The sequence below is a fragment of the Chroicocephalus ridibundus genome, chromosome 1 (assembly GCF_963924245.1).
Source record: "Chroicocephalus ridibundus chromosome 1, bChrRid1.1, whole genome shotgun sequence".
Lineage (NCBI taxonomy): Eukaryota > Metazoa > Chordata > Aves > Charadriiformes > Laridae > Chroicocephalus > Chroicocephalus ridibundus.
Genome location: NC_086284.1, coordinates 159490676 through 159634450, shown reverse-complemented (window position 1 = coordinate 159634450; position 143775 = coordinate 159490676). Strand labels below are relative to the sequence as shown.

Genomic DNA, 143775 nt, shown 5'->3' with positions numbered 1-143775 from the left:
CAGTAGTTAAGCTTGTAGACAGAGCCTAATGTTGGTCTTTTGAGGACTGTCCCTTTAAACCATCTGAGGTGTTTATTTTGTACGTGAAGAAAGACTTTACTGCTCTGAGTAACATAATCCTGGCTGTGGGTAGAAATAATGTGTGTATGTGTGGAAGGAAGAAGGACGATTGTTCTTTTTGTTCTTAAAAACCAGCGTTCCTTTTTATAAAGAGATTTTAGGGTAGCCCTCTGTATTCTTCCTCGCCATAGAGAAATCCAGTGAAATAGTATCTATTTCCTCAGATTGCTGTCCTAGACACGGTAACACCACATGGGTAGTAGATGTGCTAAATTAGAGGGGATTTTTTTATCACCTTTGTGGAAGTGTTTGTTCTTGTATCTTTTCTTTTTCCTCATAAAAAGGAAAAAAAAAAAAGAAAGAAAAAGAAAAACTTCACAGAATAGTAAACCTGAGACACGGATTTGAGTGCCAGACAGTTGAATGAACAGGATAATCGGGGTATTTTTTTTGACAGGTGCGACAGCCTGCCTATGACTGGCATTATAATCATTACCATTTTAATAAGGCTCTAATAGGGGGGCCGATAATTCAATGGGGTGTGAGGATCCTAATTCAACTCCCAATCCCACATGAATGTGCTAGAATTTGTGGGCTTTGTTTTCCTCTTTTGTACCCCTGAATGCAAATAATTACTGGCTATAGATTCAAAAATTCTTAGAACTGGAAGCTAAATTAGCTCTCCTAATACTGCACAAGAATGTCAATACTCAGGGGGGGAAAAAAGGAAGTAAGTGGTTTTTGGTTGTTTTTTCTATTACACTTGTGGTACTGCAAAGGTTCTGTAGCTTAAGTGGTTTGGTTGGCAGCGTGAATAATACCAGCACTGTTTCTAAAGGACATGCAGCTCGCTTCCCCCTGCCTCCCCGCCCCCCCCCCCCCCCCCCCCCCCCCCCCCGAAAAAAGGAAAAGTAAATGTATCTGTCTGAAAATAATTTCTGAAAAATCATCTGCTACTTTATACCTGCTATCTTTGTTGATGTTGCCTTGGCCGTTCTGGATGTGTCTGTCTACTCCGTATTCTTTCAGTGGTGGCTTGTGCTATGTTCAGCGTCTGTGACCGTACTTTCACAGGAGCCTTTTGGGCTCTAGTGTAGCCAGTTTATCCCATTCAGACGATCTTACAAGGCAATTTCAAATATTGTGGGAAAACTGCCTCCCACTGCAGTTTGGGGTTGGGTGCTGAAGACGCTCTGTCCTTGCAGGAGGTGCTCAGCCCCTGGAAAGAATTGGTCTCTAAACTTAGGAGCAGACACCAATCTCTGCCCCGGAAGAGTACTCATATTTGTGCTCAATAAGTATTTGAATAGCTGTTTTAAAAGCCAGGAGGCTAAGGGGTAAGTAGCCCTTCTTTCTTGCTCCTGCTGACTCCTACCATGTGCCTGACTCTCAGGACACAGGACCGGGTGAGCAGGAATGGATCCCTCCTCGCCCCTCTTCCCGTTGACAAGCAGAACAAAAACCAAAGGGTCTTATGCTTTTTTCTTTTTTTTTTTTTTTTTTCCCCTCAGCAGGCATATGCAATGAATTTCTCCATTCTTTTGTAATCAATAATACATATTATAATTTCTAATTAATGAACAAAAGTGCTACATGGGACAGGACTTTGAAAAATGGAGAGGGATATTTCCATATAACCCCTTGCAGCTGGAATCGGCTTCGCCCGCCCACTATTTCTGATCCCAAATTAGCTGTGGAGTCTTGCCATGATTTCAGTCCTCTTGCTCTTTTTGCACACACATTGCCTGATGTATGAGGAGCCTGAGCAGCGCCTGATGTATAAGGGAGTGAAAGATAAGCGAATGCACTTTATACCACGTAAGAGCGGGAAATAACTAAGGTGAACGAACTGATCTGGGAAAACCAGCCTGAACCTTTGCCCCAAACTGAAATGCAGAGTTTTGGATGTTGGCCAAAATCTAGTTAATCTTTCTCCCTCTCTGTCTTTTAATGGTATTTATGGTTTCGCTGCACTTCCTGGTTTCAGCTGGGTCCAAAAGCAGGAGACTGAAATATTGAAGAGGCTATTCACAGTGTTTCCAGCTGGCTAGGACCATGGAATGAAAGATCTCTCACAATAAGGTCTGTTCTAGAAGGATTTTTGCCCAATTTCTATCCTGACGAGATTCTGATGAGCAGCCAGACTGTTAGAAAATTATCCTAATTAAGTTGAAACTTTGAAAATATGCCTATCCACTAAATAACTGACGTCCTTCACCTGAGGAACCTGTGTACAGAGAATTCATTAAGTTTCTCTTTTGCCTCTTTGTGCAGAAGATATTATTCTTGCTTGACCTTAGAGGATTCTCACTGAATTATTATGAACGCAGTCTATTTGTGTTCCCTTCAGGATAATTTTTCTGATGAATTTCAAGATTTCATGGACACTAAGCTGCAAACCTAGATAGTTTCTGTCTTGATTCAGACATTGAAACTCATTCTCAGTCCCACGGTCAATATGAAAGGTGGACAAATGAATGTTTTATCTATTATGATGAGGGCCTGTCACTCCAGACTATGACCTTAACAGGTCATAATATCTTACAGGCTGTCTGTCTTGGTCAACTGATGACATTTGAGTTATCTCAGACAGCTTTAGGGGGGCACCCTGGAGATTAGTTAGGACTACTGTATGAAGATTTTTGGGTTTCAGCTCTCACTGAAAGGCCCCCAGGCATCCTCTTCCCCGTCTGAGTGTAGCGAATCAGAGAAGGCTTCTTACCATCTCCACAAAGTTTTTGCTCTTCTACCTTTTGAGCCCTCTTCTCATGTTGTGCACACAGGACTGGTAACTGCTTGATTTGGAGGAGAGGGTATCAACATCCAGAGATGGAAGTGTTACATCAGCATTGACTGAAAGGCTCAGAAGCATGCTTTAAATTTTGTGCTGTAACTGCATGGAAAGAAAAATTATTTTTTTTTTTTTGTCCACACCTGTCACCCACAAACTCTTGATCAGCAGATTTGATCCAAACGTTGGACATCTTGGTTAAACCAGATTAGCTGGTGCCAAGCAGCTGTCATTCTGAGGAAATACCACCTTTCTTCATGCAGAAAATGACAGGAATTGGAAATGACCACTGCCTTTCTGCAAGTATTATAAAGAATAATTGCATATAGTTGAATTTAGGCTAGATGTTGTCACAGAGCAATCCGAGATACTGGGACAGGCTGTGAAGAGCAAAACCTGGAGAGGTTAATCTTTCCTCTATTTTGTTTTACCTTTTGCTGACAATGTGGCTAATTATTGTTCCTGTTTAACAATTTTCCTATTTTGGCTAAAAAGATTGTTGAGAGGTTTGTGAAGAACAGGCTGAAGATGTCCTTCTTTTCCTCGGGCCTTATTCAGTCTCTCTGTGGGTTTAACAAGAGTAGCTGCCAGGCTGGAGTTCATGAGGAGAGACTTAAGCCACCAGTGTGAAGACGCTGACTTTCCCTTTCCCTAATCTGGCAACTAGGCGATATTTAATTGTCTTGTTGATCTTTCCACACATTTAGTGGGTAGCAAACTTTCTTGCAGATGGAAAATTAGTTAGTTAAAGTTCTCCCCATAATATTGAAAACAGAAAACGCCACCTGACTGGTAAATTTTAGTGATGTTATCCAGGCCCAAAGGATCATGATGCAGCAGATAAGGATGTCCATTCTGCCTTTGCCACTGGCTTGCTACCTGGCCCCAGCATTTCGCTTCCCTGGGCCGTAGTTTCCCCCTGTCAAAGCAAGATCTAATACTAAGCTGTGTCTGAGCAGGTCCGTTCATAAAGTGTTTTGGAGAAGGTGCTGCTGCTAAGAGAGCTGCTATAAAATTTTGACCATTAGCGCTCACTTTGATGTGTCAAAAGTAACCATTTTCCCTAAGGTGCTGGAAGTTTCATTGTGTGAAGAATTTAGATTAACATTAAACACAGAAGGTTTTAGAAATCATTCACCTTGAAGACTGGCAAAACTGGCATATTCGCAGCAGAAGTGAAAGACATGTTTTATCTGTGTTGTCCTTTGCAATTATGCTGCTGAATAACAGAAGTATTATCACACCAGGGTTAGTGCCAGAGGATTACCCAAAGTTTTTCAAATGGGATGGTAAAGTGGTTCAAACAGGTGCACAGACAAAGAGCAAAAAGAGGGGGGAAAAGTGAGAGAAAGAAAGCTGAGGCCTTCTAGTTTCAGCCACATAGCAAAATTAATGGTTTCTCTAAATGAATAGCATAGCTAGATTACTATTGAGCCTGTAAAATTAGAGGAATGAGTCAGATTCTTCATTTCACTCCTGTTTTAATTTAAGCAAAGGAGGTCTACCGTAATTGTGTTTCACTTAAAAAAAAAAAAAATAAAAATCTTTTCATTGGAATAATTTTGCAGTGGACAAAGTGACTCACAAGAAGGATACAGTCTCTGAAATCTGCTTGCCAATAGCTCCTTTCGCAAACTGGATCCTGCTAACCAGGACTTCTCTTTAACGCCTTGCACGTGTATTAAGAGGGAGAGGGAGGCATTTCTAAATGAAGTTAAAAATGTCTTTACAAGCAAAACAACCAACATAGGCACATGGTCCTTGTTGGTGTTGCCTTTTTAATCTGTCTTTGAGTGTTGATTTATTTGTGTACATTAGAGCCACGTGAACATTTCCTAATCTCTTCACCTCAGAAAATAACGATGTACTTTTGCACAGTTTCTTTGCGAGATTAAACTAGGAGAAGGTTGTTGATGCAATTTTTGAATATGAAACACTGTGTATCAAGATGTGTGTATTTACTGTAAATTACCACAAACATAGCTGTTAAGGGTTAAGGATTTGGATGCGGGAGAGAAGGGGGCATTTGGCTCTTCCTTATGGGAAGCTCTCTCTCGTATGGTAGCTTTGGGAATATTTTCTGGTGTGAGGAAGCAAAACTTCAGGGATTCGGGTCACTGGTGAAAGTGTCTCATCTTGCAGATTTCTGCATTACCTCTGTCTGTTGGCTGTCACTGAGAATGGGGGCATATTTTTGCTTATTGATTGACCTGCCTTTGAGGGAAGCCTGCAGGTAACTATAGACTTGTTACTACCACTTTGCTCCCCACAATGCCAGGAAAAGTTGCAGAAGCTCTGTGTGAATGAGAATTGGAGGGGCGGGCCAGGTCTGGGATGACATTGATTTTTCCCCTGACTAATGCCCTATAGTGGGATTTCTATGATTCTAAGCAAGACCTTGAAGGCAACTATGGCTTTGCTTTGTACTTAGGGCGTGGTGGTCCCTGAAAAGAGACTTCTTGAGAATACTTGCTATAAAGAATTTTCAGTATAAAATCTGAAATTGCCGGTCCCTGAATCGCGTGGTGTGAGCAAATCATGGGCTTCACAGCTATGCAAATAAACAGCAGCCTTGCGATGCCCCATCCCCTCTGCTCTCCTGTCGGCTCCGTTCTTGTGCATCGCTTAAAGGGCATTGAAATTGCACAAGTCAGTCCTCTCAGCGGGCTCGGTGCCCTGCTGGCTCACAAGAAAGGGGACAGCAGGGAGTTTAGGGGCAACAGAGTACACATGTATGTGCTCACTCCACATGCACGCCCCGCCTGTCATCCCAGCAAGACCCGTCACCCTCCTGATTGTCGTTTTGATCCCACTTCTTCAGCTGACATGCTTTAAGTCCTGCAGCCAGGGTTGTGAAGGATTGACACTTTCCTGTCCCAGAAAGAGCCCTGAGATAACACACGGTAGACTTTATGGTGAATCAGATCTGGTTTCTATCTGAATTTGAAGTGGTGGTTTTGACTTGATGACAGTAACTGACCATTCTTGTGTTATTTTGTCTGTGTCATAACGTGGCCAAGAGGGGACATCTGAGATCAGATCTTGGTTTAGAGAAAGTCAGAAACCAGAAATTCAGTTCCTGTGAATAACTCTATAGTTTCTATGGATAAATGTGAATAAATAGCACTTTGTTATGGTTTGGAACTTTACTAAACCAGAATGGTTTGGTATTATCAAAACAAACTTTTTTTTTTTTTACTATTATTTGAAAAAAAATTTGGTAAACTCAGATTTGTTTGACAGGGTCTATATTGCCTAATGTGTAATTATTTCATTTGAAAACCCAAGGTGAGTCCAGTTACATGGTTCTCAGGACAGTTTCCAGTAGGTGAATGTTTCATGTTCCTGGTGTTCAAGACCTTCGTGAGATTTTTATTACATATGTGATAGTGCAGTACCTGGGATCAGATGAGGTATCCAAGATAAGTCAGTCCTTCACTAAATACGGCTGACAGCAGAGCTCACCACCCGAGGCATTCCTGCCTCGCTAGTTTGCCTGAGGTACAATACAGGGGTATAGTGAGGTTTTTCTGTATTCCTCCTTTTTAGCTCCATTCCCTAGGAAGCGATGCATGGGTAAGTTGGCTCTAGGTCTCTATATATCATCTTTCTCTAATTTTTGAACTTGGCTGCTGGGTGGAAGAGAAGGATCCAGATGAATGCTTCTTATGGGAAGAAAGTCTGAAACCTGATCTCAGCTGTACTGTTAGCAACAGAGGATCTACACGGGGCGAGGGAGATGTAGATGCAGGTCTCCAGCTGGTCTGCTGGGACGGCACCTCCTTCCTTCAACCTCTTGTGGGGCATCATGTCTTATGGGGGTGTTTCACTGAGAAGGGTGAGAGCAAAATGGAGTTTGTTGTCAGGCTGAGAAGGTAATTCTCAGTCTTTTCTGCAATATTTTTCTTAAAAAGACCCAACGCTTTATCTCATTTTGTGTAAGCAAGATTGCCAGGGGACACAAATCAGTGGTTCTGCATGGATCACCCCACTTTTCCACCAGCAACGGGTCTGACCCACAAAACTTGCCTAGATTTTGGATTAACGTGTTCATAGGAGTGGTCAAATAAGCTAGGAGAGTAAAGACCCTGTAGAGAAGTTTTTTCAGAGGTGACCCCCCCCCACTCCAGCTGTTAAACACTTAATTTGTAATTGAAGCTCAGACACATTTGCCACATAATGACCTATTTAGAGCATGGAGATTTTCTCCTAAATAATAAGAATCAGTTGGTCAAGCGAGCTGACACCTGCCCCTTAAACAGCATGGAAAAAATTCAGGTAAATTGTGCTTTATAAAAATGCTGTACGACAGGAGTGAGTACGGTACGTGGAGCACAGCGCCTGTCACGTTAATAAGGGGAACCGTGTTCAGCAGAAACGTGAGAGCCCAGGAAAACACGGCTAATGGAGAAATGGATCCTTGGAAAGGGGAAACAGTTATTTATTTTCAAGGAAGTAAACAGAATGAGAAAAGTGCTGGCTGTCAAGCTGGCTTGCGTGGCACAAAAAGTTCCCAGCTGCTGGGAAATGCCATGGAGGTATCCTTATGCGATGGGGAGCCGCGCAGCTCTGACCTACTGCTGCAGGCACGAGCCTCGCTGACAGACCGACAGCTCTGATTGTCATTTCTGTGTCCTGCTTGGAACCGCAGCCTGCTCATTGTTCACTGTGTGCGGGGAATACCCTGCAAACCCGGGGGGGTTTGGTTTTCAAACCTCTGCGCGAAGCAAAGTTTTCACTCTTCCTTACCAAGGGAGGAGGGTTACAAAGGAGACAGGCTGGTTTTAGCTTTGTTTTTTTGATTGGTTGGTTGGTTTTTAATAATTATGCCTCACTTGAAAGTTTTTTATGGAGACATTTGAAAGAATTCTAAGATTTCTTGCCAGTGTGTTTATGTTATCAGGGACAAAATCTAGAAAAAGCAGTATTGTCATTGTGGTCCTCTTTACCTCTCGCAGCTGGCTGGAGCTGAGGTCTCTGCTCAAGCCTTAGGGGAATGAACCAGATGAGAGCTTATCCCACCTGCACATGATCAGCTGTGACAGTGTCAGACCACGGGCCTCAGGCAGTAGCATTTTGGCTGTTGTGTCTGTGTGGGACTGTGATGGCTGGTGCTGATTACACAGGTAATGTGTGTGCCTGGCTCTCCTGAGCTGTGCCAGGCTGTGCCACAGGGTGCTTGACAGCTGTAGCTGGTGTCTTCTGACCATGGGCATCATGTCCTGGAGTTTGCAACTGGTAGACACTCCCCTGAAAATAATAATGTCATAACAAATGTACTCCTCTGTGCTGTGAAGGGGGCAATGAAAGCGCAGCGGGGTGGCTGAGGGCCCTGAAAGCAGCGGGACAGAGGAGGCTTAGGGTCGATGGGGTTAGGGTAGCGGCTCAATGAGGCAGTCTTTCTCTTAAAGTTGCCTGAAACACTGTATTCCCCCATATCGGGCTCCAAAGGCATAAATCAAAGGGGGATGTGGGTGTTGAGGGAATGTGCCCTGGGAGTTTAGCATCACCCCCTCACCTAGCAAGGTATTCATACTCTCACTGGCAGGTTACGTTTGCCTTCACGAAAAAGTTTACTGATAAAGCACTCCAGACTACCCCTATTCATTACATCACCCACGCTCACCCTCCCCCGCCGCCCCCCATTTATGCATTCTTACAAATTCGCAGCAGGAGAGACGGTACATCAGAATTGACAAGTGAAATGCAATTTTCTCACTTTTTTTCTTCTTTTTCTTTTATCCATCCCAAAGAGCACACTGCACCTGCAATGTCAGCCTCCTCAACCAGCCTCATCAGTGACCCTCAGCCTTAATTTGGAGGGACTGAACCCTGCATGGGGGAGAGGTCAGCTCAAGTATTGCCTAAGCTTGTCCCCACTTAGCTATGAGATCCCATGCTCTTTTTGAGCTTAATGGTCTCATCGGTTTCAGTCTCCCGCTGGCACACAAGGCTGGAGCTGGTAGGGAAGCAGAGGGATGTTGCAGTGTGTGCCCATGCGTTTGCTCCCCTTGCTTAGCAATCTCTCAAAGCAAGCACAGCTTCCTCCTTTGGTTTTGTACGGGTCAGTCAGCTTGGCAGCAAGGACAGACAGTGAGTAAAGAAGTTTGATACAGGGTGTTTTTCCTCTGTTTTGAAGGTGATGTTAGGAAGTGTGTAAATGCTGTTGTCAACATGTTCCTTGATTATTTTTTTCGTTTTTTTTTTTTTTTTCAGGCTGAGCACAGGATCAGGAGGCAACCACTGGACCTTAAGTTCAGACGTGACATCCTCTGAAACTGTCAGCCAGAAATCTGTGCTCATAAATTAAGTAGCTGGAATACAAGGCAAGTGGATTTGCTTAAACAAATGGCTTGTTTGTTTGCAAAGGTGAAGACTGGTGCGCGCGCACACACCCACCCCCAGCATGTTTGCAGGAGTTAATTTAGTGGTTGGACTGAAGTCCCTTAAAAAATCTGGCACCTTAGCAATTCTTTTACCTTCTGTTTCTAACTTATTGTCCAGATCCTGTCACAATTTCCAGTGCTTCCTAATCTGTGTGCTGCAGTATAGAGCAGATATTCTCAAATTAGCTCCAGCCGTGGAATTACGTGGGAAAGAAAAGGCCTTCCTCCTTAGCTACCTTATTCTACTGCCTTCAGGCTACCACACCTCGAATACACCTGTATTCTCAGCAGGTATCTTTAAAGCTCTCTCTACCTGGTGGACAATAGCAAAGGACTTTATCTACAGAGCTTTTAATTACTCAGAGTATGTGACTCTGTCATAAGCTGTCACATTTTGCTGCACTGCACTCTAGAAACAGGAGAAGATGCAGGACCTTCAGCATCACACAGAGACAGGAGGATAGGGAACCCTCCACTGCTTTCTAGAAGGAGTGTGGTTTGTAGGTGAAGGGCTTGCTTATCCTTCCTAAAACCTTGCTAGTATGCCCTTGCCATCCTCCTGTGTGAACTGGTATAGAATTGGTCATCAAAATATCTTGATGGAAGTCTTGTAGCCCCTGTCCCTTCGCCTTTCCCTGCTGTAGATGCAAGGACAGTCCACGGTTCCTGCTCACATCATTCTTTTCTCTCCTGTTATCAGGCCTCAGAAGCATCTTCCTATAACTTTTCTTTATGTTCTGCACAATTTGATACTAGCAGTTTTGCAAAGTCTGGAAAAAAACGCTCTCTTCCTCCCCCACTACACACATTCCTCTATATGCCCAGAGAGACATAAAATTATTTTTTGATATTACTTGAAATTTGAATGGCGAAAGTTGTGTGTCCCTTCAGTGGGAGCAGGGTGTTGAGTTTTTGCTGCAGGTGGATACAGAGCGTTTATCCCACCACATTCCGGTGTGGGCAGTTTGCGTCACCAAAGAATAAATTACAGCAGTCCCGTGGCTGCTCCATCTGGTGCAGAGGGATCGTCTCACCCTTGGCTGCCCTCTGCGTTAAAAGGGATGAAAATGGCCCTGCCATCCTCTGCCACACCGGGTGTGAGCTGTGACTTGCAGCAAGACGGCCTCGCAAAAAACAGATGTGATTAATGGAAATCACGAGTTTAGGACCAGGCAAAGCTGAGCAGAAACTGCTAAATAAGGGTAACCACCTCCTTGCTTTCCAGCAATCATTTCTGTGCAACATTGACTCCCATTCATGCAGCGCTGGAGCAGTTTTGAGGGGAGCTGAGTGCGGGAGGGAGAAGTGAAGGACATGAGGGAGCTGTGAGAAGGGCACTACAACACATCTGGCAGCTGGGTATCCCAAATTTCCTAACCTGCCCCTGCCCCTCGTCCTTCGGATCCACTGCCAACCTGCTGGGGGATTTTAGAACAATGTGACAATCTAACTCAGTGTGAGTAGGGGGGAAACCAGAACCACTTCAGGCCTTCTGAGGTAGCATTTTATTGCAAGAGCCACTATGGTAGTAGCACAGAGGTTGTGAGGAGCCAAAGCTAATCAGCAGCTCTCGTTGTGGTGGCCTGAGAGCGCTCATCTGAGAGAGGGCAAGAGCTGGGATAACACTGGCTTCATGTGAGTGTACGTTTTGAGAGAGAAAAGGTGCCCCTAGATAAAGGGTTCTGTGCACTTACACTTATGAAAATACACCCAGGAATTAAACATGTCTGTGAAGGAAGGCACCAAAAAAAAGGCGGGGGCTTCATGCAAGACTACAGAGATTTCCAAAAAAGCTGGACAACCGCACAAGAGCAATTGTTCTTGGTCTCTATATTTTATTTACATGACTTCATGGAAATATCCTAGGCTCTGGAAAAAAACCAGTAATGTATTATCTGCCACTATCATATATATTCAAACAAACAAACAGAAAGCTATTATAGAGGAGGATGATAATGCTAGGAGCCGACATCTTCCTCCTCCTGCATTTATCTCAGTAATGCACTCTTAGTCTGGTGACTGTGATATTGAGTATTGTCAGGTTGGGTTTCCACTAATTAATGAAAAACAGGCTGAAAGCACAAAGGATTAATTTGGCCTATTCAATCTGATCACAAACATTTTGAGAATCTGTTTAGCTTTTTTGAATGGCATGAGGTAAACTGAGAGAAACAACATCTTGTTTCGGCTAGTCAGCCACAAAAGAAACGTGGATTTACCTAATGGGGTCAAAGCTAAGAAAAGCGGAGCGTTGTTCCCAGGAGCCAGACCAGGCTGTTATCTTAGGGACAAGGCTGATACTGGGGCTCTAACAACTTCAGAGCCACTGAATATCCCTGTGGATTTAAGAAGGAAGCTTTGCTCTGCCTTTGGTGGGAGTTTTGCACCGCCAGCGTCAGGTGCATCCAACCACATCTCCTGTGCTTTTTGGCAGCCACAGGTCCTTTTACAAGGGTTTTGCTGTCTGCGTAATACAAAGCGTCTGAGTCAGGTCCTCAGCTGGTGAAATCAATGTACTTGGCCAGTGAAAAGACTGGCAATCTACATTCAGGTCCTGCTTGCATAGTATTGAGTGTCTTTGATTAAACTATAATCAGAAAGCAGCGAAGAGATAATTGGCATATGTATTACTGCAAAACACGCGTAAAACAATTCTCCTAGGCTTAGGCTATAAATATGTAGCTAGGCTGGTGCGCTAGCAATGAGAGACTTGCTTGCTCCAAGGAAAGGTGTACACTGACTTAATTACATGTTATGCCGATCAATGAAAGGTCAAAACAGTTGAATCAATATTTTATTGCGCTGCTGTAAACTGTAGTTATAGCACATTAGACTATGAATGGCTGACAAGTTTAAAAGCATGTAACTGAATCAAAGTCTGAGTAACTGTTATGTGTGCAATTTAGAAACAGTTAATACCTTCCAGTAGAGAGGATTTGTTTCTAATTAATATAAAAGCTGTTTATTTAAATCCTAGGCAGGCAGTATTTAAATACAACAACAAGTCACCTGGGAATTCCATCTAAACCACTTTGTGGAAAGCTGTTATGTTGCGCTGAAATAAATCCAGCATGAAGTAACTGTACCCACTTCATTTGGAACATAGAGTTGTTCTCTGCACGCTGTTTTCCTTTTTCCTTCTTCTTCCTGAATATGCTGAAATATTCTTGGCCTCATTCCTGATTAAGGAACGATGGAAATTACAGCGTGGCTACAGTTCCCTGTACTTTTTATTGCCTGCATATTCTCAGTCATCCGTTGTTGAAGCTCTTGTTTTGAAGAGCTATCACGTATGTCCAAAATGAAAGACAAGCCCTGGCAAAAGGAACGCGTAATGTCCGTAAGACGGAGAGGCGCACGGACACACATGGTATGCTCACCAACAACACTTATAGACTTAGCAAATACAAGTTTCTAGAGCTTCTAGAAAACACGAGACCCTGGCTTCGTTTTCTTGATGGAGCATTTCAAGTGGACTTGTTATGATATTTTTAATATTTTTGTGAAGTTTGGAGCGTTTACAGGTTATGAGGATAGTAGCAGCAAAAGGTCTCATAGTCCTGTCACCAGAACAGTAACTGATTTTTTTTTTTTTTTCATTTTTTTTCCCCTTGCTTGAAAGGATGATGTGGAATAAATAATGCCTTGATAACTTTTTTAAAATTCAAAAATACACTCAAAAGATACGAATCTTTTTTGCATAATCTGGAGTGAAACAGTATGAAAAAACTTCATAATTTCACGAGTCCGTCTTTCACCAGCGGTATGTTCCTCTCATCGATTTCTACCAGACAGCTTCATTTTCTCCCCTCCATTTTTTCCCCCATTTCATCTAACTTCTCCATTCCTTATCTATGTACACAGTGGTGACAGAGACCTGCAGCTCTTCCCAGATCATATTAGGGTCCATCTGGGCCCCAAAAAAAGGCCAACACCACTGGTGAAAGGTGGTATTGGTAACTCTCTGCTCTGCCTGTAATTCCTAAAATAGGTTGTGAATCTTAGCAAAGTTTCCGGGGGTCGGGCGGGAGAGGGATGTGTGGAAGGCAGCTTGTTTTTGCCATCTGATGCTTTGGGCTAGACTTTTTACTGTGACTTTGTCAGGTTTTTGTTGAGTGGATCTGAGTAATGAGTCAGCAATGACCAGTTCATTTTAATATGTCCATCATATGGTGGACGTATGTGGACATATTTGCTCCTTGAAAGCTTAGGGAAGCCGATGTTTTTACTTCATTTTCACCTGGCATGGTTGCAAAACTAACCTCAAATAACTGTCCTTGCTTCTTAATTGTGTGCTAATGGGGTGTTTACTGAGTATTTCTTCCTTCACACACCTTCCTCCAACCCTCTCAGCTGAGCTCAAGCCCCAGCACTGCTCACAGCAGCCGGTGTTTGCCCGTTCCCACCTGCCCTTGGCTTCCCAGCGATGTCCTTAGGGATGGCTGCCCTGCAGGTCAGCGAGGGTGATGTAAAGCGGGGTTTAGCTGGCAGGTCTTTCAATGGCTCCTAGCATATTCCTCTGAAAGATAACAAACCGGTAGGTTAAGCGCAGAGCTCTGTTTCTGCAGGGCTTTTGTGCCACAGGTGGTTTCCTGGGTGTGTTTTGCGGCACCTCCACAGCATACAGCTTTAAAGAGTCTCAGGAGAGTAAAGACTGGTATTTCAATCAGTGGGGAGGAATGGTATTGAATCAGAACTGGGGAGCATGGAATGTTGTGGTCCTGGCTCATGGTAAAGTTTGCCATGTAGGCAGTTGTAATTTACAGGGAATAAATTAATTAATTTAGATAACAAAAGAGTTGAGGCCAAGCCTCACCTGTCTCTCTTTTTTTTTTTTTTTTTTTTCTCCCCTGCATAAAAGTAGTTGCCTTACCTCCTAACAAACTTGCTTTTGCACATCTCTGCATTTTCCTCTCTGTTGTGCCTCTCAGCAGTCACCTCACACTGTGTATTTCAGCATGGATGTGTCCCTAAACAGTGTGAAGTAATTTCCCACAAAAATGATAAATACCCCTGTAAACTGAGGCCCACTCTCTGGGTGAAACACTTTTGGATTTTGACTACTGAGAAATACAAGCATAACATTCATCAGCTTTCGGGATGCTTGGGCTCTAACAATAAGCTGGGTAGCTGGTGGCAGGAAGGTTATCAGGAAGGTACGTGCTGTCTTCAGCAGTGCTTGAAATAGGTCCTCCATAAACCACAGGTGCATTAAATCAGGTTAGGCCATTTCAGGTTGGACGGCGTGCCTTGGGGTGAATCCAGAAGGAATCACTGTCAGTGATCAAATATTGATATATTGACATGCCCACTGATGTTACTGTAATTTGAGTCATTTATGAGTCTTTACTTAGCCGAGACTTAGAACTACATTAACTTAGAGCCTGAATTATCTCTGTGCCTGAAGAGCAGGTGGCCAGTCAATGCTCAGGTGGGGATTATTGCTGCAGACGGTGTTAGAAAGCTTGCTTTGCACCTGCCTCCTCCTCATAACAAGCACGCAGATAAAAAGAATCCGGTTCCCTGGCACTGCCAACCCACTCCTCCAATCTTTCAAAAGCAAATACTCAACCTTGACTGTAAAATAAAATAGAAAATAAGAGTTACCACTGCCTTCTATTGACTGTTGATTGACCTGAGCACTCTCCAATAGCGAACATAAAAGATTAGATATCACTTTCCATGCAGGTGTTTAAGCAAACCATTTTTCGTTTTACCAGAAGACTGAATTGTTCAAAGTTCTGGAAAATGTCTCTGTGCGGCTTTACAAGTGTATTTAGTAAAAGGAAGGCATTGCCTTATGCCTTCAAAGGTGGTGATTTACGATGTCCTGTCTAGTGTTTCCGAAATCAAGAGTTTTGTTTAAGCTTAGCAGAATGTACCGAAGGGAGATTTCTGACACGGTGTGTGTATTTGCAGTGCAAATGCAGGGACAGGCTTTTTAGAAATTAATTACTCAAAGTGATCTCACAGAGGAAATAGCCAGCATGGCAAGGGATGGGCAGCCAGGGTCTTCTCCTTCTTAGAGACTGATGTAAGCCAAGATATACTCTAACAAATAGCAGGTTCCATGTGGTAAAGTCAGCCTGGGGAGATGGGGTCAGAGTGAAGGCACACTTTCTGCTTAGAGGAGATGGACAGCATCCTTGGCTGCCTTGCATAGTTTTAAATCCCAAATTCACTAATCGTCTTTAGTAAAAACGTTTTGAAAATTTAAAAAAATACATATAGAAAATGCGACAGCATTTCTAGCAAGGAAGAATTCTCAAAATTTGACAACAGTGTTGAAAACAGCTAGGAAAATTTTAAGATTTAAAAAAAAATAAATTTCAACAGGCACTGGTCATTTCTTTCAGTAAAGACTGTGCTATATCCCTCATATCTAAGCCTAACAATGATTTCTGACATGTTTCTTGAACAGTTTGCTATTCCTCAAAATACGGGGTTCCGCAATTTCTCCTTCAGTGCTACTGAAAGTGATTTTTTGCAAGAATTAGAGATGGAATTTTTGTCCCAAAGCGATGGGTCACTATTGAACAGGTATCACTGCAGGTGAATTGCAGTGCCAGAGAAACTTTGCTGGGACAAATAAGGCTTTCTAAACTGGCAGTGAAGAATTAAGGAAAAAAAAATAAAAAAATAAAGAACTCTGTTTCAGTCCCCAGCATCAAAGGGAAATGATATAATTTCTTAATAAGTGGTGAGCCTACAATAAAAAGCCCACCTTTGCAGCACTTACCTCAGCAAAGGGAAAGATTGAATCTGTCTACTTCTCTCTGCAAGAATGAGTTATTTCAGAGGCTGTAATCTGAAAGCATTTATTCATCTAACAGTTGAAAGAAAAAGGCTACATTGACATTTCTACCTGGGCAAAGATAGCTTTTTTCCTAATTGAGACAGACTATTAGTTGGCTGCTGCTTTTGTGATCTATGTCTTTGTGGCTACATAAAATCAAGGACAATATTGTCCGTTACTTCACTAGTGTGTTCACATAGTGTCCCACGAGGAGATGTGGCGTTTTGGTTGCTGGCGAGTTTCCTATGATACAGGGTGTCCCATGAGGAGATGCGGTGTTTTAGTTGCTGGCGTGTTTCAGGGCATGGCCTTGCGATGGTCAGGGTGTGGAGGGAAGCTATTGAATGAGTTGTGGTGAACACAAGGTTAGGTCCGTGCTGCCTTTTGAGGGTCTCCACGTGGGTGTTCTCAAGGCCTGACAGACCACGTGCATGGACAGATGTGGGATAGGTCTGGGCCAGATGTGAGCTCTGAAGAGCTGGCACCGGCCCTCCCACCTGTGCCTGGCTTCTTGCTGCTGCCATGCATGCATGTGGGGACAAAGTGAGTGGACAGCAAACACCGCCATCACAGCTAGCGTGGCAAATACTTTTCTATACAATATAAACACAGCAATTTAATCTGATCCTTTTTCAGATTAATTTCAGATGGCTCTATCTAAAATTACATATCCTCTCTTTCATGTAGTCACTTTCTATCGTAACTTGGGGGACAATATTCCTTCTTCTTTACTGGACCTTAATCCTAAAAGAATTCATCTTCTTTCATGATTGTCTTGAAAATTATTTTCTATGATTATTCCTTTTGTGGCTAGTTTCTTGGCTAATGATTTCGTCTGGGAGATGATCATTTGTCTTTGAAAGCCTACATACCTCTTGGTCTCAATATTTTCCTTTCAGTGAGCTCTACAAATTACAACTGCCCATCCACCCTGAAGAGGAAAGTGTTATGGCCTCTTCTGGAGTTCACTGCAGGATCTGTACTCAGAAACTACACAACTGTTCTTCAAAACATAAATACATTTACTAAGTGATGACCAACTGTGGGCTTTAGCCCATCCCAATGTGCTATTTAGTGTTACTTTGTATATGGTACCTATACTGTAGGCCACTGTTAGCACCAGTCAGGAATATGACTTTATTTTTTTGTGATTATGATGTTTTAGTTGCCAGTGATTTATCTAAGTAGGAATAGATCGGCTTGAATCACTTAAGGCTTTTTCCACTCTTCAGGCTGTAATATTAAAGATGTTCAGTCCCAGACAGGAGGTTCAAACTGTAACTGAGTGCTCTGCTGACCAGGCTACGTAGGATCTATACTCATTTGTTGGACATGTCAGACTCCGTATCGCTAACCAGCTATTCACCAGAGCAGAGAGATGCTGACCTCCAAGCTTGTTTGTGCATCTGCTCCTTTGCCTGTGGGAGATGTGTGTTCAATTCTCCTTTCCAATAACGCAGAACAGAGATCTGCCTCTCCAGTTTCTTATATTTCTGTGGAACACCCTAACCCTGTACTAGTCCAGGGTGGCTCTGCATCAGCGGGCAGGGGCTGGAGCCCTGACTACACCATACCCCCGTGTGCTGCAGCAGAGAGGAGATAAGCTGCTTAAGGGATTGGGCTACTGCAAACTTGCTTCCTCTCTGGGCAAAGGCCAGCTAGGGCTTTCCAAGCACACACTCCATCCCATGCTGCCCAGCTCTGTACTGCCTGCACTCAGCCCCTGTGGGGATGCCATGGATTAGACACAAATGCTAGGTGATAGCCACAAGTCTGAAAATAAAAATGCAGTGATAAAGTCAGTGCCTATCCGGTACTGCGTTTGTCATGTAGGTCTATTGCAAAGAAATCTAAAAAGTTAGGATTGGTGATAAATGACAGGAGGAAATAAAGTGTCTTTCCCTGTTTCAAACTGTACCTCAAAAAACAACCAGAAAGCAAGAAGGGGGAGGGACCATGGAGGGTCTTATACTCTGCATGCTTGGCTGAGCCTCAGACAGGGTGAGAGAGATCATGGCTGTATTGTGAGGGAGTTCAGTGAAAAGACACCCTGTTGGCTCTGAACTTGCTAGTCCGAGGCTGTATGTGTGCTGACAGAGTGCTGAGCCCAAGCAAATACTCCTGGCTGAGGAGAAAAGCCTGTGTGTGTGTGTGTCAGGCTGATAAAGCTGCTGGTCCTGCTGTAAGTGTGCCTGCATGGCACTCTGCTCTTCCACACAGGCGTTCAGCCCCTGTGGCCGCTGTGCTCCCCTGGGCTCTGCCCCTGTTTCAAACCGCCTCAGGGAACAGGCAGTTTGCTTGTTATAAAAGGGTGGCTGCAAAGTTTCCTTTCTCCCACCTCGTGCCTGTTTCAACTGTCAGACCTGTTACAGCTGTGAAGGGGTTGTATCTGGCGTATATACACTCTTATTTCCCATCAGCATTGCTAATTCAGGAGTTTATGGAGGTTTTTATGGATGGCAAAACACCACAGAGCACTATGAAGGGTGTCATGGCCGTTGGCCAAAATCCATGCTCTGCACAGTACACTTACAGAGACCTGGAACACATACTTTTAAAATCCCAGGGGACTGACCAGACATAATATCTGAGAATCACAGTTTAACTGTGTATTTAGTCCCACAGCCATTGTCCTACAAGGCTCAAGGGTTGGCCACATGAATACTGCTGTATAGCATCCAAAATATGTTGCTTTTGGTACCAGAAAAGGTGTTTTTGACATAGAAAAGAGTGTCTGTATAGTTGATCAATAAACATATTGACTAAGTGAGTCCTTGATGTTGAAGATGTTGGATTAAACTTTGCACTTGAAATCTGTGAACCTGGTACTGCATCTAGATCAATGTAGAATTAAGACAGCATACAGCCAGTCACTCTCAGGCACTTCAGTCTCTTTCAGACCTGCCTGCCAGTCATGAAGCTAATTGCTAAAGATGTGTTATTCTTCTAACACATATGAATCTGCTTTTTTAACCATCACCTGAAGGCTCAGCTCACTTAATCTTGCTGCTGAAACAGCTTCTTTCTTGGCCAAGTGGTGAGCATTGAGACTTGGTGAACTTCAGCTGTTGTGTCCAGGTAACACTAAGTGTTCTTCCACCATTACATGTTCAGCAAGAACCACAACCACACTCACCTGGAAGCTAGGAGTGTTGTCTCAACCAGGCCATAACTTTTGAAGTCTTCACTGGCTGCTGGGGCATGAGGGGATGCACTGTTTTTATGGCCTTTATTGCCGTGCTGGATATGAGCTATTAAAAATGTACATGAGAAAGCATTACTATTATAGGCAAAACAAACATGCCTTTGCTGTCCTTTCGTGCAGTGTGGAAACAAAACTGTTCTTGATGTGCTTAGTTGTAAGAACAATTTCCAGGTAGGTGTATTTCCCAAGTGCTTAAGCCAGGTGAGTTTGAAAATAGTCGCTTTGAAACCAAAGGGGCTCGGCAGGGATTTTGGCTGGTGCGTTTTGCTGGGAAATTGGAGTATTTCCAGCGTGACTTTGCCTCTCACTCCCAGAAGTATTGCCACAGGTTTCGAGCACGGCTCCAAGCAGATGGATGAGAGGGCGCTTCCTCGTTAGCAGCGGCAGCGGGTCGGGTCCGGGTCCGGGTCCGGGTCCGGGTCCGGGTCCTGGTCTGGGTCCGGACCCGAACCGGGATCCGCTCGGAGCGGAGCGCGTCGCGGCGGTGAGCGGATGGCGCGGCGGGCGCTGTCCGTGGTGCTGCCCCGGCGGCTGGGGGGGCGGAGGGGCGGGAGGGCGTGTGTGTAGTGTGCCGGCCTGTGCGTGTGTGTGTGGACATGTGTGAGTGTGAGGACGTGTGCATATATGGCTGTGTATGGTTGTGTGCAAGGGTGCATCGGTGTGGGGGTGCATGCGTATTTGCATACGTGCCTATATGTAAGTGTTTGTGTGTAGAGTTGTGTGTGCATGTGTGTGGGTTTGCACACATGTATGCAAGTGTGCATTTGCTTGTGCATGTCTATGTGCATAGATGTGTGCGTGTGATCGTGGGTGAGTATAAGTGGACGATTACGTGGGTGTACACATAGGGGTACAGCCATATGCATGTGCATTCAAGTGTTTATGTGTGCATGCAAGTGCATGAGCACCCATAAACGTGCATATGGGTGAATGCATGTTCTGAAGTGTACTTGTTTAATAGCTTCAAACTGGAAGAGAGTAGATTTAGATTAGATATTAGGAAGAAATTTTTCACTATGAGGGTGGTGAGGCACTGGAAAAGGTTGCCCAGAGAAGCTGTGGATGCTCCATACCTGGAAGTGTTCAAGGCCAGGCTGGATGGGGCTTTGAGCAACCTGGTCCAGTGGGAGGTGTCCCTTCACATGGCAGGAGGTTGGAACTAGATGATCTTTAAGGTCACTTCCAACCTAAACCATTCTATGATTCTATGATATGTGTGCACTTATGGCCATCGGTGTGTGCAGGGATGCATGCGTATGCATTCAAAGGTGTGGGTGTGTCTAGGTGCACATGTGCATGCATGTATGAGCATATGTGCAGGCTTGTGCACAGGTGTGCCTGTGGGCTTGTGGGTGAGTGGTTGTCTGCGTGTGTGATGTGTATATGTGTCTATGTGCATGAACATATGTGCGTCCACGTGTATTAAGATGGACTTGTCTCTGTGTGTGTGGGGGCAGCGATATGTGCAGGTGTGCATGCTTGTGAGTATATGGGCTCCTATCTACTCACAAATACGTGCTTGCTCTCACAGAAGGCTGGTTAAGTAATAGAAGATTTTTCCAGTGAGTAGGCATTTTAATAGCACTTAAAATGTATCATTTGTTAGCAGTGGATTAACATCTTTGTCATACTCAAAAGTATATACGGAAATGACAAAATAGTTAGTTGCTAAAATTGGAAACAGCACCAAAAAGTCTTCATCTTTGTTCATCAAAATGGCAGCTCTCTTTGTAGAAGCCTAAACATAAAGATCTACTATTAATATTTAAAAGTTTTATCATTTTTATATCTTATCACAAACACAGAGTCAGACTCTCAGTGCAGTTCTGAGAAGTTCTTTACAAGCCTGCAGTTTTCAAACCCTGCGCAAGACAGAGAAGTCAGTGTGAGCCAGAGGAAACAGTAAGAATTACCGTTGCCTTCATATCCCTCTACTTTCCCTGTTAGAAATACCACACAGAGACTGTTTTAAAATAGATTGAAATATTTCAGAGACCTTTGAGTGATGCTGGTGATCATTTTTTCTCAGCTTGATGTTGGTAGACAGCAGAACTTATCCCATTGGTCATCGTAGTATTTCAGTCACACAGTAGAAGTGCTGCTGGTCATTTAACAACTTGCTGAAAAAGACACCAGCCCTTTTTGCTCTGTCCTGCTGAGCTTAATTCATTCCTGTGAATCCAGGCACAGACACCTGTGTCATTTGCAGCCCGGGTGTGGGAGCTGAATATTTAAACTGTTTCTGGGGTACCAGAGAAACCAGCCAGCAAAGGGAGCCTGGCAAAGCTGTTCAGCGAAAGCCGTTTCACAGCTGATGAGATGTGTCCCATTGCTTCATCTCTGGGCAGCATTTTTTTCTGCTGCCCATCAGCTTGAAATCCATTCCTGGATTATTTGACAGCGATGTGGCCTGCTTACTCTGTTGTGTGCTGCTGGTGGCAGGCACCTCTTGATGCCCATACTCCCTTGTAATTAGGTAACCTGTGAAGAATAACCCTTAGCCTAGAAGGAGTTTCACTGACAGCAGAATATGCCCCTCATTGTAAGAATATACTAATTTGGATCTGAAATTCCATCCCTCCTTGGCATGGTGGGAGAGTTCTTCGTGGAGAGCTCATCATTCATTATATTAATTTACAACTCGTCCCAGGAAGCAGAGTTACCCAAACGCAATCACAGCTAAGCCACAGCGGAGAATCCATAAGCCTTTTTATGTGTGTCTTTCCATGTGTTTTGATGGTGTCTTGTGGGGCACTAAATCACTTGCCAGGATTTTAGCACAGGGAACGTGACAGAGCCACTGGGGAGCTATTTCAGTCTGCAGGATGCCCACAGCAGCTGCTCCAGCTCTGGCCAGATCTGGAGCACCACAGAGGCAGCTGCTGGTGGGCTTTGCACTCACCAAGGATCTGGGGATGTTGTTCTCATTGCCTCGTGCTCTTGGTTTGAACCCTCCAGTGTCTGTATGCTGACCTTTGCGTACTTACCATCCTCTTACTGGAGTGAAAGGGACGAGTAGTTCTTGCCCCTTTGTTTCAGAGAGCAGTTCATTGTCCACTCTGTTTTCTAACACAAAATAAATAAGGAAATCATTTCATCATTATTTGTTAGTTTGGCTGGTTTTTAATAGGGATGTAGGGCAGCTGCATGGAGCTCTCAGAGTTTCCTTAGAAAACCTCGGGCCTTAAATACTGAAGTAAAGTCTTAGAGAGGGCAGAGAATGACAATGTACTTTGCTGTCTGTGACTGGCAAGACTGGCAAGTGGATGTATAGTGTGTTGCCTAATTACAAGGAAATCTACCATATGATCAATTATCCTTTAGTTTCATCAATTTACTAATATGTCATTTTGGATTTGTGACACCGTCAGACAGCACACGACCAAAGCTGGGGATTTGGCCTCAGTGAATAGCATCTGCTCGGCCCCATGGCTCCATGGAGTATCTCAGAGGTGGAGGTGCCTGAGGGGAGGTAGGGGTTTAACTTTGCTCCCTTCCTTAGCAAATTCATGTTGCGAGGCTGAAAATAAGTATAGGATGTAAGGGGAATTATACACAACTGAAAAATCCATTCTGATTTACAATTTAATTCAGAATATTTTTTTTTTGTTAGAAACCAGAAAAAACAAAACAACAACAGAAAAGCCCAGCCATTCTAGGACCCCTGAATGCAGGAAAGGTATTAATTTTAGCTACTTATCTGGCCCATTGCCTGGAAGCCTCACATTCTAATATTTTCTTCCCCACCACCCCCAGAATGCAAAATGGGTGATTATCCTTACTTTACAGATGGAAACTGAAATACAAGGAGGCAAACTGTAGGGCCAAATTGTAGGCCAAGGCCCCATCTACTTGGCTTTTCCAGCTTGCCTTTCACTGCAACACACCTCGGTTCATGCAGGCAGGACTCTCCGCTTCCCCTTTCCCCCTTCCAGCTGCAACTTTTGTCGAAGGTTAGTAATCAGGATATAAAAAGGTAAATAACGCTTTTGACCAAAGTATCTCTGTCAAGATAAATACCTCCCCGTGAATCAGATTGACATCAGGAAAACAGCTGAAGACACGGTCTGAAGCCTCAGCCCCACAGGATCGTTAGGAATATTACAGTCCCGACCTAATGAGCTACCACTGATCCTAAACAATGTCTAGGACAAAAGACTGGAGGGGGATTGGCTGCCCTCACCCTGCTGCCAGCAGACTTCTGACAACCCATTAAGGTTATAGCTATTCAGCCCTGTTCAGACAGCCCTTTTTTCCTTCCTTTTTTTCCCCCTAACAACTCCCAGCTAATGAGCAGACAGCGTTATTTTTATTTTGCACAGGGAATGTATGGCTAAATAGGCGTCTGTGCACGGCTCTGGAAAGAGGGGAAGAGAGACCGGAGGTCTTTCAGAAATGTCCCCCTCGCCTTCATCCGTCAGGCGGAGACGCTTGGCTGAGGAGTCCTCCTCGCAGGGACGGGTGAGGATTTGGGGCTGAGCCTGCAGCGCGTTGGGCTCGCTGGGAGACAGCAGCTTGGCCCTGGCCCTTCCCCGGTTTTGTAGAAACGAGCAGAGGAGGCAAAGGCAAGACCCATCTCGGCATGTGCCTGCTGCTCCAGGCGCTCCTCGGACGCTGCCCTCGCCGTGTGCCTCCATCCACTTTTACTATAAAAATCTCTCTTGTGCCTGCCCGCCCCCGCCACCCCCCGCCCCGCTTTTCCTCGTACTTTACTAAGTGATTGGAGTTGCCCTCTTCCTTTTGCGCCTTCCCACCTCCTTCAAGCTCTCTCTTCGGCGACAAGCAGCATCACTAATTGCTTTTTAGGGTCTCTTTTCTGCTCTCTGTTCAAAATTCACGGGGCATTCCCTGGCCCTATTATGCTCCTTTCTGAACCTTTTCAGCTTCTTTTACAAACTTAGCACTTTCTGTGCTTTCCTTAGCCTTTGCAAAAAAAAAAAAAAAAGTTTGGGTTTTCTTTTTTTTTTTTTTTTTTTTGGCAAGAATGCCCCCTCCCTCTGCAGCCCCCCTCCCTGCCAGAAAAGCACACGCACGGACCCGCCTCCCATTGAATGGGGGGCTTTGTGCGGGGAATTTCCGGAACACAGCCCAGGGCTGGAGGCGCAGTGTGAGTGGAGGGGCTTTGGGCAAGGAGCCTCCCTTAAGCCCACCCCATTACCACGGTCACTGTTTGCCCTGGGCTCTCTAAAAGGACTATTGTTGCCTGTTGCCAGGTATTCCCTAGCAACACTTAAGCCAAGCTGCCTCCTCTATTTATGGCAGAAACTTTTCAATGGTCTCCAAAACACGTGCTTGTCAACTTGGGAGAATACCTTCAAACAGACACAGAGGGGGAAAAAAATAATCCCAAGCGCTTGCTTTAGTTGAAATATGTGTGTTGGGGGTGCCTTTCGATTTCTTGTCATTTACCTTGGATCAGCAACCCAAACAATTGCAATTTGAAAAAAAATAAAAAAACCCTCCCCATCACCCTCTCCCGGCCCTGCTCCCCTGCACTACTGATGGGTGTGTTGGGGGAGTGTTTATTAGACGGATGAGCCTTCGCTACACTTGGAAACTTTTTGCACAAAGTTTGCTTCATGATTTTAAGACAAATTTTGATTTCTTTGTATGTGCCAGAGCCTTTACAAGAACCTCCCTGCCTCTTGTGTTGTCTGCCAGCAAAGGGCCTATTACCAAGAGGGGCGTAGGGCTGGGGAGGGGGACAGTTCTATGCCTGTACAGCATCGATGTAGCACCACTAAGTTGCATCACCAAACAGTTGAGGTAATCCTTGTGGTGGATGCTGGGTTTGAATACGTGTGTGTATTTGTTCCAGGAAGGACATATTTCTACACTCACATTTGTGCAGTTTGTCAACTACAGCCAGCCAGTGGTCTAGTCAAGTTCAAAGAGGGAATTAAGCTGCTGCATCTCCAAAAAGATGCATATACATTTTGATGACTGAGTGTAACGATGTGACAAAAAAGCTCTTCACAGCAAGTCTCCCTTGATAGAAATAGTCTTTGCTCTTTGTGCAGCATGTCATACAAAGGGTTCTAGCGTAAACTGCTGTCTTTGCCTACTAGCATCACATTACTTGCAGATCGTGACTGCTACAAAGCAGTAAAGTCATTGTCACTGTTGGGAAAATCTTATCAGGTAACGGGAAAATGTAAGGTAAAGTTAGGATTTGCCAAGGCAGCTGAAGCAGTGTGGTACCCAATTTACAGTGAATTTCAACGAGACGTGAACATCCCTGAGCTGCCCACCCATATATTCATGCTAGTAGTTTGTTCATTTCCGCTACCATGGAGGACAACACACTGAGGCAGCGTCAGCACCATGTCTGGAGTGATAATCTGAAGTTTTCCCATCTGCAAATTCATACTGGTTTTCCTCACATGTCCTTTAAGGCTTCAGTGCACCAACATGACATTCTGGCCTGGGAACCTATTTCTTAGCTCTAACCTCCAAGCTGCCGTGGTGGCCCTGAGGGCTGAGCTGCTCAGATCTGTGCAGAAGGCTAACCTGAGGCAGCTGCCCACAGTGTGAGCACCACAAAGGCCTTTGGAGCTGAAGCAAAGCCCCAGGAGTGCAATGGGACTGGTGCTTTCAGATAGCCTCAAGGTCTGACTGACGGGGAAATGCCATGCTGCCTTTTGCTGCTCTCTTTTCAGAGTAGGTGACAGAGGTCACAGTTGCCTCTCTTGTTCTGACTGAGAAACTGTAAATATTTGATACATGCTATTCCTTCTGCATGTGATCTTGGGCTGTGACCTTCTGTGGTGAGCTGTGTCAGGCTTGTAGGAAGATCAGAGCGTATAACAACATAGTAATTCTCTTTTAAGACCTACAACTATGGACGCTACTCAATCAATGAGAGTGTGTTCTTACCTCCACACAACATGCATATTTTGTGATAATACATCTTTTCCCAGGGATGGGTGCCGGTGTCTCCACAGAGAAGTAAAATACAGTATACCTATCTCTTCAACTGGCCCTGGTGCTTCTGCATTCCCATCTGCCATGGAACAGTCCCTGCTCTCAGCTTGGCCTTCAAAACTCAGTTTTGTTTCTGTTTTATAGAAGTACTGTAATTAGAAGATGCTACATTTCCTGTGTTAACATATTCCCCTGCAGAGCTTGACATTAGAGTGAATGTAAATGGTTTCATGAAGTGCAAGATTAAGGCTGTTTAAATAATTGTTGTAATTGAAAATATGTGTATTATTATCTCTCAAGATGTTTTAGATTAAATTAATGAAGTTCACATCTGGAGGAGCAGATCTTAACCCTTTATGTGATTTTGATCCCTTAACTAGGTAATCTGGAGCTTGGATTTACAGTCCAGCCTTGATAACACAACTGTTCTTAGGTTTGAAAAACACTTTGTCTTATCCTTTGCTATATATTCTATTAATTTCTGGATTACAGTGCTCGTCTTAAAGCAAAAACTAGCAATTTGATGTGTGGAAAGTCAGAGCCATAGCCCCTGTTAAAACCGACAGACTATAGAAGACCTGGTAGAGATGCCTGCCCTGCCCTGCATTTAGTTAGCAAGCAGAATAAAATATATTAGAAGGACAAGATTGTAATTTCTGGAACATACACCATTGTTCTTCTGCATGACCACATTCCTATTCTTTGCAAAGTCCCTTCCAGATTCTTAGCCATTTTAGCCCCATGACTCCAATTTACCAATCTTTGGCTGTAAAGGTGCTCAAACGACTTAAAAAGAAGCATGGAAAAATGGATTTCCTCTAGAGGGACTGATCACTTGATACTTTCTATTTATTTGCAAGGGTTAACTTCTACCACCTTTCTTTGCAACTGGCTGACATGCATCCATTTGTAAGATGGACAAAAATGTTGGTTCCCAAGTGAAGACAGAGATACAACACTGAGCAAGCTGTTCTTCTGTGAACAGGCTTTCTTAGAAATAGCTGTGATCACCCCTGTTTGCCTGTCTCAAATTATACACTCGTGACTTCCAAAAGATCCCATGAAAATGGTGTTTGCAACTGTCAGCCACTGTTTGCCAACAGCCAGCGTAATTGTTTGTTACACTCATTTCAAAGAAATGATCTACTAGCTCAGACTTTCACTGTGTGTTAGTTTGGCAAATAGTCACTGATATATGTGCCAGTGCTTAAAGTAATTCTGGGTGATTCTGGGGCTGATTTTTCAGCTTCTGACGCAATCAATAGTTTTCTCGGTGCCTGGTGAAAAATTACACACTTGTCCACATTCTTTAAGCTACAATACTTTTACCTAAACTCACTTTTTCTGTCATCAAAGGAGAGGTCTGGCTTAAGTCACTCTCAGATTCCAAAACGTGTTAGTATGTGCCTTGCAGACACGTGTAAAAATCTCTAACTTCCTCAAAACTTGCATCCCAGCACTTGAACTCTGGCCCTCCAGGAGTGCTGAGCCATCACTCAAGACCAGAATCTTTCCTCCTGGAACACATGGACTACAAAAAGCTGCCAAGAGTGCAGCTGGAGTGATTGTTATTCCTCCTGTGTTCATATGAAAGTCATTCTTGGAAAGGAACTGTGTCTACCATATATATTTAATATGAATGCAAATTGATGGTGACCTCAGTATGACATGTCCATATAAACTTAGCTTCCATCTCTTTCATGCTACCAGGTCACTCAGTTTCAAAGAGAATGACTAATTTTCTCTATATTTTCTTTATTGTCCATCCTAACGGTTGTTGCACACTGAGCAGTATGCACAAATATATGAACACAAGCACCACCTGGGAACTTACAGTTTATGAAATGCCTTGGGATGAGAATTCAGAGGAAAGGAAGCCTGCCCTCTCCCTGTGCCAAAATATTTCAAAAGGCTTGGTTCTAGCAGGCTTCCAGGCTGGCTGGATCCAAGGTGGTGTGCTAAGAAACCTGAAGGATAATTCATTTCCTCATCCATAGTCCAGTTCAACTTGAAGACGAACATAGTTCATATCAAGCGTGAAGCTGACTCACTCAGATAACTGGCTATATGACCAAATTTGCAAAAGAGCTCCTAAAAAACTGACTAGTAGTTCTGAGTGCTCCAGATGAGATACCTTGAAAAAGCTTGGCTTGCCGAAAGCATTGAAAGCATCCTTCAAGAAAATGAAATTCCTGAAAAGTTCCCTCTTGCATATTCAGCCACTGTGGTCTTCAGGCTCACTCATGACCTCTGAAAATCTCAGTCCAGTTCACCTTTAAGCAACAGTTCACAGTGAGGTCAGTAAACACAAGGAACTGAGAGGTGATGACCAGTGTGAAATAAGGTTGACCTCATCACACTGCCTGGCAGGCGGTTGTCTGTCTCACACAACACACATCCCACATTTGAAAGAGCTGGTTCCAGTAGAAAAGCCAAGGACATAACTGTTGTGGTGAGTATGCATCCATCTCAGTGCTAAGCTTTCCACAGAGGGTGGTGGAGGTCTGACGCCAGTGGGGACCCGTGTCTTTCTCCCATTCCAAGTTACTATTCACGTGGATGTGGGGTTGCAGAGCAAGCTTCGCTCACACAGAAAGCAGCGAAAGATTCTTTTGAAATAGCATTCATTTTCAGAATCACGTGTGGGCTCCCAGGCAAACCATTTCTTGTCAATAGACCTGCTCTGGTCCTTTTTTGGTGTTTTGTTATTTTTGCTGCTTTCTGACAAACATGAAGTCAAAGCAGAGGAGTCCCAAACAGATTTGGAGACACCATCTACCTGAGGGGACGAGTACTGATTTTCAGAGGCACAGGCAAGGCTGGGAGCTAGCGGCCATGGCATCCCCGGGAGTGAAATCTGAGAGGTTTAAGGGCTCCCTGCTGCTGCCTTGGCTTCACTCCCTGAGTTAGGAGGAGTGGCTGTTCCTCACAGGCCAATGATCCCACTACAGCAGCAGGTTTTTTCCTCTTTGAGAGGCGGTATCTTCCAGCTACTGATGAGCTCTTGCTGTCCTGCATAACCTCTGCTTCGGGGCTGATAACCACAGGCTAGCGGAGCACCACTGAAAGGTTGTTGACCCCGATCTAGTCCATCCCTTTGCCCTGAAGGCAGTGTCAGCTACACAACCATTCATAGATTAACAGACTTAAGTGCACAGCAGCACTATCATGGCTGTACAGCAGTGTGCTCACAGCTGATGTTATTTATTTATGTATGTATTTGAGGTAAAGATTAGTTAAAAACCTACCAAATAGTGGGACCTCCCTGGTGCGTCGCTGTGGGTTGGCTCTTGGCATAAGGGTGAAAGCTCCTATGCAGAAAGGGGAGGGTAAATGCTGCTTTGCTTGAATGTGTTCATAGCCAGAGGTTTCTTACCCCTTCCTCCCCATCAGCAGGAAACCGCGAGAGCGCTGAGCCTTCGAGTAATATATTGTGCATTTCCTATTTGTATTCAGTATTAAAAATGTTTCTTTAAACACTAACACAGGCTTTGAAGCCAGAGCTGAGGAGGGAGGTTGCTGTTGCCTACGGTGGGATCAGAGAAAGCCTTTCTTCCTAAACGGTTTGGAGACATCTTGGTCTTCACTCTGGACATAGACTAAAGTGTGATATATTTGCTTAAGCCTGGATGCAGGGAAGCACTTACGCTTGTACTTACATCTGGAACCGTGGAGGCTTTCCAAAATCAGAGTCTCAGCACATTATGTACAGGATTGAGAGATACCTTTCATTGTGAGGGTACAATATTACTATGAAGGTTCAGTGTTAGCACAGTGAAGCTCCACCTTTGTTTAAAGCTTTCAGGCACTTCCATAATAATAATAACAATAATAAAAACAATAATAAAAACAACAATAATAATAATAATGATGATATTGATGATAATAATAATAATATGATGTGCAGGGCGGATCTGCTACATGCATTCCAATTCCCTTCCCCTCAAGCCAGACAAAAAGGAAACGAAAACCGAATGAATCATTAAAGTGAGCGTGGCTGCAGCGAACTAGTACCAGAGCTGTTTTGGTTATGACTGAATTATTCAGACTGCATCTAATAATTAATAATGAAAACAGGAACATATATAGATTATTCTGTAATTATGTTTCATAAGACAGTTGATATCCCTCTGAAAGACAGTGTGGGTTTTTTCTGTAGCTTTGTCCTCGCTTTTCCTGTTTGCATCTATTTTTATTGAAAACAACCTCACAAACAAGAACTATGGATTTTCCAAGATGACTCTCATCAGGACCCATATTTTGAATGAAAAAAGTTTATAAAGCAGTTATTCTACAGTTTTTAACCGGATACAAATCCAGTTGAATCTATAAATAAATCCTCATAACCTATTCCTATATGGAAACTGAAATGAAGACAAAGCTTTTGCTTCAAAATCTGCTTAGATTTTCAGATTCCGTTTATGGCATGGGTTTCCAAAGATTAACTTTTCTCTTTCAAACTGCATTAATAGCATTAGGCCTCAATTAATCAGATTCAAAATTTGGAAACAAAGAAAGTATTTTGTCGGTATAATCACTGAGAGGCCATATACCGGGATCTTTTCTTACCGGCCTTTTTAATGATTATTTCAGTCCAGAATTTTTTTTCTTTTTTAAAGAACCGCTGAAATCTAGGCTTTGAATTTTGTAAATGAGCTTGCTGCCCAACGCACTTCTCAGCAAGATAAGGGCAGAATGGCATTTGCAGAAATGCTTAGCTATCTCTCTAACAATCCTGCTTGGTTGTGGGCCCCTTGGTAACAGCTTGGCAAATCTGCAAAAGGAATGCGACTATATAGTTTGTGTGTGGATTGTTGAGTCATTATAGCCTCCAAATTGCACAGCAGATCATTAATCATAGGCCAAGATAGGCAATCACTGCAGAAACCTGATGAAAAGGCTCCAGAATAATGCCTGCTAAATCATGTTTAACATGCAGACCTTGCCTGTGCAGATATGGAAAGGGGGAGGTAAGGAAAAAAATCATTCCCCTTTTAGGAAAGAAAACTTCTACTTATCTTTGATTTGCATTCAGCCCTCCCTCAATAGTCCTTAAGCCTGTTATTTAATTCATTTTGGTGCCAGGTCCCATCACAAAGCGAAAACCCTAACCAGGACCTATGCAGTCTATGACCTCCAAACCCCCTGTCTTTTCTTGTCAGTTCTATGTCATTTGTGCAGTTGAACTCCACCAATTTGAAATGCTGACCTCTTCCATAGACAACCTTATTCTCCTTGAGTGAAAGAAAGGGCCAAGGCCTACAAACCACTCAAGCGAGAGATGGCAAGAAAAGAGAAAAGTGGTTGACTCGTAAATCAATTTCCACAGCCCACCCAAAACCCACACGGACAATAACGACGGTATTTTTAAAAAGTTGTGTTGTTGTGGTTTTCTTAATTGAGATCATTCTCTTTAGAGAAAGTTTCGCGCAGAGTAAAATTGTTTGTTCAGGGTGGAAAATTAGACTAGATCCCGCTCACAACCCACTTCAAATAAGGGTATATTTATATCAGACCTCTGTTCCCACCTGTCATCCCTGCAGAAAAGGATCCCCTCACAAACAGGTCTTTGTCCTTGCTGAAAGAGGTGGCAATATCTAAAGAAAGAGAAACATTTGGGGCACGAACGAGCGCTCAGACCATGTAGTACCAGGATGTGGGAAGAGCGACGGTACCTGGCTTTGTGTTGCACCATCTGCCCACATGGACATAGCTGTGCAGCTCTGTCTTTGGGCCCCCCCCACCCCACACGTGTGTCTGTGGCCTGTACCAAGCCCCTGGTGTACTGTAAGCCGGGAAGAAACATGTGCACGTATGGGCTGCACCGAGCCAAGCACATGCATTGTGCTTTAGAGACATGCAAGCAAGCATCCAGGCACACAAACCCACCAGAAACCTGCCACCACACAGTGAGGTGAATTTTTAAAGACCCATATTTCACTCCTTAGGGGTCTCATTCTGTCAATGCTACTCGCTTGGGAAGGTTTCCTACTCCTCAGGTGGTCTCACTGGATTACGTCTTTGAAGAGCAGCTGCAGAAATTGTCTGGAGCACGTCATGCCCCAGGCCCTCTTCCCCACTAGCACCTTTTTCCGAGGCCTGGATCCGGCCTCTGGATTTCTTACTAGACAGTCACGTCTCTGGGTTTAAGGCTGGGACATCCTTACACAGCACTACCCATCTTCCCAATGGGAAAGAGCACCCCTCCCCTGCCAGGCTGGTGTGTCTCAGTCCTGCTCTCCCACGATCATAATCCTCTGGAGCACAGGATGACTAGTTAGCCTCTGTCAGAAGAGGCAGGTCCAACCCTTAGGTTGCACGCAAAAAATGAATCTTTTAAGATTTCTCATTGATCGGGCTTAGTTTTTAAATGCACCCAAAGCTTAGTGCTGCTTATGACGTATTTGGACAAGTCCATGGGAGGAAAAAGTCTCGGGGAGGAATTAAGTGCAATAGCCCTGCCTTTGGCTCTGCACATCCTTGAGCCGTACATCACTGAAGGTGGTATCACCACATGCTACCCTTTGCTTATTTTTTTTCCTTCAGTATCTTGCATTGGCCATTTCTGGGCTATTCAAACCTTGCCTCCAGCTTCTCTTTGTTGAAACAGAATAGAGGTACCTTGTGATCTAAAAACCCTTAATACCTTACAAGCAAAATACAACATAATGTGTTGTTATGGACACAGGAAAGTTACTCCACCAGAAGAGAAGTCCCTACAACGGCAGATGAACTCCTTCAAGGAACCTGGCCTATTGCATTGGACTTTCTCTAAATTGCTGTGAAAATGCTGATGGGATACAGTCGGTGGGAGGAGTTCCTCATCTGGGAGAGCAGATGCTCCGAAGGAATCTGCCTGTGGAGCCTGCTCAGCCGATGTACCCCCATCGGGTCTGCGCCTGCCTGCCGTGGGGCTTACCGGCTCCGAGCCCTTGGGCAGAAGGGAGATTTGGAGCTGTTTATACCACTTGACCCTCCATCCAGATGACCTTCCATCATCTGGGGCCAGCTGATGCTAAGCAGTAAATTAAATTCAGCGGCATGCTGTCTCACTTCTCAATGGCGTTTTAGTGTGAGAGCCGGAGTCCATAGAGCAGGGCTCATTACACGCTGCTACAGCAGCTGGAGCTAAGGGGACTGTCAAGCTCATTACCTTTCATAATATGCCCACCGATGGAGCTAGGTGTGCTGTAGATGGATTTGTCAGAGGCCAACACTTTTGTCTGGGGGTGAGGCACTGCGTTTATCTGACAGGCAAGACTCCACATTATGCGAAAGGAAGAATTCAACAGGAAACAGATGCATGGGGATAAAACCAATCAATGTTTTCACAGCCTGCACCTCTGAGTGCAGCAGCATCTGTAGCAGTTGAAGGGACATACCCTCTTATTCCTCATCTCTTTTCCTCAGCAAACCAAGGCTTATGGCAAGCAGTTTGCAAAGTTTCACCCCAATTCAATGAAATCCTTACACGTTACCAAAGTCTTCAGCAATAATTTTGTTCACTTTCTTAGCCAGCTCTGTGTATGCCATTGTCTAGCCCAGGAAAACAGAGATGATTTTGCTCCTCGATGTCCGAAGTAATGCACCAAAACCTGTATTTAACTATGCTTATTAGTATTCTAGCACACGCTTCCGTGGAAAGCTAACCTTGCAACACCATTTTGTTTGGAGTGTGGTGCAACATATTTCAATAATCAATGTGCATTCACCTAATTCGCCATAATCCAGGAGAAAAAGTCATATGCCTGTAAAGGAGAGAAAATAGCAAAACTAGAGAAGAAAACTGGCCTTGCCCAGGCTCCCTGGCTAGATAATGCGTATTGCCAATCTGTCCATTAATATGTAGGTCTTTTGGGAAAAAGAACCTCAGATGTGTAATGATGATGAAGTGAGAAGAACAAGGACTGTAGTCTTGCTGGCTACTGTCCACACAGTACAGCAGTGGACAGCTGAACTGGCAAATTTAAGAATAACCCATTTGTCATTGCAGACCGTCTTCCTGGGAGCTTTGTTGCTTAATATCTTGAAGGATAAGAGGCTGTTTCTGAATTTCTGAGCTCATTAGCACTCATTGGTTATGGCCGCTGGGTTACCGATGGTGTGCAATGTCTCTGCTGGCGTATAAAGAACAGTTTAGAGATCTAGGAGGAGGCAGACTTAAGGGAGTGCCGTGACTTTGTCCTGTCTGTGCCCCTTGATTCACATTTCACACACCCTTGTTAGAAGAAGTAGACTGTTGTATGGTAGGTGGGAACCTTGCACAAGCCCATCACTGAGGTAGCCAGTTTTAATTTCCTCTTTTCTTAAACAGGGAGATGGCAAGGATATGTGTGCGTTGTCTCAATTACAGCCGTAGCAGCTAGCAGGCATGCATTTAACAGTGGTGTTAATAAGGCACATGCTCCTGGTCGTGTCTCACAGAAGTAGTTGCGCAGCTCTTGCTTCTTTTCACGCTGTGGTGGCATCTGGCATGGCTAGATCCTTGTTTGGGTTATTTAATTGCTTCTTTGCCTGCCTTATGCAAACTACATTTGTAGCTAGGTCTGACGTGGGCTTTTGGGCACTCGGACCCATGACTGCAGTGCATTTAGTAAAGCACTCTGCTCTGTCCTGTAGGCAGTATTTCACATAGTCATCCAGTGACTTTATTCAGTTCGCTGGTCCCCAACATTATTGTCACTCTGCATCATTTACCAATACAATTTTCACAAACAAAATTAGTCATTGCAATGTAGGTGTATGGAAGCCGTCCCACTCTGGAAGGATTCATTAAAATTCCCATAATAGTCTCCTTGTCAGGACTCTTGCCTGCTGTCTGGGAAGTATTTCAACAAGTCTGTCCTACTGTTGTGTTAATTAAACATTGTTCTATTTATAAATGCTCCATTGGTCAGTAGCAGTTCCCCACACAGAGAGCGAGAAGGAGCAGTGGTAACTAAAAGTGATGTGCCAAGAAGACGGGATTTGGCCATGCAGAGAAGCCAAGGGACAACCCAGACTGAGCAAAGTGCCCCTTGTGGACCTCTCATTGTCCTCATCACCTGCCCCTGCAGCCGCGGTGGTCTTCGGACAAGAAACTTTGGAGCAGAGGAGGAAGGGAGGAGGTTTACTCACTGCTTCTGCCAGCAGCTATTTTATTTGTGTTTGTCTGTACATCATGATCCCTTCACGGTGCTTGCCACGGGGTGTTGTAGAAGGTAGGTGAATGGAGGATAAAGCCATCCTCCTCCTCCTCCTGTGCTTGTCTGATGCTCCCTCCAGCCTCCTCTACCAGCCACTCGCACAAACACCTCTCTCTTCTGACACATGTGTGGACACGAGGAGAGGGAGCTGCAGGAGCCCCGGGATGCTTCTTGCTGCGACAGGATCATCTCCTGGAGCTGGCACTGCCTGGGTCTTGGGGCTGTCTGCCCAGTGCTGCTCTGTCTGTATGATCCTATCTTCCTCATCAACCACCCTGCTCTGTGCTGACGTCCTGCCCAGCAGGACGTGACATGGCTGTTTGGTAGGGACCCACTCTCTCTTCCGTGATTACTGTGAATTTCTGCTATAACATCTCGTACTGCATCCTGTGATACTGCAGGTCCATGCCATCCCCCTTTCTGCACATGTGGGGGCAATAGCCAGCTTTTTTACATATAGGAGATGATAGCTCCTATATGCTCGCTGGCCTCAGAGACAGAAGGAGGCCACCATCCCCACCAGCAGGTCCCTAAGAGGCAGAACCCAAATCTTTGATGAAGCCCACGGGGATTTAGAGTTCAGGTGGGTAGTGTTTGCAATGAGGTGCTTCTGAACGTCACGTCTGTGCTTTCTCCTTGGTTTGCTGGTCTCTTTCCACCCCACACTTGTTCTCGCTATATCATGCTGGTGAGGGATGTGAGAGTGCCTGGATGAAGATGTAAGCAAATAGATGCTTACCCTGGAAGCTGGTTCAAGGTGTAACTTTTGAGCTGCTGCAGCCCCAGATATGACAGGCAAGAGAGGCTAAAGAGCAGACCAAAGTGGCGGAGAAGGAAGCAAAAATTTGACAGCAGAAAGTGTAAAGTGCTGTCAGGCTCATCCATGGACTTACATCTGTCTAGAACCTTACCTGGGTGCTCAATCCAACTTCAAATCATCAAGCATGCAAAATCCGTGAGGACCACATGAAACATTGGGTTTCATCTGAGTAGCAGCACAGTCAGTGAGAGATGTGAGAGACAAGTTGAGCTTTTTTTTTTTTTTGCAGAATATTAAACACTGTAAATCTCCTTGCTGAGTCAGGGCCCATAGCCGAGCAGACCAACCTGATGTGCATTAAGGTAACCTAAAATGTGGTTTGCTACGAAATTTAAAGCAGGATGAAGCAAAGTGTGTCCCACTGCCTATTCTTCAGCCTCTTGGGTCAGCAGCTCCAAATGCAGTTTGTACGGCGTGGAGGAGTATGCGCAGACGCTGATTAGAAACTTCGAGTAAAAGTCTCAGGTCTTTAAAGAACACCCTTCGTCTGAAAGGCTCGGGGGGTAATTAATAACCAGTGACCCTTTGCTTGGTAGACCAACAGCCTGACGTTGTCCCATATATTGTCTGAAAGCCGTTGCTGTCCCACGGTGACACAGAAGTGGATGTGGGAGAGGCTGTAGGTTTTGTGTTGACTGGTTATACCATCATTTGCTGGTGTACCCGCAGAGATGCAACAGCGAAGATCTCCAGTACAGTGAGACATTTAAGCACGTGCTTAAGTGTTACCGACACTTAAGCAGGCAGGGTGGCCTCCTGCCTTGCTCAGCGAAACCCCTCATCACCTTGCAGGCCCTGGGCAAAGCAGGGTGTGGAACCTCTCCACGATATTGCCCGGGCCATGTTTGTCCCGGGTATGATGCAGGACTTTGCTCTCCCGCGCTGTCAGTTGGGCACCTTTCAGGAGCACCGTGTTCACTTCTCCGACTGCACACGTGAATTATTGTTTACTCAATAACAAATCAAACAAATTCCCTCTCCTATTCAAAGCAAACCGCAATGATAAAAGAGGGCTGGTTTCCAATATTACTAGCGCCGATTAATGTCTTCCCTTCACATTGCTGTCTTTATTTCACATACAGGTGGCTTTTTTTTCTTTTATCTTTTTTTTTTTTTCATTTAGAAATGTCATCGCCGCTTAATTAGCAATGCGTTGTTACCTGAAAGTAAAAGCAAGCTGGCCATATGGCAAGGTTTTAATCTGCACTGTCACGGTATAATCCTATAGAAATGGCTTCCCTTTTCAGTCAAAACTGCATTTCACACTTTACTAATATGGGGCTTTTCCTTTCCTGTTCCAGGGTAATATAGACCTGCCGGTGCAGCAAGTGCAAATTAAAATAGCTCGCAGCTCCCACCAGCAGCAGGAGGGGAGAGTGAGAGAGAGAATGGTGTGGCTGGGGGGGGGGGAGGGAGGAGGACCCCATCCCAAAAGGGGAACGCAGGCTCTTTCTGTAATCTGCTTCTGTGAAATTGGACCGAATGAGTTTGGGCTCCATTTCAGAAGACAATCTCCACCCCTATCGCAAAGGCCTAGGCTACGCCACTAGGGCTGGTTGTAGAGGTCTTTCTGATTTTTATCTTTCCTTCCTCAGTGCAATTGGGAGTTTATAAAAGCAGAAAGCAAGAAAGCAACACGTTACTGCAAAATAGGAGTGACCAGCAGAAAACCTGGGCAACTTGGCTGCTGCGGTTGTTTACAGGGTCTAAAAGGGTTGAAATACACAGCCTGGTGGGTCACGTTTTCAACAGAGTTTGCTCCCAAGCAGCTTCCAGGTTACATATAGGACAACGTACAGATGTTTTTTCTGATGTTTTAGGGGAAGTGAAGCTCTCCTGGGAAGAATATGTGACTGCCCCTTTCTGAGGTGGTAGACAAAGAGCACAAACAGGATTGAATCCCGCTCACAATGGGGTGAAAGAAAATATGGATTGTCTGCCCCCCAGAAAAATAAACCAGATTACTAATATGCACTGGCTCTTCCCAACAGCACTTTCCATGGGAGCAGACTCTGGAGCAGTGACCCACTCGCTCTTGACAGCTTTCTCTCCTTCTCCCAATGCTGCATATCCCCGGGCACCTGTAGGGAACTACTCTATTTAACATTTGTGGGTCTCAGGCTAAAATAGATTGAGACAGGAACAAATCACAGCCAGCATGGAATCCAGGTAGCTTCAGTCTAAGATCAATGCCTTGTCACCAAAAAAAAGTATTTTTCCTGTAGTTACCCTTCCCTGCATTTTCACCCAACCTCTCCCCTCGCAGCTAGCATAGTAAGTAGCAGGTAGAGGGAGAAAAGTGACTTCAAGAAACTTCTTCCCTCTTCTTCTGGTTGCTTGTGTTTGCCCAGGACAAAAGTGTCAGAGCCAAGGAAAGTACCAGTGCTCAGCGGGCATCCTCCTTTACTTACATCCTTCTGAGGACACATCTGGCTCCAAAGCTACAGGAAACACCTGCCATTTCTGAAGGGGGACAGCAAGCACCATATTGCCTAGATGCACCGTGCTGCTGCTCCAGGGTGTGCACGGGATGGAGGGATGGGGCTCCCGTCCCCAAGGCCAGAGCTCCTTCCTTGTGGGATGTGTAGGAATCACTCAGCTCTCTAATCATGGGCAAAGTCTGACTTGTCTTTCTTTCACATGTTGTCTGAGCAGTGTTGCTGTGTCCCTTTACCGGTATAATCCCCTAGAATGCCTCAGATGATGACATTTGGAGATACTCCTTTTTTTCCAATCACTTCATATTTTGCTGTAATTTTATTTTGTCAACCCACATGTGAATACAGTACACAGCAGTACTCTCCCCTGCTCGTCTTCCTCCTTCCCCCCCATAGAAGCTGCACAGTAGTGGTCTGATCCTTATCAGATATTAACACACACATGTATTTGCAATGGGACAACAAAGGCAACAAGGGGGGGGAAAAAAAAAAAGGATTCAAGTGGTGGTCTGAGTTTTACTTACAGTAAAGAAAGGAGCAGAGCTCTCTTGTAATTGAGATGCTTGGGAGAAATCCATGCTTTGGCCAGGAAAGTCAAAGCCGAGATGTTCACTTACAGGCGAATGTAAGGGAGGGTTTAAATAGTCTGGTGTCTTTGCCAGTAGGTATGTCACTAGGGGAACGGGCTCAAGCATGTGGGTAGTAGGTCTGGGTAGTTAAATCTGTACATTTGAAATATGTTTTCCTAAAAAAAATCAAGGTACCTCTTGTGCTATACATGAGCACAGCTCATCTGACATGAGGTCCTTCAGCCCAGCTGTGGATCAGCCACACTGGACATCTGCACGGCCACAGACACGGAAATTTAGAAGTGCAACTTTGGAGAGAGCAAAAGGTGGTGGCAGCTCTGCTGTGCTGCTGTTTCACCGAGCACCTCACAAGCGCTTTGCAGGACCGATGGTGTGAGTGCATGTGGTGGTCCTGAGAGGAGCATGAAACAGAGGGATGAATATCAAGAGAGAACATCCAGCTGCAGGTCCTTTCCCCTTCTTTTTCCAGCTTTTGGATGAACTGCAAAGCCGAGGGGGACTGTTAACAGCCTGGGCCTGTCCATTTGTCTCTCTCTCTCCTTCTCTGTCCCTAACCCCCCCCCCACCTCCCCTCCCGCAGCTCCGGAGGGTGGAGGTGCGATTCGCTATGCCAGTTTTTTATTTCCAGCACGCTTGACAGGCTGGGCGAGGAAGGCGTTAATGTTTTCTGACAGGCCCCCTCTAATTGTTGGAGCTTTTCTTCTCTGCCTTTTCTGTGAAATTCTGACTTAGGCGAGCAGCATAACAAAATGCTATGGCATTGAAATGTGCGCTTGCACTACACTGGGCTCGGGGAAACAGCATTATTCATGAAGATTTTCAGCTGTTTTTGTCTTTTAACTAACCTTTGAGTTTGATCAGAGGCTAGCCGGGCTCCCTTTCTCAAAAGGCGGTCTTGGCAACCCGACAATGGAGCCAAACTGTTTTCCCTGTTAAAGAGATAACTATGCCGTTGAGTTGGTACATGGGGGAAATTAATCTTCAGGCGCATACAAATGATAGCTTTACCTCGGTCTGCAATCGCCTGCATGGGATTATTAATAGGATGGGGGTAAGGAGCAGGAGAAATTCAGTGTGGGGCAGGGAACTTAAAAAAAAAAAAAAAAAAATCCCAACCCCGAACCCATCATCCCTTTTGATTGCATAAAGCCTGCGATTGATTCCTCACCACTTGCCTTTTGCAGCAGGAATTAGCCCTGCATTGTGCGGCCTGACACGCTAAAAGCGAGCTCGCTTGGGAGCAAGAAGTTGCTGTGCGCTGGGACGGACCGGAGTGGCGGCCGGGGGGACTTTGGGGAGGGGGGTGTCGCCCTTCTCCCCGCTCCCCTTCCCAAGAGGCGGGGAGGGGAGGGAGACGCAGAATCCCCCCCTAAACTTCAAGGCGAGCTAATCCCTTGAATGCACTGAGTAATAGGCGCTGCATTATGGAGCTGCGCGCAGCGGCGAGACCCCCCTCCTCTCCGCCGCCCCCCCGGCCCCGGCCGTGCCCGCCTCGCCTTGGGCAGGTGCCCGCTCTCTCCTCGCCTTCTGCCCCGTCCCGCGGAGCGCGGGTGCGGAGCGGTGCGGAGCGGTGCGGGCGGCAGCTGCGGGCGGGAGGGTGCACGCCGCCCCCCGATCCCGGCGGGCCCCCGCCGCGCCGCCCCCGCCGCCGCCGGGATAAAGGGCTGAGGCGTGACACGCGCGGGGGCAGCGCTGCCCGCTGCCTGCCCGGCCCCCGCCAACCCCCCCTTCAGCCCCCACACCCCCCCCTTGTCCCCCGTGTGCCCGCACACAAAAGGCAGGACCTGCGCTGTGGGGGGGTGTGGGGTGTGTGGGGGGAGAGAAAAATAAAAGAGAAAAGTGGGCGGGGGGAGGGGGGGGAAAAGGAGGGGAAGAAACAAACTAAATTTAAAAAATAAACAAATAAAAAGGAAAAAGGGGAAAAAAGTTTTTTAAAAGGGAGGAAAGCCCCCAGGCCCCCCAAAGCCCGGTGTTTGCGGGGCTGGGTGCGGGTGGGCGCCTCGCTCCGAGGGGATGGTGGGAGAGGCGGGCTGGGGGCAAGGGGAGGCTCTCCGGGGTGCCCGCACCCCTTTCAGGGAGCAGCCCCCCCCCCCCTCCGCTCTTAACCTGAGCACCGGAGGAGGGGCGGAGGCGCGGACGCTCCTCGGGGCTGCGCGGTCCCCGCCCGCGGAAAAAAGTTTGGGCAGCGGGGGGGGGGGGGGGGGGGTGTTGTTGTGGGGAGGGGGCAGCGGCGGGAGGAGGGATGGGGAGCGAGGGGAAAGCCCACGCCGCAGGGAGGGTCCCCCCGGCTCTCCCCTGGCTCCGCGGGCGCGGACCTCGGGGTTGGGCGGGCGGGGTTGGGGGGGGCAGCGCTGCCCACCTCCGCGGCCCAACGGTGGGGGTCTCGCTGTGCTTCCCCGTCGCTGCCCGAGGGTCTTGATTTGGTGCGGGGGGGGGGGGGGGGGGGAGCCGGGACGGGACGGGAACACGCACACGACTCGGGAAGAGGCATTTGTTAACGGGACACTTTTCCATCATTACAATAAATACATACATAGGTAAATAAATTAATAAATCTGTGGCCCGGCAACCTCCGTCTGCATCCATCCCCCCCACTCCCGTTTCTCTTTTCCCCCCCCCGCCCCATCCCTGAGTAGCTCTAAAACTTATACTGTGCCCAAAGAAGTCCCTGATTTATGGAGTTTACTAATGCTAACTGAATACTGTCTGTCAGGCAGCGCTGAAAGGCTCTCCGCACTAATACAAGAAAAGGCTTTGTGTTGCTAAGCGATTAGAGCAGATGTAATGAGATTTACCCCAATCCTGCTTTGCCCTTTCCCTATCTTCAGTAAAATTGTGTGTGTGTGTTTTCTTTCTTTCTGCCTTTCTTTCTTTCTTTCGGGAGGGGGCTGAGGGGAAAAGAGAGGGAGGAGGTGGTGAATTTCTGGGCCTGCCTTATACATTGTAGCGAACAACAGCGTAACTTTGCCTTTAGTTTAATGAGTCTGGATATTTACTATTCAGAAGTGAGCAAAAAAGAACACCTGTCTACACAAGGAAGAGAAATTTCGCCTTTGTAACAGAATGAAACATTATCCTAATGTTATATTCATAGCTATAAATTACTCGCTACGCTTTCTTTGCATACCTTATCTGTACACTTGCAAAAGTGGGTAAATAAAAAAGGAGATGCTGTAAAGGGAGAGCGGATGGAGGCATATAACGGTTATTATTTTCATAACTAAACATTAGTTCCACGAGCGGTTAAAACAATGAGTGTTTGTGCTGAAGTAATGAGGGATTTCTTGACCCCAGCGTGTCCCGTCCCCGTCCCCCCGTCCCGTGTGTTCGTTCCCCCCCCCCCGAGTAAATCACATATTGATCATTTCAGGGCGTGGGGGGAGGTTGTGAAGGGGCAAATGTGTGTATACTTTTAAAGCCATGCAGAAATTGGTTGATACCCACACGTGCATGTGTCCACCTATGCATATGCCTCTGTGTGTGTGTGTGTGTATATATATATAGTTACACATACACACACAGAAAATTCCGGGGTGCTCCAGCAAAGTTTTTCCCTCCTCTTTTTGAAAAACAGCGCATCCCTCGCAATTCGACGGCACATTTGTAGCGGAGGAGGCTAGATCTTTTTTAACTCTGTACGGCACACTGGCTCTCCCCGGTCTTTGTTGGTTTTTTTTTTTCTTGTTGGATTTTTTTTTTTTTTTTGTAAGATGCATTTTGCGCTTTGCTTTCCGCTTGGCTTGGTGCACGCAAACTGAATTTGCAAGTGATGTAGGAGCCAGGCGAAAAGGAGAAGGCGAATTCTGGTCACGTCCTTGCTAACTGACAACAAGCAGGCTAGCCAAAAAAAAAAAAAAATAGCGTGAGGGGGGGAAGAGTCCAATTTCTTTTTGAGTCTTGGTAATTGGGTACTTTTACAGGCAGATCACGCTATTTGGGTAGAATAACAAGCTTAGAAAGACCAGTGTCTCTAAGCTGCCACCCATTTCTACTACTTTATTTATTTATTTTACTTTATCTCCCTTCGCCTCTCGCTTCCCGTCTTCCCCCGACGGTTTTCTTTACCCAGCCGGTACCTTTGCAGAGGCAACACAGCAGCCCGTGTTTTGGGTGGCGGCGGCTGTGCCTTCCCCCGCGTTTTTCTGCCCCGTTGGGTCAGAGCCGCGGAGGAACGGGGTCACAGCGCCGAAATGCGGGATGGAGCGCCCTCTTTTTTAGGACTTGGGCTTTTGGAGGAATTCTTTAATGTGCAGTGATTTCAGGAAGGACAATGCAATCATTAATCACCCCTCGCCTTTGGATTTGGATACACATTTGCAACACAGAAGGGCAAGAAAACAATGGTGATACCGCTAGATCTTTGCATATTTATATAGAGATAGATAAAGAGAAATATATGTTACATCCATCAGATACAAACACTTCATATGCAACTTAGCTGCGGCATAACATCATTTAACATTTTGTCCTTACATTCATCGTTGTCAATGGCAGAAAGAAAAAAAAATTGCATGCAGTAGGCAGCCGATCATTTTAATTAAAAAAAGTTTTATTACGAAACTAGTTTGTATAAAACAGGGTTATACAGGACCTTTGTAAGTTTGTAATAAAACAGTAAGAAAAGGCAGTGGCATAGGGGTTCTCGTTTGTTTGTTTGTTTGTGTATTTTTTTTTCAAAGGCAGCATGTATAAACAAATGGCTACCATTTTGCGTTTGGACAATAGCTGCATAAACTTTGTTCACTTTGAACATTGTTTAATAACATTATTAATACATTAACAAAGTTTCTATAAAGTAAGACACGTTGGTGCTAAAGTACATCTGGAGGAAATCCAAGTCCTTTACAAAACCACATACAAAAATGGCAGTTGTAAGTTAATGTCGACTACAAGTCTAAACATGAAGAGGTAATAAGCATTACATATTAAAAAAAGTATCAAGATATACACATTTTAAACGATTTGTACAAAACCTCTATAAATCTCTCTCTCTCTTATGTACAAAAATAGCTTAATATATCCCCAAACTGGGTAGGATAGATACAAATAGATTTTCTTATAATAAAAAAATTCACAAAAAAGATTGGAAGCATTCTATGATGGAAACGAGAGGGAAAGCTCGGAGCGAGGGGAAGGAGAGGAGCGGGGACGTGGGGACGGGGCTCCAGGGGCTTCTTTGAGTACAGCATAGCTTAATTTCGACATCTCCACAAACATCGGGGAACTAACTTTGTCCACAGAGTGATGAACGCCAGTCTCTGAAGCGCCGCGGCGGGGTGCGGAGGAGGAGGTGGGGGGATGCTGCCTGTCTGCTGGGGAGGGGGAAGAGCTCCTCCGCAGGCCGAGGAGCGCAGCGCCCTTCCCCGCGGCTCCCCCGCAGGACACCCGCTCCGCCGGGGCTCAGTCCGGGGCGGGCGGCGCGACGGAGTGCAAAGGCCGGCGGGGCTCCGGGGCTGGGGGGCGGCCGCCCTACCGCCCCCGCGGCGCGCAGCGCTGTGCCCGCCCGCCAAGAAACGTGCCCGCACCGCCCTCCGACGGCGGGGGAGCGGGAAATGCAACAGGTTCTTTTTTCTGGGTGGATTTTTTGTCTGTCTTTCTGTGTGTGATATATTTTTATTTAATTTTTTTTCCCCCTTTTTGCAACTGTCCTGTAACAATAAAAGAGAGAGGAGATCAGAGCCGCGCCGGGACCAGCGCACCGAAGCCGCTCGTAAGTACCGCGGGGGCACCCCGTCTGCTCCCCCCCACCCCTCCCCGGCGGCTGCACCCCCCGCCGCCCCGCGTCGTCCCCGTCCCCGTCCCCCCCCGCCCCGTCCCCCCTTTCCGCGAAGCCCCGTCCCTGCGCGGGCGCGCACCCACCTGCGGCGGGGGCCGGCGGCGCTCAGAACCAGCTGGTGAAGTCGAGCAGCTCCTGCTCCTCGGGGCTGAGCGGGTCGTAGGAACCCTCGTCGGAGGAGTAGGAGGAGACGGGGGAGCCCGCCATGGAGTTCATGTCGTGGGAGTAGCTGGGCGAGATGGTGGGGGAGAGGACGCCGGCCTGGAAGGCGGCGCTGACGGCGTCGTGCTCGTCGAGCAGCTGCTGCAGGGCGCGGATGTACTCGACGGCCGAGCGGAGGGTCTCCACTTTGCTCATCTTCTTGTTGGCCGCGCCGTTGGGGACGTGCTCCCGCAGGGTGGCAAAGCCCAGGTTCACCAGCTTCACCCGGTTGCGCTCCCGCTCGTTGCGCCGCGCCACGGCCGCCGGCTGCTGCTGCGGCAGGCTGTACCCGAAGCCGCTGAAGTTCAGCCGCCGCTTGCAGCGCATCAGCTCCGGCGAGGCCGAGCGCTGCCGCTTGGCGGCCCGCGGCCCCGAGGGCTTGCCGCCCGGCGAGGGCTGCCCGCCCGCCGGGCTCAATTGAGGCGGCGGAGCCCCCGCCGGCGGCCCCGGCGGGGCGGCGGCGGCGGCGGCGGCCACGGCCGCGGCGAAGAAGCAGGCCGGCTGCAGAAAGGGCGGCTGCCCGGCGCCGCTGGCCATCCTGGCGGGGCTACCGCTGGCCATGGGCGCGGGGGCGTCCTGCGAGGCGGCGGCGCCCGGTCCCCGTCCCCCCCACCACCAAAAGAAAAAAAAAATATCTAAAAAGAGGGATTAAAAAAAAAAAAATTTGCGGCGGTCGCTTAAAAAAAAAAAAAAATAAGGAGAGAAAGAGGCGACGGAGGGCAGGGGGAAGGGGCAGCGGCGACCAAAGGGAGCGGGCGGCGAAGCCGGGCGGGCGGCCGGGGATGGCGGGCGGCTCTGCCCGCCCCCCTCCCTCCCTCTCGCCCTCCGTGCGGCGGCGGCGGCGGCGGCGGCGGGGAGGCTCGTGTCGCTCGCGTGTGCGCGGGCTGCTTTGCAAAGCCCCTTTTGCAAAAAAGTGGCTGGGGATTGTGTCTCTTATAAGGGGGCGGGCGGGGGGCTCGGCCCCCCCGCCTCTGCCACACGCGCGCACACACACACACACACACACACACAGAGTCGTGTCCCCCCACACCCCCCCCGCCGCCCCCCCTCCGCGCTCACACACACGCTCTGCACCTTGCGCCTTACACACACACACACACACACACACACACACACACACACACACACACACGACCCCCCCCCGCCGCACACACGCGCGGCCCCGCCTCCCGCCACCCCCCCCCCCCGGTGCCCGCTCCCCCCCTCCCTTCCTCGTCTCGTCCCCCCCCCCCTTCCTCCCCCCCGCCCCTCGCGGGTTTGTTGTCGCAAGTGCGTGCGCCCGGCGCGTGCCGCGCTCCCGGCCCTGAGCAAACACCCGCGCCGGGGCGGCGGCGGCGGCGGGCGGGGCGGGAGGCGGCGCGCGTGGGCCGCCGCGGGGGGGGGGGGGGGGGGGGGGTTGACGGGACGGGACGGGGCGGGCTGGGAGTCGCGGCTCCGTGGCGAGTGCAGGCGGAAAACGGGGGGAGCCCCTGCCCGAGGGAGAGGGGTCCCCTCGCGGCGTTCGCTGCTCCGGGGTGCGCTGCTGCGGCGGGTTCCCCGGGGGAGGCGGAGTGGCTCCCGGGGGGTAGGCGGGGTGCGGGCGGCCGCCCCGGGAGGTGCGGGGCATCCTCTGCGCCGGCTGCCGCCAGGGGCCTGGCGGGTTAAGGGGGACCGTCGCGGCACCTGGTAGGGTCGGGGAAGGGAGGACCGCCGGGCAGAAGGAAAGGGAAACTTCTCCGTGTGCGGGAGCGCGACAGGGCGGTTTTGTTCTGGTCCCTGGGAAGCACCGGGATGCCCGGTACCGCTTCCTCCGCTCGCCAGCGGCTGCGAGCCCGAGTCCCGTGAGTGTCCCCGGGGCTGCTCCCCTCACGGCGGCTGGAGCCTCCTGTGCTGGGCGCCGCGCAGGCCCCGCGGGCGGCCTGATGTCTCTATTAGCTTGCGACAACGGCGGGGGAGCCGGTGCGGGGGTTACGGGGCGTGCTGCTCGGAGCGGCAGCGTGCGCAGCCTCGGGAGAAGTCGCCTTGATTTACCCCCCTGAGACGCCGAGTGCCAAGGGGCTGTCTGGGGAGAAAGGATGAAAGCCCTCGGGGTGGTGGATGTCACCCATAGGGTCCGAGTGACACAGTACTGCTACCGGCACGGGGCGGGGGGAGAAGGTTTGTCTCAGAGGGCGGCATAAAGTCTGGGTGTGCTCAGCAGAGCAAGCAGATGTGGGGTCAGCTCTCCGCTGCCAGAGCCCGTTTCCCAGGTCACACTGTCCGCTTGCTGGTCCCAAGGAACTCTCCAAGCCCCTGCTGCTTTCCATGGCACCTTGCAAAGTGGGAGCAGGTCACTACCTTTCCAAGCAGGCGATGGCATTTGCTTGTAACTGGGGAGTTGGGATGTACCTGGGCTGTGCAGGGGAAATTACTCCTGCTGCCTGGTGAAGTCTCACCTGTGGCTCAGGGCCAAATGTGGAAAAGCAGGGCTGAGGTGGTGAGAGCTGCCATGACTTGGTGGTCACACTGACCCTTGGGGTAGTTGGGGTGTGGGCAGGCTGGGAGACATGGCCAGGCTCAGCAGCAGGGCATGCTGGTGGCCCTGCTGTTGGCATGAGCGGCAGTGAGGACCTTCTCTCCCTGCTCTCCTGCCTTTCACTTATCCACACATCTGTGCAAGCTTTCACACATTTTCTGCCTTCAGCTCTGTCTCATCTCCACCTCTCTCTGCACCTCTCCACTCTGAAAACTCAGAGGTGGGTGCTCTGTAGCTCCCTAGAAAAAGCAGAGCCATGGTATGACAGTCTTGCCATGGGTGAGATGACGGCTCTAGGAAGTCCCTGGCAAGTGGCTTTCATGCCTGGTGCTCACAGCAGCCCCAAAGCATGGAAGGAGGAGACCTGCACAGTCCCTGTTCAGGTTTCAGGGTAAATGCGTGCAAAAATAAGCCCCACTCTGCTGCTGGCCTCCATTACATCAGGCTGGAGCTGTAAAGATCACTTCTCACCTGCCACTGGATTCCTGACCCTGGCTGGGCACATGAGTTTAAACATTGATAAGCAGCAACATCAGATGGCAGAACCTCAAGGCGCACCTGCTAACGAGTCTTTTAGAGATTTTTACTGTGGCAGCTTTTAATGCACATACATGATGAAAAAGGTGAAGTAGTTCTGTCTGGTCTAACCTCTGCCATATTTATTTCAGGGCCCCCTTCACTGGTCACTGAGTTTCTTTCTGATTTTTAGCCTGCTGTCTTGTTGCATGTGAAACCTATTAAATGATTTTAATCTCTCTTGGGCAGGACAGCCAGACCCGAGCAGGATAAAACATTTGTTTTTATTTTCTGTTTAGGGAGCTCTCCCTCTTTGGTTCCAAGTCTTCTGGATGGTTTGTTCAACATCCCTTGTCTGACATCAGAATCCTCTGCGCTGGAAATAGTTGTTGCATCATCAGCTCCACGTTGTGACATCACAGGAGTAATGAAGAGTAATAGATCAGTGCTGCAATTCAAATCCCAGTGCTTTGGGAAGCAGCAACAGAATTATCAATATAATTACAGCCCTGTAAACTATATGCATATTTAAACAGAGTAATTCTTCTGGAGCAGCTCACTACCAGAACTGGCGTGGATACACCACGTAGGGAAATTCCTGCCCTTTTTCCCTGAAATGGCAGAATGAGACCGGAGGTTTTGGGTCCCTCCTTCTCGAGTCTCAGAGGGCTCTTAAAAAGGCAAAAGACGCGAGTCCCAGAGGTCACCGAGCGTAACTTGCATGTAATTTTGCCTCCGTGGCTCTGTCCCCGCTCGGCTCCCCCGGCTCCGGGGCCCGGGGGCTGGGTGAGGGGGGAGGCAGAGCCTTTTCCTCCCTTCGCCCAGCACGTCTCTCGCCATCCCCTGCCGCCGGGGAACAAACTCACCCCTCGCCTTGTCCGAGGTAATGCCAATCTTGCCAGGTTCCCTCTCCACTCGCTGCGCAGACTAAGGGGTCGGGGGCTGCCAGATTTATTGATAATAAATATTGTTTCAAGGTCCCCCGCCTCCACTCGCTCGTATGCACAGTCCTGCACCTGCACTTTGAAATTCTTAATTCTAACATAATGATAAATAGCCCTTGCCCTTTTCATTGGGCTCCCCCCCCTTTTTTTTTCTTCTCCTTCTTCTTTTTTTTTTTTTTTTTAAATCTTGAACTGTCATTATTTTATAGTGGCTTTTTTGTGTGCCTAAATTGTAGCCACACTCATGAGGTCTTTTGAAGTCCTTGCTTTTTTTTTTTTTTTTTTTTTTTTTTAAACTTTGGTACGCCTTTTTTTCCCCCCTTTTCTTTTTTAAAGGCCATTTACGTTATGATTAAATGCCGTCTTGGAAAAGCAGAACGAAAGTCGTTAATCTATATAGATCTTCAAAGAATCGATACATTCGGGACTTCTGTAGGATTTGTTACACTCCATTTTGTTACAGTAGGCAGCTCGTCTGGATTTGGGCACATGTGTTTCTCTCCCTCCCCTTGCCCTCCCCCTCCCCTTTCCAGCTTCCCCCCCAAGAGTGAAAATAAAGTAAAAGGTCTTTCATGGTAAACAAAACCAGCTTATTCTCCACATAGAACACATGAATAGCTGGAAAAAAAACTTACAATAAATGGTGCATTTTTTTCTCTGCTGGGTATAGCATTCAAGATCAGTCCAGTATTCAAGAAGCAGTCCATTTTTTGCTCAGCAAGAGAGTTTAGAAAAGAAGCGTGGGGTCTATTCAAGGATCTTTTCCCCCTTCACAATTGCTGGGCTTTATGAAACCTATCTTCCATGCCTTGTCAGAGTATTTCTGGGGACCAATTAGTGCTTTGTTGCAAGGCTTCTTTGCTGAATCTTTGAGCAGCAAGAAAAAGCTCTCTTGAGTCTCCCCTTATTTTGACTATTTCAGTCATTACTCAGTGTAATAATTAATATGACAACTGGACGCTGAAGTTTGTATAGAAACACCTCGGCTGCAGGAGAGAGCGTGCAGTGGGTGGTAACAAGCTACAGATCAGACCGAGAAGCCACACACACAAGGAAGAAAAAAAAATGAGAGGGAGAGAGAATAATGAATGAAAAGAAAGAGAGAAAGAATAAAGATAAATAAATAGTTGGCGCAACCTGAAGAAACATAATACAGACTTGGAAGGGGGAAAAAAAGGCAATTAGGAGGGAGGGGAGGGCGACCCCGCAGAGGTAAACTTATTTTGAAACAGTTTCTATGTGAATATAATTTTCAAAACTTTGCTACTTTCAGAAGGCAGGAAAGCGATTTTTCCCTGACGTCTAGCCCCTTCGGCTGAGTAATTTTCAAGGAGCATCTGCCTACACTTTTGCATACTTAATAAACTTTAACGTCTCTTCATAAACGTCCCTTCACGGAAAGAAGGACTTTAAATCGTGTTCGTGAGTAATTGTTGCCCACCTTGCCCAGGGCGGACGGAGGCTAGTTCTTGGGCTAGCGAGTTGTACGAGTTTCTTAGGGTTGTATCGTGTACGAGAGGAATAAAGCCTATGCCCGGAATGAAGAATTGAAAATGACGTTTGACCAGGGACACTGCTGAATTCTTCTCCAAAGGCGTCTTGGGATGAACACTTATCACTTTGCAGACATTTCTTGGGCTGCCAATTAGGGCATAATAAATAATTAGAGGTTTTAAGCATATTAGATACAGCTCATGCTAATGAGCTACATCAGGTCTTGTGCTAACCTGAAGTGACAGTTTGCATATAAGGCTGCAAAAAAAAAAAAAAAAAAAGAAGAAAAAAACCCCAACGAGCAGCCGCGGCAGTCGCCCCCCCCCCGCTTCGTCCCCGTCCCCAGCTCCGTCCCCGCCCGCTCGCCCCTCCGCCGCTCCCGCGGGTCCCGCCGGGCTGCGCGGCGCCCCCGGCCCTCCGCGCCCGCGGAGCGGGGGCCTTCGCCCGCCGGGTGTCCCCGTTGTGCGGACACGCGTCCCGCGTCCATCACAGCCCCGGGGGATAAATCACACCGAGCTGCCCCCCCCCGCCCCCCTCCCCCCCCCCCCCCCCCAGCAGCCGCCTCCCCACATCGCCACGTTTTTGGCTGGGGGGTGTGTGTTTTTCCCGGCGGCTCCGCGGTGTCAGTCCCCAGGCGGGAGGGGTGGGAGGGGGGTTTGGGTGATGCCTGCCGCAGCCTGGGAGGCGGACAACCCCCAGTCCCCCGGGAGGGGAGGTGGGGGGGACAGTCCGGTGTCTGTGTGTGTGTAGTCGCCCCCCACCCTTCCCCGGCTCCGGTTCGGCGGGCGCTGCCGTGAGGACACAGTGCCACCTCCCGGCCACGCCGCGCTGCGGAAGGAAGAGGAGGGGGGAAACGCATCTGGGGAGGGGATGGGGTACGGCCAAAAAGCATTTAGCAGCGGCCTGCAGGGGGTGATTCTATGATTCCACGATTTTATGCCGGGGAGTCCCGGCTCTGCACGGATGGGGGATGCGGTTGGGCGGTTTTGCAGCCGCGACGCAGACCGGGGCGTGAGGAAATGCAGCCTGGCTGGCACGAAACGGGGAGCTGCAGCACCCGCACAGCTAGCGATATCGATAAGGGGACACCCTCCCTACTCCCTGTCATCTCACACACACACACACACACCCTGAGATACTCACTGAACCCTCATTTGGGAATTTTTCACGAGCTTCTGGTTTTACTAGAAAAGCTTCTCTCCATTTCTTACTGCTCCCTCAAATCGACTGGGACATCCTGAAGTGGCAGGGCAGGCAGGGACCTGTAGGCCAAAGACAGTGCCAGCGTCTGTGCACGGGAGGGGACATCCCTGCCCAAACCAGAAAACACACAGCTCTGGGGAAGCTGCTGCTCTGCAAATACTGGCTAAAGGCAGAGGCGGGAAAGAGCAGTCTGAAAAGCAGCCAAAGTCCATGGCCCTTTGAACTTGCAGGGGAACATGCCAACTTTCAGTGCTAAGAGCCCTCTTAGTTGTGGCTGAGCAGCACAGCCAGGAATGGATGTGTATGGGGGGGTGCGTGTGTGTGTGCCCCAAGAAGGTGTGTGTTTCTGAGGGTGAAAAGGTGTTTTTAGATGGAGGCGATGTGGGACGTCAGTGCATGTCTGCATATGGTTGAAAGGAGTTGGGTTGCACAGTGCTGCAGCAAGAGCCCAGAGCAGGATTAGTGGACCCAAAGCTGAGGTGCTCACCCAGAGTATGGAGAACTAGACACAAGGGGCAACTTGAAGCCCGAGTGGGACATCCCAGTTAGCAATGTCACTGCAGGGCGATGAACCTGTATGCTGAACTAGTACTTCAAAGAGGACAGGGAAGCTTCGACAGCTTGGACTCTGAAATGGTCCAAGGTAACCAGCACTGATGCAATTGTGTGTTCATACTGTCATGGCACTGGATGGACACACACACAGCACTTTGCTCCAGAGCTAGAGAATTTGGGAATTCCTCCTGGCAAGAGGAGGAGTAATTGTTGCCCATCTTGCCCAGGGCGGACGGAGGCTAGTTCCTGGGCTAGTGAATTGTACGAGTTTCTTAGCATTGTATCGTCTACGAGAGGACTGGCTGGGCACCCCCAGCCAGTGCCTTTTGCTACCAGGCAACCTCTGACAGTCCAGGCTGATTAAACAGTGAACTGGTGGCAATACACTGGTGATATTATTATGATTACGTAGCAATAAGAGTAAGAGATAAGCTTGCAACACCAACAGAAAAAACGGGGGGGGAGGAGGAGGAGGCAAAATAGATAATTACGAGGATTTGGAATGAGCAGTATTTTGCATACCTAGTATTTCACTTTGCCTTGCCATTACTGTCAGGGTAGAGTGAACAGAGGGTGTAATATATAAGATAAAGGATGGAAGAAAGGAAAAAAAAAAGACTAAATGCATGTAAAAGCCACAGAGAAGGTAAAAAGATTGATCAAAGGGTAATGAAAAGAGAAGCAAAAAAGAAAGAAAAAGGAAGGCACAAAATATGACAGAAAAAAAGTAGTTCATGACTTTGTATGCCATAGTTTCTTTGGCCAGCTTTAGGACATGCATTTCAGCCTTTTAAAATCTAGTTGAAAAATACACCAGGTAGCGAGGCATGGTGTGTGGGGAGAGTAAACACGACCAGTCGCTGGAGGCTGTCTTGTCCTGCACAGGGACTATTATAATCAATGTCACCACCCTCATCTCACTGTTTGGTTTTTTTTGCAAGGTGGCCTTCAATGTCTCTGTCACGGATAGGACTGTGCCTGGTGCAGCATAAACACAGGACACAAAATACTGCCTCCTGTGCTGAACTTATTGGCTGAGCAGTTCAAAAATAGTAGTTTTTAAGCTGCTGGAAATTACCAAGGTTAACCTTCCTTCTCTCCTTGCCCCAACCTGCTGCCATGGTGTCAGCAGGACCCAGTGTGTTATGTGTGTATCACATTCGGGGGCCTACCTTGACCTGCCAGCCAATACCACAGGTTTGCTGGTCACTTCAGAAAGTAACTTTCTACCCCCACGTGCAGCCTCAGGATGCACAACAAGCAGCTCTTCTGAAAAAGGTATGTATTCACACCCAAATCACTGAGCTACTTCAGATGTACATTATACAGTCGATAATTTCAGTGGGTTGGATCCTGACTCCACAGTCATGGGGTTCAAATGGATTTGGACTGAGATCCCCCAAAGTGGCTCCACTCAGTTTCCCTACTATAATGCTGATCGGATTTAGCAGCTACTGGATTTTTTCAGTACCGGTAATTCACGGTAGGTCTTTGGTAGTATTCACCAATCTGCGTTTGCACTAGTGCATGCCGTAGAACTTTCCTCAAGGTTAAAATAACTGTAAAGAGATGATTTCTCTATTCCACAGAATTTATCTTCATCACAAAAATATTGCAAGATTACCTGCCTGACATAGTTTGTCTCAGTACAGGCTTCATCTTTCCAAATAGCAAGATAGATACTTGATCAGATGTTTTTGTTTGTTTGTTTGTTTGTTTTTTGTTTTACCTGTCCTCCTGTGTTGGGCTACAGCTTTCCATTTTTCCCTCAATCCGTTTGATGACTCTTTCCAAACCAAATCTGGGCTCTTTTGTACCAACACTTTACCAATGTTTTCTGAAATCATTTACACTCCCCACCCCGGTCCCCTTGTAGGTGTCCACAACTGACATTATAGACAAGCACATCTACATCTGCATCCTCCTGCCCCCTAGCTCTGACCTGCTCTTCCCTGCTTCTTTTCCTCCTCTACCTTCTTCCCTTTCTCCATGTCCAGGCTCATATCCCAGTGTGAAGTTCATGCAGCTAACTCCTGTTTCACGCTTCCTTTACACCGTGTCTTTCTCTCCAACGTCTGGTGTGTGGAGTGATGTCTCCCGCTCTCTGACCTCTTGGATGCAGCCCAAAAGGTCTTACTAAAGGACAAATCCCTCAGCTGCTGCGCTGTGCCACAGCCCTCCCTGGCTCATGTTTGGCATCCAAAGAGCAGATCCTGGAGAACATCTGATCTCTGGTCACGTGGAGTGAGCCCCGGTGGGAAGCCCACCTGAGGCTGAACACGCACGCAGCAGTGGGAATGGACGGGAGGAAGGCTGAACGGGAGACGACACTTTGGCGTGCAAAAATGAAAACAGCGGCTGATGTTGATCAGGAGGAGGAAGGCTGTTAATTCAAAGCATGCCGCTGGTCCACGTTGGACGCAGATAGAAACAACATGCTGGAGAGCCGCTAAACTCCAGGGTGGGACTTCCAGGGGCTGGACTGTGGCGTGGAGAGGCTTGTCCATGTGCCAGAGGTGGGTGGGGGGGGGAGTGTAGGGAGAACGCCCCCTTGGCACGGTGTCTGGGGGAGGGAGCTGGGTAAGGGCGGGGGGAAAGGGGATGGCTTTGCCTCGCTTGCTGCACTTTAAATACCTTTGCACAGAGTTCTGGCCACTGTAGTAAGGTCAGAAGGCTTCACCTGTAGCGGCAACGGGGCCCCCCTGCGTGGGTATCGCTGCCTCTGCAACATGGACGCGCAGCACTGCAAAATGAATGGTGACCCTTTCCAGGTAAGAGATGGGGTCTGTGTGACCGCTCTTCTCAGGGGGAGCTGTGGCTGCCTCTCTCCTGCCCTCCCCACCATGCTTGCCAATCTTGTCCCCTGCTCTCTGAGAGGCAGTGTGACACAAGATGGGAGAAAACAACGCGCCTGTCTGGATGCTTTGCAGTGCCTGGTTGCCACCGTTCTTCCTCTAGGCAGCCGGCATACTTGTCTGTTGTTAATTGTGCTCGCAAAAGTGCAGCGGGAACGAAAATGAACATTGCAACAGTATCCTTACTCATGTGGCAAAGAGAAGAAGCAGCAGAAAAACCCAGCAGCTAATTAGAGGTCCTAAACCCGTGTGTTTAAAGGACGCTGTCTTCTTCTGTTAAAGGAGAGAAGCTGAAGCTACATGCTCTTCTGATGGAAACATTTGCTAGATTTTGGGACTCCGATGTCCCCTTTTTTAATGTTTACTGACTTACTTTGAACCCTTTGCTTTGGGAAATACAGGAAAGTCCTGAAGCCCACACCTTTCAATTGCAGGCACTGCAGTTACCACAGGGGCGAGCAACGTAACCCGAGGCCAGCGTGGTTAATTATTAGGACCAAATTTTTCATGTATGTGTCCTATGTAATGCTGCTGAAGCCAGAGACAAGCTGCAGAAAGTGTGTAAAAAAGGGCTTCACTTTCTACAGACCTTTTTAAGAGCGGAACAGCTAAGGAAACCCAGTTTCCTATTGCTGTGTGTGCTGAGGCTGAACGCCCACAACAATTCTCTAGAGTCCCACCTTGCTGCTTTTCCAAGTTGTATAATTGCTTCGTCCCAATGACACCTATAGGAGCTGAGCATCTAAATGGCTTAAGAAATCTGACTTGGAAACTAGTTCTGTTTTCAGAAGTAACTTAGAAATCTTATTTCCTTTGAAATATTTTCCCCCTTCTTTTTTTTTCTACCCCCCCCCCCCCATTTTGTATGTCTAGTAAGTCTGGAATTTATGACACAGAGGTGAAAATTTTCTTTCACTGAAACGGCAAGCAAAGCTTCATCTGGCTTAAACAGTGTTGGAATTGACTTTGAAGGGCTTTATCTAACCAGCTCAGAAATAGATTAGAAGGCTGACACGTCCGTGTTATTGATCTCCAATACTGCCGCATGTGTCAGAAGGGCAATATCAATCTGTTTGTGAAGTGGTTAACTAAAAATGTGGATTTGCCTTGTGCTCAGGTAAACCTGTCCTTGCATCTACACATCACCTATCTTTGAGATTGTACCACGTCAAGGAATGAATGTTCATGTTTATCAACTGGTTCTTATTTTACTTCCTGAAAAAAGAGCTGTAAGAAAATCAGAGCTTAATTTATTCCACACTACATCTATAAACCACATATACATGTTATATAGGCAATATTTCAATGACAATGAAACAATTTGTTCATAACCACAGTACTAAGACAACAGCAGAACTGCCTCAAAGTTGCAATTCCTCTTTATATGTTGAAAAACAAGAAATTAGAATTAGAACTGAGAATGCATAAACCGTGATCAACAGTTAAATTGTGCATAGGTACTACAAAAAGCTCAGCAATAAATGTGAGTGCCTGTGTTTATGTTGATGTGTATTACCTCCAGAGTACCTGTTGTTGCATATTGTCTCCAGTGTGTATTGATGTATATTGCCTCCATATATATTGACAAGAACGGGGTACCAGGGAAACCATCATTTTACTCTTATTTTCCCTTGCAATGAAAGCAAAGTCCAGTGAACTGACTGCATATGCAGACATGCAAGAAATTAAGCAAGTGTCACTCTGCAGAATTAGTGCCTACTGCCTGCTGCGATGTGTCTTGCTTTTAAGCACCAACATAAATAAATTTACAAGAGTGAGAAAATGAGTGAGGACAGATTGAGTGGCTGATCTCAACACATCAAGGCTAGTGACCAACGAGAATCTGCCTGTGCTGGAAAGAAGGTTTTAAAGGTTTTTTTGGGTAATCTCATGGTATAAAGAGATCAATTGACATCACAATTACCTTGCAGGACTTGAGTCTTGTATTATATCTCCTGCATGTGTCCAAACCGCAAAATCTTCCTTTGTCACGTAGATTCAAGTCAACCTGCCATAGAAGTTGGTCCTCATGGCATGCATTGGCAAGCGTATTTTAAATACATAACTGTATGGCTTTCAAAATGGTTCCAATGAATACCAAGAAAATCAAATTCCATCAGGAATCAGGTCCATCAGGCAGACCCTGGTGTAGCACAGTTCTGCCCTTAAGATCAATTTTGGTTGTGGTGGGGGAAAACAGAAAGGCAAAACAAAGCATGGAGAGTATTACAGATGACAGTTTTGGTCACACTGTCATAAAATTTCTGGACTACTGACATCTGGTTTGCCTTTTGACAGACTCTTGTCGGTTTTTTCCCTTGTGGTTGCTTGAGGTGTAAATGGGTTTCATTAGCCAGCTGCCACACCACTCCTGATGGCTTTTCCTCTTGGTTCCCACCATGTAAGAGCTGGGCCACCTCCCTGGCTGGATGAGGATGCAGGAGGCACAGAGATGCTGCGGGAAGTGTCACAGCTGAGCAGATGACAACCTTCCCTCTGGTGCATAAAATCAGTATTTCTACTACAGTTCCCACTGGAGGATCCCCATAAAGGTGGAAAATATTTGGGTAACCTTTGCAACCCCTGGAAATAAAGCCAGATAGAAAAATCTGTTGCCAGTTTTTGGCAATGAATTCTCAGGTTAGCAGCAGCCTCAGAGACAGCCTGAAGCATCAGCAATTATTTACTTTACAAAAGAAGACTGTTCCTTAAAACACTGCCTCAGAAAATGTAGTCCCACCAAGAACTTTATGGCTTCAGGGCAGCTGGATTTGATTATTAATTTGTCTGCCACAAAGGCTGTCTTTTCTGAGGGCAATATTTGGTAACTGAGACTCTTTATACTCTGATTTATATGTTAAATCAAGCAATAGCTATAATGAGGACAGACTCTGACTGAAAATACCTTGAGACAAGTTTTGGCCTGGGGCTTGTTACATCAGTACCCTTCTGTGTTGCAAATATCTGGTGTGATCTTTGAAATACCAACCAGGGGCAATTTGCCCAAGGCCAGAAGATGTTAAAAAAAAAAAACAACAAAAAAGGCATTAATGAGACTTCCAAAAGTTTGTGATATTTGTGCATCAAATTTACTCTGTCATCAGAAAAATTGAGCTATTCTGGAAATCTCAGCAGGAACCTACCTGCCGTGTGAGGTACTTGGATAATTTTGAAAATCTGGCCCCACTCCAGCACTTGGTTTCCTGTCTCTGAAGTGGTAAAATAGCACTTGCCTACTTAACAGGGGGTAGTGAAAAGAAACACATGTACAGAGACGTACTAAGACATTCTGGTTATGAGAACCATGAAAATAATGAAAACAAACATTCTCCTTGCTTGGGAATACTGGAAATTGTCTTTTGGAATTTTTAGAGCTGAAAATCAGTAAGAGAAAGGGAGCAAGCATAAATGAAAACATGTTTTGCCCTAACTGAGTCTTCACTCACTGTGGGATTTAGGCAAGGTCTAAATGTTTGCACCAACATTTTCCCTTTTTTTTTGTTGGTTGTTGTTGCTACTTCATTTTTAAAGGACCTTCCATATCCCTTTGGCGAATACCACCTCTCCTGGGGCTACCTGGAAGGTACAAGCAGAACTGAAGGGAAACACAGATCACGGCCTGCATCTCTGCACAGAGCTCATCTACGTTGCTCTGCTTTATCCTGAGTGTTAATGAAAAGAAAGCCTGAGGGAAGGTCTTTGTACTGCAGCTGAAAGCAAAGTGCAGTAATGTTTCCAGTCATCCCTGAGCTTCGTACATTGTAGAGGTGAATGAAGACAGAGATGATATTAGACTATTTTCATGTCCTTTTTGACTACCTGGCTTCCACATGGGCCCTAGTTTGAGAGACGGGGTTTTGTGCTTCTAACAACATAAATCAGAGCAGCGCCAGAGCTGCTCTACTTCTGGCAGCAACAGTTGCCTTGATTCCCACTTCAAGACTTCAAGCAATTTTATACCCTCTTTACATTACTGATGCCATGCAAAAGGGAAATGGAACAAAGCAAAACTGACTCCTAGGGTTAATGTAAATCTTTTTTTGTTGGCTTTCTTTTCTTTCAGGAATCTATGTACATTGAAGAGTCCTCAAATAAAGATGGTGTGATTTCTTTGATTTTCTCTCTGAAAGAAGAAGTTGGGGCATTGGCTAAAGTTCTGCGCACATTTGAGGTAAATATTTTCCTTCAGGAGACCTGACCAGCTCTTTACGCTTTTGCATTGCGGCAACATTTGCTCGGAGTACTTGTAGTCATGTTTGTGATTCCACTTCATTGCCATAATGGGGGAAAGCAGCATGCATTTCTTTTCTGGGGTTAAAATCCCTTGAAGTCTTGGAGCAGAAGTAGCCCTTTTAAGTTACAATTTGATTTCAAGCTTTTAAATTAAAACCTCTGCTTTTAACTGATGTGAGGGTGGGAAAAAAGTATTTTCTCCACTTAAGAAGGAAATATTCCACTGTAACTGCTTGAGTAAGAGGCAGAAGTGAATTGGGCGGAAACCTAAGATTGACATCTGAGTATGTGTATGTGTGTGTGCACGTGTATATGTATATGCATATGTATATGTATATAAAGGCAAATATAATGTGCATGTGAGCCATGTGACTCATAGTGCACATGTTGCATCAAATATTTCTGCTGGGGGAAACTACCATCCTCTTAGCCCTTTTCCACCTCAGGAAATCTGATATAAATATGCCCACCATCTCCCACCAGTAGTACTTCTACAGAGGGGGTAGAGGGTACCTACAAAACAGCATCAAAATGACAGCACTTTGTTTACACCAAAGCAACTTGTACCGACTGATTTGGAAAGCTTTTGGGGAAACAGGGAGACATTTACCTTTCAGGACATTGTGTGCCTATTTATTCTTGCAGAAATGTTTCCCAGATGTCATGGATGCTGTTTAAAAAGCATGAAATCCTTGCAATTCAGGACGGTTGTGTCGCAACACACACAGAGCTGTGTACTCTGTGCTCCCATGCAAATACACTGTTATATTGGTTTTGTGACTTCTTTTTTTTTTTTTTTTTTAGAACATCATCATGTAGTAGTTGTGCCTGAAAGCAGCTCTTTCTACAGAACACTGTAAAAAGTCGCGGCCTGCATACTTTCCATTTGTAAACTGAATTGACTAAGAAATGAAAGGTTTGTGTGGCATTAGTACAAATGAAAAATAATTATGAGTTATAGGACATATTTGATTCATTAAGATGAAGGGAAATTCATACCAGTGACAGCAGAGCTTGTTTAAGTCTGTGACTTGTCCACTGTAATACAGTCCTGCAAAATGTCCGTATGTTGGTGGCATGCGTGTCTGTAAGTGAATTAAGGAGGCTGTTGACATTCTCTAGTTAAAGGCATTGCTCTCTACTAACCAAGTTGCTGTCAGCTTGAAAGGAAAATCTGCAGGGGAGCTAGTATATGGAAGAGAGAAGCAGCCACTTCTTGGATGTCACTCTTCTTGCCTCAAAGCAGGTACCTAAACTAGACCGGCCGAGTTATGGTTTTCCCCAGTGACCCTGATGGCAACTGAGGGGATGGGGCTCAGCTAAAGATGTCTGCACTGGTGGCTGGGTGGTTCCCCATCCCAACGAAGCCAATTCTTTCTGTGCAAACTTGCAGTCTCCCCCAGCACCAAGGCTTGACAAAAGACCTGGCATAGCCACTCTTATGTCAGTTTTACGTGCTGCTGGCAATGCAGCAGGGAAATGGATGGGTAGCTGGAAGGAAAAGATTTGATGGTAGAAGCCTGACCTGCAGCTTCAGCTCCTCAGGGCTGTCATTAGTGAACTCATGAGCATGGGGATGTGTAAACCAGAGCACCCCTGGGGCTGTTCTAACTCAGTGCAAAGGACCTCAGTCCATGTACAGCTGTGTAAGACTCAGGGGCATGCATAGCTGAGATAACCTCCACCCTTTCCCACCTGTGCCATAACCATGGTGCCTCAGAGACACAGGCTTTGTGCTCAGTGACATCCACAGCAGAGACAGGGAAGGTGGTGATACGCAGGTGAAGGGTGGGGACCAGAAGGAAGACCTTGAGAGGACTTTTTCCTTTTGTATCCCTTCCTTGCTTAATAAAATCCACTGTGAGATGCAGATTAGCTACAGAAGTTAGTTCAGGCTCTCTGTTGGTGGGCTTCTCTGGACAAGAAGAACCCTTGCCTTGTCCCCAGGGTTTCTGTTGCCATCTTGGTGTTGGCCCGGAGAAATGCAACGGGTTTGTCTCAGAGGGGAGGCACAGAGGAGAGACAGGAGATGTGGGGATGGCTGCTATGGCTGTCGTTGCCTCACACAACCACATGAAGTAGGAAAAAGGAAGACACAAAAACCACAAAATATGATCAGACTGTTCCCTGGAGTGAACATGGCATTGCAGCCGTCAATCCACGCAGAGGGACAAACCTTGTGCAGCCACTGATGGTGATGGCCATGCATGGCGCATTTGGAGCCCATCTGATCCTTGCTGAGGCTGGGGGCTGTCCAGGCTGCCAGGGTCTCTCTGGGCACTCATGCGTGGGAATGCAGGCGGAAAGCACAGCTCAACCCTTCTTACTCTTGGGATTGATTAAAGGACAGTGCCTCCAGCACTGGCTTTGAGGATTTTGCCTCTTCTCTAGCCAATATGCAAAACTACTCTGGGACATGAAGGAAGGAGGAGGAGGGTTGAGAGCTGTAAATATGAAAGCCTTGAAAATAAATCCTCTCTCAAGACAGGGGAGAAAGCATGGAAGCAAGATCCAGACTGAGACACAGGGGACTGAGGGGATACCTAAAGAAAGGAGAGATCTCGTGGTGCCATCATCAGCCATGTTGCCTTTTATGTAAAGGTGTCTGTGTGGACTTGGGGAGGTTTATCCCCTCCTTGGTTTAAGAGCTGGAGAAAAAAAACTCTGTTACTCTGGGAGAGCTGTTCAGTCACTCTTGTGTCCCTGACTGCAATGCAGGAACAGCTCCTCATTCCCAGGTTCACATCCTGCCCATGTCCTATTTCTGTGCTGGGGTGAAACTTGGACAGGCATTAGCCCCCACCACAGCTTGATCTCCATGGAGAGCAAGAGCCCAAAGGGAGCTGGGCTGTGCTCCATCCTGGCCCTGTACCTGGATAACAGGAGGTCCAGGACTGCTGGCTCATGAGGCACCATGGCTGCTCCCCAGTCCAGATGTAATCTGTACTCACCCAGGAGGCAAACCTCCCAGGGAAGGAAGTAGTGTGCAAACACAGCCCAGATGAACTGGGTAAGCCCTCATTGTGGGCCAGGATGGACTGAAGGTTGTGGAGCCTCCTATCCAGGCAGGTGAAGGCACAAGGCCAATGACTACAGAGAGAGCACTTATGGCACAGAATTACACTCTGTAACTGAGACAGCAAATTTAAGAGAATTTCAATGTGTTTTGGGGAAACATTAAAGTTTGTCCTACTCAAACATCCCTTAGGGTTGCTCATGCAGTTGACAGCTAGCTTCATGCTCTCACGCTTGTTTTTTTGCTCAAAGACCCAAACTCTTGTTCTCTGTTCACACAAGTTGCACACAAGTATGTGGCTACAGTGACAACTGTTGTTTTTTTCTATGTAGCTTGAAGGCTTTTTGTCTGAGGAATCTCCTCTATGTACTCAGCTCCTTATGTCTGCCGCCTTTATGTCCAAAATGCGCTTGATTTTATCCCCTTTTTTCTTATGTTTATTTTTGATTCATATTCTCTCTAATGTGTTTCAGTGTTGGGCCAATGCACCGTGTCCAAAAAGAGCAAGCAGTCTGTAGGGAAGAAGGGCTGGACCCTCAGAAGGGCAGGCACATATTTAAAGAAAGACTATATGGTTTTTTAAGCTGAAAGCATTTCTGTCTCTAAAAGCAAACCCAGACCATGTCTATGGAAGGGTTCAACATCCACTTTGGGTGGGAGGAGAGTCTCTCACACACAAAAAAGTAGCACTCAGGAAGACCTCCCCCAAACACCAGACTTCATCAAGCTCCTAAGCTCTTCTGACCACTGGGTCTTGTACCCTCTCTGTTTAGCAAATCATTGCCTGGCTGTGTGAACCTGCTCCTCCTGGACTGCTCTGTACCCAGGGTGCCCTGTGCCACTGTTGGCAGTACAGTCCCTGAAGTCCCTTCTCCACCTTCCCCGTGGAAAGACAGTGTCCGCAGGGCCAGACTTGCACTCTGACATGTGCTGTAATGTAATAGCTGCTCAGTCATGCCCAGCAATAAGCAGATTGTTAAAACTGAATTCACTTTACTTCCACCGTACATGCTCTCCGTGTATATTGGGATGTGGTAAAGATTCATTTTCTGCTTATCAAACCCAATTATTTTGCACTTGAAAAGCCTATTTGTCCATAACCTTTATCTGTCCTAGTGTGCATACAGTTTCCTTATGGCTTCTGCTTGGGCAACACCTCTGTCCTCATTGCATGGTCGAGGGTGGCCATAGAGATAGCATAAACCCACCAGCAGAGACTTTATACCAACTTGATTTTAACAGGACCTGCTGAACATTAAGGCACTGCTTGGTGCAACTCTATTCTGTTTATTTGTCTCATGCTATTACAGAAGATGATAGCTAGGAAACCAAAACTCGAGTAAATAATTTAGTCTGAAAAAGAACATCACATGTAAGTAAAATATCATGCTTAAAATCAGGAAGACAGAATGGACACTGTGGAATTACATTTCCTATTTGGTTCGCTGGACACATCAAAAAGTTACAGAGTGTAAGTCCAGGTCAGAAAAAGACAGAAATCTTCCAGGTTTCTTACCAAAACGGAAAAAGCAAAGTGGAGCATTTCGGGTTAATCCAAGTATTACACTTGATGGGAATGTTTATTTTTCTATGTAGTAACAAAAACCTACTGAAATTGAGATCACTTTTTTAAACAACAGCAAAGTCCGTTCTGAAAGAAAAACAGTGAAAAAAAAAGAAAAAAGTTGTCCCCCCCTCAAAAGTTGGCATTTCCAAAGTTACATGCGTCATTAAAAATATCAGAACTAAACATTTCAATATGTAAACAGGATTGCCCTCGGTTTTAATTGAAATTTTTCCACATGAATTTGTGGGTCGGTTAATCTCCTGTGACGTTCTTTACAAGTAGTAGAAGATGCGTCAGCTGTAGTATGTGGCGAACATTGGGCTGGAATACATTACAAGCTCGCTCAACGCGTTCTCAGAGAGGAGGCTTCCATCTTCTCTTCGCTGACGTGACCTTCCCAAATACAGAGCAGGACTTGAGTACAAGGTCCAGCCGTCAGTGGTATTACTCACAGTGGGTAGGGCTCTAGCTCCAAAGCAGCCCTATGGATTTGCACTGAGTAGTACTCCTGCTCCCACAGTAAGTTGCTTCTTCGGGGGAGGACTGGATGGGAGTAACAGGCTGTACTAAATGAGACGCTGCGTTTTTTATAATCAACAAAGACGACTGCTCTGTTTTTCTGTTTAGGAGCTTACTTTATTCAACAGAAAGTCCAAAGGGACTGTTATCTCTTTGTCCCTTGGGAAGGTATTGGCTCTGCAGTGTTTTGGGTTGTTTCCAAATCAGGAGAAGTGAGCAGCCACTTTGGCCAGGGGGTGTGTTGGAGATGTCTGCAGTGATAGGTGAACAGGCCTGGCATGCCTCTACCAAGAGACTTTTTTTTTCATCACAGTATGCATGTGCACAGCTACAGTCATTTTGTTAACCTGAACTCACTGCTCCAAATCTGTGTCCTCAGTCTGAGCTCTTCTCTTTCCAGGGCCAGGAGAGCAGGACTCCATGATCTAGTAAACCAACATGAGTTTAAAGAGAGGAGTGTCCTCTTGCTAGGTGCTTTTGTGGTGCCAAATGCTGTCACATATGCTTTTTGTTTTGTCCTGCTCCACGTGTTTTGTGGCTAGATAGTGCTGAGTGCCTCACACTGAACTTTAGGGTTGGAGCATAATTGCGGAGTGATGGACACCAGGGGCTGCTCTAGGGCCAGCTGCCCTCTGGAGATATTTGCTGGCTGGGGCCAGCTCTGGGTCCCGTTGCTTCTGTGAGCTTGTCATGTGAGGAATACCCTAGCAGGTGTGAAGAAGATGGGGAAGCACCTTCTTCAGCTGAGAAGCAGGCCCTTAGACAGTAAAGCGGAACCAGATATTTGCCTTTGGGAAACTACATCTGAAGGCATCGCTGTAACTTCCTAACTCCCCTGATCTCCTGTGAAAATTAGACACCGAGTTTCTACTTGTGCTTCTGAAAGTGTCCTCCTTCAGAAAGCCCTGAACTAGCCTGCGACAAGGGTTAAAAGAACATGCCACTTTTTTTTTCTTTTTTTTTTTTGTATCAGGAAAGTGCAAGTAAATCCTTGTTTTGGGAGATTTCACCCAAGTTCTCACTGCATGTTGATCAGCAGCACAGTAACACTGCCGATGGTTCTTCATCTGGTAACAATACTGGGTCTCCTGATGAAGGCTAACTTGCTTAATGACAACAGTCATGAATGAGAACAAGCCGCTGATGGATTTCACAGCTGTACTTAGTTTTAGCAACCATGTACAGGAGCATTTAGTAATGCTTAAACAGAAGGACTTATGAATGCCATGGGAAGTGTATTCCCAGAAAACATCCATCCCCACTGAATGCTTCACCATGTAGCTATGAAAACACAACTTTTCTTTTCCAGTGATCAGGCCGTTAAACTCTCTGAGGGTAAGACTAAACTCTCTTGGCGGTGACCTCTGCAAGACTGCCAACATACTGTAACACCAGTCTGGTTTGATCCCACCCATGTGGGGCAGCTGCAATGCAGGAGACACTCAGTTGGGATGGCATAACTGGAATAACCTGGGGAAGGGGCCGGAGCTGCTTCACAGCCTCTGAGATGGAGCCAAGGCTGAGAACCAGCACTATGGGGTATGGCGGGAAGGGAGATGTGCAATCTCCTCCTGCATTCACCATTGCCTCTGCTGTAAATTGATATCTGTATCACTAACCCCTGTCATTCAAAAATCATGACTTACACAAAATGGACTTTGTTCTAACTTGACTTTTGAGCTCTGAGAACATGTCTTGAGACTTATTTCTCTAATGGGGAGTGATAGAGACACAGTTAACTTGGATATCCAAATAATGGAAGTTGAGATTTGTCACCCTCAGGAGCGGAGGTTTACAGAAAAACAAGCAAGAAATTTGGAGTGACTTCTCCTAACTTCAAGGCATCTGGCAGTACCATACTCCTGTGATCTCCATTAGGTGTTACACCTCAGCCCTCAAGAGAAATTATGTTCTGAATTGCTAATACTTGCTAAAAAGTATATTAGAAATGGTCTGCTATGAAATAAATGCAAGGCGAACAGTTACCCCTCCTCTACCAACAGAGAAGCACCCCAGCAGATACGTGGTTGTATGATAGATCGTGCAGGAGAAAATCAACCTCTATTCTGGTCATAAACCTGAGAAGAAGTAGGGAAGCACCAACCTGCTGCAAGTTCTTTGCAGCTGCAGTGGATGATGGGGCGAATTCATCAAAGGAACGCCTAATCTCAAGCCATGGGCTCATCTGATTCCTACCAGCTCTAAAATAGGAAAGGCAGAAGGCACCAATGTTAATAGTTCAGGTTTGAATCCAGCCAAAAACATGTGACAGTTTTCAAAACCAGTCAGGTTAGGAGTTAGGTTCCATCAACAAAAAAATAGCTCAGAAATCATGATGTCCCATAAAATAAATACAGAATTTTTATTAGCTGTCTGTTGAGGACATTCATTGTCAACATTTCAAGCTCTAATAAAAAAAAATGCAGAGAGACTAAAAATAAGCAACTAAACCAAAAAAATGCCCCCATTCTCCTTTCTCAGGTAACCATTTGTCTCCAGAAGTTGGAGCTTTAAATAAAGCGTCAACTACTGTGGGAAACCTGAGTCAATTACAAGATTTGGCAATAGTGATACAAAAGTTTTGAACAATGTGAAACTATGAAGATTAAACACTAGATGGAGTAGTTGGACTAGAATGAAATTGAGGTTTGTAAAGCAACTCTAGTAACAGAGCCACTGTAAATATTTTGAAATTCGGGGCTTAGTAGCAAGGCACGGCATGTGAGAGCACGTTTCTCCAAGAATGCCAGTTCAGGGAGCTGGACGAGTGCTGCTGAATTCTTGCTTTGACAACAGTCACCAGAAGGCTTCTCCCTTCAGCTTCTCTGCTGCGAGGTCCTGAAGCCTCAGCACAAAGAGGTAATGGGTCAGCTCTGCCCATTGCTGAGCTGCAGGCACCCCTCAAATAAACAGCAAACCAGCTTCACGCTCTGCGGGAACCTGTCTGCTTATCTCGGGTGTAAGAAAGGAGGCGACTCTCTCCATGAGCTCCTTCCTCCTTCCCTGTCTTTTTTTTTTTTTTTAAATTTTTCCCACTCTCTTAGGTTGTGGCAATACTTTGGGAGGCATTGATGCTCCTGCTGCCTTAAGCATGCCTTGTGCCCACCCTGCAGCTTGTCTCCTCATTCCCAACCCCTGCATCACTCCTTTCATTTTGTGGGCACCACTGTCTGTGCAGTTGCTTGCTGAGCCAGGTTGGAGAGCTGGTACAGCAGAAAAGTCACCTAGAAAAAAAAACAAAACCAAAGGATATTGTTGAGGTACCCGTGTGATCTGTCAAACAGCTCTGCTATCTACAAGGGGAAGGATGCTGAGGCAGGGATGAAGACTTGTGGGAGGGGGAGGGAAGCAGGAGATAACTGCCACTGAAGAGAGGTCCATGTTATCACAGCCTCTGCAAGAAGTAGAAAGCCCACCAGTGCCCAGGACCCCATTCCCCCATGAATCTACACGGAGGCAGAATACAACAGCCCAACACATCCGTGCAAGGTGAAAGTAAAGCAGCACCCCAGTGTGCCTGAGCCGAGACTTTGACAGGGGGAGATTTCACACGCGCTCCCCACCTTTGTGAGGATGGCCCTGGGCTTGTCCTGCCAGCCCCAGGTTACCGCACTGCACTCCATGGCGCGGCCGCAGCCAAGGGGCCGGCAGCACCCCGCGCCTGCTCTCCGTCAAAAGCTTTCCAGCCCCAAGTCATTTGCCCCACCTCCCTGCTCCTCAACGAGTGGAGGGTACAATGTGCGGTCTGTTTGTGAAATGGGGGTTTTGGAGGCCTAAAACAAATTGTCCGCGGGGCCCAGGACAGAGGCGGCCATTCTCTCCCCCCCCCCGACGGCCCCGCGAGGGCAGCATCTCTCAAGAGCAGCAGTTGGCGAATGGGCTTTTGACCTTTTCAACTTATTGTATTGGTATCTAGCCAAACAATTTAAGTTCATCTGTAGCGTGCGACACTCAGGAAACAGAGGAATGACGTGCATGCTGTTTCCTACCAAGTAATAAACTGCCTTTTGTGGTGGAGTGAATGAGGCTTTTGCCGCTGATGGCCAGATGCCCCCCTGTGCTGTGCAAGCACTGAGAGTAGCAAAGAAAACTGTAAAGGGCTTGAGAAGCTCAGACTGGAGGGAGGTACAGATAAAAAGCCTCCCTCTTTCTTCCCTGTAGGTCACAAGTAGGTCCTCACAGCATTTCTTCATGGATGAAATCCTGACCCCACTGCAGCAGGGGGTTTGACCGACACCAGCAGGGCCATCATTTCACCCCGTGTAGTTTGGGGTCTTCTTAAGCCCGAAAGCAGCAAAACAAAAACTTCTCCAGGGCTGACAAGTGCCGTATGTCAGCTCCTCTGACTTTTGTGGGGTTGATCTTCAGGCCCAAATTTCCACCAGGGGTTTGTCTGTTCCTCCCAGAGGACAGAAGCCCAGACCTGGCCTCAGCATGCCGCGGCATGGCGACAGTGCGAGCCTGACAGGAAGGTCAGGCGGTAACATCAGCACTAACTGAAATCTATTTAAAAGTTTTTTTTCAAAAAACAACCAAAAAAAGAAAGTAATATTTTCATATTCAAATTACTGTGCTTTGAAAACATTTGAGCTCAGATAAACTGAGGTAGGTTTTCCTGGACTTCTGTTTCAGTGACTGGGAAAACAGGATTTTTAGCTACTTGTTGCTTTACACATTGACATGGTGGCATGTCTGAGATCAGGTACCCACTGGCCATAGTCATAAAGACTATAGTTGCCAATGATCCTTTTCTTCAGAGCTAGGAGGCACTGTTGCTACTCAGTGAAGATATTTGGAGATGGAATTTGAATGTCTGTGCTAAAGAAAAGACTTCTTTGCTGTGAGAGCGATCAGATTCTGGAGCAGTTGCCCCGAGAGGTTGTGGTACAGATACTTAAAACTCGACAGGACCTTGACTGAGCAGAATGTTGGCCTAGAAGATCTCCAGAGGCGCCATCCAACCTTAGCAACTCTGTGATTCTGTGATTTAGTGATTCTGTGATTTAAAACACCCACGTTTTTATTTGCACAAACCTGGGTTACCTTTTTGGTGTAGGTCTACGTTTCCCTTTGGATGTCTGCCCAACACCTGCTCGCAGCCCTGGAAACTGTGCAGGTGGCGTTGCAGGTGACTGTGCGGTGGCTTGGCAGAAGCTTATCTCACAGGGTGCTCAGCTGCTTGCTTTTTCAACCTTCTTTTAAGATGCTCATAAATGCAGCATTCACTTTCTATTGAGAGGGTTCTCTCCAGGTGGAATGCTTACTTCCCGTGTTGATCCCCATGGACAAGCTGCCATTATGTACTTGCAGTACTGGAGTCACCATTTACAATACAAAGCCTGTTTGCCACTTGTACCCTGCTTCCACCTTTTTCAAAGGTTTGTGTAGTGCATAGGCTTTATGTTGGTGACCTGCACAAGGGTGAATCCCTCATCCTTCTCATTCTTTCTTTTTGTCTCTCTCCTTGTTCTGAAAGCCCTCAGTTCAGTGGCTGCCAGAGGCAAGTTTCTACTTTTGAGTTATTTGGATTGTATAGTATGGGTTGTTGATTGACACATGAATTTTAGCTAGTCTTTATGTCATATTTCTTCCCCAAGTCCCGTGGGACCAAAATCTCTCTTTCTTACAGGAAAAAGGTATAAACCTGACCCACATCGAGTCACGACCCTCCCGTCTCAACAAAGATGAGTATGAATTCTTCATTAACTTGGAAGGCAAGAATGTCCCAGCGCTGGACAAGATCATCAAGTCCTTGAGAAATGATATCGGCGCAACAGTCCATGAGCTTTCACGAACAAAGAAGAAGGACACTGGTAAGGATACACTGACAATGATAATATTGACAAGGAATATTTACATCACATACTAAAATGAATTCATTTTCCTGTAGCAAAGGAGTTCCTCTTGGATCTGTATGGCTGCATTTCTGTTCCTTTGCCTATTTCACCTATTTGTAAGCTTTTTCATTTGGAGATTTTCTCTCAGTGTAAACTGCCATGGTCCATCTTTTGCCATGCTTTTGACTAGGTCTCCTGGGAACTGATGTTATGCTGCTATGTTGTCATCTGTCTGCTTGGTTGACAGCACTCACAGTCTCTTAAAGACAGTCTTGTTGTGGTAGCTTGTTACACTACCTGCAGAAGCTAACAGGGATCAAAGAATGATTGGAGTTACAGGCTAAAGGCTCAACTTGTAAATCTCTAAGCAATGGTTCAGGAAGCTGTAGGTGCATCTATTTTCTACTCTGAGCCTCTTCCCTGTTTTAAAATAAGCAGCATTTATATACACAGCTTTTTGGCAAGTTATGCAGGGTGGCAACTTTTGTTCTTGATACACACCTGTAACCTGAAGGAGTAACAGGGGTGCAGGTGGGACCCGTGCCACCACATTTAATGCAAATTGGTTAGCTTATCAAGCCCAATGACATGTCCCCTGAATCTCTGACTACCATCCCATAGGCTTTGGACCACTGAGCACTGAAAGCCACTACTGGGCTTGTACACTTTTATCCTTTTCCTACGTTATCTGCCCACATGAGAACTTAGAAGAAGAGAGACAACAAGGATCGCTATGTGGGATGCACTACATCTGTCTAGTTACTGTCTGCCCTGACTCAAAAACTGCACATAAACCTGATCACAATTTAAAGCATCAAACTTTTCCAGCAAAATCTGCAGCTCTATGCATGGACTTGGCTTGTAGATGGTAGATCAACTCCCCTGAGAAACCCCCCCGCTGCCCACTCTTCTTCACACAGGTGCATGTGAGTCCAACACCACCCATCTGCCTCTCCACTTTTTGGGCTTGTGGATGCCCCTCACTCCTGCTGTTGAAACTCGAGAGGCTCTGCCACCCACTTTGGTGGGAGCAGGAATAAATCTCGATTCCTGCAAGAAATCCCAGGGAGGTCAGTTGTAATTCTGCCTTCAGAGGGAAATAAGGAAAGACTTTGTGAGTTGTCCGTGCTCCTAATACCGAGAGATTTGCTGGAGTTGAGGCTTCTCAGTACAGTGGTGGCTGCATAGCATCCAGTGTGAGACATACTTGAATGCCTCTTCAGATAACAGATGTGATTTTAATAGGATTTCAGACTTTAAATACTTTAGGTCTGGATCTTCCTCTTCCTTCCTAGGAACAACATGAAAGGACATTAATACCTTCTTGAGCTCAGTGCTGGTAATCCTTTTACCGTTTCCTTTGTGTCCTACCCATGACATTACATTTGAAGATGAAAAAGAAGAAGGCAGATACTCTTTGGAGTCTGTTCTCTCCATTCATAAGACGAAGGGACAAAAGGTTGATTAGGTGATTTATGATCACATCAAATCAAAGAGGTTCTCTTTTGGGGGCTGCTTTATTTCCAGAAGAAAGCTACAGGCCCTAGCAAGGCTTGCCATTACTTTCATTTTTCTAATTATTATTAAGAAGTTAGTAATAAACTTCATTAAATAATAAATCTGTATAAGCATAGGTCAGAGTCGGATAGAGATGCAACTCTCAAAATCAGCCAAGAAAGGCTTGTGAGTGAAATTCTGACCTCACAGAAGTCAAAACTCCCCTGGTCAGCTGTAGGATTAGGATTTCACTGCATGTTACTGGGTTGATCAAAGGTTTTTTAAACTAGATTATCCTGTCAGTGCTGCAGAAAAGAACTTGATCCCCTTCTGTCTGAGAGGTTAACTTGTGTTTGTTTGTTAGTTTCAGTAATTCAGAAACAGTATAAAGTGGGAGCAATTTATTGCCAAGGAAAGAGAGGAAGATTGATATTTCTTTTTGCTTTTTTGCTCTTTCTCTTTTTCTTTTTTTTTTTTTTTTTCAATTTCAACTTCTCTCATGAGTAGTAAGGGTCCAGTCAAACTGAAATCCCTGAAGAGCCATATTTTGAAAGGTCGAACAAGCCCTGCTTAGGGGATGAACTGTGGGTGGCAAATTCTGGGCTGAGGCAGCTACAAGGGCAGAGTGAGATGGGAGCAGCCTGAGCTGCAGAAGTGTGGTAAGATGCTGTCCTTTACCAGTGGTGGCGTTAACAAATAACAGGCCTCATGGTGCCTTTTAGATCAGCTTGCCTTTCTAATGTATCTTCCTGGCAAATCTGGTCATAATCCACAGATGCACTACTGTGAATTTTTATTCCTAAAACACATAACACGAACAATATGCCTCCAGGGAGCAAAATCTCAGAAATGTGGTTTATGGAGATACTGTCGCACTCTTCTTAGTGTGCAGGTAAAGTCTGGGAAGGTTTTCTCCTGGAGGCAATCTGGGCTTCCATGGGACGGATTCTTTCACTGCTGCCTAAAGATGCTCTCAGCCCTTCCTTGCTAAGGATTCATTTGGCTCATGCTCATTATTTGAGAAAAAAACCCCAAACATTTTGCTCAGTTTCCTGTAGGAAGTGCCATTCTTTGGCAGTGCACTGCTTTGCGGACAGTCAGAGGAAATTTCTGTATTCTGCCCCTTCTGTATAGTTCAGTGTTAAACACGTGTGTATGTGCTTTATTGGGCAAGGGATAAATGAATGGCTTTTTCAATTATTTTTTTTGTCTGGTCACTTTAACTGCTTTTAGGGTCTTTTCTCAATTAAATGCAAAATATAATGACAGATGCAAACAGTTTAAAATACCAGATTTGGATCAACAATGTAATTTTAGCTGAGAGCAGGCCAGCAAAACACTCTAAATCCAAAGGTAGTTTTAGAGCTTCAGATGAGATGGGCTAGCAGTCACTGGGCCAAAAGCCCTTTGTAGAGATGGAAAGACTTATTGTGAAAACACAGTGCATCTCTTCATGGCTCTTTTTGGAAACAAGCTGTGTATCTGCAGTCCTCTCGGAGCCTATGAATAAACAAAATTAAATATTATTCTCTTGCAGCATTAGGGAAATGCAGACAATTTATTGCATTTCTGAGACAGACTGTGAGCTGAGGTTCTGTAGGGGCCTTGTTTGCTAAACCCTGAGGCTGGTCAAAGCATTTGGGACTATTTAAAAAAGGGCTAAACCTGGCCCTCGAACTGCTATAAATTGCATAGACCTGTCTTTGACCCTCCTCACAATGGTCCGAATGGAGGAGTTCTGCAGAAGTTCTCGCTGCCCCTGCTTTGCTGCCTCTCATATAAATGGCTTATTAGCATTCTGCTAAGCATTTGACCCCACGGTAATTTGGTCACCACTTGGGTGTCCAGCATGATCCCATAAATGCTGCTGTTTCACTTACAGACAAATCAATATTTATTACTGATCAGCCCACGTTTGCTCCTCAAACCTTCACAGAGGCCCAGTGTTGCAACAGCTTGCCCTGGCAATTCATTAATGGCCGTGCAGACAGACAGCGAGTCTGGTGAACGGGCTGGAGGAGGATGCTGCAAACAAAATATGGGATAGATTCAGCCAGGGGGTAATTTGATTTGATCTTTTAAATAGTTGCTGGGAGGGCTGGGGACAGCCTCCTGGCACAGCACAGCTAGGCAGAAGACTCAGTAGCCCTTTTGCACCCTGGTACCTGGTGCAAGGGCTGTATGGACTTGGTGCAGGGCCTGCCCTGGGCTGTGCTCAGGACCTTTGGTTCTTGTTTCCATGAGAGCTGAGAAGGCTCAGAACTTTCCAGGACCTGACTTAACATCAGCTACGCTGGTGCAAATAGCACCAAGCATCCTCAGGATTTCCCTTTGGCAGCCTGCCTCTTCCATCCAGCCCTGCGAGTTCAGAGCTGCTTTCTCGTAGCTACCGCCGGTCTCTGGGGGGACCTGGGAGGAAAGCAGAGATCTGCTGGAAATATGTCAGGTACCTATAGGGGCTGCATGCCTAGAAGATAAAGTGCTGCTCCTATGTAGGGGAAATACAAGCCACTCCTCTCCATGCCTGGGGCTGGCACTGCATCAGCCCGGGGGTCAGTCTGTCCCAGAATTTATCATGACCTCTGCACCAAGTACTTTGGGAATCTTGAGAATAAAATATATTTAACAAAAGTAAGTCATTATTATATATCCATTTTATCCTTTCTTGAAGTTGTAATGATTCAAACCCTGCCCACCTAGACCTTTCTGATTCAGGGCAGCAAAACCCTACAGACATCACTGCTGAAATCCTCTGCGGACTTCATCCCCCACCAGTGTGTCTGCACAGCCTGGACCCTCCAGGTCATGGTGCATCCCGGAGAACAGTGGTTATTCCCTCTAACACTGACAAATCCTTTGCTGTGGGGCTGCCAGACAGGTTTTTTTTTTCCCAGTGCCTGATCCAAAAACATGTTATCAGTGTGCCTCACCCCAAGCAGACAGTGGGGAGTCTGAAACACAAAACAGTGAAGCGATTGCCCCACCATCATGCAAAGCTCAGTGGCAGAGCTAGGAGATAAACCTGGTGCCCGGCTGCCCACATAGAAAATAGGGCAGGGTGGCTGGGTGTGCTCACTCTTCACGTGATGGGAGTAGTGACTCCTCTCTAGGACTCACACACACCTTTTCCTACTCACTAGTTTAACTCAAGGGGTTGGAGGTGCAGGAAGGTTGCTAACAGCCAGGTGAGAGAGTATTTCTGGAGAAACTGGAGAGCTGGAGGTACACCCAGCAAACAGTCATTTAGAGATCTTCCTGGGGCTGCTGCTGCCACCTAGTGACTTGTTCAGGTCCGTCTGTTAGGGCAAAGCAGAAGAGCGCGCAGCTCGGAAAGTGGGGGACCAAAACCCACCTTGCGGGAGAAGGGGAGGCACAGCCGGGAGCGTTGTCGAGCCGCCGGGACGGGTCTCTGCAGCCCGGGTAGACCGGGACCTCTCCCGGCTGGCAGCCACCAGCTGCCTGCTCTCCCTGACCTGCCAGTGGGAGTGTTGGATGGAGCCAGGCTGTTGGTGGGACAGTAGGTCAGGGGAAGTGAGCACTCTGCGTGGGGCTGAGATTCAGCCGCCCAAAGTGTGCCCCATAAATCAGCTGCTGTTGCTCCGGCCCCTCTGTGCAGGTGCCTCGCAGAAACCCAGCGCCACAAGTGCCCTCCGTGTTGTTAGGCTCAGCAGAAAGCAAGGCTGAATAGTCCTGGAGACAGAGTGATCCTCTTATCCCGTAGGTGGTCCATCAGATCTGGGATGAGCCCCATCAGCAAGGCACTGCAGGGAGCTCATGCAGCAGCTGCCAGCTGGGGATCAGGTTCACTTGGCACAAACCCCAAAATCAGATGGGGAGGTACGGCTGAGTGACAGTGCTCCCAGCTGAGCAGAGCCACACAAGGGAACGAGCTGTTTTCCAAGCACTGACTGAGCAAGCGACATCCATTCATGCAAGAAAGTCACTAAACGAACTGCAAACATTGGTAGACTGCGGAGAGTCCCTGGGCTTGGATCAGCAGACCTTTGGGTGATATTAGCCTTGAAGTCCGTGTTGTTGACTTGTACTCAGTGTGGGGAGCATAGGGGACATGATTGCATGGCCTGAACATGGGGTACATCTGTAAATGTAGGTCTTGTGCCCTTTCCTTAGAAAAAATATGGTAGAACTGGAAGTGGTGCGGAGAGACATGATGAGAATGCTGAAGGTTCCTGTGCCTGAAAAACACAGGCAAAGTCCCAGCCAGGAAGATGGATGGTAGACAGAGGATCTGACAGGGAGCTATAAAATCCTAGGTGTCCTGGAGAAGGTGAACAACAATAAATTTTGTTTGTATGCAGGAGCTAATTAACATCAAAGGAAATAAGTTTAAAGCAAAAGGGAGTAATTTTTCATACCACATGTAAAGAAATGATAGAGCTCAGCGCTGCAGAGTCTCCTGGAGATAGATGTGTACATGGGCTCAGAGAGCAATTAGTTCTATTTGTGAGAAGCAGGGGTCAAAGGCAGCTAGGGTCAAAGGGCCAAAAATGTAAGAATAGGGCAGCAGAAGGGAAACCCAAGCAAACTGAACCCAGCAGCACTGGCAGCTCCCAAGATGTGCCCAGCTGCCAGTGGTACCTAGTGGTGGTACCTACTGGCGCACTTCCTGAAGCAATGATGAGGCAAGGGAGGGGAAAGGGCCCACGGTCCCTGCACTCCCTCCACTGAGTTTCCCTTTCTCAGTGTTGCAGAGGGCTGGGGTAGCCAGGCCCAGGGGTGGCTGACAGGGTGGTCTCTGGCTTGGTATGCAACTGGATCCTCCTGGAGGAGATGGAAGAAGGGGCTGCAGCCCGGTACAGCCATTATATGTGTGTGCTAGGCCTCTTGCTGTTGGGGGAACAAGTGGCAGGGGACTGCCTGGACTGCTGGGTGAACTCACTCGTGGCTCCAGGAAGGAGGTCTGACCTGGGATGACTGCTCCATGTACCTCACAAGCTGCAAAGAACGTCTCCTCATAGTGCAATTGTCATGAAGACACTTGCCTTCCTCTATCTGAACATATTGTATCTGGAAAACTCTGTGGTTCTTCCTTGCCTTTCACCTTATGTCCTTCTGCAAAGGGAGGGCCACACAGGCATTACATGCTGTGTAGTCAGTGTGGTCCCATTTCATACCCTGGCTGTGCTGTAGGCAGTGTGTATAGTGTGTGAGTTACAAGGCAACAGAGAACCAGGCTCAGAATGTTAATTAAATGAATGCATTATTGTATAATGACTGCAGAAATACAATGCTCGTCTGAGGTATTAGGGTGCCATTTATCATTTTATTTCAGCATCCTAGCTTCAGTGAGGCCACCAAGTAGGTCTTAGAAAAAGATTTTCAGAGGGTCCCTTCTTGGTGTGGGATTTCTTGCTGGTCCTTTGAAATCACTGATTCTAGCTACTGTGAAAGGAAGGATACTCTGGAAAAAATCCTACATTTTGGTAAGGGAAGACACAAGCATAATAAACAGAAAATCATAAACATTACAAGCCAGCTCTGTGCCAAGGGCTAGACATTCCTGATGCTCTGTATTCTTCCAACAGTGCAAACCAGCTAGAAATTCAAGACAACTTGCACGGTTTTCTCTTGCCTCCTACTACAGGGAAAGGTCATCGCTGCCCAAAGAGTTTAGCCTGTTGCGTATGTTTGTTCACATTCATGATTAAAAGATGTGAAGACTCAAAGAAGGCCCCAAACCAGGTAATGAAGAAGCATACCAGTCTCTCTCTCTTTTCTGTTTTGCAGTGCCATGGTTCCCAAGAAGTATCCAGGAGCTGGACAGGTTTGCCAATCAGATCCTAAGCTATGGAGCAGAACTGGATGCTGATCATCCTGTAAGAAATAGAGCTTTATTTTTTATCAGGAGAGATGTTATTGGCACAGGTGTTTCTCTCATTTACATTTGCTCTTCTTTAAGACAGATCTAGTAGACTAAGTCTATAGACTAAGTCTGTATAGACTAACCCCTTGTTATAGGACAAGAAGGGTACCACATTTATAGGGTTAGAATCAGCCCAAATCCCTGGTTATCAAGTAAATCAAACCAAAGGTTGCTTTAATTTGAGCGAATACCAGGAGACCTTAAAAATCATAGTGGTCACCAGACCACAGGGCCACCACAAGGACACTTCTAGTTTTCCCAGGTGACTGATGTGGTGACTTCAGACTCATTTTGTGAATCACTAGTAACAAAAACTTCAGAAGCAACATATCATCGCCCAGAGATAGGAATACTGTTTTTTTCATCCTTGATTACATACACACGATTGAGTTTAGTGCCTTGTTATGTGGTTGTTAAATCTGACATGATTCTTGCATGGCAAGACACAACAAAAGAAAAGGTCCTTGTTTCAAAAAATTTGTGGTTTAAATGGTAGGGTCAGAAAGTTTTGTTCGTTGGCCTAGCTGATAAAAAAAAAAAATATTCAGTGGTTTTTCAGCTCTTCCAGATACAAGAATACTTTCTGCCTCTATTCCCTCTCCAAGCAAACAACAACTTATTTTCATTTGTCAAAACACACTGAGTTCCATGCAGTGCAACAGAAATTGCTGCTATTAGTTTAATTGAGATAGGGTGATTATAAATAAATTACATGCAGTGCAACAAAAATTGCTGCTATTAGTTTAATTGAGATGGGGTGATTAGTCATTCACTACCTATTGCTTAATTCGAGATGTGTTATGTATCATGTACAATGATTCATGATGTTCAGTGTGGTCATATGAAAAGCAGAATGAAAGGAGATACACTGAGTCAATGGCCCCCTTGTGTGTCATGTGGGAATAGACCAAGATTGTATTTGAAAAAAAGAAACCAACAACAACAAAAAAAGGATATTAAAAGGAATGAAGCCTCTCTGCTCCAGTTCCTAGAATTAGTGAACAGTTTATGCCTTAAAAAGGAAACCCAGCTGCTGGAGTAAGTAGGTGTGACAGTACATAGAGTGCAGAAAATGAGAAATTAAAGGAGCCTGTGTTTTTGGTAGTTAAGTGATATAGGATTTAATCACAAATACGTCTATGCCAGGTTAATCTTGGACAGCACATTTTTTAGGCCTTTTTGACTCACGCTCTTCAATCTCCACTCTATGTCAGCTGCCTCCTGTACTTGGTTGTGTTTTGTGTCCCCTCAGTCCAGTTGTGCTGTGCACCACTGAGATGCATTCACGAGCTGCCGCAGTGCCCAGTGAGTTGTTGCTATTTGCCCCACAGAAGTGTGTCCTAGCTTGGAAGGAGGCTTCTCCGCTCTAGGTGGAGAAGACACTCCTAACCCCAAGGAACTTTTAGTCTAAATAGCAGGCACACTGGGATAGGAGAATGGTTATCCTAGATGAAGATTTAGACATTATCTTTCTTATCCGTGGTTTTATTGGTAATTAGCTGCAAAGGTCAAGCTCCCAACCACAAGGTCTATTAGACATTCTCTGTAGTAATTAAACCATCTCAAATGGTTGAATTTGTAGTGCAAATAGGGCTTTTTGGCCTGCTAAGTGCCTACTGTTCTTCTGACAGTTTGAAAATGAGCACCTTTAAGTGTGGTTCATGCTGCAAATCCACCTAAAAAGTCTGACTGAGTTAATGAGGGTGTTTCTAATGTGGTTTAACTCTGCTCCTCTAGATAAGCCCAGCTGTGCCAGGAATTGCAAGAAGCTTCATGACAAACCAGTAGGACATGGTTAACCGAGTGCTGTTACTTCAGTGCAATGCTCTTGCAACTTATTAGCGCTCTAAAGGAGCTTGTTTCCCTTTGTTGTAGCAAGGGGAAATGAGAAAATGAAAGGACTTTGGGGGTGAGAGGTGCTGCGAGGCTATGGCTGAATGGCTGCTCTGGTGGCCCCACAGCCAGGAAGGAGTGGTGCCCTACGTGAGTGGAACTGGGCAGGATGGAGGAAAATTCCCCATTCAGCCTGCTGCCCTTCTTGGACTGCACCAGCCGTGCCCCAGGATGCTCGGTGAGAGGAAGTCTGTTCACCCCTGTACTTACACAGGGACTGACCATCACTGTTTCTCTTTAGGGGTTCAAAGATCCTGTGTACCGGGCCCGGAGGAAGGAGTTTGCGGATATTGCCTACAACTACAAACAGTGAGTGCTTAGGGCATGGGCAGAAAGCAAGCCCACATCTCCTGATCTCTCCTAGGGCTCTCACCCTGCTGGCAATCCCACAAGCCTCCTCCTGCTGTTGGCTTTTCTCTGCCATGTGTTTAAATCTTCCTCTTCATCCATTTATCCTCAAATCACAGTAAAACAAAAGTAAATTGTTCCAGGCACACATTCAGAAGAGAACATTGCCTCCCTTCTTTCCCCACAACACCCCTCTTCCCCAGCTTTGTTGTCTAATTGATCAGCAGACTCCATTGCTACTACAAAGACCTGAGCGCTGAATAAAGCCGCTTCTGGTATTCTCCCCATTAAACCAGGGCTGGAGGAGGAGTGCCTATCATTTACATTAAAGCAGGAGCTGCATACACTATTAAAATAATGAATAACTTATGGTTCTGATGCTAATCCAGCGCCTGATACTCTACTTTTATCATGTCTGACCCAGCTGCAATCAGCAATTTGGGCTCTCATTTCCCAAGAAAAATAAATGAATAGAGATGATAAATTCAGTTAGAACAGGCTTGCTTGATTGCTTTCAGTGATCAAATCTGGAGGAGATAAAATTCTGTTCCCAGAGCCACTCACACATTCACATCAGTACTACTGGGCCTGATTCTTGCTGAGACTGGTAAAAATTGTAATTGCAAAGGATAAAGTAACATATGTTATACATTTAGGGCTCCACTTTGCACAGCATTGTGATGAAAAGAGTCCCTGAGCCAAAGAGCTAATGATCTAATCACAAATGAGAGACAGAATTGGACTGATTGATGGAAAGCGAAAAAAGTCAGGTGAAAAAAGTCAGGATCCCAGTTTATAGCTAGAAAATTTGGATAAGACTTTGTGGCCAGATGTGGACTCATTTAATGCCCACTTATAGGTATTCCACAGAAGATTTACTTTTCCTGCATAATAGATAGCAAATTCTGGTCTCTAGTTTGCAGGCTTTCACTAAATCCTACACAGAAATCAAACAAAAAACATGTTAACCACCCCCTGCCCCCAAAATCCAAACTGAAACCATCTTATATTCCAAGATGTAACTTAAGTAATATTTAGTCTGTTATCCAGATCCTCAGGCACATTGGAAACAGAGCATATACAGACCTACACCTATGTCCCAAAAGCACTTTTGTGTGAAGTTCTTGGACGTTCCAATTAGGTCTTTCAGTAATGGAGTAGATAAGTAGGGTGCAAAAGCCTATTTCTGGGGCTCCTGGAAAGAAGGCCTGTGTTTTTTGTGACTTTGAGTGTTGATTCAGGAAGGCCCAGATGGATCTGTGAAGCCTTTGCCCTGGGTGCCACACCTGGCGGACATGCCTTTCAGGGTCTACAGTGGGGAGAAGAGGTCAAGGGGGTGTCTCCAGCATGGAGGGACAGAGATGCAGAGAACTGGGCAGGAGGAGAGGGACAACCAAAGTTATTGGTCTTCATGGGAAGTATCTGAAAAGGCAAATATGTTTAGCTTGTGAAGGTGCTACCGAGCTACAAAGGTGAGGTGGGTCTGTGGTTCCTTGTCTCGTACTCTTCTTCCCACCATCAGTTTAATCTTCTGTGTCTCTTCTTTTGCACATATTTTGTCCTCTTTCCTCCTGCTGTTTGTCTCTCTACTCTGCCTTTGCTCTTTTGCCTTCTCTCCTGATACATTTACCCAATGCCTTTGTTGAATGCTCAGTTTCCCTGACTTCTCTTTTCTTTGCTTTTAGCTTGCCTCTTCCCTCTTCCTTCCTTTGCTTCTGGCCCTGTTGATCCCTGATTTTTTTTTAATTGAAATTTGAAAGGCTTTTAAACCATAGCTTCCCCCTGTAACCCTGGAAGGTGGTTGAGGATTACTTAACAGTGCTATAGGAACAACAATCCCCCAACAATCCTCATAATTCAACATGAAGTTTAAAGCTCCATAGATCAAGGAGGGCTGATACAGAGAGACAGAAAATGACAGCTCTCCAGAGGAGCTGCCCTGAGGCTCAAGGAAAAAATGAGGGAGTGGGAGATGGTGGGGTGTCATCAAGAGTTTAACAATGGGTCTCTGGGGCTTGTAAAGCTCCAGTATTATTCCAGCAGTGATGTTAACCCTATTAAGTTACTTAAAACCCTTTGATTTCTCAAAGCTGCTGGATTCACCTATGGCCCTATCATTATTGCTAAGGAATTGACTATTCACAGGAGGCCAAACTACATTGCTTGTAATTGTCTTATTCCTGCTAGCTCCAACATGAGCTAAGCACATAGAGGCCTAAGGGTGGGATTTGACTGAAAATTACTCATTACAATTATAAAAAGTCAAACTGACTGGAGTCTGCATCTATTACAGCGTGAAGCACAGATCAGAATTTCTCTACCCATCCAAGAAACAGTTTTCTGATGGTTTCCCTGTTGTAACCAAAACAATTAATGTATTGTGTATTAGAGCAAGAAATACAACAGCTGCTCCATATCTAGAAATGCAAATAAATGGAAACTAACAGCCAGCAAATATTTTTAGAAGAACATCTTGATAAGCCAAATAAGCACTGATTTATTTTTACCATAATAATGTAAGTCATTTTCTAAAGGCAAGTATCTCAGATGAGGTCAGTAGAGTCCTTCCCAGCCTGTGCCTAGGGGCAAGTGAGGCTCCTTTTGCACCTGCGTATCAGACCAAAGGCATCTCCTCTCCTGCACCAGCAGCTCCTGGCCAGCCCACGTAAAGCTCCTGAGTATGATGCTGATGGCATAGGACATTTTCTCTGTTGCTGGAGGGTATTCATTTTTGTTCCAGTGGCCAACCTATTCCTCGAGTCACCTACACAGAAGAAGAAAAGAAAACATGGGGCACTGTCTTCAGGGAGCTGAAGAGTCTTTATCCAACTCATGCTTGTTATGAACACAACCACGTGTTCCCACTGCTGGAGAAGTACTGTGGCTACCGGGAGGACAACATTCCCCAGCTTGAAGATATTTCAAAATTCTTGCAGAGTAAGTTTGAAGTGTATGAAAGAACCAAATCAAATTAAAGTCTTCAGCTGTCAGTGGGGGTGGTGCTTCCAGAGATGGTAAAGCAGTCCCTGTTTTATCACAGGCTCCCTGTGGTGCTTGGGCACATCACTCGACCTATGTCTAAGGTCCCTCTCTAAAACTTCCACGTGTACGGTGGTACAGATGCTTAGATACTGTGATGGTGGTACACATGGGTAGCAAATTCCCTGCTCTTTCACAATTAAACTCTGTTTAATGGGGAGAGCAAAGAAAACAATTAACAAACTTTTTCCACTGTGAGTCCAGATAAGGATAAATCAAACACACTAGCTGTTTTTAAGATGCCATTTTTTTATCCTTTTAGCCTGCACTGGATTTCGCCTGCGTCCTGTTGCAGGTTTGCTCTCCTCTCGGGATTTCTTGGCTGGGCTGGCATTCCGAGTATTTCACTCTACACAGTATATTCGCCATGCGTCCAGACCCATGTACACACCAGAGCCGTAAGTACTTTGGCACAGAAAGTGTGTAAAGATGAAGCGGACTAATAGCAGCATCAGCCCAACTGATAATAACCATGTGGGACTCTGAAGCACTCCTGGGAACAGAGCTAATGGAGACCAGCCAAACGGCTGCTCTCTTCTGAAAGCATATTCAGAAGATTTCTAGTCTTTTTAACAAGCTGTGTCCTCTTCTGCAAGTTCTTACGGGACTGATCAGACAGTTTTGCTACTGAAACCATGCTTGTGTGGTGACTGGAACACGATAGAGCAGTGTACAAAGACATTTAGCTTAGCTATTAGCACCCAAACAGTGGTGTGAAATCTTGTGCAGGAATGACTCAACATGTTGCAAGCAAGCTTCTGGCAGCAAGATAAAGGAAGCCCAGATCATTGATCCCTTCTCTTTTTCAGTTTTATGCTGTAATGTTTCTCTCTGTCCCTGGCCATTGTCCTTTTTCACTTGCCATTTTCATCCTCTGCTTTCTATTTTTATGGTTTTTCCTCCCTTCCCTTACCATTTCTTTGCTTCATGCTTCTTCCCACAACCTCTTTTCCACTCCATTTTTCTGTCCCTCATTCTTCTGATTTTCCTCCTTGCTTCTGCACACCCCATTCTCATCCTGCAGAAAGCCAGGCTGAAATGTCTGAAGGCCACAGATCTGGCTTTGCTGGGAGCATCTTATCCCTCTCCTCTTTCCATCTTACCTAATCACTTCTCTGTCTTTGAAAAATCTAGCAGTCCTTAGGTGAGTTCTTTCCCAAACATGCCTGTCCAGCTGCCAACTTCAGCTTGTGATGGAAATAGTCCTACCTGAGGAAGGGTGAGCTTCCAGCTCTCAGTGGGAGCCTTTGAGCTTGAACAGGGACTGGAGTTGACCTCTTGAGGTACATGTAGACACCATGGTAAACTGTCTTAGTAGCCTCACCTTCATCTAAACAGGTTTCTTGTCCTTGAGACTGAAAAGTCCATGTTTTCTTTGGTGGGGTGTTTTCTTTCTGGGCTTTCCTGAGGTGGGTGGGCAGTTGAATGGGTGGTTTTCTTCCATAAGGAAAAACAAATAATGCATCATCCTTCCTCTGAGGGATGTATGATGATAAAAATACTGAAAATCCTGGAGTGTGCAAGCTTTTCTACCACAAGAATAATTTCAGAGCAAAATGTTTTCCCATGAGTCCTGAGCATTGTTTGCAAGTAGGAGAAAACGCACTACACTCCTGCCTATGTGCAGACTCTAGGGCATTCATCCGGCATTGCTGGACTTCTCCTAAATTAAAGTTATTCAGATGTCATGTTTTCCTGCAGTGATATTTGCCATGAGCTGCTAGGACATGTGCCTCTTTTTGCGGATCCCAGTTTTGCTCAGTTTTCCCAGGTAAGTTGCTCAGTGGTTTTACTATTTTTTATAATTGAACACACTGGAGACTAGGTAACTCAGAAGATGAACTAAGAGGTATGAGGGGTGGGGTGTTTGTTAGCATATTGTTTAAGAGTGGCTGAGGCTGATTTATTTATTGCTTGAAATCTTGACACAAGTCACTTAGGTGAACTCATGCACCCAAACTCCAAATGTCTGTTCTGTGTGAGTTGTTTTTTGCAGGCAAACCCTTTGTGAAGCCATCATCTGAAAAACTTTTTGTAGATGTTGATCCTACTGAGCAAAGTTAAATGCCTCATGAGTCACATGAATTATTGCCCCACCCTGCAGTCCAAATGTTAGGGAAAGTGAAGATTTTTTAGTTGTTTTCTATTGAAGCCACAGAGGAGGCTGAGTAAAGTGGGGAACTGTCCCAGCTGCAAGTATGGGAGAAGGCTGGAGAGGAGCTTTCTCTTTGGTGGTGTTAATGTCTCTGGAAAAGAAGCCAAACCTTGGTGAAGGAGTAAACTTTTGGCTGCATCTTACCAGAAAATGTGAAAAGACAGAAAAAGAGAAAGTCAGAAAGTCAAAAAGACAGGGAGAAAGGAAGAAAGAAGGAAGGAAGGAGAGAAGGAAGGGAAGGGGGAAAGGAAAGGAAAGGAAAGGAAAGGAAAGGAAAGGAAAGGAAAGGAAAGGAAAGGAAAGGAAAGGAAAGGAAAGGAAAGGAAAGGAAAGGAAAGGAAAGGAAAGGAAAGGAAAGGAAAGGAAAGGAAAGGAAAGGAAAGGAAAGGAAAGGAAAGGAAAGGAAAGGAAAGGAAAGGAAAGGAAAGGAAAGGAAAGGAAAGGAAAGGAAAGGAAAGGAAAGGAAAGGAAAGGGAGAGGAGAGGAGACAAATAAGGGTGAAAAGAAGGATGGAGGACAGAAGGGTGGAAGGAATGGTGGAAGGAAGGAAAGAAGGGAAAATGGACTTGATGTAACATCTTCCTCACAAGACAAAAGTCGACTTGATGTAGTTAGCAAGCATTCAGTATTGCCCTCAGGCTCTACCCTTTCCAAAACTGGAATTTCCTTCAAAATAAGCCCTACTGCACCTTGGCTTATTAGGATTTGACATGGTGACGGCTGCTCCCATGCTGTCGGTGTGGGTGTGGGGCTCTGATTTTGCATTGAGCAAACCAAGTAAGGTACCTGGTTCTATACAGTCTTGTGTGGGCATCTTCTGAATCCAGCTATTGCATGCCTACTGGGAAAGTCTCCATTGGCTCCTAAGGTATGAATAAGCTCTTTCAAATCATGCCCTGCTATTCAGAAAAAATAATTAATTCAAGGCTTCAGGAAAATTCCTGCAATCAGGGCCCACCAAAACAAAAAGAAGTATTTAAGGTGTGGGAATGTGACTGATTTACCTCCTTCTGAACGTATCATTCTCATGGGTGTGCACTGTAGACTTAATAAAAAGCCTGTCAAAGCAAGAGGAAAATTTTATTTGACCTCAATGAGCTTTGCACCAAGGATCATGCCTTGTAAATGACATTTGGACAGGACCCTTTGTTCATTTCTGGAGAGATTTCTGGTTTAAAATTGATGTTGCACGATAGGAACATGTCCTGTAAACATTTGTGTGTGGTAGTAAGCGATGGTAACATTTAAAATGTGAGAAATTACATAAGACGAGACAGGAAGAATGTTTGCAATAAACAGCTTGAAGAATAATGGTTTATTGTTACAGGAAATTGGACTGGCATCTCTGGGAGCTCCGGATGATTTCATCGAGAAACTCGCTACGGTAATTTAATAAATGAAGGCTCAATTTTCCAAAGCACCCTGTGTTGTCTTAATTCTGCTGCCACTGAAGCCACTGATAGAACTCCCATAGAGTTGAATGGGAACAGAGTGAAGTCCGTGATTGGAAAACCCCACCCTGAAACAGTTGCATTAAAGGAAAATAACTTTGGCACCCCTTATTCGAAGTGACAGTTGTGATTAAACACAGAAGCCCAAACAAGATTTCCTCCAGCACAAACATATTGGGCAAGAGATTATATGTTACTACATCACCACAGGAAATTTCAGGAGGCAGCTTCAGTAGCTGTTCTACCTATAAGCGCCCCTTCTCTTCCACCCTGCTAGGCAGATAATGTCCTCTGCAGCCAGTATGGCTCGTCTGAATTCTATTCTGAGACTACTGAGACCCAGAATTGCAAACTTCAAACAAAAACAAGTATACGCCTGTGGTATTAGTGTCCTCAGCGCCAACACACCTGGGCAAAGCAATGCACCATCTTTGCTGTTTCTGATAGATGAGGTAGTTCTTCTGAGCCAGAACAGGTATTCCTTCAAAATGACAGACCAAGAAGTCAAGCTGGGCCACACACCACCTTCCTTCAATATTGCACTAACAGCCCATTCCCTCTCCTGCTGCTGCAGCTAGACGCCCTCTATGTGAAACAGGACACAAACTTCTATCAACTAAAGTTCAAACTTCTATCAACTAAGGTTCAAACTTCAACTGGATTGGCCAGCCAAAATGGAATTTAATTGCTATAGTTTCATTGTGTCTGCTCTGCTGACAAATGTAAGCACAGTAAAGCACAACTGTGTTTGTCAGGGAACTGAACTTGTTCACGGGCACACTGAGTCTAGCACTGTGCCCCTTCCAGGAGAAGAATTTCAGTCTGTGGGGACGTTTATTGTATTTATATAATTGATATTTGACACATGGCAAAATTTTAAATGGAAATGTGAACCTTAAATGTATTCAAATCAACAATGTGCACCTACTCTGATCAAGTAATCATATGTTTCTGTCTAATTTTCTTGCTAGGTTTATTGGTTTACGGTGGAGTTTGGACTATGTAAGGAAGGTGATTCACTCAAGGCATATGGTGCAGGGCTGCTGTCTTCATTTGGGGAGCTGCAGGTGTGTCCTATAGAATAAATTTCAAAGTTACTGATAATTGCTCGAATTTCTCTTCTGAATGTCTTCAGATCCTTATTTTACTTCATACGTCATAAGTAGAAGTAGCACGAAACATCATATTTAATTGAAATACTTGCTTCTTTTGTAGTAAGTGACATTGTCATTGTATTCCACGGGAGCAACTTTCCTGTCTGAAACTGGGTGGCATTCAGTAGCGCTGTCTTTCTTTCACAGTAAATTCAAGCACTTTTTAACCAAAACAAATTTCTTACCCTTTTGCTCATAGTATTGTTTATCAAGTAAGCCTGAGATTCAGCCTCTTGTCCTGGAGAAGACTGCCGTGCAGAAGTACCCTGTTACTGAGTTCCAGCCTGTCTACTATGTTGCTGAAAGTTTTAAAGATGCAAAAGATAAGCTAAGGTAATCCAGTCATTCCATATAAGACCCAATTTCTTGTCCATTGCCAATACCTTGGATCCCATTGCCATAACAGGTCTTGGGTTGACAGTAGCATTTTGAGAGGCATTAGAAAAAGTTGAGTAATGCTTAAAAAGATTAAACAGTTGTTACACTCAAAATCTTGTTATGGGCAATAAGGGGAAGATACCTTATACAGGAAGCAAGGAATTTGTGGTTAAGACTTTAATCTGTATAACCCAAATGCAACAAAAAATTATTATTAGTCCCATTGCAATGACAGAATCATAGAATCATTTAGGTTGGAAAAGACCTTTAAGATCATCAAGTCCAACTGCAAACCTAACACTGCCAAGTTTACCACTAAACCATGTCCCTAAGCACCATATCTACAAGTCTTTTAAATACATTCTAATGCTTGACAACCCTTTCAGTGAAGAAATTTTTCCTAATATCCAATCTAAACTTCCCCTGGTGCAAGTTGAGGCCATTTTCTCTTGTCCTGTCACTTGTTACACGGGAAAAGAGACTGACACTAACCTCGCTGCAACCTCCTTTCAGATAGTTGTAGAGAGCAACAAGGTCTCAGCCTCCTTTTCTCCAGACTAAACCACCCCAGTTCCCTCAGCCACTTCTCATAGGACTTGTTCTCTAGATGCTTCACCAGTTCTGTTGCCCTTCTTTGGACATGCTCCAGCACCTCAATGCCTTTCTTGTAGTGAGGGGCCCAAAACTGGACACAGTACTCAAGGTGCAGCCTCACCCCTGCTGAGTACAGGGGGAGATGATTTCCCTAGTCCTGCTGGCCATACTATTCCTGATACAGGCCAGGATGCTGTTGGCCTTCTTGGCCACCTGGGCACACTGCTGGCTCATATTCAGCCAGCTGTTGACCAACACTCCCTGGTCCTTTTCTGCCAGACAGCTTTCCAGCCACTCTTCCCCAAGCCCGTAGCGCTGCATGGGGTTGCTGTGACCCAAGTGTGGCACTTAGCCTTGTTAAATCTCATACAGCTGGCCTCAGCCCATAGATCCAGCCTGTCCAGATCCCTCTGCAAAGCCTTCCTACCCTCAAGCAGATCGACAATCCTGCCCAACTTGGTGTCATCTGCCAACTTACTGAGGCTGTGCTCGATCCCCTCATCCAGATCATTGATAAAGATCTTAAACAGGACTGGCCCCAGTGAGCCCTGGGGAACACCACTCATGACCAGCTGCCAAATGGAATTAACTCCTTTCACCACCACTCTTTGGGCCTGGCCAGCCAACCAGGTTTTTACTCAACGAAGAGTACACATATCCAAGTAATGAGTAGCCAGTTTCTCCAGGAGAGTGCTGTGGGAAACCGTGTCAAAGGCTTTACTAAAGTCCAGGTAAACAACATCCTTTCCCTCATCCACTAAGTGTGTCACCTTGTCATAGAAGGAGACCAGGTTTGTCAAGCAGGACCTGCCTTTCATAAACCCATGTTGACTGTGCCTGATCACCTGGCTGTCCTGTACATGCCATGTGTTGGCACTCAAGATGATCAGCTCCATAACCTCCCCTGGCACCGAGGTCAGACTGACAGGCCTGTAGTTCCCTTGATCCTCCTTCTGGCCTTTCTTGTAAGATGGGCATCACTTAGGGTCAAAGCTAGCTAATTAATGCAAAGCAAATCTCTTTAACAATACTACAGTTAAAAGTTCTTGTATAAAAAATCCCCTAGTATCCACTCCTTTTCCTCTGACATTATGCTGACCCTTACACTTTTTTCTGTGTCTTAAGTGAACAGTTTCAGTCTAGTGGTGGGGGATGGAGTTGTCAAGTATTCAGCATCTTGAGGTCTTCAGAGCAGGACTGTGATGTTAATGAATGGAGTTTCTTCCTCTCTTTTGTGAGGGGGTGGATGATGTTGATGCTTCCTTTCTTCACTCTCAGTCCAAAGTTTCCTCAGGGATATTTTGATGTTTTCTAACATGCTTTACATCTTGCTTTTTCTACCTTGATCTGCAAATCTGTGTTATTTCTGATATTACAATTTATGTTAAATATTTTTTCTTTGTCCCTTTTTTTTCCTCTAAACCATTTTTTTCCTCAGCTTCTAAGTTTGCTTTACTGTTAATAACCAGCCAGTGGGGAGCTGATGATAGCCCAAGGACCACCAGCATCATCCTAGGCTTGTGCCTTTAGGACCTCTGTTTTCAGCTCATGCTGGTACTCCTTTATGCTGCATCATTGCTTTAGGATCAGACTTAGTTCACCATGTACAGGGTAACTACTTGCTATTCCTGCGTGTATAAAAATTATTAACGACAGGCATTATAGCACACAGTTATTCAGAATTAAACAAAACTGAAACTAATTAGGTAATAGCTACATGGTCATTAGCCAATTGCTATTACAGCTAAACAAAACTGCAAGCAAACCTAATAAACCCAGTCCTGAGGCATGTGTGGTTAGCTTAATACAGAGCCTCCAGCTTGTTACCAGCAGTGTGTTTACAAGACTACAGGGCTACACAGTAAATCTTTCAGTCATCTGTGACTGAAATACAGATTCAGTTCCAGTTCAACAAGACTTTGAAATAATGGTCCAGGTTCAGTTCTTGTTCTTGAAACAGGAATGGCGCAGATTTTGTTTGGAGTTCAGCTTGGGTTCCACCTCACAGCAATATTTCTATTTCTGTTTAAAAAAACCACCACCGTATTTCTGGATGTTAACCAATACACTGGGGGTTAGCCTTGGTTCACACTCCACAAATTTTTCACTTGGAGATACCACACAGGGACTTGTCTCAGACCTGCAGTCTCCTCTCTCTCTCTCTCCCCCCCATTCACAGATAAACACATACCGAGACTCAAGATATTCTGCTGCCCCAGGCTCCCCAGCTCCAAGATCTTCCTAGTTACCTTTCCTGCTGTTTCCTCAGTCATCATAAGCCTGAAGCCTCTCCTTTTGCCCTTTTCTCTGGGGTAATACCTGAGAAAGATGGCCTTCTCTTCTGGTTTGTGCTATTAAAACCCTGTACGTGGTTCCTATCTTCTCTGTATAGTTCTCTAACTGAGTAGCAAGTTCCTTGAGAAAGTGGAAGATGGTGCCTTACTCTATAAAAACAATCTTGGAGCTTCTTTTATATGGTTCAATGACCAAATTGGAAAAGTGATTAAATTGAAATAGAGGTCTAGCAGTTGGTTCAGTGCGTGTGTTTGTGGCTTGCACCTGGATATGTTTGTTTGCGTGTAATAGAAAACCTCCCTGAAAAATTATTCTGCGGCTGACCTAAAATATTTCAGCTTAAGACACTCATCTTCTAATTAGGATCTTACCTTCAGCTGAGATGTAGGAAGACTGTCTTCTAATTTTTTCCTCCCCTTAGAAAAAAATGGACTGGTGCCACTAAACACTTTCGTCCTAGCCAACAAAATTTTTTCCACTGTCACACCTTGTGGCCTGCTCACACTGAACTCTGAGACAATGGCCTTAGCTGACAATAATTAGGACTAAACTGAAGGAGCAATGTGGAGGTGGCATCCAGCACATTCCACAGTTCTGGGCATATGGGACTTACCATGCCGGGTCACAGTCTGTATAGTGGGGCTCCATAATCAACTCCTGCGTGCTTTCCTTCCTCTTTCAGCAATAACTTCGGTAATCTGAAGCAGATATATAAGACAGTATCCTGCTGGGGTCTACAAGGAGCGTGGAACAATAGCTCTCATCCCATTCAGAGTCCTCCTTTCCACAGTTCTGTGGTTATGCAAATTAATGCTTTCCCAAGATACTAAAATCTTAATGTTTCTGCCATGGAATTAACTATTTTGCAGCAGGGAAGGCTGCAAATAAGGGGTGGCAAGAATGCTGCTTCACTCCATTGACTGTCTCCTACTTTGCAGTGACCTGGAAGGCACTACCAACCATGCCAGAAGTTAGAACTTTGTTTCCTCCTTGTTACGTCAGGATGGCATGGGTACTTGACCTTACTTTCCCAGAAATTGCAAATTTGGATCAGCATTCCTGTATTTTGCATTATGGAAAGGAAAATGAAATTTTCAAGCTTGGCAAATCTCGATAGCTACATAGTTGGCCTACACCAGGAGCAGTGTTGCCATGCCAATAGCATAATTAGTCCTGCTTGGACAAAAACAAAGGTAGTAAAGACAAATCCAGATTCAAGTGTGTTACAGAATGCTGTATGTCTCAGATCACTCGGCAGGAATTTCAGTTATTTCCTCTTGCAGATTTTCTTATTCTCCTCAGCAACAGATGCACACACCAAGAAAAGACTGAGTTACTGAAAACAGGAGATTTGTAAGTTTGTATGTGTTTTTGTATTTTTGCCTCAGGAAATTTGCTCAAACGATCCCTCGCCCTTTCTCTGTTCGGTACAATCCCTACACTCAGAGGATTGAAGTCCTGGACAATGCAAAGCAGCTGAAGAACTTAGCCGACACTATCAATAGTAAGGAACCACAGATTTGTTACCTTGAATTCCTCAAAACTTGGATCAGAATAGCAACCACAAAGCAGATTTCCTCTGGTTGCATTTAATGCTCTGAGCCTGAAAAAGATCAAGCGGCACACATCTCCTTTCTGGTGCAAAAATTGCTTTCTAATTCTAGCCAAGCTTCAAAAGAGCTTTTCCACCTGACTGCAGCTTGTTACAGTTTTAGTGGAGGTGCTAGGAAAGGCCAGAAGGCCTTGTGGGAGATTCTGATGTGTGGCTCTAGCTGTTCTCGGTAAGGAAGGAAAGGAACAGCTTGGCTTTAATTACATTTTCTTTTGCCACTCTTGCCTTTTTCCTGATACTTTTTCCCCCTAACATTGGTTAGCTGGCTGAGAGCCAGCACATCTGGTCCTGTGAGCCATCCTTGTGTCGCTGATGAAGGCAAAGGGCTGACTCTGAAGACCTTACTCCACTAAGGCCCTAATAAATGTGTCCAATCCAGCACTTCTTTGTTCACCTTATTCTTTCAGGGAATGGATATAAAGGGTAAATATATACAGGAGTGTTAGAAATGGGCTAGCTATAGGATTAACCACCCTAATTATTTCTTTTGCAGGTGAGATGGGGATCCTTTGCAATGCCCTCCAGAAGATAAAATGAAGATTCACTGTAACTTGCTAATCACTGGCTACTGACTAGAAGTTGCCATGTGCAAATGCCAGTATTCATCTAGCCTCAGTCTATTATCTTCCTGTGTACTGCATGAATGCTTATGTTATATATCTTAATTACTATAGATTAGCAGAGAAAGAGACACGTGCAAGTGACCCTTGACTCTTTTGGCCTTCAAACACTAATCCATTTTTTCTCACTAATGCATAAAAATTACCTTAGTTCTGGGAATTTGTGGAAAGTCTCCACATCTGTTGTGCCAAAGAAGAAGGAGATATCCACTATGCAGAGCTATAGTCTGCTGTAGACGTAAGGCTGCATTTCCATTCTAGGCCCAGGGACAGGACGGCAATGACTAACAGGCTAATCCACCTCGCTTTCTCCCATAGTCATTCTTCCCTCAGTCCTTCATATTTGTGCGAGGTTCCCATTGAGTCCCAAACTCTACATGTTTCGGGGGGTATACATATACCTCTTGATCCTCTGTACCTCTACTTTTACACATAAGCACCTCTACCCTGAAATATATATTTTTTTCCTAAAAATGCAATGTTGCCATTGATCCAAAGCACAGATGCTATCAGAAAAGACAGCAAGTATTCTGCAGTCTCATTAACAAAGATTTATCACCATGAATAAATATACTATATTTGAACGAGCACCAATCCCACAAAGGTTTGTGCAGGCCAGGAATGCTGTATGCTGTGATGTGTCATTGGTTTTCAAAGCAAAGACTCTGAGGCTGCCTATCCAGGGCTTGGAGTCTGTGCCTCAATACAGTACCCACAAAAAAGCCCCTTCAGAGGAGAGTTACCTAAAGGCAAGTCCGTGTGCCTTTTTGCAGTTGGATGTGATGTCAGCCTGTCAATACTTTGTGCAAGCAAGAAACCATGCAGATGTCCTAAGGACAGGACAGGACGTCAAGGCGTTGTTAGTCCAGACTCAGAGCTGTACTGGCTGTAATGTTGTGTAACATCATGGATTCAGAGATGATTCAGGAGCAGCCAGCTCAAAGAAAGGGGAGACGTCTCTTAATAGACATACTCAGCTACTCACCTTGGAAGGCTGACACGTGAAGGCTACCTTGTGTTGGGTGTGTCCTTCTCTGAGAGTGCTTTATGCAGCACTGCTACAAGGTATCTCCTGATTTTCTGGACACACAATCCAGAAGGTGGATACCAACAATTTGGAAATGGAGAAGATTGGTTCTTACAATGCAGCTGAAGACATCAGAGCCTTCCAACTCCTAACTCACTGTGTCTGTGGCTAGAGTCACCACTAAAGCTAGGGAAGACCCAGGTTAGCTGAGTCCCAATCTGAGTGCATTCAAACCCAAACACTGTATCTTTCAAGACAGCTCCTAAGTCATGATACTTTTTGGAGTCTCCTTCCTTCTCCAACTTGAGCTTAATCCCTCTTTTTTGGTTAAAGCATTTTTATTTTTCCTGGAGTATAGCTTGACTGAGGTAGCAAATGGAAGCAAGGGTGATTCCAGCTTAACCCAATGGCTGAGCCATGGAGAGAGGAAACTTTTGCCATTCAGAAATCTATTTCTGTATTTTATCCAATAACTTTCACTCAAAGCAGCTAAATGACCTCTTAGGCTGGTCCACACTGTATAATGCCTCCCTGTAGCTCCCTAGTTGAAGGAGGAAGGAGATCAGCACTTGTACATCGGAACTGAATGAAGCAAAGCAAAGCAAAGCAGAACAGTATTTCCAGCTTGAAACAGTTCTGCATCACGATACTAACATGATTCAGGAATCACATTTCTGTTAGAAGGTCCAAAGATGGAGACGGATTCAAAGGTCCACAAATCTCACACCTACTTTTATACTACTCTTGTATTTATAGTTTGAAAATCAATGGAGTTTTAACGTAAGCATCATCCTTTAGGAAGATAGGAAGTACAGCTGTTTCCATTATATTTATGGTGGGTAATAACATTAATCTAAGGATACCAGCTGCAAGCCTTTTCAATAGACATACACTTATGCAAAATGGTATCATTTTGGTGCTTTGAAGTAAGCTTTTTAATCTCTGTGTCTTTTTTCTTCCTTTTTTTTTTTTTCATAACAATGTCTGTGTAGATCTTTCAGTCCTGCTTGGCATGTATTTTAAGTGTGAAGTAGCCCACTCCCTTTCTCTCTTAATATAATAGGACCCATAAGGTAACTGTGTACCACAAAGAGACAATTTCATCCCAAGGGTGCAGTCTTTCAAACTAATCCTCAGACAGCTTTCCAAGCTCTTCTGCTTCTGGCTGTTGTTATGAGTGGCAGCAGCAGTAAATCTATAGTGATATTGAGAACCCAGGATTCATGGTTGTGTTTTACGTGCAAGTGGAATGGTTAAAGAATATTGATGGCACAAGTCTGATTCTGTGTCCTTTAATGCAGATTTAAATGAGCAATAACTCCAGCCAAAGCAGCATAATATAACAGTTCAGCGAGACTGAGAGACAAGAAAAACTTAAATGCTCAGTATTTTAAAAGCAGAGGAAATGTACTGAAAGTAGATTTTCTTGCAAAATAAATTAGCTTGTGCATATGTGCTTTAAATAGTACAAATAGGTTTCATTTTAAGTAGTACTTCTTAATGTTTGACTACTTATTTCCATGCTAAAGAAAGTTAAAGGTGGGTAGCAAAATGCTTTTTGCATTATCTGGCCAGTGTAGGTCCTCTTTGCAATGTATCCACACAGGTTTATCAGAATTAAATACCCCGGTAGGGAGAAATGCCCATTTGAAGTGGGTTCCAACTCAAAAAAGGCTGTGTTGGACTGGTTGAGTATCACTCATCCAAACTAGATGATGGAGCTTGAACATGAAACTGATATTAAAAAGAAATAAATCTCTTGATGTAATTACCTCAAAGTGTACGGCAAAGCCTTGATTGCTCTACTTCTTTGTATGCTATTCTGACTAACCTATCCCAAGCTACTCTTTTAAGAAACCTTCCTCTCTTCTATACCATTCCTCTCTTCTATCCTACTATGATCACATTTTTAAAGTCTCCATTTCCAGCTCTGTTTCAGGTGACCAAAGAAACCCTTTCATAAGGCCCTTTTCCTTTGCAGTGACCTTGGCTGAGGTCAGCAATGGTGATGAGGGAGGAGTTGCCAGCACAGGTTACACAGGGAGGTGGTCTCCTCTGGCTGTCTTAATATGCCTAGATATGACAGTAGTCTTGGAGTAGGGATGCTTTATTCCCCAAAGGATGCAGAAATTATTGGAAGAGGGATTAAGCACAAGAGGACTCCACAGGAGAGCATTCTTTTAAAGCCTGTCTCTTCACTGCTTCAAACCACGCTAGCAGTTGGCAGAAAAGACTTTTTAAATGTTCAAATGTAACCATTTAAATTAACCCAAATAAACAGAAATATTAATGCTGCATCCATCACAAATGAATAGTACTGTGCTCATAGAGGGTGGAGATATTTGCAATGGGAACAGATGAAAAAAGGGCAGGTTGGTTGTGGCAATCAGCCATGTTCTTTTAAAGCCATGTCCATTCAGGGGCTGTGTGAGAGGAGATGAGCCTATTCTTGGGGTGGGAGATCCCCCCTTCTGCCTGTCCCCATGGGAAAGGATGACACACTGTGCTCCAGTCCTTGCCTAGCCCTTTAAACTGCAGCACCCACCCTGAGACCCCTCCTCCTACTCTCCCAGAGGTCCCCAAAAGAGCTGAAAGCAGGACTCGGGGATGTCTCAGCAGATCTGACTTATATCATGGGTGAGGTCTTCCTGGGCCTTCTCCAAGTGTGGATTCAAGGTGGTATTGCAGTGTCCTCTGGCTGAGGAAGCACATTTCATCAGCTGGAGAGTCAGGGCTCTCTGTGCTGGTTCTGCAATGGGCTACAAAGCTCTGGCTAGACTGCTTCTACTGTCACACTGGCTGATGAGTCCAGTCTGGCTCTGTAGCGAAACCTCAATTCTCAGTAGAGAAACCCAAAGACCATTTTGCTTAGTGCTGTACTAGCACCTAGAAATGGGACTCTGACATTATAGCATAAAGAGTGCCACAGGAGCGCGATGGCCCTGCTCTGCCAGTATTTGTCACCAGTGCCTTAAACATGCACGGCGAGCCCTAGGGCTTTCACCTACATGTAGCTGGAGTAGGAGACCTTGTGCCATTTGACATTCGTGCCATGTCTGTGGACTGGATGTGGGGATACATGCACCCACCCTTCATGGGAAAGGCCCAGTCTGGACTCAGATGGTCAGCTCAGCTTTTTCTCCCGTGCCCAGCCTTGCCACAGCTGCTGGGGGAAAGTGGGAGTGGAAGAGCCTTTTCCCCGCCTTAAAGCTCACTTTTCCCCCCACCCCGTTCAGTTTGTAGCTGCAACTCTGTCACCCTTGCCCTCCAGGAGCTCGCTGGGACATGAGCTGGGCCAGGGCCGAGGGGCGCCCGGGGCAGCCAGCGGAGGGGAGGGTGCCGCAGCCCCGAGCCCGTCAGGGTTCAGCACCGCGGACAGCGGCTGGCCCTGCCCTGCCCGCGGGCGGCGCCGAGCCCCGCGGCGCCCCGGCCCGGGCCAGGGCTGGGCACGGCCGGGGGGACACCCCTTTCCGGGCTGGCACTCGCCACGTCCTGCAAAGCCTGCAGTGCCCGAGGTCTGGATGGGTCGATGTTCCTCAGGACGCTGAGACCCGCCTCTTGGGCATGGTGCTCTAAAATTTGCCGTGGGTTTGTCTGTGTCAGACAGGCAATGGAGGGGGAAATTGAGACCTTCCCAGTGCTCCGTCTTGGGCCAAAGGAAAACACGGTGCCATCATGGTCTCTGGAGAACAAAATTTGGCTGCACTGTCTTTCTTCCCTGGCCAGAGGGAAGGCAAGAGCAATACAGCACTGGGTTGTGTGGCCCAGTCAGAATCAGCTAAGGGGCACATCAGAAATAGCTCCACCTGCAAATGGAGGACATAGAGGTGACCTTCCCTGTGGGCCTGCAAGATGACTTTCAAGGGTATTCCAGCACACTGTAACTTGGGGCATGAAGACAGAGGTGCTCATACCCAGAAACATGTATACGGATGTCAAAGGATGCCATGCCCTGGGAGAAGCAGAGCTGAATCCTCCCTGAGCTTGCCCTGCCAGCTGTGAGAATGATGTGACCCTGGACTTTTTGAAAGTTTATTTCACTGGAGCAAAAATCATGACAGAAACAAATTCCAACAGAGGAACTTAGCCTGGAGGTCTTGTGGGGCTAGAGTGGGACAGGCCAGATCATGTGGGCAGGAAAAGTTCAGAATAGGCGATGAACTTTGACTCTGGCTCAGGTCTCTCTGGCACTCCCACAATTGTGTCTATGCAGAGAGGACACCACCTGGATTGGGCTTGGTGTTGCAGAAAGAGCATTTTTGGTTCCCTGTGGGCATGGTCAACACAGAGAGAGCCCCAGTGAGATAAGAGAGGTTGGGGAGGAAGGGCAATCTCCGACATTATGCAGGGCGATCCAGACCGGGTGATGTAAATGGGGCTAAGGATAATTGCCTCTCCACAAAGGAGCGCATCTCCAGGGGTGTACAGCTTGCAGACACCTTCAAACAGAGCAGGAGGGCCGCGCTTTGAAGTTACCCAGAGGAGGAGGGTTATCTTGGGCTCTTGCGCATATCCTACGCAGGCAGTTTCCCTTGATGTGTCTGGCATGGCCAACATAAATGTCCCCACACCTAACACAGTAGCAACCAGCTTGCTTTGCTGCTGTCTGTCAGCTCTGATCTCACTACCCACATAGGCGCCCTGCATCTCCAGTCCCATCACATCCCCTGGCCATTGCTCTGGGAAAAGCACTCACATCCTCAGGCAGTTTCCACTCAACATCTGTCAATTGCAATCTGCTCCACTGTCTCCCAATGAAGACCAACTTGGTGGGGATCTCAGGCCAAAAGGAAGAGGCCAGCAAGGAGAGAGAGATGCATGCCATAGAGTCCTTGAACAGGCGAGGCAGCCTGGACTCCAACAGGGAGGATGGCACAGCCACTCTCATCCTTACCCTCACCCTCTGCAATGTGAAGAAGACTGAGCTCTCTAGGGCAGCCAAAATCTTCGAGGTACAGAGCTCATCATTCCCTTCCTTCCATTGAACCCTCTCTTCTGTCCCTATTGCCTTCACCTCTCCCACTCTGCATCTCCCCTTCTGTCACCCTTCTCCTGCTCTCTGCATGACATGCCTCCATCTGCCTTACCCCTTTGTCTTTGTACCTGTTTTGGTACAGCTGCTCAGAGAGTTTGGCTGGCCTCTCCGGGTGAAGAAGGGAAGTGGCATGGAGGGAGGGAGCAGCTGGACACAGTCATTTAGAAGAATCATCATTTTATGTAAGGGCTGTTCAGAGCAGATTCCAATCTATTGTTTCTTTCTAGCAGTTGTATTGGCCAGCCACCTCTAAACAACAGGCCAGCACTTCAAGCATTCAGATTGTGGGGATGTTAGGAGCCAATGAATTTTCTCTGCATATTTGGCAGGAGATATAGAGAATACAAGAGCTGTAAACCATACAGGCATTATATATTCTGGACACTTGAAGTATGCCTACCAGGTGCTCACTCTCATCTTTGAAAATGAATAACTCAAAAGAAAAGTATTTTATTTGTTACTTATTTTTAATCATTCCCAATTATTTAATGATTATGGTGTTATTATACATCAATAGATCTGCTTTCATTCTGCCAGGGCCTTAAGAGTTACCCAGCCAGTCGTTTGTTATTTCTGAACAGATGAAATGCTACAGTCAACAGTATTGTGTCTTTCATCTCCACCTATCTCTACGTAATTCTATAGTGTTTAATCTTTAACTCTGCCTGTATTTTAGCTCCTTCTAAACTGGGAGTTACTACGCGTCATTGCTTAACACGCGCTTCTTGTTAAGACCTCTTTTAGTCACCTTTTAAAGACATTGCAGAAGTGTATCTAGACTTACCTGGATTTTCAGTCTTTGGAGAAGCTTCATCATATGAGCATCTGTCTCTTGCAGATGTTTGAAACTCAGATCCATCACTTTGAAACCAGACAAGCCAAAAAGCCCGAGAACTCTGCTGTCGATCTCGACATTTTTGTTGAGTGTGAAGTTCACAGTGCTGATGTTAGTATCCTTATCACCTCCCTAAAGAGAGTAGGAGAAGATGTGAAAACTATCAGAGAAGACAAAGGTAAGAGATGTATACATCTGTTAGTGTTGTTTTGTTTCTTTCTGGAGTATGTTTTTTAGCATTAGCTTCACAGTAGTAATTTAATTAGTCTGGGAAATGGTGAGCGTGCATTCATTTTTCTTCACTGCATGACTGTTTCCCCTGAATTGGGACCATTCCCGTTAGTGTGGAAAGGGAGGCACTTTGTCATAGCCAGCCATGAGAAGGACAGAGCAGCAAAGCAAGAAGTTGAGGAGAAACTCTAAACTCCTCAATGGTAGGAAGACTGTGGGCTTAGAGCTGAGAGCGGTATAGAGAACTGACTTCTCTGGAGCTCTGCAGAGTGAACACAGATACTTGACGGGAACACAGTGATATAGCAAAGGGTCTGAATGTTTCATTCACTTGTAGCATATTGTGTTGGTTTTGTTAAAAGAAGCAGTAGCTGTCTGTTCATGGCGTCCTGGGCACTGCTATCTGGGTCCAGCAAGACTGGAGGTAGATTGCTCCTTCACTGAGAAGAACTGAATGCAACAAGCTGTAAGAAGCTTCAAGAGTGCAAGAGGGAGAGAGGGTCAGGAGAAAGTCTGCAGGTAGTAGGAGAATCAGGAGATGAACTTCTTGTAGAGAACAGACCCATGGCCAAGTCTGGAGTAACAGAGCACCAGGCATTTTCCTGGCCACCTGAAAAGCTTGTATGGAGGTTATACAGCTTCCAAGGTGGAACCTTAGGAACAGCATTTCACCTGGCGAAGTGTTGCAAGTGGCTACTCAACTGACTGTCCTGTATTTGAGTCACCATTCCTACCAGTCATCAGCATAAGAAGTGAGTTTGCCAGAGGTAGACTGGTATTTTTCCTGTTTACAGGCAGGTAGGGGATTGGTGAGTACAACAAGCTGTTAGAGACCCTTAAGACAATGCTGAGGGTGCCAGAGGTGCCCCTAATAGATGAGAGGGCTGAGGGTCCATCTCAGATGTTGAGTTCTCTGAATACAGAATTGCCATGAAGTTTCCCACCCTTGACAAGGCCAGGAAGAAATCCCCAGGGAGCTTTCTGATAATACATTCCTGTTTGGACACCTTTGGGTATTGTTTGAAATTCACCTTCAGGCTAGTGATGAGAGGCACTCCATGCCAAGCTGTTATCAGGGACTGTGTGGATATCAAAAAGGTATCACTGTCATTAGGGAAACTGGAGAGCCAAAGAGCATTTTGGAAGTGAAGCAGCATGCCTTTAGGATTTTCTTGGGAGTTGAGAGGTTTGTGCTCAGAAGTAGCAGTTAGATTCAGGTGTGCTGGGGCTGGGATCTACAATAGAAACAAGGGACTGTTAAAAGAGAGTGCGTTTATGGTTAAAGCAGAGGAATATTAGGGACATAGTTTTCTTCACATTTTCCTTTTTCTTATGGTTTTGAACAGCAATCGTAAAAGTAATCAGGCTTATTTTGGATGTAATGATGCTAGAATTAATACACTTGGCATGCAAATGGCCAGAGTCTTTCCATTTTAAGTTATCTCAGACTTACACACAGCACTCCTTAGTTTGTAAAGACTCTTTTCTGTGTGTTTCAGACTCCCGAATTCAGTAGTGCCCTAAGAAGTTAGTTTGACTTCAAGATGAAAGGGTCAGAGAGTTGGTATTTGTAGCCCTCAGAGACGCCTTAGGTGTGGGCATCAGCAAGAACCGGGGATTTGGAGGTTTTAGCCTTAAGACTCTTTTGGTCCTATTGAGGTGAATTTGGGGGTGCTAGAGTGTCAGAGGACTTTCAGCTCAGCTAACCTCTAGGTCTAAGATTGGCTAGTGGCCCCTTTTACTGGTATGTCTTATTAAAAGAGGCTAGCTGCAGCTTCACTTTCTAGTGGGGTTAGCAGATGCCTGTGAGAGCATATTGGTAATTAGGAGGTATCTAAGTTGTATAAACATGCTTACTGATCAGCAAAGATGCAAGTGTGTACATTCTGGCTACCTCCACCACCTAAGGCTCCAGGTCCTGGATTAATCTATTTTTTTCCCATATGGACTTTTTATTCTTTTCTTTGGAGATTTTAGGTGAGCCAGACGGGCCTTTCCAGGCAGTTTGCTGAAGGACAGTGACAAGACAATGCCCTGCCTATAGTAGCTTTAACTCAAATTAATTTGGTACTCAGTTGAGAAAAGCAGCGGTTATCCCTGCTTCCATGAAGCAGAGGCATTTGCAGCCAAACTGGCATCTATCAGCACTATACCTGTTTTATTGTCTGCATTCATTTCTGTGACCAGGCCAATGGTTCTGCCATGGTCCTTCTCCCCCTCTCCTTTAGCCTGTCTACCCTCTCCCAGGACTCAGTAAGGGCTAGACAAGATGTGTATGAGGGACATACACTGGAGGACTTATGGTCATTTACAGTTTTTGAGGAGATATGGCCATAGATGGAAGGACAGGCATCTTGCATGCAGACCATTGGTACAGCCAAAGGCAAAGCCTCAGCAAAAAATGCTGGGTAGGCATAAGACATCTGTCAGACTAGTATTTCTTCCTTCTTACTTCAGAATTGCCCATAACGGCATGAAAGAATTGGAATTTCCTAACATTGGTGTGCATTTGTAGTCTTGTACCCTTGTGAAATGGCTCTGCCTAGATAGACTATAATAGGGCTAAGGCTAAATTTGCCATTCAGTACAGAGATGCCTGGCCTCCTCTTGTCAAGTATGAGATTAAGGTGACCCCAAGAAGACCTTTTCTGAGCTGTAACACATTAAGTCTGACCACAGTATCAGTCTGACCTCAGAAAGCAGCATTAACTTTGTCTTTTTTCAGGTGGTGTTTTTTTTTTTTTTTTTTTTTTAATTCATTGGTTATAAATGCTGGCACCAAAGTTAAAATGGGCACACTTTATGTTTCTTTTAGTCACCAGAAAAAGGTCCTCGCTTCAGGGGAAGGAAACTATTTGGAAATTCAGCTAATTCTAGAATAATTTTGCCGAATAAAATAAAAATGAGCCAGAAGTAAAAACCCAGAAGTCAAGATACTTCTTGGCCTGTTTTTTCTCTAGAAATTTTGTGTTTTCCTTTTAAAATGTTGTTTTCACTTTTAAAGGTACGAATATCTAAGACTACTCTTTAGACATGATTACATTTTTTTTTTAATTCCAAAGTGTAGAAATAAATTTCATAGAATAATAGGTTGGAAAGGACCTCAAGGATCATCTGGACAAAAGCATGGTCTAGACAAGATGGCCCAGCACCCTGTCCAGACGAATCTTAAAAGTGTCCAATGTTGGGGAATCCGCCACTTCCCTGGGGAGATTATTCCAATCGCTGATTGTTCTCATGGTGAAAAATTTTCCTCTCCTGTGCAATTGGAATCTCCCAAAGAGTAACTTGTACCCATTGTACCTCATCTTTTCCATGTGACTCCTTGTAAAAAGGGAGTCTCCGTCTTCTTTGTCACCACCCTTTAAACACTGGAACTTGTATTGTGCTGTGTCAAATGACACATTTCGTTTGGCCTAAGAGGAAGTGGTTTTGCCTTTAAAAAATGTTTCTACTAATGAAAACTGAGAGATTATCACTGCAAGTCAGTTTCAGATCATTTTTCATCCAGTCTGCCAGTTTGGTCAGCAAAGTCAATTACATACGATATGTAGATATGAATATTCTTAGATATTGATGAAAAGAAAGCTTGTAATCTTCATCATGACTTTTATTTTCTGTGTTTTTTAAAAATTATTTGATCTTATCTCATTTCATTCTTGCTGCTTTCTCTCCAGTGCCCTGGTTCCCCAGAAAAATCCAAGATCTGGACAAGTGTCACCATCTGATCACTAACTATGATCCCAGTTTAGACCACGGCCACCCTGTAAGTTTAATGTCACTATTATTTCATTTTTTAAAAAGAATCTCCCTGTAGGGAAATTTTTGTAGGGAAATTTCAGGAGTAAAGAAATACTCGTGAAAGAACAGAAAAAAGGAAGGATCAGATAAAGGCTGATCTTCAGTGGAATTAGGAAGTACAGAATGAATAACTCAATGAGAAAAGCTTATGGGTCCCCATTCATCAAGGTACATATGATTAGCATCAGATACATGCTGAAGTAATTTCTATTCAACATATTCTTTACTGTGAATTCACATTTCATTGTTTAGTTTAAAAAAAATATCTCATTTATTACTTCACCCCAGATGCATTTGAAGTATGCCCCCTTTGTACTAGCTGGTCTACATAAGAGTCAAGTTCCCCAGCTTTCTGCTTTTTGTGTTTTCTATGTTCTGACCTTTGATATATGCCATATCTGTGTTTTAATTTTGCATATGCCACAAATCTCATTCAAGTGCAGATACACAGAGGATGGTAATGAGGACAAGTGGCAAACAGCTAGTAACTAATAAATACCAGATCCTCAGATCCGTCAGCGGGGAGTATTATCCTTAAACTCGCAAAAATTGTTTAGACAGAAATTAAGATAAAAAAGTGGCAGCTCTCATTCATGGATGTAATACCCACACTGAGATTTAAGTGTGACTGCAGAAGCTTAAAAGGTCTAGTGATTTCAGTCAAGGTAAACAGCTGTTGCAGTTTGGGCTGGGTTGGCCAATGACAAGACAACAGATCCTCTCCCCCCACCTCTCACTCCAAGGAGAGGAGGAAGAGAGATAAAGAGATTTATGAGTTTAGAAAAAACCTAAATTACTTTAATGAAGTATTAATAATAAAATAAAAAGGAAATAATGAATTAGATACAATATATATAAATATATACAAAAACAGACCAAGTTCATAGGAAGATATCACCAGCAGGCACTGGGAAAGTTCCAGACTGGACTCACTGACAAATGGGAACTAGAATACACTGACCAGGATCAAAAGGCAGATGAGCTGACAGGGTCCTCCTCAGACATCAGTCATTGAAGAGAGCCATTCAAGAAGCAGCCCACTGAAGGGAATTCCCCAGAGAGGAGCCAACCTGACCCCTTTGCTCCCTCAGCTTTTATACTGAGCATGGCAGATGGGATGGGACACCCGATTGGTCAGTTTGGGTTACCTGACCTGTCCACTCCTCCCCACAGGTGTGACACCTCCATGGGGTAAACAACCAACGCAGCTGACCCTGGCTGCCACAGCAACAAGTGTCAGCAAGAGCCTCTCACTGAACAGAGAGTTGGCCCTGTTTCACCCCAAACCAGGACAGCATCTAAAGTATAAATATGAAGCAAGTTGGAAAGATTATAATCCGAATTTACATCTGACTTCTCACAAGGTCTTTGGAGCCGGGATCTTAGCAGTATTTATTGATAATACTCGGCAAAATATTGTTAGAATGTTTGTGGCGGGTTTTCCCTTGGGTTCAGGATTCCCTTGGATTCAGCGGGCTGCAGAAAGGGCTTTACTCATAATAGTTTTTTGTGCATATTCTTAGCCTTGCCCTAATCAGAAACTCTAGAGAAGGAAGAGGAAAAATGCACTGTAGAGTCCTGCTCTAGTGACGATACTAGTAAGGCAAAGTACTGGAAACAAACAAACAAACACTTGTTTTTCATCAAAGTTTTCCAACTTTAGTACAGATGGGATATGAGTTAGGTACAGACAAATAAGCCAAAGGGCCATTCGCTGATTGACAAGGGAGGTCATGGAATTGTTGTGAAGCATTCTGCCAAACATCCCATAGAAGTGATGCATAAAAAGGAAAAAAAGCACAGACTGCACTGAAAAATGCAAGGAAGACTTAGATGGGTGTCAACAGAATCTACACGATTTTGTCATTGCCTTCTCTAAATGTCTGAGTTCTATTTAGACCTTTTTATTAACCTACATGATGTTAATGTTAGCTATGTACAGTTCTGTGTGGTACAAAACCATTTTCCAAGTTTACCTTCTGTTTTTGAGAATCACTTATTAAAGACTAATGCTCTAGGAGAGCTTCATATTCTTATGAATATGAAGCTTCATATTCTCCTTAACCAGGACATCCTTCATTTTCCTCACATCTTTCTGATAGAAACAATCCAAGCATTTGTCATTTTCCTGAGGTAGCTCTGAGGCTGTTTCTCGTGAGATAAATGAATGCACACTGGGAATTCCTTGAACTGGACTAAGTTCCCCTCCTACTTTGCCAGTGCGAGCACTGAAGAGATTAGAGAAAGCACAAGTGGTGCAGTTACCAAAGTATTGAGTGGGGAAAAGTCCACACTGCAGAACGCAATGTAATGTAAAAATACCTAAACTGGCTTGAAACAAGTTAGCTCAGGTGCTGAGAATCATTTGTCTGTGGCAGGAGCAAGCACAGCGCAGGCTCATTTACTGTGCTGCCGAGCATGGCTCAGAAATGGACAGGTTGGAGGGAAGTACCAAATACGCTGATGTACAGGTAGCTCAGCAGAGATTTTGCATATCCATTTACTACCAAATAGGCAGTTTGGGCTGTCCAGCTCAAGAGCTTCACTTTGTTCTTTACCGTCTCTTTAATGGCCAGAAAAGCAAACAGATGACACTGTGACACCAGGCCCTGGGGCACCCTGACACTGGCTGCAGCAGCCCCCCAGGGAGGCTCCTGCTGCTCAGAGGGTGGGTGCAGAGCCCTGGGAACAGCAGGCACAAAGCTGAGAGGTCACAGCATCAACGCTAGTCTGGCCCAATGGCTTTTCCATGTGTTTTGCATGGACTTGTTACAGCTACTGACAAGCAAGGGTGGCATCTGAATGAACATATTATCCATAACACATGACAAAAATAAACATGCTCTCGGGATCCAGTTCTTTCCTCAGATTCACGCACACAATACTCATTAACTGCAGTATTACTGGTATTATTGCTACACTGAAAATTATGTGAATAAACCTAAGGGAGAAATTTGGCTTGTAGTATGCAAAGTGGTTCCAGTAAATTCTGAATATTTTAGAATACTAAATATTTGTACAGTGATGCTGATCAACGCAGCTTTATGAGTTATATTAGTAACACAGTGCCAGATTTCAGATTTTATTCCTATTATGAATGATGTAAAATTCAAAAGGAATTTGATTCCACATCCCTATTCATATTTAATAGCTGGAGAAGTCTGCTTGAAGCTCAACTTCTAGTAAACACTGAGGGGCTAAAAAGAAAACTCCGGTACTTAATAAGTAAACTGCCCCTTTAAAGAGATACCACTGAATCTGTCTTTATCATAACATGGTAATAAATGGGCAAGGGGGGATTTTGCTAAAAGCCTGTACTTTCTACAGATTCAGGGGTGGCTTTAATGATTTCTAGCCAGTGAGGAGGACTCCTGAAGTGGAAGGCATCGTGCAGGCGCAGTATACTCTCTCTGGCAAGGTGGTACTAGCTTTGGTACCATCATGACCATCACAGCCCTATATTGCAACTGTCATGCTTAGGGCAGGGAAGAAGTGATTCAGAGATTCAGCTTTTCCCCAGCAGAAGTGACACTCCTATTGCAATTCCATTTTTAATGTGATTTGCATTTAAATTTGACTGTGAGCGTAACGGACTGTGATGTAGCGTTTAAGAACAACTCCAAAACCTTCCCACCAAGCCATGTTACTTTTCTTTCTGGTCACAGGCCCAGAATTTTCATCAAAATGTCATGGATGTAACTGAATGCAGACTTTGGCTTACCCTGTTCATAAGGCTCAAGATTCATTGCCTCGGAGAAAACAACCTGTTTGAGGCTTTGTTTTTCTGAATAGCAAATTTATTTATGCCCACAAATCTCTCTTAATGTAAAACTTTGAATTATTTTCTAACTCAGGGATTCGCCGACCTGGAGTATAAGAAACGGAGGGCATTCTTTGCTGACCTTGCCTTTAATTACAGAGCGTAAGTACAAGGCTGCTGAAGAGACACCAGCAGTTCACATGTGCTTTCAGATATCTTTGAGTGCAAGAAATACCAAAGACTTGATTTTTTGTCAATGTATCAATGGGGCTATCTCTCAGAAAACAGAATTCAGCCACAGAAGCTTTTGCTCAATATGAAATAGACTTCTCTCACAACACATCGAATATAACTTAAGATAAAAATCCTAGGATTGCATTCACATCTCCTTCAGTGCTGTATTTTGTCTTAGCAGAGGTGATTTCTCAATTCTTCCATTTCAGTTTTGCAGTTCCTTTTAGGACTAGCTCCTGAGGCTAATCTTTTTCAAGGAACTATAAGGAGCAATGTTTAGGAACATATTTTTGACAAAGAAAAGCAATTTCCTATTTTTATTATTTGTTTCAAAAAATGTCTCTAGTCATGTGCATTAGCTACCTAAAAACCTCTCAGGTCTCTTGTGGGTGGGCAAAAACGGTTCTGCCTTTACATGCAAAACTTCACCAGAATCACACTGCTGTCTGACAGAGTCAATCAGATGTATACGTAGAACTGGTTGTGGATTATCAGGCTCATGTCCAGGAACTGGTGAAATCTCCCAAGTCTTGAGAGGCTTCTATTTGAGTGCAGTTTTCTCACCGCCACCATATATCACAGTTAGTGCAGCACAAAACAGCGCAAAGACACACGCTTCACTGACTCAGAGGTACTGAAGAAGCAACAGTGAGGAAAAGGAGAGGAGGCTACTCATCAAAGAAGTTATCGATAGCCACTCAGTGTACGCCTGGCCAGGTCTCTGCTGATGAATTTATGAATCGTTCTCTGCAATGATACTGTGCTGATCACATCATCCAGGGATGAACCCTCCAGGCACACACTGCATTTTCATTCCTAGACTGCCTTCAGTGGAGGTAAAGGTAAGCCTGAAGGCCTCTCTTTTCTTCTGTAAAGCAGAACATGGCTCCCTTACTTACTATATCCCTCTGTTTTCTCCCTGCACTGGAACAGAGGAGAAAATGCACACGTTAGAACCTACCAAGACAAAGCTGCTGCTAATCTTGTACTATTTTGCCATTTCTGTCTTCATTACAGCAAATATTCATGGTGCAGGCAAAGAAAATAATACTTGGAAACTGAAGGTGAAACCTGCTTTAGACATGCATTATTTTCTCTCTTCATTACAGAGGAGACCCTTTGCCTCACATCGAGTACACAGAGCAGGAGACTGCAACTTGGTGAGTTTGTTACTTATACTCTGACTCCTGAGCCATTCCGCTGCAGTCTCAGGAAAGACTGGCAATGTGAGACGGTCATAACATTTTAAAACCATATTTACCCATCTCAAATTTTACTCCTTGGCTAAGCGTCACCTTTTGGTCATTTGTTTTGCAGAAACCCATTCTCAGGGCTGGCCTTAACTATTCACTTTCTAGAGGAAAATACATTTTCCTGACCATCTCCCTGCCTGCCAATCACTTCAAGATATCAGAAGCCAGAAAATACCTGGTGCTTATAGTATAATTTCTTCTAACTGACCTCTAATTAACCATAGCTATGCTGGCGACAGAAAGATCACCTTTCTAAATCTGTTGCCAGGAGAAAATGCCCACTTGCAGGATGGAAGTTCACTCAAAGGATGTGACTAATCCAGTGTTCATAGGACAAACCAGCCTTACTTGCTCTCCTGCAAGTATTCATTACTGTTAACATGAATAGGCTTTATTCTTTTGAACTGAAGGTAAAGAAAATTCTGAAGTGCCCTTCCATGGTACATTATTTACAATGGAAAAAGGCCTTTGATGTCATATGAAATGATGGCAAGTTACTTTTACACGAGTGCAGATGTCTTCACTGGGGCTTTGGGCTTTGTTTCTCCTGAAGATTTGCCACTCAAAAAAACCCCCAAAAACCAAAAACAAAAAACCACCCAAAACCAAACCTCAAACCCAACCAACCAAACAACCCAAATTAATTCAAAGTATGTTTGCAGACATTATGTGAAGTATGTAGCAAATTTGAAATAAAGCAGAGTTCTTATTTCATATAACTCTGTTTCCACTTTCTCCCACTAAGTTTAACAAATCTCCGTAAGCAGCAATAATTACACATCTCTGTGATAATACAAACATAAACATGTCCAAATGTCCCAACTAAGACCACAGTCCCAGGATTGTGCAAGGTGCCACATGTGCTCATAATGAGGGAATCTTTGTTCAGAAAAACTTATAATTTAAATGAAGAGAGCCTAAAGGTGGGAAAAAAGGAGGACGATGACAATGTTTTATAACTGTGGAACTGAAAAAGCTAGAGCTTAAGTGATTTGCCCAAAATTATACACAAAGTTTATGTCAATGCCAGGAATTAGATCCATACTCTAGATGTCTCATGCCATAACCTCAACCACAGGGCCACCCTATCTTTTTCAGTGATTATTTTATTTTAAATAAAATCTACTCTGCCACAGAAAGCTTGAGGGGTGTTGCCTTGCATCCAACTCATCCAGGCGATCACATTTTTATTAAGCTCTAATAGGTTTTTATAGCATCTTTCAATTGTTAAAGATTGATGGTCGGTGTCATGCTCATGATTGCTACCACCAGCCAACAATCTTGGCATGGGATGGTGTGTGGGAATGTCATATTTAAGAAAATTTAATTTTGTGTTCTTTCCTGTTTTTCCCTTTTGTTGCCAACCTCCGTCATTCCAGCCCTTCTCCACCTAGAATTAGTCCCACTGTGGTAACGGAATAGGCCTTTAAAAGAGTATCTGCCCATTTCCCCAAACAGCCAGCCCCAGCAACCCAGGTTGTCTTGTTGTGTAAAGCTGTTCCCAAAATTAGACCTCCCAATGGTTATCACAGCCCCCTGGGGCTGTGCCCTGAGGTCAGCTGCATTACAGCACAACTTAATTGAGCACTGTGCAATTGAACGGGAAATTTGTAGCGCAGACAAAATTCCCTTGGTGTTCACTCTGAAGAGTTGTTGGATGCCTTCAGTTTGTAGCAACATGGTTATAAAAAAGAAAACTAATCAAGTGAAGAAATATGACTTTCAGAAAACAGAGGGTACAGATGATCTGAGTTTCTGTTTTCAAGCAGGCTTTCTGGAAGGCCCTGAAACTAAGTAGTCATAAAAGATGTCGTATGGGTAAAAGCTATATAAAAAAAAGGGAAAATCTAGGACAAAATTATGGGGATGCACCTGTCACATCTTTATAATAAAGCTGAATAGTGCCACCTTTTTCTAAAATAATAAGGAAATTTATGTAAAATAAGGTGATTGCCTTTAAAGTCTTTCAAACGGCTAGCTCCATCCTTCGTTACGAGGTTCCTTTCTAGAGCATTTCATAGCCCACACTTTCAGCAGCTTTTCTTTCCATCTCTGGACTGAAGTACCATCAAGTAGCAGCCTAATAGTCCTAGCATCTCCCTATGGTGGAGATACTACCTTAGGGCAAGCTAAATTGTTGTCTGGAAATATCTGCTACTCTATTGACTTTGGAGTGGACTTAGATGGTTGCTTTGGAGGTGTGGTTGCTTAGTGAGGAGCAACACTTGGCTTCGGATAATTCATCAGTGGTCTCTGAGTCTGCCTACGTTTCTGTGGTAGTCAATGTTTGGCCACAGACTAGAATGATGCTTTGGTAGAAGAGACCGTATGTTCAGAAGTGTAAACAAGCCTACCCTCTCTAGACTTCAGTCGGGGGATGAACTGTGTACTGGTTCAGATCCTATGCGATCGCACTGAAGTCAGTAGTATTCTATGGGGAAATAAGCCAGGGCAATGCTTGAACTCTAGTCCGCCTCATTTTTTCCTAATTCTTCTATGGAAATGGCCCAGTCTCCTGCGGCTTTTGCAACAGTGACAGCAGCCACTGTTTCCCTCTGTTCTTTTAAATTTTTTTCCTCCTAAAGTTTCCCTCCCCCCACTTCATTCTGGTTCATTACTCCCACACTGTGTAAGACATTCGTACAAATGAACACAGTCATTACCAGGGACTGGCTATCACCTCCATAGCAACAATAGCATCACAAAAAAAAAATACAATACAAAAACAACAAAAGGTCATTTTCCGTAGCCAGCATTTCCAAGAATGATCTCAATTTTCATAAAACGATATTTATAAAATTGTTAACACCCTAGGGCCATGTCTGAACAAAAATAACCATTTCTATAAGGTTCTTTGCCATCCTATTACTACTTGTTTATTTTGCAACAGCTAAATATATTCCAAACCACAGCTCTAAATCCAAGCTCCATCAAGTTTGGGAGAAGCTTGAAGCCTGTGCCCAAATCTGGTTATATATATTTTTCTTCAGCTGGTCTCTTTTTGTATAACGGGCTAAATGCTTCAAGAAGTTGGCATGTCTTTCAAAAACGTAGCACATGCCAGGCATTTTGAACCGCAAAAGTATGAACCTCTTTGCCTGTCCAGATGTTACTCTTCAGTATCAGAAAATGTGCTTTTTTTAGGAGGAGGTTTGTAAGAGTCAAACGTAGACTAGGCTTCAGCATGGAGATGGAGGGACTGGCATTTCAAGTTGTATCCTCTCGTGGAGAAGGAAGGAATACCTGACTCATTCCATCCCTAAACTGCATTAAATAGTGAGGGCTACGGCCTCAGCTTTCTCCCTGGGATTTCCCTGGCAACTCCAACACACTTATACCTAAGCAAGAAACACTTCTGAATCAGGATTAGGGTCCTGTTACTTTAAAGGAGGGCATAGGAAGGCATGAAACAGGTTTGCTGAACAGAACCCACCTTCTGAAGGAAAAGCAAAACAAAAACCCCTTATGCTCTGCTACATCCACCCAGGTACGGGCTTCCAAGCACCAGGTGTCCTGAGTTCAGATTTTCAGACTGTTGCCTGTGCTGCAGGTTTATTTCTCTCTGTGGAGCTGTAGATAGGGCAGAGCAGTACTGCTTTATTGAGGTGGGTCATGCTGTATGGCTTTTGTTTTTCAGGAGAGAAGTCTACAGGAAGCTGAGCAGCCTTTACCCTACTCATGCCTGTACACAGTACCTGGATGCTTTCCAGCAGCTGGAGAAATACTGTGGCTACCAAGAGGATAACATACCTCAGCTTCAGGACGTCTCCAGATTTTTGAAAGGCCAGTCATTATGAACCATGGCTTACGTTAGGGTTTCCTGTGTATGTATATACACCACATACACACACAAGCCATCTCGTAGGACACAAGCTGGTGAGAAGAGCCGATTCGGTGTAGCATTACCTTGTGCAAGATGAGCTGTAGCACAGGACGTTAATACCAGGCATATCTAGGGAGCAAGCTCTGTTTGCTCTGTGAGTGGCTGCAGCCGCTGTAGCACTAACAGCTAATTCCAGTAGTAGCAGCAGTACAGCCATAGCAGCACACTGCTCAGCATGACTTCCACACACAGGTATTCTACGGGTTTGGCTGTATTTTATCCTTCTGTAGCTATGTTGCTAGTAAGACCCAAACACACATACAGGTATATACCTCTCAAGTTCAATTTTTTTCTGATGCATGAGACAGGATGGCAATGTGTGCCAAAGATGATGATTTCCCAGAGGTCCTGCTACTCAGTCAGCAGCTGCCTTGAAACAACACTGCTTCTTTCTGTCTCTGTGGCTCCACTTGCCAGACTAAACTCTTTGGTGCCTACTGCGTGGCTGACAGGAGAGCAGAAAGGCTGTGGTGTGGGTCTGTAAATGCATAAAGATGTGGCCTTAGATGAAAGCACATGTAAGACTGCTAGGCTGACCTACCTGCTGTTAGCTGGGGGCTGACTAGCAAAGGGCAGGAGAGGAAGGGAGCCTGCATTTTTTTGATGAGGCCATGGACAGCGTGGATTCCTAAGGCCAGGTGCTTTGGGTCAACCATCTGATTTCCTACCTTTATCAAGAATGACTGAAGAAAGGCAGTCTTTAAAGCTTCTCTGTGCCTAAATAGTGACAAGGAGATGTGCCAGAGAGTGGAGGACAGATGATCACTAGGCTGAAATCAATAATAAAAAGTATGGCTTAACTTTACATAAACACAATTTAAATACAATATTCAGGAAATCAAGCGACCTACTCCCTGTATCAGTAGGTGATGTTAGTAAGCTTGCATGAGCTTTCTGTTGCTGAAGAGGTTTTAAAGACACTGACGTTTTTAGGGAAGGTTAAGATGTTTGATGACAAAGTATTTATTACACCTTTAGTGTAAGGGAATGGAAGGCTGGCATGTGAAAAGCATCTCTCATGAGCATACCAGCACCATCACATCCAGCTGCAGGAATTTTTCTGTGTTTGCATTATGTATTTTCTCATGTATTTTCCCTTCTATTCAACTGTCCTTCTACTTCCCTCCTATAGTAACTGAGATGATAAATATTTTTTCTTGTGAAGTACTCGATCTCATCTCATTCACACAGTAGCTGACAGCAGGGAGCTCCAGAAATCATGTGATGCTGATATACAGATATACAGATATACAAATTCTTTAAGAAAATCAAGGGATTTCAAAGTGGGAAAATTTAGGATAATGTGAGAATATCCTGTCATAATACAAGTTGTATTGCTCATGTTAGTTGACAGGATTTGGTGCCTGATGTCTGGGCCTGTTCACTTCTTATGTAGGCTCTAGTTCTAAATTTTCTCTATGCCATACAAATTATCCTAAGCAAAAAAAAAAAAAATGCAGTAAAAATGGTCATTCTGAAAATTCTGCTAGTAATGGTTGGAAAGATGTTCACGGTGAGTTTCCACTCATCTACTATAAACACAGGGTGTCTTGTGTAAGATAATTGTCTGAACTATTCTATTCTATTCCGAACTATTGGAATGAGAACCAGGCTATTAGGAGGTGTTCTATTCCATCCTGGAATGGATGTCTAAGGAAAATGGAAAGAATGGCTCTCGAAAGCACTGGTCCTACCCTTCTTAAACTGTAGATAAAACCCAGATTAGTTTAGCCTAGAGGCTTTGTAAAAGATTACTCATAGATAGAACAAAGTCGGTTTGCTCCTTACAACTCATCAACCAACTGTGTGCTTAGGCTCTTTCCTGTGTTACGGGTGTCCAGTGCTCACCCAACCAAACCTCAACCAAACTACAGGCTGTGAGGTGTCTCCCAAAATTCCTTGGCATACAGTGGATGTGTTTCAGCTACTATAACCTATGTGGAAATGCATAGTGCGGTTCCTCCTGTTGTTGGTTAGCTCTGTGTGAGCCCTGAACTGTCCCACCCTCCCGGTTAGGACATAAATCCCAGCACATATCTGGGATTGAACACTGCCTCGAAGGATTAGGCCATTCTTTATCGTAGGTGATGATAAGTCTTTATATAAGTAACCACAGGGATGCAGAGAGAGCAGAGTATCCTGAAGACAAAGTGATCATGCTATACCCAGCCCTCACAGCCAAATAAACTTCCATTGTCTCTTTTACTCAGCGGTATCTGTGAACTCAAGCAAGCAATTCTTTTTGACTTCAACACAAGTTGAACTAGAAGATCCATCTAGCATTACCTGGCCTGCTAGTGAGGCTCCTTTGAACAGAAATGAACTCTGCATCATAAGTATTTCATAATTACTTAAAGGGAATCTAAATGGTTAACCATTCAACCATTTAAGATGGCAAATGCTTTTCTAAAGGGTTAACTAAACGAACCTAGGCACATCATTCTTTCGAGGAAAGATGTTTGTGTTTAGGCAATCATTGTCCTCCACAGCTGGAAGAAATTACAGCTAGTGAACTCCAGCAAGCTCACACTACAACGCACAGGCCTGTATACAGGAGTTTTTTAGGCCAAGAATTAAGCCTTACAGATCACTTCAGGTCAACTGCTCAAGACCTTCTCTTCAAGTCATTCTGGTTTCAGAGATCTTTGGACAACAGGTCCAATCAGCCACACCCCCCATTCTCTACTGATTGCTGGTTTTATTGTGCAGTAATGAAATAGAAATTCAGATTTTGCAGATGCTACCTTCAGCAGATAACTTTTTCCTATGGCTTTTCAAAGCAACTGGCCAAGTCTGTTTCATCAGCAGACTGTCTGATTCACTGCCCTATATTTAAAAGGGCATCTCAGGGAACATAAGCTGTAATTTTAATTTTGCCTCCTGCTCCTCCAACATGGATGCTAAAGCAATATAAATTTCCCTAGGCTTTTTCATAGTCCTTCCAAAACGGAGGTACTTAGGGCTTGGTGCTCGTCTGATATATTTTTCAGCTGCTGCGCTTTTCACTTCACTCAGACTCAGAATTTACTCCAAAGAATACCGGATTCTGAGCTTTTCATGTTCCTCTGTATTGTCTTTGTATGGCATCAGCAGCAAGGGAGTACCCTTCTGTGCCAGCTCCTGGCCTGTACCTAAGGAGCCTAGCGATGGTCTGTCTATTCCCCCAAACACCTTGCTTTCTTAAATGGGGAGCGGGGAGAATAGGAATCTGCTTTACAACAACTTCCAATTTCCTGGTTAACTCTGAAGCCTTTGCTGAGCATAAAGGCAAAGATAAAGACATAATCTCCATAGGTTTATTTGCTGTTGTTCAGCTTTTACGCAGTTCTGTACCCATTACCTCTGAATTCAGTGCAGCAATAGAAGATAACCCTGGCAAATGCTAATAACCTAGTCCCTCATGTTGTCAGGTAGAAGCATTCCTTCCTGCCCACTCTTCTTTTGTCCTGTATGGCTTCAGATGTTTTGTCACTTCTGGTTCTTCCAATGAAGCCTTTTTTTTTCCCCTTTTCTTCTCTCTCTTTTTTTTTTTTTTAATGAGAAAAGTGCTAATAGCCAGACAGAACAAGGCAAGAAATGCTGGAAGAAACATTGAAAACCAAACTAAAACAAATCTTGTAAATGGCTTGGTTTCTGGGTGGGATTTTTTTTGTTTGTTTACATAAAATAAATTAGGTTCCAGGCTTCATGACACAATAGAATATGGACAGAGAAGGGAGAATAAAGCCATTTCTGATTTTTTTTCAAATGTAGTTTTATACTTTTAAGAAGATGAAATGTCATTTATGGGAGCTGAGAATGCAACACAGATTTTGAATATAGGACTTCAAAAAATTATCATTGGCTCTGTTTTAAAGCAGTGATTTTCAATTTTCTTAGCTTTGCAGACCACCAACATGTTTCCCATGGAAATGCAGATTATGTAGTCTCCTGACCATAGGACTTGTTATTTTGTTAATTGCCTCTCACAGACCTTTCATAGTAATGTCCTGGGGTAACACTGATAGCACAAGCTGAAATCACTGTGCAAAAATATTGCATTTTTCTGTCCTGTTCTGTGGACATATGCGAAGAAAAACACGTACGATCACGTCACTGGGAGGCTGTGTAAATTAGTTCTATACAAACATAATGGCAAAAAAAAACCAGAGGGGAAAAATAGGTGAGAGCGCTGATGGAAACTCTGACGTTAAATGGTAAAGGGCCAAATTCCAGCACCTTTATCTCTGACGAGGACCTGTTTGCTCTTTCTCCTGCATGTTCCCATTCTAACGAAGTCCAGGCAGAAAGATAAAATTGATAGCAAGTGTTGCCAGTGCTGAGCTAGTTTACACATGTAGAGCATACACTGGCAAAAGGAAATAAAGTTGAATAGTATGCTCTGGTTCTACCTCTGGGGTATGTTGAACTAGGCCCACTGAGGAACAGGATTGGCCAGGCTGGAGCAGACCCATGCTCCACCTGCTTCTGTCTTCAACAGTGCAAGGTACCAGGGGTTTCAGTGTAGGGAATAAGGAACTCTGCAGGCCGGGCTAAACAGTAACCTCGCATCAGGAAAGAGCCAGGTGCTCTCAGAAAAGTGTAGGGGTGGGGTGTGTCCCTTGTCAAACTTCTGTTTATCTTTTACATATGCTATAGAGGAAATGAATGAAAGAGTTAATAAACTAGCCAGGACTGAAAATGCAGGTTCTGTCCCCTACTTGATCATTAAGATCATGTGTGACCTCAGATACATCACTGACATGTGGGACATAGTAGATAAATCTGTCTCAATGTGCTAAAAAGGTAAACTGGGGTAGGTGATACTTCCATACTTTACATCATTGCTGTGTGAATATATGTAGGTTGGATGATTAGGTGATTTAACGTTACAGTAATTGGACCCATATCAGTACATGGAACTTCGGTAACGATAAGTCAGGATGTTCCTACTATCCGTAGGTGGAGGGAGCTACTGTAACAGAGCATGAAGGCCCTCTGAAACTGCTGACTTGAAGTGTGCCATGTAGTTAACCTTAGAAACTCCTAAATTTGGTCTCACTTGCCTTTGCAGAGAGAACAGGTTTCCAGCTGAGACCAGCTGCAGGACTGCTGTCTGCTCGTGACTTCCTTGCCAGCCTGGCATTTCGTGTCTTCCAAAGCACACAGTATATAAGGCATTTCTCTTCTCCTATGCATTCCCCAGAACCGTAAGTTGGATGCCTTGGTACAATCCCATCCTGAATGTGTTGGGGATGATTCTCTAGGGAGCAACTCTGGAGCTCCATCCAGTAGTCCACAGAATGAAACAATTTGAGAAACTGGTAGCTGGAGAGTTAGAAGGGGAAATCATGCATGAGAGGGTGTGGGTCTCTGTCTCTCTTGCAAAGTTGTCTGGGGAAGGAAAAGACTGCAGAATATCTGGTTTAATCTTTTCATCCTGCCTTCATTTACCATCTGCTGGGGTTTGATTTCCTGCTGTGAAACTCTCCCAGTAAGTGCTGGCCAGACAACAGCAATTACATTTCATGAGAAATTACAAGTTCACACAGACACTTTTGTTGTATGCTGGGACAAAACAGGGGCCTTTCAAAGATGTTGTGACATAGGAGACTAGTGCCTGTGCCATCCCAAGTGAGACAATAGCCAGGGTAGCAGGGGGCAGCTGGCTCCCCGTGGCAGGCAGAAGGGAATGTTCAGTCACGCTCCCTGCAGAGCCAGGCCAGGTATGGGGACAGCTACTGTGGAGCACCCCTCTCTCTAGCTCCTGTTTAGGGTCTATCGGCTCAAGTTCTTCATGGGAAGTTCACGTAGGGCAGGAAAAGAAACCTCTATTAAGTATGAAAGTCACTTGTTTTCCAGAGACTGCTGCCATGAGTTGTTGGGTCATGTTCCCATGCTAGCTGACAAGAAGTTTGCCCAGTTCTCACAGGTAAGAAGCTTGTTCTCCTGTTTGTTTACTCAGCTGCCCCAGACAGCAGGCCAGATGTGCCTCAAAGGCGTGCAGCTCACCATGCTTGAAATGCTATTTTAAGACTCGATTGTGCCTGAGTTGCAGCCTCCAGGGGTGGTGGGCTAGCAGCACCCCGGGGAGACGTTTACTCCAAGGGAGTGGTAGCACTGCTCCCTACGGACATGGTGTAAAAGGAAGGGCAGGCAGTGCTTGTGGGACTTCTCTGTGGGAGGGCCGTGTCAGCCTGCAGACGGATGCCAGTGGAGCCTCTGCAGCGCTGTGTGTTTGAGCTGTACCGACTACGCTGTTCCTCTGGCTTCCTGTCCTACACCACATGAACATAACCAGCAGCAGCCATCAGGCCCCCAGGCTGGTTCTGTCTCTGGATGTACATTTTTATCGCACATGATACTTTAGTTGTGTCCGTGACCATGTCATTCATTAGAGATGTTTTTCCTTTTACAACTTGCCAGATTCTCACAGCATTGCTCACACTGGTGAGGAGGCTCCAAAAAGCAAACAGGGCTTCTTTGTACAATAAGGGGCTATTTAGTATGGGCAATCAGTGTCAGACCCAGGTCAACTCAATGACCTCGTATAATTAAAGACTTCAGAACCATGAATATGCCTCAAAACCATAGCAGAGAGAAGAAGATAACTCATATTCTAGGCTTATCAATCAGTGGCCAGCGTGGAAACTGGCAATAAGTGCAGAGAATTTACATGATGTAGGTCCCTGTCAGAATACCTTGAAAAGAAAGCCAGTTCACCTCATATAATGTGGTTTCCAGTTGTAATGACTTGGATACATGCCAGTTTCCATTTTGGTCATAAATATTTGTTATTATCAGATTTGGATGAGTAGTACTTAAAATATCCTGGTGGTCTATAATTTATTCTGGAAGAATAAACACCAGAACTGAAGATACGTTAGAAATAAGAAATTATAGCAATTTCAAAACTTTCAGTCTTCCTCTTATCCCATCTACAACACAGACCATACAACATGGGATCACATTAAATGAATTTTCACATTTCACTTTGTTTTTTCACAAAGTGTCTTCACAGTTTAAATTCACCCCATGAAAATTCTTTTTTGTTCCATTCAACATGAGACGATGAATGGTGAAAATGCCTTAATTCTGTTCGCTTGCTGCATGGTATGGTTCCCAGGATAGCTAAGTAGAGACATCTACAGATTTCTATTGTGAGAATAACAACAGGGAGCACAGATGAGAGTAAACAGAATCCTCCCTGCATGGATCTGACCCACTCATAAGGGCTGTCAGAAAAAGAGTGAGAGACAGAAAGGTAATGGCAAAGATAAAACCCACCTTGCTGTCCTTCCTTCTCATGCCTCCCTATAAATCTCTGCCAGGGACAGTCAGCATTATGGCAAGAGATGGTTAACTTTACACAGAGAATGCTGAGGATTAAGCACTCGTCTAATGTGTCTCCCAGTGGTATGTAGCTGGGGGCCAGGGAGAGGTAGGCATCCTGGAAGCCATGGAAGGTCATTTTGGGTGATAAAAACAATGAATAGTTCGTGCTATTCATGCTAGAAATGATGTCGTCCTCCCCCTTCCCCTCTTTCTCTCCCTTGGGCTGAATAATCACACTAGTGTAACACTGCCTGCCTGCTTACTTGCTTTAGGATATTGGACTGGCTTCTCTTGGATCATCTGAAGCGGAGATTGAGAAACTGGCCACAGTAAGTACAGATGGCAGTTTAATATCAGAGGCAAAACCCAAACAATTCACTGCATATCCCTTACTGTGCAGGGAAGGCTCTTCTCTCGTGTCTCAGATTAGCCACAAAAATGGGAGCATCAGCAGGATTGTCTCTTTGCCTCATCCACAGGTTAGGGAGGTGCCGGAGCAGGGGCTGGAGTACCTCTAGGGGAGCCCAGAAGCACATGGAAATGCTTATACTTTTTGCTTCTATTAGAATACACTGCTGAAGCTGAGTTTCTACAATTTCAGCCACAGGAGGGGCCCAACTCACTTTCCAGATTCAACTAATAGGCTGGATACCCCATGTGATTCCTGCATTTTCTCCTACACAAGGTGCAGGGGACCATCAGAATTTGGTGCATCCTGTATTCATTAGTCTCACAAAATAGATGAGCTCTTAAAAGCAATTTGACAGCAGGTACTGTCATTTGGTTCTGAGTCACTAGGCTATATACATCTGCCCAAACAACTCACGCAGCCCCTTGCTGCCATCTTAACTTGTTCTGAAAGTGGACTGGAGGCCAGACGATTTTTTTTCTGATAATGGCAGCCGTTTCCCAGTCTTGATGATTTTTTCAGGAGAGGAACCTTACCCTCACTCAGCTGGGTGAGGCTCATTTGGGAAAGGGAGTCAATGGGAGGAGACTATCACTCCTGAAATTTCTCACCCAGCCCACAGCCCACTCATGGGGAAGTGGAACGAAGCATTGTGTGAAGGAGATTATGGCTCACCTAAAATCTACCTGCATGTATCTGTCCTTGGGTAAGAACTAGGTAAGGCTAGCAGTATTTTTAGAGGTGGGAGAGCAAAAGGTCCCAGTGCTGGATTTTTTGTAGCATCATCCAGGCCCTGAGCTGGATGTGAGAGGACGGTGTGTGAAGAGGCAGTGACATTTCCACATTTCCTCTTCAATTACCCCTCTCCGGGTCCAGAGAGGCTACAGTAAGATCAAGATCCATGCTTTTGTTAGGTTAAAAGCATTATGGGTCCTGGAGAGCCATTTTGCAACCTTATCCAGGTCTTGATGAGATTGGGTGAAGGCCAGTGGCTTACATATCATTCCTCCGCAAGCACTCCTCTCTGACTCTGGACTGGGTAGGACTAGATTAGAGATAGGGTTATGGTTAGAAGAATGATGGGTTCAGATTTGAAATTGTCATAGTATCATGTAAGGTTTGGGGAGGCAGAATAAGGGAACCTTTTTGAAAAGTCTACCTGCAGTTTAGGATCTGTGAGAACACAATTTTGTAAGCGCCATTCAAGTATTCTGAACAGTAAACGTATTCTGGATTAACATCTCAGTCTTCAATTGTTTAAAAGTTAGACATCATTCTGGTTTTATTATTTAGGTTCCTTTTCTAGAAAGTGAAGATAGAGAAGAACCTGTAATGTATTATCTCCTGACATAGATGTCTAACATAAATTCTTTTTTCTCTTTGGAAGTCTCTGTCATGCTCTGCTCATTATAAAGAGAATGTAGGTAACTAGCTTAGATGATATGACAACATTTAAGCTAACTAAAAGTTTATTTAAAGAATCTCAATTTTGCTTGTTGCTATGGTCTATAACATTTGTAAGACAAACTTTGAAATGCCATTATTTCATTCAGTCCCTGGACCTCTCTAGGCAGGTGGATCCATGCACAAGAGAAGGGAGATTGCCAGTGTTCATGTCATCCGCAGAGTGCCACTACTACCATGACCTGTACCCTGTTAAGACAGTGAGAGCCGAAAGAACCTCACTAACTACAAATCTCACAGGATATCTGAGAAAACACTAAAAATAATTCCTCCTCCTCCCTTGTCTCATTTTCCAGTCAAAAAGTTCTTCTGGAAAATGAGGAGATACTCGAAAGATTTTTCACTACAAATAATAAGAATCAAGATTATTAACACACTAACAGTGCATAATTATTAGTCGAACTGTAGAGAAAGCAGCTCAGGACTCTGCAGAAAGAAAGATCCTGACTTGCTATTTCTTTAGTGGTAAATTTGCAGGCTAAACCCAAGTCATCAAAATTATAAGACATATGAAAGAGGGTGGGAAAAAGAAAAAGAAAGTAAGAGGCGGAATAACATAGTGTTTCACATTATTTTATGAACTGCCTCCAGTTCTTTGAGAAGGTTGCTGAGAATGCAATACTTATGGTTGAACTGAAGTTGAGGTACAGTCCTGTGTATGAGGCAGCAAAGAATTATGTATCCCTAAAAGGAACCTTGAAGAGTTGTGTCACAAAGCCGTATTCTTGAAATGCCTCATGTTCCATGTTTTTCATTTGTACAACACTTATCCGGCAGCTCAGGGGCCAGGCCATGTCCACAATTGGTCCTCCACTGTCCATTTCCTTAGATTCTATAATAAGGGAAGGGCTAACAGGTTGGCAGAGCCAAGAGTTGCTTTTATCCCACTGTTTTCCAGCAGGTAAAGGAAGTATGGCCCTAAGCGTGCTTTATTGCAAGAAAAGCCCAGAGACATGTATTGTTATTTTCTGCTGGAGCATGACAAAGATGCTACTGGCATAATCTTAAAGGGTACCTTGCTGCTAAGGGATAAGTCTTTCTTCAATTCTTCTGTATGCTATCACATGGACACATAAGGAGGGAATCTGTCCTTTCAAGTACCTTTCCTAGGGTCTTGACCCCTCTGTGGGGGTCTACCTGTCCTTCTGGGGACTATGGGTTGAAATCTGTCAGCTTCCACTGACTATAATGAAGGTAATAACTTGCAGGGTAATTTGTAACATCTTTCAAAGAAAGAAGGGGATAGGACTTTATGGCTTTATTTACCCATGTAATTATCATTAGCAATTTTTTTCTGGGAATGGGAAGGATGGCAAATTTTGAAAAAAACATGTGTTATAATCCGCGTTAAATATGTTGAGAGAAAAAATAATTTTCTTGAAACACACAACTATAAAATTTGAAGATGCGAAGACATTAAGGAATAAGGATAAAAGAAAATGAAAGGAAAAATGAGAAGCTTAAAAACGAACTGCCTGTTGAGATTGTTTTTCACAAATTGTTCTTATTACCAGCTTTATTGGTTCACTGTGGAGTTTGGTCTCTGCAAGCAAAACGGATCCATCAAAGCTTACGGGGCAGGACTGCTTTCGTCTTATGGGGAGCTTATGGTATGTGTCAAACATATCGTATTGAAAGATTTCTATAATGCAGCTTTCTAAACTCTCTGGTAAAAACAAAATACTGTTTCCTCACACAAAACTATGTGATTTAAAATACTGATTTTTCTTTTGCAAGGAAATTTCTTTGCAAAGAATTTCTTTTGCCCAGAGGCTACTGAATAGGGGAAAAACTACTGTAGGATTGTACCTGTCTTTCACCTAAAGAGGTGAAATGCAACAAAAGCAACCAACCCTATAAAGTATTAGATTTGCTTCTTACTGCTCCTGTCCACTAGTAACAGTTGACTTTAATGTATGTTAATAAACTCATGTACGTTTCCGAATTACTCACTAGAGGGCAATATTATGCCTATTATGAACTCTGCTATTTCCTCATGCATGTAAGAATCAGAAAGGCACTGGCTGACTGGACCAAATAAAGTGTGGAGAAACTGTAAATAGCATGGACACTGATAAAAAGATAACGCTTTAGAATTTTACTTCCTAAATAAGTTCCGAAACTAATCCCAGCTCAGGTTTTATGTAGATGAAAATCTGCGTACATAGGTTTGATACTGCCCTTAGGGGTTTCCCCTCCTTCGGACAAACAGTTGGTAGGGGAGATATTAATTAATTCTGAGTTTTGCAGAGCACTGAAGCAGGTGATCAGTTTCTAAGTGCAAAAGCCCTAAAACTGGTATCAGTAGGTCTCAATTGCTCCAGGTTGTGCAGACACTGGATGATTTTTTGGAATTAGTAAGAGCCAAAGGAAAATAAAAAGCATTCCTTTCAAGCATTTTTATAAACCAGAAATAAATTTTTTCATGGGAGATAGATACATTTTAGGCTTAACATATAGACACAACAGACACAACAGCTTGGACTCCCATAATTGGAAATAGTTGGACTATTATGACAAAAAAACCCATTGCAAAACTCTGCTAACGGTATACAGGTGACCCCCCTTCCCAGTTAAGTGTCGGAAGGAAGAAACAACAATGTAACCGAAGACATTTTTAATAGGAATCCCAACAGAGGGGCAGTTGAGACTTAACACAGAGAAAGGGGAACTCTCCCAGACATCAACCTCCATTTTGCCAACTGCCAAGTTTAGCACTGGTTTTCTCCCAACACTTGCAATTGGGAGAGTTTTGTGAGAAAACTCTGTGGTATGTGATTTGCAGAGCTTTCTCTCTTCAAAAACTGAGAGATCTTCATGCTCATTAGCCCTCCAGAGAAACAGACATGCCTTCCTTTCTGCATAGCAACCTTATCTTGTTTCTGACTGCTCATGAACGTGAGCTAGCACTATCGTGGCACTCATCTGTAGAGCAGTAAAAGGTATTGTTTTGAAACAGCAGATCAATGAGCTCCCCTACAAATTAGGTTCCAGTGCAGTGCATTTGTTTCATGTGTCTCTCTGTTCTAGGATAAGGCTGAAGCTACTGTTTTTCTGAGAATCCTTCAGCACTTGCTATATTCACAGCAAACAAACAGAAAACTTAGGCTTGTTTTTTTTTACCTGGTGAAACCTAAAAGATCCAATATCACAGTACAGTTCAAGGCCTGAGTACTTTATAGTTTTACACTAAATGCATTTTCACATTAAACAGGTTACTAAACGGCAGAGGTAATAATTTCTCCAATACTTAAGTAGCTTTCATAGTAATATGCACCAGAGAACCTATCTGCATGGCTACCTCCTTTTGCATTTGACACTGATGAAGGTAAAATTTGCGTTGGAAATGCTCACTTTTGGTGCTGGAGTTGAGTGTACCAGACTTGTGCTCTCTCTCCTCTCTTCCTAGTGTCTTCTTCACCAGACACCAACAAGCTCTTCTACTTTTGATTAAAGTAGCAGGCAAGAACTGCTTGTTCACAAAACTGCGCTATATAACACAAAAGCATAATTGCATCTCAACTTCCCTACCTCTAAGGTTGACAATGGAAGTAGCAACTGTCCTTGAGCTGATAAATGGCAGATTCTTGTCATTACTTTTATCGTCAGTAGTTGTCAGGTAATGCTGCTGGATAAACTTTTGATACATCTGGGTCCACCTAGGTCTTCATCCATCATATTACTGAAATTACATGCAGATGTGATATTTATAGTCAATAGATAACAAAGAAGGATTCCCACCCTTCCAAAAGTGTGTTCGTCTTGCATGTTACACCTCAGATAGTCTGAAGATGAGCAAGTAGTTCACCAGCAATGCTGCTGTGTGCCCTGTACAACCCCTATGTGAGCCCTGCAAGTTCATCACTCTAGCTTTTGGGACGCCAGCTTAATAGGTTCTGTGCACTTCATCTTGAGTATCTGAAACTTCTTGTACACAAATTAATTATACCCGTTGCCTTAAGTGCTGAAGTTTCCTTTTACGGTTGATTGATGCATCTCACGGATTTTATATGGAACAAAACTGAAATACAGATATGTTTCCATTTAATCATTCTAGTCTGCCTAAGCATCTGATTGTAACTTCAGTATAGACATTGGCAGTGTGAGTAAAGTGCTGAGGTCCTATGCCTAAGCACCTGCTAGCAACTTGAAAATATATACCAACTGTTTCTTTTACAGCTGAAGAGAGGAAATATGTGCAGTGTAGTGTCTATTTCATAGAAGGGTTTTTTTTTAGAAAAACAGCAGTGGCAAGGCTGTTTTGTTAGAGAATATGAAGATTGGAAGATAGCGAGGTTCATAGTAGCCTTCAGTTTCTTGCAGAGCTCATTTTGCAGTCTTAGGCTGGCTCTTGAGAGAGCTCTAGATAACTTTTGCTACTGCTTGAGAGAAAGCCATTGTCCATCCTGATAATTATCTGCCAGTCTTCTCAGTATCAGCTCAGATGTGGACTTGCAGATGGAGGCTCCAAACTTGATTCCATATCATTTAGTGATCAGCATATTTGTCACAGGCAGACTCACTGCGACTCATGTGACTGAGGAGACACACAGAAGCAAAGGAGGCGTTTCCTCGCCACTGAAGGCTTCTGAACCAGGAATAGCAGGATGATTTGGTCTCTTAGGAGGCAATAAAGGCATGAGTTACTAAGGCTAGGTGGTTGGCTGCAAGAAGATAATGTCTAACCAGCTGGAGAGGGTTACCAGCATTACATCCAGCTAATGTTAGGTGAGAACTTAACATCAGCAAGGAGCCTAGGAACATCCCTGAACTGCAGTCGGCTGATGGTCTGTGGGTGTGTGACTGTAACCTGTGTGTCCTGACTATGAAATCTTAAAAATGTTTTCCTCTTCTCCACAGTACCCACTCTGACCAGTATGAATTCAGTTTCAGGTAGTTATTTTATGTGGATAAACTGATCCTGCCCAAATTAATGAAAGGCAGGTCCTGTTTGACAAACCTGATCTTCTATGACAAAGTGACCCACTTGGTGGATGAGGGAAGGGCTGTGGATGTTGTTTACCTGGACTTTAGTAAAGCCTTTGACACCATTTCCCACAGCATTCTCCTGGAGAAACTGGCTCCCCATGGCTTGGATGGGAGCAATCTACACTGGGTAAGAAACTGACTGGATGGCCGGGCCCAAAGAGTGGTGGTGAATGGAGTTAAATCCAGTTGGCGGCCAGTCACAAGTCGTTTTCCCCAGGGCTTAGTATTGATGCAGTTTAAGATCTTTATCAATGATCTGGACAAGGGGATCGAGTGCACTGTCAGTAAGTTTGCAGATGACAGCAAGTTGGGCAGGAGTGTCGATCTGCTTGAGGGTAGAAAGGCTTTGCAGAGGGATCTGGACAGGCTGTATCGATGGGCCGAGGCCAGTGGTATGAGATTCAACAAGTCCAAGTGCCAGGTCCTGTACTTGGGTCACAGCAACCCCATGCAATGCTACAGGCCTGGGGAAGAGTGGCTGGAAAGCTGCCCAGCAGAAAAGGGCCTGGGGCTGTTTGGTTGACTGCTGGCTGAATATGAGCCAGCAGTGTGCCCAGGTGGCCAAGGTGGCCAACAGCATCCTGGCCTGTATCAGGAACAGTGTGTCCAGAAGGACTAGGGAAGTGATCATCCCCCTGTACTCAGCGCTGGTGAGGCCCCACCTCGAGTACTGTGTCCAGTTTTGGGCTTCTCACTACAGGAAAGACATTGAGATTCTGGAGCAAGTCCAGAAAAGGGCAACGAAGCTGCTGAGGGGTCTGGAGAACAAGTCTTATGAGAAGCAGCTGAGGGAGTTGGGATTGCAATTGTTTAGTCTGGAGAAAAGGAGGCTGAGGGGAGACCTTATCGCTCTCTGCAACTATCTGAAAGGAGGTTGTAGAGAGCTGGGGGTCGGTCTCTTCTCCCAAGTTACAAGTGATAGGACAAGAGGAAAAGGGCTCGAGTTGCACCAGGGGAGGTTTAGATTAGATATTAGGAAAAATTTTTACACTGAAAGGGTTATCAAGCAGTGGAACAGTCTGCCCAGGAAAGTGGTGGAATCATCATCCCTTGAGGTACTTAAAAGACAGGTAGACATAGTGCTTAACAATATGGTTTAGTGATGTTTTTTATCAGTGTTACATTGATGGTTGGACTTGATGATCTGAAAGGTCCCTTCCAACCGAGGCAATTCTATGATTCTATAACTTGGGACAAAGGCAGAGGATGAGAGGTAGACCTGAACGCCCTCTGCATGAGACTTGCACTTGAATCCTCGTTATCTAACAAATTATTTAGTGACAGCACCTAGGTATCAGAAGGCAAAGGATAACCATAACCAAGTCTAAACTAAACAGTTGTAATGGGTCTGACTGCTGGCCAGCCTTGCCTCCTCTGAACTGTAAGTATTCCTCCCCAACAGCTCTTGGTATTGCACTGTTTATTTCACTACATTCTGTCAGCTGTTCTACATTATCCAAAATGCTTCTCCTGTTAACACTCAGCTGGACTCTGTCCTACATACTGTAAAATCTTATGGCTCATACCACACTTCTGGCAGCACTCAGCACTACACATGCTTTTCTTGCAGCACAACAAGTACTTAACTTGTAGAGGACTTTAAGGCCATCCGGTTTCAAGCTGAACTTCCACTGAAATCAATGGGATTTCGGTTCTGCTTCAACACTGACAGTGTAGTGGGACCCCTGTCAGATTTTGAGTTTCTAAAATCTTTTCCCATTAGTCCCCAGAGCTTTTAAGATTACAAGAGCAGCCTTATGTTTGTGTATACCATCCATCTTTGATTGTATGAGTGCTCTCCAAGGTTTACTCTTCATTTAGACACTGTGAATGAAGAACAGGGAAAACACCATCTTTTAGCATTGTCTTGTCTTTTTTTTTTTCTTTTTTTTTAAAAAAAGGCCCTGTATTAATTTCTTAACCAGTTCTGCAGCAAATTGGCCTACTAGTTAAGGCAGGCCTCCAGCGATAGAGAGTTCAGGCTCGATTCATTCAAATATCTAAAAATGTGCTTAAGGGTCCTTGTCTGAATTTTTCCAGCTAGCTGATTGAGCTCTAATCTTGTGCAGTGTGACCCACTCTTACCAGTTTATTACAAGTACCAGGGGAGTTTGTGTTTGGATCATAAAAAAGCGAAGGGAGCCTTCTGAAGACGGGTGAAGAAGAGAGAAACACAAGCAGGCAGACTTCAAAAAAGAGGTTGGTGCTGAAAGACTGGTGGATGGTGCCCACTGTCCAGGACGAAGGCAGAAAGAAAGATTTTGATGCTGAGTGGGATGAGTTGCCTATTTCCTTTTTGTTTGTACCCAGGACACTTCATCAAAATGGCCATGACACTCACCATCCTGGCTGATTGGAGCCAGCTTTTAGGCACATCTAATGTGCAGTTCAAATAGCGCTGGAGCCGAGCTAACTTTTAACTAGCTCACTTGGGTCTCAGGGGCAGACAAACTGTGTGGGAACTCATGTTGAACCTGAGCTGCCCTGCCTTCCCAGGACCCTGCGCAGGTACTAAACAGCAAACACCAATACCTACGCAATCACGCTGCCACCAGCATCGCTGCTGGCTGGTTTAAAGGTAGCGCCGGTACGTCTAAACAAATGATAGATGTGCCCATGGTGGATGTAAGTGGTTTCTGTAATCCTACTGTGTGCCTGAGGGGAAAATATAGAAGAATCTGAGAAGAATGTAGAGAAGATCCTCTGTGGGCCCAAAACACGAACATGCACACACAGAGTACAGTTAGGCTGCTTAACTGGCATGGGAGCTGTGCAGAAAATACCAGGAGCATTCTGTCTGTTCTTCAGTGCAGCAGGAAATGTGATATTTGTGACATGGGCTGCCGACTTGGAAATAGTGCTGCACAGTAGTGTGAATCTTCTATGATACTAGTTGAAAAAAGGAAGCATGATATTATTTTTTCTTCTAGATATTCAGATTTTGGGGGGTGGCATAGGCTTTTCCCTCCCTGTCTGAGAAAGTGGCTGTGGTACCCAATCGTACATCGCCGTTATACAGGAAAAATATCTTCCTTCTTTCTTTCTTTTTTTTTTTTTCCTTCTTTTTAAAAATTAATTTTATTTGGTCTATTAACTGCCACTTATGAAAAGCAGCTTTCAGCTGTGGAAGACCAGGAATTGATATTGCCTTTAACAACTGCACAAAGAGCATTTCACAGCCCAGTGGGCGCTAATTCTTGCTATGTTCATTCACCTGCCCTAACCTGTGTTTTTCCTGCTACAAAGTACGCTTTATCAAACAAGCCAGAGTACAAGCCTTTTGATCCAGAAGTGACTGCAGTTCACCCCTACCAAGATCAAGCCTTCCAGCCCGTCTATTTTGTAGCAGAAAATTTGGAAGATGCCAAGGCCAAGCTTCAGTAAGTAAAGAGTGGGTATTTTCACTGGGGGGGGGGAGGGGAACACCATCCTGAATCCTAATCTCAAATACATCTACTACTACTGCAACAACCATGCCACGCCATCTCACCACACACTGCATCTGCACAGCGGCTTTTTTACAACAAAGTTAAACAGGAGATTGTTTATCTGATAAAAGCCTTATAGAAAAACGCAGCTATATACTGCAATGCCCTGTCCCATGCTTCATCTTAGCAATGCCTCATTTTGGCAGCTTTTGAGATAAATTCTGTAGCTGAGTAGTGAGAGTAGAGCACAGTCCCACAATGAGGGTGCGTCTGTGCTAGTCCGTACAAATAGGAACTCGTGAAGAACTGATTTACCCAAGGTCACACGGAAATTTTATAGCAGACTCGGGAATTAACATGGATCAGCAGGGGGCTTAAAAACAAGATTGCCTTTCTCCTCTGATTATATCTGCACAAGAATGCAGAATCAGCATTCACAGGCAATCTAATTTCTACAAAGTAGCTGACTGCAACCTAAATAACATTATTTCAAATTAGCTTGAGGTGTTTCTAAGTGCATTCCATTTACTATCCGATGTTATGTGGTGAGGATTTTTGTAATTTTTTTTTTTTAAAGTAAGCAGGGCTTAAATTCTGGCCTTCATCTCCAACAGTTAGAACAACACGACCGATTCCGGCTGGAGGCAGGAGGCTGGTTGTGAAGCTACTGGGGAGCATGTAGGAGCTGAAATGAGGAATTTATTAGAGGAAAAGAACCTGAGCCAGACTTACTCCCCCCACCTCTTCCCCAGAAGCACTGTCTGCTGGGGTTATAGCAATGGCAAATTAGGCCCCTCATCTTAAATCTGAAGGTTCACATGCAGTTATTAACGTGTGTAAAAAAGTGTCTGAGAACCCACTGAGAGAAGAAAGAGGCGAGCCTGAAAAGAACTTACTAGGACAAGGAATACACCATTCTCAGACTTGAAGCTTTTTCATACATTTTTTCAAGATAGTTGCTCAGCCAAAGCTGCTCAAAATAACCGAAGGCACAAGAATCTGTCAGAACGGAAAACATAAGGCAACAACAGTACAGGGGGTTCCTACCAGCATGTACTTAATGGAAACATTGTCGAAAATGGCAAGCAATCATGTTTTTTCTTTCAATAGAGGCGGCAAAATAGCCTAGGATACCTAGTATCAACAGGTTTTTAGAATTTTACGCAGAGAGAGCTACTCCAGGTTATTTCTTGGAAATGAAGGCAGCAGACATGCTGTGTTGCTGCATTCCTCAGCTTGTGGTTGTAATAACTCCGAATTGCGTTAACGTAGAGCTGTAAGAGCACAGACAGGTCTGAGCCAGCCACGCCGAAAAGCAGGCACTGCAGACCTTTTGGGCTGCAAGTAGTTGCGCCCTGGGAAGGATATACTCCGCCAAACAAAGTTAAGGAGTAACAGTGACTAGGGTGTCACAGCAGCCTCTGCTCCCCAATAAGTCCGTGCTTACATACCAAGAACTCAGGTCCTGCAGGTTTTACACTTTGGGAAGTGGCTTCTGAACTAGCAGCTCTGTCTTCTTCCCCCCCAGAGACTACATGATGAAGATCAAGAAGCCTTTTTCTCTGCACTACGACCCGTTCACCTGCACCATAGAGGTTATGAACACACCTCAGAAAGTCCAGAGGGCACTCAGTCAAATGAAAGAGGAACTGAAAAACCTCTGCTTGGCCCTTGAAAACCTCTCTTAAAACTACAGCAGTACATCTCACCTGGCACTGAGATACTTGTAGACGGTTCCAGCACTTGAAGATTTAGTGATGAAGTTGTAGTTGCACGCGAAAATCTTTAACCTGCAAAACAGCTCTGTCAAGCTAATCTTTTCACTGAGATTTAGGCTGCTGACTTAGCCACAGTAATGAGTTTCTATTGAGTATGTTTCAATGACAAACAAGACCAAATTACTCCAATTTTTGGTAGGTGATATGAGCTACAGTTGCTTCGAGTGTATTTATCTGTTACTATTGGACCTTTATTACAGTTTTTTTTATTCACCTGCCACCCTTCCAAGTTATCTGTCCCAAAATAGCACAGTAACTCTTCAGCCACGCAGTCTTTTACTTGCTGCTTAAATAACATGATAATCTTTTAGGTTGGCTAGTTGCCTACATTTAGCAGTCCTTGCAGCTAGCTCATTTCTGCTAGCAATTATGACCAGCTATTGTGCTCACAAACTATGAACGGTTCCCTTACAATGTGCAAATGCAAGAGTTAGTAAGAGGAACCCTTTACTTCTGCTCACTATTTATTTTTTAGACACTCTTCTCATTCATTAGCCTTCAAATATGGATAAATAATTTCCTGTCATATTTGAGATCGCAAAATCTTTGTCCATAAAAAATGCAGAAAATAGTAGACCCGTGATACTGTGGCACTGTCACATACAAGGATGCTTAATTTGAAAAGGAAATTTGGATTCTGGGAAGCAAATTTGGGTGTAAGGAAGTATTTTCAAAGCAGCATTTAAGAAATAGAGTCCCATTGTTTTTCCATGAGATTAAGATACTCCTGGAGACCTTTAAAAATCTTTGCTTCTTATTGATGTCATGATGATTGTAGCAATAACCAAAAGGCCAAATCTACTGAACACCTAGTGTAAAACCTAAGATCAGCCACTAGCAGCCATACGGCCTTGCTATGGAAACAGCACCAGACATGTGCTCCAACTCATCTTGCCTCCCTCTACAGTCCCTCTCTGAGATGTGTCTGAAGTTTACCTACACTCTGCATGTCACATTTCCCAGAATCAATCCCATAATTGCCTTTTCCAGACTTTCATGCTCTTCATGTCCCCTTCCTTCCTCTACTATCCACAAGGATTTCCTGTCCTCTTAGTAGCAGCACAAGCAGATGGGCTTGATGCACATTACAGCTATGGCATAAGCAGGGGCAATGTGGATCCCATGGCTCAAGCTGCGTGACAATGATCCACAAATGTCAATGTAGATTTATCCTGCACAGCTTAGAATCTCTACTTATTTTTTTCAAAAGTATATTTAGCAAGCTTCTCCACTGCTATTCACTTGCTGCCAGCATACATGGTCTGAACTCTGAGGTAAATGTGAGGTGGTTTGGCTCTTGATGGGAAAGGAGTCATCATCTCTGCCTTAACTGGTCACTGTGGGATAGGAGCATGTACACAGAAAGTCACAACAGAGCAATTCAAATGCTGTTACTTCATACAGAGCTTATCTCACTGTAATTTGTCCATGTGCCAGGCTCTAAAGAAACTGTCTTATTGGAAGTTAATGTGATTTTGTCTCTTAAATCTTCGTGTCTATAAGCACTTCAGAAAATTTCCCCACGGGCAGTAAATAGAGTATTCAAGATCTGGGGAGCTGCTGCAACTGCTCCATTTTATTAAAATGTGGTGATGCCTGAAAAATTTGGAAGTATCTTTGCAAAAATGGCTATGAGACCCCTTCCTCTCAACAGCAGGAACATCCCGAATTCTTTCTTTTTTTTCGTTTAAGTCCAGGATCCTTGTATTCTACTCCAGATGACACTTCCATATCATAAACCCTGTTTTGCTAGAGATTCAGTGACAGAACTGAAATGAGTTCCTTTGCTTCCAGTATATTTCTGCTGCAATGGAGGATGATCTCTCAGCATACTTTTATGGATTTAATTCTACTTATCCTGCTCATACACACACACACACAAATACCATTTCCTTTCAGAGCAATTTGTTTTGTTACATATTGTAATAATTTATCTGGCTACTTCCTGCCAATTGGTGCATAGGCAAAAATGCTTGATAGCTCACAACAGATTGTTTTCAGAAGTATTATTTTCATCAATCAGTTGTTTTACAGTGAAAATTGAACCATGTGCTTCAGTTTTGTGTGTTTTCTTTTTCTTTCTTTTTAAGTGGAAGATAATGCCAGAGCGGAAGAGCTATCAAAATATTTTCTATAGATGGACTCTGTAAGCCATAGGGCCTTTTTCATGTATTCCCTCTGAAACAGTTGAATGTGGAGTTTAGACTTGAGTTTGGCTATTGCTCAGAACAGACCTATATTTGGAAGAAATGAGAGACCTGATGGATTTGTTTTGCCCAAGGCCTCACACTTTCCTTGGAGGGACTCCAGGCCCGCCCACACACCCTTGTCTTTTCCAGTTCCTGTAGCAAGGAGAGAAAAAGAAACCATTTGGAGCCAGATTCTCCCACCCTTACACACGCTGAGTAGTACCCGATCTCTCGAGCAATCCCAGCGACAGTACTGAGTCAATTTAAGGTGCTGTACACAGAAAATAAGAGCAGGATTATAAAAATCTCTGTGCGTGTACTTGCTTTTTCATTTTCCTAATGACAGTCAGCCGGCATACACAGCTAGGGTAGGCTCCAGTGAAGCTTAACAAAGCTTCAAAAGTGATTAATTTGGCTACTTGAACTTTTAAGAAGCATAAATATTCTTCCAAAGGAGGCAAATCTTTCCCTCCTTAGTCAGGCAAAACCTACCCCAGGATAGCCATGTTTGACACTCCCCCCTAAGGAGGTCCAAATTCTTCTCTTCTGATTCAGTGTAGCGACAAAGCAAAAGCCTTCAGGGTTACATCCTTATGAGGTACACTGGTCATGCTGCTCTTCCAATAGTCATTCTTCCATTTCCTCACAGAAGCCAAGAAGTACCTCATGCTCCTGTCAGTCTAAGGCAGGGCTGATGGGGAAGGCAGTGATGGGGCCTCCTGATGAAAATAATGGCACTGAGGAAAAAGCACCAACCAGTAAAAATATGTCTTTTTGTCAGTTTGCATTTCAGCAGTTTCACATTAATCTTGCACAAGAAGGCTCCAAAGCCAAGTAAAACACATCTTGTGACTTGAAACTGAACTGATGAACTCCCCATGGGTCCTTTGCTTATCCCGATAAACTTATTTTTCCTAGATGGAGTGCATTTAGAGCAAAATAGTGTATGTTATTAAATCTGTATTGTGTTGTTCTGTTTTGCATGGGAGAGTTAGTAAATTCAGTTCATGGGTTTGGGTTTGTTTTGTTTTTTGGCTAACCAAGTCTGTCCTCTACCAATTTTGGTCCACCCTCAAGCCCCCAGCTGCTTCACTGCTTCCCTGCAGATTTACTAGGGATGCCAAGGGTACCACTGTGTAAGGAGAATACACAGTTATGCAATTTGGGGAATTTGGCAGGACAGGAAGAGGAAATTTAGGCAGGCCTCCCACCCACTCCCATGAGAAATAGTATTGTATTACAAGGCAGAGCTGTCTTCCTCAGAAAGACCTTCTCAGTCACTTCCCTCTGGTACCCTTAACATTTAGACCTTTATACTACCTGGTGAATGTAAACCTTACTTAACCAATTATAGAAATACCAGAGGGGCGGAAAAAAAAGAAAGAAAAAACAATACCTTCAAAGAAAGGAAACTTCATTACAGTCAGCTTTCCTTGTCTCTGCTGATCCTTGAAGGAAGAAGCAAACAACAAAAAAAGGAAACTTCCATGGAAATGATAGTGTATTCCTGAAGAAACCTAAAGCATGAAATTGCTCCATGTACAACTACACACATGAATATCACCTTACAGCCATGACTGAAATGCTGTATCTTACCCAGTAAATCATGACCATCAATTAACTGTGCACAGAAGTGTTACATGACTGCTTGAGGCAGGAAATGAAGCTACCAGGAAAAACCCTCCGGTAGCTTTGCCTTATGCACGTACTGCAAAAACCAGAAGGTTCTCTGGAGCCTGCTTCCATAGATATCCTACAGCATGGAGAGATTCCAGCTGGCAAAGAGACAGAGGGTTATATAGATACATCCCCAGTAATCTCACCCACCACTAATCAGGAGTTTATACGTGGGCTTTGAGATTTAGTTAGAGGACATTACTTTGCAGCATTCTCCAGCTGGCACATGCTCAGAGGCTGGCAGAAAGGGTTACTGGCTGTATCGTATTAAATATACATTAACTTTGGGTAACGCTGGTGGCTGAGACCCAAAGTCAAAGAAAATCTCTGGCAGTCTCTCCCACCACAAGAATTCCTCCGGGGAAAGAAAGTCAGACTAGAACAGGAGTCTGGCTGACAGCTGGCAGAGCAAAGGGACAAGCAATGGAAAGGACTGGTAGATAGGCCTAAACCATGTTTGCTTTGCATATGCTCCTTCATTATATTCAAGAAACATTTCTGGTTTTTACATGGTATGTGGGAAAGCTGAAGCTGACCAAGACTTGCTGCCCTGCAAGACACAAGAATCCTAAATTTGAGTGAAAGCTAGAGGGGAAAGCAAGCAGCTGACCAAACACTACCTCCCCAGCAGAAGACTGTAAAATTGTTATTGCTGTAGCTGTATGCTGAAAGCTGTAAGCTTTCACCCTGCTTAACTATTTTGCCATGAGTTTTCTTTTCTCCCCTTATTTTAAATGTTATTTATTGTTCCCTTTGACTTGTGTTTGCAAATGGGGAAAATTAGATCACTGAACATGAGAAAGTTCAATATTATTTTCCCAGGGTTTTGAGTGAAACTTGTGCAACAAGTGGACCCTCTTAAACTTAAACCTGGCCCTTGCCAAAAGCTAATAAGACCTAGAAAAATGGTTACATTTGGGTAAAAGAGGTGACAGCTACCAAAACAAAGCCCTGCTCCCATCCACAACCAGTACTGTTAGTCTTCAAGGTACGTCTTTGACAAAATGACTCATGATAGTTTTAACCATAAATTTCTAAATATAAACCGTACGACATAACACCTGTCAGGTACAGTAACTAGAAAAATCCTCCAGTTTGGAAGTTCCATAGCCGAATTTACTGCTCTGTGACAATTTTCTATACCATTTACAATTATGTGGGTTTTTTTGTTGTCACTGAAGTTGTGGAGTTTGAGCATGGCATGACATAAAGCAGGATACACTGTTGACTTTCGTGAAACCAGTTTGACCGATCCCACTTACAGACTCAGAATCAACAGCAAAATTTCTGTTGAACATGCTAATAGCTAAAATGTGGAAGTAAAAATAAAGGATCCATTTACAGTCATATCACTGTGCAGCATTTAGTAGTTTCCTCTTACATTTACTGACAGAGAAAAAGCCTTCAACTATCAGTATTATAGAAATATTCCTTGAAGTGGTAGACTGGCACACTTTAAATACTCTGACATAAATAGACAATTAAAATGAACTTGTAAAGGAAAATATCTATTAATTTTTTAATTAACAAATCCCATCTTTCAAGAACATCTCACAAGATGACACAGATGATCATCATTATGTTCTGTACAAGAGTGTTAGAAACATTCTCAATAGAACCCATTAAAAAAAAAGGCCTGTTTTTAAGTATTTCCTGAATGAATCCCAAAACTGATGGGTTAGAAATGGAATGTGTGTTGGATGATGATGTGAGTTTTGTACAGTGTTTAAGTCTTGTACTTCAGACATTTCAATTTGTTTCTGACTCTTGCATTAGTTCATATTTCTTGCTTTAAATCTGAGTAAACAAAATGATTTCACTCGATTCTTGTGTCTCTTGTGTCCTACAAAGGCAGGCTTTGTAACAAAATCTGAATTTTAGCCCCCTTTATGAAAAACTGTGTTAGCTGCAGGGAGTTTGGGGGGGAAGGAGTTTCATAAATGAAACTTGGTAGTCAGTGTTGCTTGCTGTAAATGTCTTCCAATTATCAATCTTTACCCCTGGGCAGGAAACAAGTCAAAAGTTCCCAGAATGGGCTTTCTATTACAAATGTATCATCCAACACTGCTATCAAGTGCATACACAGCTTGGTAATAATTCCACCCCATCACTAATGTGGTAACGGCTTTATGATGATATCGCCTGTTTGGGTTACGGGCAAACCATTCAACCACATTTTCTTAGTACTTTGTGATACATCATCAGTTTCTGCATTGCTATCTTACTTGGTTAAATGGAGTTAAAGATAGATAAAAACCCCAAATTTAGGTGGAGAAAATTGACTTTTGTATTGCCTTGACATCTCTATTTGTCCAGGAACCAGACTGAAAACACGAAGCAAAGAAGCAATAGAATCCTGTGGAAAACAACACAACATCTCACTCTTTAGTACTTCAATGGCAAAGATGGGCTGTACAAAGATTTTCTTTATTAATTTCTGCAAATTGTTATTTACATTACAGCAGTTTACTAAAGCCTTTAGGTGCTAAGTTAACAGCTGAAGAAACTTAAAGTTATTCAGAGGACAGTTGGGCTTGGTATGATTCTCACTGATGGCTTAGTTCTGTATCCTAAGCTGATATAAAATGGAATTAATTACGCCACCAGTTTCAGAAGAGCTATCTTAGGCTACGTTACATGGCCCACTATGTTACCTGAGAATTCAGGAAAAGAAGTTCAGGTTTTGTGCTTTCTAATATATCAATTTTGAGATTATGGAATCCTGTTTATATTTGTGTGCAAGACAGAGTAAGATAAAATATATCATTCAGGAAACTGGGAGCAAGGAGAAATAATTTTTTACTTAAGGAACCCAACTCACAGAAGTAAGGAAAAATGTACTCCCGTAGCTGAGGACACCAACAAAAACCAGCAAGAACCGTTTTGCTCTGAATTCCTCCTACAGCACCACCACGGAGTCTTCTGCTAGAAAATTCCCTCCAGAGAAACAGATTCAGCATTTGTCACATTACCATTCCACCGTCAGTAAAGAAGTTGTTATTTTTGGCATGATATGAAAATCTTTAACTAGCAAGATCTCAGTAGATGAAATTAACATATCTTTAAGATTAAGGTCTTTGGTACACAACTCATTTCTCCACGGGACACTGCTATTTTACAGTATAGGTCAGTGGAAGAGAGGAGCAAAAGGACAGCAGGTGAGCATAAATGGGAGTGGGTCCTAGATTCATGGTAGTCCTGGGTAGCAATTTTGCTGCACTTGAGCGAGGGGTGAAGAATCTGTGCTCTGTGCTCTGTGACAGAGCGAGGGGTGAAGAATCCTGGATTAAAAGACCACTCTTCCATAGAGGGGAAGCTGGGGCCAAAAGGGAGCTGTGATGCTTCAAAGGCAACAGGAGAAGTAGGGCAGGGAAAAGTGCTGAAGAGAACACAAGGATTCACTCATGTCCCACAATACCTGTTGGACTGTGGGACCAGTATGTTATCCTGAAAGCAGAATCAAAAGATAGAAATGTTTTTTCTCTCTCTGACAAAAAGGGAACAAGAAGTTGTACACAGGAGCATCACTTCTATCAGACCCGTGTCTAGAATAAAGAACATGTTACTGAACAGAATCACAGAGGTTGGAAGGGTCCTCTGGAGATTGTCTAGTCCAACACCCTACTCAGAGCAGAGTCAACAAGACCCGGTTGCTCACTATTATGTCCAGTCGTTTTCTCAGTATTTCCAAAGGATGGAGACTCGACAACCTCTCTGGGCAGCCTGTCTAGTGTTTGACCACTCTCACAGTAAAAAAAGGTTTTTACATTTAAATGGAATTTCCTGTATTTCAATTTGTGCCCATTGCCTCTTTTCTTTTCACTGGATACTCCTGGAAAGCTCTGTCTCTGACTTCTTCATTCTCTCCATCAGGTATTTGTACACTTTGATAAGATCCCACTGAGCATTCTCTTTTCCAGGCTGAACGGTCTCAGCTCTCTCAGCATCTGCCTGTATGTCAGATGTTGCGATCCCTAAATCATCTTCATGCTCCTTCATTCGACTTGCGCCTGTATGTCCACGTCCTTGTACTGGGAGCCCAGCCACTGGCTGCAGCACTCCAGATGTGGTTTCACCAGTGATGAGCAGAAAGGAAGGATGACCTTCCTCCATCTGCCTGCAACAGTCTTCCTAATACAGCCCAGGATACTGTCGGCCATCTTTGACTCAAGGGCAGATTTCTGGCAAGTCAACTTGTTGTCCACCAGGACCCCCAGGCCAGTGGACCTTTTCTGCTAAGCAGATTTTGCACTTTGTTGGGCTTCCTGAAATTCCTGTTGACGCATTTCTCTAGTGAAGAAGGCAGTGAGTTCCTCAGCCTTGTCCATATCCCCATTCAGCAGCATGCCTACATTTCCCCCAGTTTTTTGTTGCAGATATACTTTCAGAAGCCCTTCCTGTTGCCCTTTACATCCCTCACCAGATTCAACTCCAGCTGGGCTTTGGCCTTCCTAATCTCATCCCTGCATGATATAATGTCTCTGTATTCCTTGTGGGAGATCTGACACTGATTCCACCTCTTGCGTGTTTCTTTTTTGTGTTTCAGTTTTGTCTGGAGCTCCTTGTTTCATCCATGCAGACCTCCTGCTGTCTTTCCTTGGCTTCCTGCATGTCAGGATGAACCATTCTTGAGCTTGGAAGAAGTGATCCTTGAAAAAACGCTCGAATTGTCTTATGAAAATGTAGATGATGAGGGACATGAGACAGAACGAAAGCAGAAACAATTTTATGCCTACCATTAAAGCAGTAGGTACCATGTTAGAGACCCAAGTTCATGTGCTTGCTCCATTGGGCTCTTATTTTTCCGTGGGAAGAGAGCTACTCTAATAGCAGAGTAATTGAGGAAAGCTTGCTCTGTAATATCAAGTAAACTGCATTTTTTTAACATGTCCTCCAGACATGGAAAACCTTAGTTTGATTTTGTTTATCACAGCAGACCACAGAGAGAATTTGGCATCAATATAAATCTCTATCTTTAGCTTATTGACTAACAGGAGGCTCAGTCCCTCAAAAGCTTTTGCCTTCAGCTATGTAAGACCCAAATTAGACCATGCCAATCATCTTTGGCATGTAATTGAGATGTCTGAGTAACACTTGTTTTCCAAATCCCTCTGTAGTTCATGTGTGAGGAGGAACATCAAGACAACATATCTGTCCTGATTGTGCAGAGTTTCAGACCTGCAGGGGGATTCCTTCAGTTTTAGGGAAAAGGAAGATAAGGTTTTGAATACACCTCTTCTCTTGGAATTGGGTAAGTGCCATAGGGCACTTCATCCTGATGGGATGAAGAGGCTGTCAATAATATTCTTATTAATAACATGTTCACTAGCTGAACTTTTAGGTGGTGTTCTGATTTCTATTCTTCCCTGAAGCACAGCATCGAAATGCAAGAGAGCTGCTGTAATCACAGCATGTGGAGAGGAGACCACGGAGGAGTTGGAACTACAAGGTAATACGCTGCCAAAGGACTTGTCAGCTGAGCTAGCGGGCAGAAGACAGTCAAGGAAGCTGCAGGGAGCTCTGAGTGTTGCAGCTGAGAGCAGGCAGATCAGAGGAGTTGCCTATATAAAGGCATTGGTACTGTAGCATCATAGGAACATGATTTCATTCCTACTTGCTTCTCTCTCCATCGTAGAGGAGAATCAGGCTGTCATATCCCTCTGAGGGGTACCCTTTACCTGCTATCACACTTCAGAGCTCCAGCAGATTTTCACAGCCTGTTTGGCTTCTCTCGGCTCCCCAGATCCTCAGCTGGCTCATTCTGGAGGATGCAGGCTATACTGTCCTCGTCAGCTGGGCTGCCCGCAGCCGCCTTCCCCAGCAGCGCTGCGTTTCTCGCACAAGGACAGTGTCCCTGCGCGTCGCGCAGCTCAGTGCTATTTACCTTTTGTCCACAAGGTGGTAGGGCAGCATTAGCATTAATGTAAACATGGCCCTGTTACCTGACAGACTCCTACTACTGGACAAATGTTGACAAACTCCCTTCCTTTTGTTAACTTTCTAATTAAAGGAACAGCGTGATACAATAGGCCAAAGACATATACACGGGGACAGTAAATATTTGGGAAAATAAAGAAGAGAGGCAGAAATCTATTCCATGCCCAAAGGGTTATTTGGAAAGAATGAGTAGTAGGGATAAAACCATGTAACCCAGCTTTGAGATTTTGACTTGTTTCCAGAGCTATTGAGGCCAGCTATTATCAAATGCTGCTCAAGGGGGATGAAACTGGCTGGGCTGCAGCGGCCCCTAAAAATCACACTTGAGTGACTTTCTGGCTGCAGAGTGCGATTAGCTAGAACTTGGCCTTTCGAGGCCCACCAGAAGCCATATCTAGCAACTTGTAGGACCATGTGTTGGTCATCTCTTTAGTGAAATATTCGGGTTCTTTTCTAAAACTAGTTTAGGTTTCAGTTTTGCCTTTGGCAACACTACTACTGGCTTCAGACAGTCCCATCTACAACCTCCTCCCACTTTCCACTGCTCCCACCACACCTGACAGCAAGACTATGACAGATCAGGAAACTACTTACTCTCCCTTACATATATTGCTTTTTTCAACCAAATTTCAGAGGTCTAGTTCACAACACAGGCTCATGAACAGCTATGCTGCCACTGAAGAAAGGGCAATGTGCTTGCAGCAGAGGGCCAGGAGTGGAGTTAACTGGAGTCAGGCCCGTGAACACTTTTTATCATGGACCATGATAACACAGACCATGTGGCTGTAGTTACCTGTGGTGAATGATCTCTCTCGCCAGGATTTGTGTCTTATTTTTCAGTCTGTTGTACCAAATGAGGTAAAATGTCCTTTAAAACACATATTTGACATTAATGTTATGCAGATCACTACTTAGACAGTTACTTAAAGTATTTGTTAATTTTTCATACCATTATTACAATACAGTCAAGTTAATGAACACTTCATGAGGATTCATACATGCTCAAAACCTCTTCGTGCTCTTAGGTCACAAAATTAAAAGTCAGTTTGAGAGTGATTTTTAGTTGTCCGTCTTTTGTTCAGAAAATCAGAGCATTCATATAAACCCTTTGAGCTGACATCCTACCCCCAGTGAATTGTGCTCAGTCCTGGGATATGTAAACTAATCAAGAAATGATTTTTGCTGGAGAGGAAGGGGTAGGAAGAG

At 44.8% G+C, this 143775-nt stretch overlaps 3 protein-coding genes across 3 annotated transcripts; 2 read left to right on the top strand and 1 right to left on the bottom strand.

Moving 5' to 3' along the window:
* Positions 1-44742: 44742 nt before the first annotated feature.
* ASCL1 (achaete-scute family bHLH transcription factor 1) lies at positions 44743-46197 on the bottom strand. The gene is made up of 2 exons (XM_063320715.1): positions 45055-46197; positions 44743-44843 (listed from the first exon to the last, which is right to left on the bottom strand). Exon 1 carries the CDS (start codon positions 45731-45733, stop codon positions 45077-45079), a length of 657 nt encoding a protein of 218 aa, XP_063176785.1. The 5' UTR covers positions 45734-46197; the 3' UTR covers positions 44743-44843; positions 45055-45076.
* Positions 46198-55022: 8825 nt separating this feature from the next.
* PAH (phenylalanine hydroxylase) lies at positions 55023-96660 on the top strand. Its single transcript, XM_063320703.1, has 13 exons — positions 55023-55149; positions 59297-59404; positions 70198-70381; positions 77651-77739; positions 79921-79988; positions 82768-82964; positions 83329-83464; positions 84768-84837; positions 86549-86605; positions 87644-87739; positions 88026-88159; positions 92482-92597; positions 93199-96660. The coding sequence occupies exons 1-13, from the start codon at positions 55108-55110 to the stop codon at positions 93240-93242; spliced, it is 1341 nt and encodes a 446-aa protein (XP_063176773.1). The 5' UTR covers positions 55023-55107; the 3' UTR covers positions 93243-96660.
* Positions 96661-99106: 2446 nt separating this feature from the next.
* LOC134510304 (tyrosine 3-monooxygenase-like) lies at positions 99107-132676 on the top strand. The gene is made up of 12 exons (XM_063323435.1): positions 99107-99304; positions 100226-100400; positions 104131-104219; positions 108109-108176; positions 109358-109408; positions 113139-113284; positions 118438-118573; positions 119226-119295; positions 120971-121027; positions 124086-124181; positions 130807-130940; positions 132517-132676. The coding sequence occupies exons 1-12, from the start codon at positions 99107-99109 to the stop codon at positions 132674-132676; spliced, it is 1380 nt and encodes a 459-aa protein (XP_063179505.1).
* Positions 132677-143775: the final 11099 nt, after the last annotated feature.

Excerpts from the sequence above, each read along its gene's own strand:
- PAH (XM_063320703.1), top strand. The coding sequence starts at position 55,108 with ATGGACGCGCAGCACTGCAAAATGAATGGTGACCCTTTCCAG. Across the intron at positions 83,465-84,767 it reads CCCATGTACACACCAGAGCC|TGATATTTGCCATGAGCTGC; the intron begins GTAAGTACTTTG and ends GTTTTCCTGCAG. Across the intron at positions 86,606-87,643 it reads TCATCGAGAAACTCGCTACG|GTTTATTGGTTTACGGTGGA; the intron begins GTAATTTAATAA and ends TTTTCTTGCTAG.
- LOC134510304 (XM_063323435.1), top strand. The coding sequence starts at position 99,107 with ATGAAGACCAACTTGGTGGGGATCTCAGGCCAAAAGGAAGAGGCCAGC. Across the intron at positions 99,305-100,225 it reads GGGCAGCCAAAATCTTCGAG|ATGTTTGAAACTCAGATCCA; the intron begins GTACAGAGCTCA and ends TGTCTCTTGCAG. Across the intron at positions 119,296-120,970 it reads AGTTTGCCCAGTTCTCACAG|GATATTGGACTGGCTTCTCT; the intron begins GTAAGAAGCTTG and ends TACTTGCTTTAG.
- ASCL1 (XM_063320715.1), bottom strand. The coding sequence starts at position 45,733 with ATGGCCAGCGGTAGCCCCGCCAGGATGGCCAGCGGCGCCGGGCAGCCG.